The sequence below is a fragment of the Caretta caretta genome, chromosome 11 (assembly GCF_965140235.1).
Source record: "Caretta caretta isolate rCarCar2 chromosome 11, rCarCar1.hap1, whole genome shotgun sequence".
NCBI classification, from domain to species: domain Eukaryota; kingdom Metazoa; phylum Chordata; order Testudines; family Cheloniidae; genus Caretta; species Caretta caretta.
This window is the reverse complement of record NC_134216.1, coordinates 59,743,058-59,872,352: the sequence shown is the minus strand read 5'-3', so window position 1 is coordinate 59,872,352 and position 129,295 is coordinate 59,743,058. Positions and strand designations below refer to the sequence as shown.

Below are 129,295 nucleotides of genomic sequence, written 5' to 3'. Positions count from 1 at the left end.
TGGCTTGGAATCTTGTTGGCTCCCATTAACTAGGACAATTGGTGGTAAATAGCTCTGTTTACCTGCAAGCCTTCCTGTATATGTGGGTGCCAGCCAGCGAGTAATGAAGTCTCACAGTGCATGTGAACATGTCACATGATTCTGGAATCCATCTTAAACCTGGTGTTTTTCCATTTAGAGGGAAGGGTCAGAACCCAGAGAGAGATAAAGGATTCCCGCCTTGTGCCAAAGTTATAAAAGGGGGTGGAACAGAACAAAGGTGGCTGCAGTCATGAGAAAACCCCTAGTTACCACCTGAGCTGGAACTAACAAGAAATGTATCGGGGAAAGGATTGGGTCCAGTCTAAGAAGGAGTCTAGTCTGTGAAAGAAGCTTATTGAAACATCTCTGAGGGTGAGATTTACCTGTATTCAGTTTCTTAAACATATTGGGCTTAGACTTGTGTGTTTTGTTTTATTTTGCTTGGTAACTTTTGTTCTTTCTGGATTGCCTTAAATCCTACTTTTTGTACTTAATAAAATCACTTTTGTTTATTAATTAACCTAGAGTAAGTGATTAATACCTGATGGAGCAAACAGCTGTGCCTATCTCTCGATCAGTGTTATAGAGGGCATACAGTTTTATGAGTTTACCCTGTATAAGCTTTATACAGAGTAAAACAGATTTATTTGGGGTTTGGATCCCATTGGGAGCTGGGTGCTGGAGATAGGGGATTTGCTGAGCAGTTTTTGGTTATTGTGCAGCTTTGGGGGTGCGGACCAGACCTGGGTGTCTGGCTCAACAAGGCAGGGTTCTGGAGTCCCAAGCTGGCAGTGAAAAACAGGCTTAGAGGTAATTTCAGCATGTCAGGTGAGAGCCTCAAGGGGGTCTCTGAGACCGAACCTATCACAGTGTTTATAGTTCATTCTCAGTAGTTTATTAGTGTTAGTTTAGTATTAGTAGTTAGGTCATAACTTTCTGAGACCACGTGATAGGGAGATGTGTATCAGTTGTGACAGATAACACCACGGCGATGTTCTATATCAACAAACGGGGGTGCACATTTTTCTCCCCTGTGCCATGTTGTGGGACTTTTGTGTAGAGCCCTCGGTACATCTGCAAGCATAGTACCTCCCTGAAGTACAGAACGAGTTGGTGGACTATGTCAGCAGGTCATTCCACGGCCACAAGTGAGTGGTCCCTTTGCCTGGACGTTGTGAACTCAATCTTCCATCAGTGGGGGTTTTTCTCAGATAGACCTGTTCACCACACGACGCAACAGTTTTGCTCCTTCCTAAATCGCAGTCCAGGCTCCATCTCAGATGCATTCCTCCTCCCATGGGGAAGCCTATATGTGTTTCCACCAGTCCCTCTCATCCACAAAGTGCTCCTCAAGGTACGGCGGGAGCAAGCCTCAGTCATACTGATAGCTCCAGTCTGGCCTGGCAGCACTGGTACACATTACTCCTGGAAATGTCTGTGGAAGCTCCAGTCACCTTGCTGCTCTTCCTGGACTTACTGACGCAGGATCATGGCCGTCTCCAACACCTGAACCTTGAGTCGCTACACCTCACAGTGTGGAAACTCCATGGCTGAACCCAATGGAGCTCTCCTGCTTGGACCCGGTTAGACAAGTCCTCCTTGGTAGTAGGAAATCTTCCATGAGGGCCACCTATCTTGCCAAGTGGAAGAGATTTTCAGTTTGGTCTGTGCAGCACCGTTCGTCACCGATGCTCGCCTCTGTACCACTTCTACTGGACTATCTTCTTCATCTCAAACAGCAGGGGCTGTTCACTTAATCAGTAGGGTCCACTTGGCCGCCATCTCTGCCTTTCATCCAGGTGCAAAGGCCCGCTCAGTCTTTGCCATCCCTCTGGTCAGCCGTTTCCTTAAAGGGCTCGACCAGCTATACCCACATGTCTGGCAGCCTGTCCCAGCTTGGGACCTCAATCTGATCTTTTCCAGACTCATGAGACCGCCCTGTGAACCTTTGATGACATGCTTCCTGCTCGCGCTCGCTCTCTGTCTCTCTCTCTCATACAAGGTGGCATTTCTGGTAGCGATAACTTCAGCCAGGAGGGTGTCTGAGCTCAAGGCCCTAACATGAGAACGTCATGACACTGTGTTCTATAAGGACAAGTTTCAGCTCAGGCCTCACCTGGCTTTCCTCCCGAAGATTGTGTCCCAGTTTCACATCAACCAGGACATCTTCCTCTCAGCATTCTATCCTAAGCCAGTCTCAAGCGGCAGGGAGCAAAGTCTTCGCTCATTGGATGTCCGCAGCGTGCTAGCTTTCTACAGGGCCGGCCTTAGGCATAGGCAAATGGGGCTAACGCCCAGGGTGGCGTTACAATTGGGGCACCTCCAGAGCATGGGTGCCCATCCCCTGCTGGTGTCTGCAGCCCCGTGGCTCCTGCCCCCTGCCTTGGAGCCGCCCCTGACCAGCTGCTCCTGGGAGCTTCCTGTCTGCTGTAAGGAGGGGGGGAGGAGGGGCTCTTCTGCCCCATCCCGCCCATGTACCTCATCTCTGCACAGCGTGTGTGTGTGTTTGTGTGGACAGGGCTCACCACGAGAGGGATGGAGCTGCTGGTGGCTGCTGCTGTGCCTGAAGGAGCTTTCCTTCAGATTGCTGAGTGCTGCTCTCTTAAAGGGACAGTGCGCAGTCTCTCACACACTGTCTCTTTCACACTCATCACCCCCCAACACATACTTATATTGTTGTTGTTACTTGTTGGTACTTCCTGCAATACACACATTCTCTGTAATTTTATTCTTTCAAAGTGCTGTTATTTTAGTTTTTTGACTAGTCTATGCATTTCATAATTTTATTTCTCTCTTATGCTTCCATTGAATTCTTTGAGTAGTGAGTTCTAAAATGCCTAACCTGTCCCGGATGAAGTAATTATCATTATTACTGTTGTTATCATATTGTGCTTTGTCATTCATTATTTAAAGTGGTACAATCAAATAATAGTCTCCTCCTAGAATGTAACTTTAGCTTGTACGCACTTTAGTAATGCCAGTTTAAAAAACATTAGCTAACCACATAACTATAGACACTGTGCAGATGAAGGTTGCTTATTTTCAGATTGTATTTTTAGTTATATCTGTAAAATAACTTAACATTTGCATGAAAATAAATGCAGTTCCAGCTATGATACAAATAGCAATGATGGAGTCAAATGTTAGTGAGTCACATACATGATTGTGATCATTAAACATAAATGCCAAAATACTTAGAAAAATTAATTCCCTTTCTTAATAAAAGAGAAAAAAAACCTTAATCATATATGTTAAAATTATATTTTAAGTGAAAAACAGTTGACTAAAATAGAGGCGATAATGGCAGTAACACAGAGTGTCTGTTAGAGAAAGTAAGCAGATTTTATTTATCTCTACTAAAGATAGTGTACAAAGTATCAAATGTGTGTTTCTGATATCTGCGTTAAAGCTCCAGAACTGATACCTCAAGGCTTGGGATTGGGAATGTCTTGCTGTATTATCTCCTGAATGTACTAAATTTACTTTAAACGTGGCTTTAATTGGCGTTTATGTATATTTTTTCTTTCTTTATATAACAATTAGATACAGTTCTCCTGTCAGCTAATTCCTAAGATATCTGCAAAATCGCTAGAGTTTTGAGGTGCTTAAGTAGTCCCTGAAATCATGGTTAAAGTTTCCTCCCCCCGCCCCCGATCTGAAATGGTGCCCCGGGTGAGCCAGGAGGGCCATGGGCTCTGGCAAGATGCAGCCCATGTGTGACAGTGCAAAGCCTGCCTTGAGCCACATGCCGAGCATCAGGCATCACAAGCCACAGCAGTAGCGCAGAAGGGTGGCAATACACCACATGCCTTACTTCTGTGCTGCTGCTGGCAGTGGTATTGCCTTTAGAGCTGCATTCCCAGCCAGCACCTGCCAGTATCAGGCCATCCTGCCAGTGCTTAATTTGAGCCACGGATGAGCTCTGGCATCCCTTTCAATGGGGCCCAGAGGTGATGGGGTGGGGGAAGCCCAGGGAGCCTGTGGGGGCCAGGAGTGATGTGAGGGCGCCAAAATACTAGTTCGCCGAGGGTGCCGTTTTCCCTAAAGGCCGGCCCTGGCCTTCGACATAGAGAGAACAAAGCTGTTCCGAAAGTCCGTCCAGTTATTCATGGCAGTGGCGGACAGAATGAAAGGTTTTCCTATTGCCTTTCAATGTATCTCATCATGGATCACATTGTGCATCTGTGAGTGATACGACCTGGCAGGTGTGCCTACTTCCCTGATCACTGCGCACTCCACCAGGGCTCAGGCCTCTTCAACAGTGTTCCTGGCACAGGTTCCCACCCAGGAAATCTGCAGAGCAGTGACGTGGTCCTCCATACACACTTTCACTGCGGACTACGGGATCACCCAGCAGGCCATAGATGATGCGGCCTTTGGAAGAGTGGTGCTCCAATCAGTGAACTATTCCGACCCCACCTCCTGAACTTGGGCTTGTGTGTCACCTGATTAGAATAGACATGAACAAGCACTTGAAGAAGAAAAAATGGTTACTCACCGTCTCGTAACTGTTGTTCTTCAAGATGTGTTCATGTCCATTCCAATACCTACCCTCCTACCCCCTGTTGCAGTAGCCGGCAAGAAGAAACTAAGGGGGTGGCAGGTTGGCAGGGCTCTATATTGAGCGCCATGAAGGCATGACTCCAGGGTGCACCCAGGCCAACCCGACAGATGCTGCTAGGGGAAAAAGTTTCCAGCTGCCATGCATGCGCGCGCACATCTGATTGGAATGGACATGAACAAAACATGTTGAAGAACAACAGTTACAAGAAGGTGAGTAACCATTTTTTCTGTGGGATGCATTTCTCTCCCAGGTAGCGAAAGCACTGAGAGTGTCCATCCGTCACTGGGATAGATTCCTTGCAACTGAGGCACTTCTTGAAGTCCAGGGAGCTGGGGATACCTGTCCAGGGGGGTTGATGAAAGAACAAAATTCTTTTCTTTTTCTCCTTTTTTGGGGGCAGGGAGCCAGACGCACCTACAGTGGAGCACCCATAGTGACACTACTCGAAGAAGAAGCATGCTGTGGATTTTGGGGCCATTTCATATCAGTTACATTTTGAGAGCTTGATTTACACCTTTTGTGTTGGTTTTATCTCAGTTTGGATTTTGAAGCTGAGCTTATTTATCTGTTTATCAGGGTGTTTTGCAGTGTTGCTCAGAAAAATAATTTTACATTTCTAGTGTGGTTCACTTTTATTTCTCATCATTATAAAGATCCAGTGTCACTTTTTTGTGAGAGATGGAGTGTCACTCATATTGTTCTGGCCAAATTCTAGTTTGTATAACTGCATCCCACACTCCTAGATTTCCCTGTAGTTTTAATGGATTATGATACACATCCTGTTTTAAACTACTGTGTCAGTGTTGCTGAGCTCTTTTAAACTATTTTTCTTTTTCACTCCGGAGGTGGCTACACTGAGGTGGTGGGTGAAGGGATTACTGAGGTAATTGGCACAGCAGTTTGAGATCCATGAATAAAAAAGTGCACTCTTGCTCTACCCTCCACCACCCCATCCATATATAAATATACACACACAGTAGCCATCATTATTCTAAGTTCTTCACAGGAAACTCATAAAATGCGCATTGTAACCCAAATCCTGATTGAGGCACTACTGCAATACAAATGATTATTACGAAGAATAATAATAATTGGATGAGCTTTGAGGACATAAAATACTCCAGAAAGGGGATAGACACAGAGGGACTTGGTTATGGATAAGTGATGATCAGGTTACTATGTTGATGGTTCAGAATGCTTTTATTTGTGTATAAACACCCTTATTTTTTATTGGCAATATGAAATAATTTTATTAAGTTAAATCCCTTTAATGTTGGCTGATGTCTATACTATTTAAGTTTTAAAGGCTGGAATCAATTTGTTAATGACATCTGTTTTTATCTTAATATTCAGAATTATGCAGATAAAAAAGAATTAGATATGGAAATGTTTAGGCATCTTGAAAAAGCAGTAGAAAGGGCTCTGTATGATTTAGGAGAGGTTCCAGAAGTCAGCATGCATCAGCCACTGCATTCTGCAAGACCACACACTGCTCCAAGTATTTGTAGTCAAACTAAAGAGACCTGCAGAGTACAGCCTGGAAGTTCTTACACAACTTTACTTGATCCTTCTGTTGATGATGATCCAGGAAATGCTACCAGTTCAAAATTTGATATTCTAGACAGTCAAGAGCAGCAGGTAGAAATGACTGCTGAAAAGTGGGCAGTTGTTTGTAAGATTATCCAAAGAATATTACATCAGAACTTGAGACCCCAAAAGGATGGCTAATGAACTCAACCGCAAACAATTGATATGGCTAAGACAAGTGTCGTGGGGCAGGTGATGTTTCATCGTCTTCTAACTTTTTTCCCATTGTAATGATAAATGCTAAATAAATGTTCTGGCTGCTTATTATTTGCTTGTGTATATTCTGTTATTAACCAGTATTGAAGATGCTTCTTCTTCAAATATCTGTCCCTATGCATGCTCCACCATGAGATGTGCATGTGCCTGTGCACTCTTGACTGAAGACTGTAAAGTAGTGTCCACAGACCTGCACCTAAGCATACTAGAGCATATAGGGTGGCATGGGCCTGCCACCACTCAGTTCCTTCTCAACTGCCTGTGGTTTGATATGGAGCACTTGGTGCCTGCTGTTCTACAGCTTCCTGCCTTTTCTCACTTGCTATGAATTTTTCTTTCCCATATTATTTATTTATTTATATTTAATATCAGCATAGTTGTGCTTTCAAAGGGGATCCCCCTTCAGGACTTTTTGTTTAATACTTCGCACACTGGATTATACTGAAGACGCTGGGGTTTAAACCCTGCCAGATCTGCCAAAGGTCTTCTCCCTGTAGTGATAGGCATTCTAACTGTCTCTGGTGTCTAGAAGACAAGGTCTGCTCAGGGTTTAAAGGCAGCTCTAGAAAAGACAAGTTGGAGTTCCTCATAATGGAAAGCTCCCTAGATCTAGCAGGGTCTCTTTCCTCTCCCCCATACACTGACCTCAATGTTTCAAGCTGCCCCAGTGACAGCTAGAGCCCTGGCTGCAGCTCTAGGGGCTAACACTTCTAAGAAAAAGAAACTTCTCTCCGCTACCAGGGAAACAAAGAGGGGTAGGTCACCCCATAAATCTCACTGCTGGTAGACCTTGCGCCCTTATGGGGTACCGTAGAGGGTCTGACTGAAATTGGTACCCAGGCACCAGTACTGTACCACATAAGTTGTGTGCAGAGAAGTTTTCCACTCACAAGGTGGCTCCTACCTCAGTACCATATGACATCTCTCAGCACATATGACATTCAGCTTCTCTCCACAGTCTGATACAGTCACCTTCCTACAGCTCCAAGGTCAGAGAGCTGCCCCCTGGCCTCTCCAGTACTACACATGTCAACTCTTTGGCACCAATCCACATTCCTCGTTCTGGCACAGCCTCAGGCTATGACCATAGACTATCCTAGACTACTTTCACTTTCACTTTCCAGAGTCTGTTTTGAACTGTCCCATCTGATGAAGTGGGTTCTCGCCCACAAAAGCTTATGCCCAAATAAATGTGTTAGTCTCTAAGGTGCCACAAGGACTCCTCATTATTTTTGCTGATACAGACTAACACGGCTACCACTCTGAACCCTGTCCTATTTACAATGACTAATTATGCACCTTCTTGTAAGAGTTTTGACAGCTTGGTCAAGGGCATTGAGCAACCTTTTCCCCAGGATCATCAGCTGTACAGTTCTACTATCCACCCCGCTTTTTGAGATGGTCTATCCCACTTCCTGCCTGCCTGGAAGCACATCATCTCAGACAAGTGGATGCTAGAGTGGTCAACATGCGCTATTCCATCCACTTAGATTCTATCCCTCCCTTCCTGTTCCTCTGCGGGAACCCCTCTCACAATGAGCTCTTAAAACAGGAGGTGCAATCTCTCCTGCTCTTGGAGGTGATCAAACTGGTTCCCACTGAGTTTTTTAGAAAGGGGTTCTTTTCCAACTGGCTCCTCAAGGTTCGATCAGTTCTGGGGTTCCAGTCAGCAACCTCCAAGGCACTAGCCATATTTCAGTCCCTGGGTCTTTGTATCAGTCTGAAGAAGCCTACACTGACTCCACTCAAGAGGACAGACTTTATTGGAGTCACTCTAGCCTTCCTAATGACCAGAGCCTACCAGCCCGAGAAGAGAATGTCCACTATGTCAGTCTAATCTCTACACTACAGCACAGCCTGCAAACAACTGCGAGGACCTGCCTACAACTCCTGTGCTCCATGTTGATGTCCATGTTTGTGACACCTCAAACAAGACCACACCTCAGATGCCTTCAGATATGACTATGGGCTGTGTATACCCCAAACAGAGACCGTCTCTCAAAACACATAATAGCACCTCTGAAAGTTCTGGACTCTCTAAGGGGTGGAGAGACCCACTGAAATTCTGCAAGGGAACTCCATTCTGACATCCTCTGCCCTCAAAAATCCTCATAACGGATGCCTCTCTTTTGGGTTGGGGTGAGGGGCAAGCGGTCCTCACAAGAGATTATGCTGCACAACGTCTTAGAGCTGAGAGCAATCCATTATGCTTTTCAACACTTCCTTCATGATATACAGGGCCATACTGTCACGGTAATGCTGGACAACAGGTAGCAATGAAACTGACAAAGCGAAGGAAGATCCCAGACCTTATGCATAGAATCACTAAACATGTGGAAATGGTGTATTTACCATCAGATAGAAATCTTGGTGGTTTATGTACCAGGCCTCCAAAATACAACTACAGACTCCCTGAGCAGGAATGTCGATCAGGACCAAGAATTGGAGCTCTGCAATTTTGTCTTCTGCAGCATCTGCCAATCATGGGGTTTCCCAGGAACAGATCTCTTTGCTACCCCAACCAATATGATAGGTCGTCTTTTCTGCTCTAAGGGAGGTGATTGCAGTTGCAATTCTTTGGAAGATGCCCTGATAATACCATGGCTGCATGTCCTGTTGTATGCTTACTCGTCTCTACCTCTGATTGTCAAGATGTTGATCAAACTGAGACAGGAAGGAGTGAGGCTTATTCTCAGAGCACCATCATGGCTGAGCTAGGTGTGGCTCGTGAACCTCTTTCACCTTTCAGTGGCAATGCCTTTCTGCCTTCCCTTCAAGGAGGATCTCCTGTAAGAGAACTCAGGCACCCTGAACCATCTCAGCCCTTTATTTTTGAGTCTGAAGGTGTGGTTCCTAGATGGTTCTTGGGCATAGAGTTGACCTGTTTGGATGTGTCAGCACACACACAGGTAGGGATATGCCCAGCTGTAGAATCACACAGAGTCTGCAGTTTATCTCTCTGTGGGAGGGCTCAGCTAGGGGAATGCCCAGCTCTCCTGTGCATACACCCTCTGGAGTATAAACCCCAAATTATATTGTCTTGCGCTGTATAGAGATCTACATAGCATACGTTCAAAAAATCGCCCCCTCCCTCTATGCGGAGGGAGATATGCACAGCTCTCCTCCCTCCCTCCCAGTTATGAATTGCACAAACTGGGGTTTGGAATAAACAAAAAAGTTTATTAACTACAAAAGGTAAAATTTAAGTGATTATAAAGGATAGCAAACAGAACAAAGCAGATTACTGAGCAAATAAAACAAAAACATGCAAACTAAGCCCAATACACTAAAGAAACAGGTTACAAATAGTAATTTCTCACCCTAAATGTTGTTCTGGCAAGTTGCAGAGTTTCTGCAGCTCAGAGTTCGTTATTTCTCTTCACAGGCTAGACCCCTGTCTCAGCCTGGACTCAGCCCTTGCCTTTCCCCAGCTTAGTTCCTTTGTTTCTTCAGGTTTTTTCAGCAGTCTTCCTTCTTGGGCAGGGAGGCAATGGAGAAGAGCCTTGATTGACTCACTTCCCCGCCTTAAATAGGATTTACATAAGGCAGGAATCCTTTGTTTCCAGTGGAAAAATACCAGCAGTATCCAAGGTGGTACTCCATACCAGGTGACATTATCACATAACCTTGCAGTGTTAAGGCAACCATGAGACAGGGTTTACTTGTAACGTCCACAGGAAGGAACTCCAGGAATCAGCATCTTCAAAGACCCATTCTATTATCTTTCCTAATGGCTCATCCAGGCTGATTGCATACTCTCTGGTGGGCGTTTCCCAGGTGTAACCACCGTTGTAATTGTAACATGGTCAATATTCCTAACTTCAGATACAGAAGTGATACATGTATACAAATAGGATAATGATATTCAGTAAAACATAACCTTTCCAATTGTATCTTACATGACACATCTTGCATAAAACAAATCTTAGTTATGCCATATTTATATCATAACAATATTTCTCTGAAGAATATGGGCTGTAGCATTACAGAATGATGTCCAGTCAGTCCTCTTATCTATCAGGAAACCTACTACTTTTAAAACTTACTTGTAGAAGAGGAAACACTGTCATTCCTGATGTTCTTGCCACTCTTTTCCAGACTCAGAATTTCTGATGTCCAAGATCCTTGATTTCCTGTTGGACTTAAAGACACAGTGTTTGCCAATGAGCTCAGCAGAGTACACTTAGCAGCTGTTAAAGCCTTCCTCTCACCTACTGAGAACTTCTGAGTTTTAGCCCCTCCTACCACTACCAGATTCCTTGTTCCCCCGTGGGATCTTAATTTAATTCTCAGTTCCTTAACTAAACCTCTCTTTGAACCATTGGCTACCTGTTCTCTCTGCCACCTTTCTCTCAACACCTCATTCCTTATAACTATCACTTCACTAGATGGGTGAGAGAACTCAGTGTGCTCATGACAGACCCACCATTCACTACATTCTACAGAGACAAGTTCACATTATGTCCCTATCCTTGTTTTCTCCTCAAGGTTTCTTCATAATACCATATTAATCAGGAAATCCATCTACCAGTGTTCTATCCAAAGCCTCAGGTCAGAAAGGGTCTCAACTTCTACTTAGAACCCAGGCCTTTATGACCTCTCCCATATTCTTTCTATTCTTTGATGAAAGGATAAAAGGGCAGCTCATTTCCATACAAAGACTATTGAAGTGGGTCTTAGGTTACATCTTAATATGGTATGAGCCTGTAAGAATATAGCCTCTTCACAGAGCGAGAGTACAGTCCACAAGGGCTTGGTCAACATCTCTAGACCTTCTGAAAGATGTTCCATAGCAGAAATCTGCAGTACTACAACTTGGTCCTCTATCCATACATTTGACATGCAGTACTCTATTGTACCTGCTTCCAGAGCTGATGCATTTGGTGACACAGCCCTCCAATCTGTCTTGGATTTGCCTTCTCAACACCCACCTCCATTTGAGTTATTGCTCGATAGTCTCCTACAGTGGAGCACCCAGAGGGACATATACTCATAAAAGGAGGAGAGGTTACTTACCTGTACAGTAACTTGAGTTCTTTGAGATGTTTTGTCCCTATGGGTGCTCCACTGTTCCCCTCTGCTGAAGAGTTTCTGGTTTCACGGTGGAGAAGGAACTGAGTGGTGATGGGTTCACGCTTCTCTATATGCCTTCATATGGGAGCACAAGGAGCTGCTCTGCGCAGGTGCGGACCCACAGCCACTGCTTTATTGTCTCCAGTCCAGCATGCACAGGCGCGCACACATCCTACAGTGGAGCAGCCATAGGGACAAAACATGTTGAAGAACTCAAGTTACTGTACAGGTAAGTAACCTCTCCTTTTTTTATTATAAGAACATAAGAAGGGCCATACTGGTAAGATCAACAGTCCATATAGACATATAGAACAGTATCCAGTTTTCTGACCGTGGCTAATGCCAGATGCTTCAGAATGAGTGAACAGAACAGAACAATTATTGAGTGATCCATCTGTCGTCTAGTCCCAACATCTGGCAGTCAGAGGCTCAGGGACACCAAGAGAATACCGTTGTGTCCCTGACCATCTTGGCTAATAGCCATTGACGAATCTATCCTCCATGAACATATCTAATTATTTTTTGAACCTAGTTATGCTTTTGGCTTTCACAAAATCCCCTGCAATGAGGTTGACTGTGCATTGTGTGAAGTACTTCCTTTTGTTTGTTTGTTTGTTTTGTTTGTTTTAAGATTATTACAAGAAAAGATTGTCTTGTTGGAAACTGCTTCCTACTATCAGTCAGGTGTATAGAATACCAAGTGTCTATATTACATTTCAGAAATATGTACATAGAGAAAAGAAAAACCTTGATATCTTTTAATTTTAAAGATTTTGTGTCTGTATTTTCAAATGAATGTTTTAGTGTGGCGATAACCAAGAGGGGAGTGGAGGCAGGGAGTATTTTTCACAGCTTTGTCAAAGTTATTTCCTAGAGATTTGCTGCACTTTGGTCTTTGACCACCTTTTCCTCCTGCCTCAGTTATTTTGCCTTCACCTATTTGTTTGTTATTAGCAAGTCTGCTTTTGACCAACCACCTAAAACTTTGGGTATGAAATCCTGGCTCTATTGAAGTCAGTGTGGCCAGGATTTTACCCAGATGCTTGAGTTGTACTCGTGATCTCCAGCATCGCATTACAAATAAAATGCAACTAAAATTTGGATGTACCAATATGGCATTTATTCAGGAACCTCCAGTGAAATGTGGATAGGTAATTTATGTTTTAACATCAGAACTATGAATGAATGAACAAACAAACATAGGTAATGATTTTGGTACCCAAATTTGTGCCTTTCAAATCGTTAAAAAGAACAGGTTGCACAGCGGAATTATGTTGTTGAATACCTGTTCATGTAACTACATTAGCTTGCTGAGCATTTAGCTCTTGAATGTGGTCAAGCCATCATTAATTCAGATGGTTTATTAGTAAACTGGATCAAAACTTGGAAAATTATTAGACATGCATGAAACCCTACCCCAAAGACATGTAGAACCCTACCCCAAAGACTTCAATACTTGAGCAATTCACTTGAAAACATTTTGGTTTTCAAGGTTATGTGACATCACATAGGAATCACATTTTTATTTTGTGGCAGGCAATATGTGTAGTAGGATCAATTTTTTGTAATTTGGGAATGGAGGTGGGAGTTTCCCTGTAAAGCTACTGATGAGCACCCTTTCCTCTCTCACCCTAATATTCTGAATAGATTGAATTATGGTGTCAGCGGAATTAAATATGTGAGTGGTGGTTATAGAAACAGGATGCTCTGTGTGTCAACAATATTTATACATTTATCCATCCTTTTCTAAATCCTAAGCTGAAATTTGTCACTTCAGATAACTTAGTTTCACAATACAGCTGTTATTCTGTGTCCATCTGAGATCAGTCTCACGAGTGTGTGTGTTTTGTTTGAATTTGCATTTGTTCTCATTCTTATTCACGAAGGACCAGAAGTAGTTGGGCATCTGTCAACCAGACTGTTTATAGAGCTAGACTTCAGCTGTTTTTTTGAAGGTTAGTAAGCCAATCTAATGTGTTATATTGTAGTAGTGCTGTTTAGTAGTAGTTCACAAACTGTGTATGAGGAGGTGTAAACCTTATTTGATTTCTTTTACTGTTGGATTTGTGATTTGTTCAAGGATTTTTGATATTCCAGAGAAATATGGAGTCACCTTAGTTGAGATCTTCAAAAAGGCCACTTGATAGCTCAAAAGCAGCTTTTGGAAGAGGAAGAGCAGCCTTACTATATAGATTGTGTTTGTTTGTTTCCACCCCTCTCCAGTAGCATCAAACGGAAGAGTATGCCATCTTTTAGGGGTGTTGTTATACTAACAATCTTTATAGTTTGTATAGCTGTGTATTTTGGAGTGGAGAGTGATAATACCCAAGAACAGTGGCAGAAGCCATTCAAAGGCTTCTGAATGCTTTCTCCCCACCATCAAGAACGTTGTGTTGTTTTTATTTAATTACTCATTAGAAGTAGACTTCCTTCTGGTTGGAAGTGCTTATCAATGGCAGTATCCTTAATTTACTTGGCTACAACCTAATAAATAGTACTTGTTACCTCAGATGAACTTTAATACTCCAAATTATTTTTTGTTGTAAATTGTTACTCATTCCTGCGATCTGTCCTCTGTAGCAATTGTTTAACAGCTTTGTGCATAAAAACCTCATTTTTCTATAGTATATTTGTCTGAGACGGTTCCTGCTGTGATACCTTGATATTTTAGTTCCTGATGTTTTCTGTTTGAGTGTTGATTGCTAGTACAAAAAGGGGTCGCAATAGCAGCTTTGCCTTGTTCCTCTGTGTAAATTAAGTGGGAGTACAAACTGTTTCTTCCTGCAGAGTGGAATAGTACCAAATCACCTTAATCTAGTTAATGTATTTATCCAGAAAGCCCTTGTGTCCAATATTACAAACACTTGTAAGGACTTTGTGAGCGTACAGAACTTTTATCTGCCCAAAAAGGTCCTTGTGTGGTGTCTCCAGTTGGACACTCAAAATCACTATTCAACCTTGAAATTTAGGCCCAAAAGTGTGGAATTAAAAGAACTCATCAAATGTCTGGAACTTTCACTTGATTGCCTCTAGCCCTTTCATTTACTGCCTAAATGATTGATGTAGGCAAACTAAACAAACAAATGGTCTGCAGGCAAGTATTGAGTGGGCTTTATTCTGCTTTTAAGCATTCATGACAGTTTGGAATAGGGAAAGTATACAATTCAGCAGCCAGTAATTTCAAATATATAGTCAAGATGTATCTAGGATTGCTTTAAACACCAGTTGTATAGGAAGGCTTGTTCAATAGAACAACAGGAGTGGCCTCAGGCTGCCAGAATGTACCAAAGTCTTACTTCCTTGATCTCTGTTGCCAAAGTCTGGTAGCTGGAACATGGAAGCTGATATGATTATACACTTTTGCTATTATAGTACTTTACCAAAATAGTCTGTCAATGTATTTAAGTGATATTTCCCACTTAACATTATCCTTTAGATACCAAAATTGAGATAACCAAAATGCGTTTAGTTCTGCCTCCCCCCCAGGTCAGGGTGTTGTGATGAAATAGTACTTCTCATACTTTATAAGAATAATTAGGGGGACAGACTCATGTTTTTTCATTGCTTTGGTTTTAGAAATACAAAGCAAGTAAGTTATTGGTACTCAATTTTAACATTTTTTGAATAAAGATTTTTCATTTTAAAGGTTATAGAAGTTATTTTATTCAGTAACTTTCCTAGGTATTTTAATTACTCATTTTCCACATACAGAAACTGAAATAGCAAGTAACACCTCTGTAGCAATTGGGATGCATAACTCAGTTTAGGCTTATAATTATGGACAGTATTTGATTCCAGTTATTTTTATACATCCAATTAATGATGCATGGAAGACTTACACAGATTAGCATAGTATAGTTTGTCAAATATTTAAATAGCTGCAGTAATTTCAGTTGTTCCTTGTTTTCTAAAAGAACACTATCAATCAGTTACTTCATTAAGAGGTATGTAATAGAAGTACAGATGTTTTTAATAAATAAACTTGTGCACTTATTTTGAAATGTTACAATTTAGTTAGGTTTGACCTATATTTTACAAGTACTAGTATTTACAAACGATCTGTGTAAATTATATTCCACAATTAAAAATATAGCCCTCAAAACCAGAGAAGAGAGAGATTTTTGACTAATAGCAGGGTAAGCCCATTCTCTTATTACACTTCTACATGTTCACTTGATGGCTAAGATCATAAGTTAAAATTGTATACTTTTTTTATTTTAGTCAGGAAGCAGGTTTAATAGTCTTGTATTTTTGGGATTAAAAACTTGGCTAAACCATGACTTAAAGGTAGTTTTGTGGGTTTTTTTAAAATGGTCTTGCTTATTCATTGTCTCCTCCTTCCTTCAACTCTATGATTTCTGTTCTGCATACAGTGGTCTATTTTGAATGTTCATATTAATGGGTGATGTACACTTTAAAAATTCTCTCCCCCACCCTACCAGGTCTTAAAATAATTCAAAATGCTGAGGTCTTCTTCAGACTCTGACAAATGGATGTTGCATCTTCTCTTCTGCCAGGACTGAATCTGACCTGTGTGTTAAACTGGAAGACCCAACTTCGAAAGAGGCTCAGGGTTAGTAGGCCATAGCCAGCAATAATAGTGGTACACAACACTGGCCCCTGGCACGCATGACCTTGTGTTCCTGCAATGTGGTAGAATAGCAAGTTGTTTAAAGAAAATTTGCATAGTTTGGGTGAAAGGATTTATAAGCCCTTAGTACTTCTGTATTATAAGTAACTTACTTTTCCCTAGTTATATAGTCTTTAGTTATTAACATACACTAAAGGGACATTTCAGAAGCACCAACCAAGTTGAGTTAGCAGTTCTTTGAGTTTTACCCTGCATTATGATAACTCTTTTGGTAATTGGAAGTGTGATGCGATAAAGCAGAGTGAGGTATCCAAAGCACAATTCGGTATTAAGGCAGATACAACTATGGCTACTCTGGAAGAGTGACTGTTAGTTGCAAAATGTATAGACTTCTCTAGACAACAGTATTAAGCTGCCCAAATGACTCTGGCTGGTTACATAAAACCTCGAGGATAGAGTCTTAAAATGTAAGATATCCATTGTGTGTCAGCCGAACAGTGCACAAAAGCAGTTCAGGTGAGGAGAAGCATGAGCTCTGGCATTTGCACATATAGAAAAAGATTTAATAAAGTCATTTATCGAAGGCCAAAAATGCTGAGATCATTCGAGGGCAATGCAGTAAAAGAGCTGGTACCACGATACTGGGGTTAACAATCCAAAAAGTTGAAGGCCACAGAGAGGCTTGATATGAACCTGAACATAGTGATGCGGTACTTGGAAATTCAGGATGGCATTTGATTGCAGTATTCTTCAAATAGAAGTTGTATGAATAAGTACAAAACCAGATAAGGCTATAGAAGGAGCCTTCTGCCAAAGGATGTCAGTCCAAAGGGGTGGGGAGAAGAGAAGGATAAAAAGCATCAATATTCTTAAGATGAAATTTTCCCCTGGGGTTAGGAAAGTGAGGCCTACTGCATTTTTACAGTGCCCGCTTTAAATCATGTACACACCACAGATGTTCAAGTATAGCTCTTATATTTGTATTTAAACCAATACAGAGAAAAGCAGCAAGTAGAAATCACATTTTCCTTCTTTGAAACATGGGGGAGGTATGATGGTTTGTCATTGTTTTAAAAGTCCCACTCTCTGTCTCTTTCATTTGGGCAAAAACACCCAAGTTCAGGCCTGACTGCTGTTGAGGGCAGTGGCAAGAATTGTGGTCCATTGTGTTGGGCAGGAGGTGGCAACAGTGAAAGTAAGGAACTCCTTGTTTGTTCTTTTACCTGAGGAAAAAAATGAACAGGATAAAATAGTGCTGTACATACAAGTCCACTGAAACTTTGTGTACATCTTTACTAAAAGTGCATGAAGGGGTATAGCAGCAGCCTTGTGTGCTATGATGCTGGAGAAACCAGAGTTTGAGACTAGCTTCGTCACTCCAGAGTAAATTGACCATGAATGTTAGTAAATTTGTAATCAAGTTAAATGATTAGCTTGACTTAAAATGTTTTTTTTCAACCAAAATATCTCAATGGTTAAGCTTACTTCAATAAATTTTCATCCTTTAAACAAGCTTTCAAATTCCATTTAACACAGGACATGATTGCTGTGTTATGCATTGCACAAGATTCTAGATGATATGACATTTTGTAAAAGAACTGTCTGCAGCATCCTGGCTGTTAGAGGGTGATTTTACTTTACCCAACTTTTTAATATTTTGCTATTTACTTAGGCTGCAGTTAGCTCATCTCAACAGTTAGTACACTCACCTGTTTGAAGAAAGTGTGTGACAGCAAACTGCTTGCTGATGGCCTGGATCATAAAATGGAAAACACAAGATTATGTTTTGAAAGTAAGTGTTGGTGTTTGTGGAAGATGCCAGATTGACCATGCACTCTAGGCCCTAGGGTTATTTATCCACTGAACAAGTGCAGCCTGAAGAGAGGCAGCACAAGGTTCCTTCGTTCTGTGCCTCAACTTTACTGTGAGGGCATTACTAGAGGCAGTGAGTTCATTGATCCAGTACATTCAATTCTCAGCCTCCACAGAAGCCATAAAGTGTTAGAGAGATATATCATCCTGTAGAAATCTTGCAGAATTTAACAGTTTAAACTAGTTTCTGGAACTAGCCCTTCCTGAGTCTCCTTGCCAAACTGTGGTTTTTCAAACTTGTTTTGAGAAACAAGCAATCCATTATCCAAGAAAGCTTCAGAATTAGTGATGAAATAAGATTTTAAAAGCATGTTGAAGATCATTCTTCAGACCAAGACAGTGTTGGCCTGGCACTTTGACAATTTAGCACTGTGAAAAGAAACCCAGATGCACTTCATCTTAACACGGAATTTATCGTCAGTTGTATATGACTTAGTAGATTCCAAGTTCACCTTAGGTTATGCTATATCTTATGTTGAAGTGACAGTGAATGTTAGGGTTCACAGGTAAGTTACCTTTTCTCGGGGTCCTGTTGCAAACAGAGTTCTATCAAGTTGTGAAAAGCAGGGGAAAATGTTTTTGAGGACGGAGTTTGCAGTCTCTCGCTAGTCATTGTGTGTGTCATGCTTTCACCAATTCCCGAATCCACACCTGATTGGGAATTCTTCATTCTGGATTCCACGCATGGGAAGGTATTTATATCCCAGAGACAATAAGTGGGACCTTTCAGCTTATGCAGCAGCATCTAGTAGAAGGGAAAGACAGTATAAGAGTTCAGTGGCTATATTAGCCTCTAGAGGCTGTGATGAATTGGCAGTATGTTTGTACAACTTATGAAATCCGGTTGATATTATGAAAAACAGAGTTCCTCTATGTGGATCTACCACTTCTGACAGGTTCTATAGCAACTTCACAGCAAACAGGACAGTGGGAAATACCTGAGGTTAACCACAGTGCTTAAACCCAACAAAGATTATAATGCAAAGCAGCTGCATCTTTAAGAAAACCAGTTTGAGCCTAACTCCCTGAAGCATCTTTAAGAAAACCAGTTTGAGCCTAACTCCCTGAAGAAAGGGGGTAGATAGGACTAGTGGAAACTTACCCAAAAGACAGAATCAAGGAAGCCAGGGCCAGGGCGTGGTGTTTAAAACCAAACCAGACAGGAAAACGAAGCCTTGGACAGGAGAGAGCAAGGTCACAGAAGCTGAAGGAGAGATCATATAACCACCCTATAACAGGCCTATAACCCCCTGCACAAGGCAAGGAATACAGGTTGAACCTCTCTAGTCTGGCACTCTCTGGTCTGGGAACATCCGGGGTCTGGCATGATTTTAGTTAACCAGATGTCCGCTTATTGTGGGTGGGGCCAAGTTTCCTGCGGTCCAGCAAAGTCTCCCCAATCATGGTTCTCAGTGTTCTGTGCTGTTATTTAGCTCTAATTTACCCATAATTTACCCATAAAGAAGTCTTCTAAGAGACCAGCAAGCAGTGGAAGTGTTGGTAATGCTGCTAAGCATAAGCATGTATCAATATCAATACAGCAAAAGGTGGAATTTCTGCAGAAATTGGAAAAGGGCACAGTGGTACGTACCTTGTGTGAGTTTTACAATGTAGGGTCATCTACAGTGTATGATTTGAAGAAACAAAAGAATAAAATCCTTAAGTTTTTTGCCGAAAGTGACAGTGTTTTAACCAAAAAAAAAAAAAAAAAGTGTTCATAAGACATTGAAGGAGGGGGAATGCAGCAATTTAGATAGTGCGCTTATACATTGGTTCAAGATTCGTAGAAACAAAGGTGTTAGCATTTCAGGCAAGATGATGATGGCACAAGGAAAAATATTCCACAAAAAACTTAACCTGCCACATGAGTGTGACTATTCACAAGGGTGGCTTCAGAAATTTAAAAACTGGCATGGTATAAGTCTATGTCAGGTGTGCGGTGAAAAAAGAAGTGTAGATATGGAAGCTACCGCTAAGTACGTTGACAAATTTGCACAAATGAGAAGTTATCTGCTGATGAAACTGCTCTCTATTGGTATTGTATGCCCAAAAAAACCTTTGGCTACTGATGCAGAGGAGCCACCATCTGGTATGAAGGAGTGAAAGGACAGGGTAACTGTCCTTGATTGTAGCAATGCAGCAGGTATACACAAATGGAAGCTCATGGTTATTGGGAAAAGTGTGAACCCAAGAGCATTCAAAGGGGTGAAAATATTTCCAGTGATATATCATGGCAATAAAAAGGGATGGATAATGACTAATCTATGTCTAGAGTGGTTTGAGAAATATTTTGTACTGGAGGTAAGAGCCCATATTTTGTACTGGAGGTAAGAGCCCATATTTTGTACTGGAGGTAAGAGCCCATTGCACCTCGGTAGGTCTGTATCCAAAGTGCGCTGATTCTCGACAGTCGCTCTGCCCACCCTAACACACAGCTGCTTGTCAAAGATAATGTGGTGGGCTTGTATTTACCCCCAAACTGTTCCTCACTGATTCAGCCTTGTGATCAGGGTATCTTACGATCCCTGAAGTGTATGTACAGGTCTGAGTTTCTGCACCAATTACTAGTATTGCTTAATGATGGGAAGAGTTTAACCTCAAGGATATGAATTGAACACTAGCTAGAGCCTGGGAAAGACTAACTCCATCTACTCTGAAGAATGGATGGCACAAATTGTGGCCAGCCCTAATGTTTGAGGACAGTCCTGACATCAATGACGTGTCCAAGTTCACTGGATTTCAAGTGTCTGAAAACCAAAAAAAATAGTTAGTGAGTTAATGGAGTATGCCAGTGGTACATCCCACCCAGTAGTGCTTGAGCTGGCCAAGGATTTGGGAGAGGAAGATTTACTAGACTGGATGGAAATCGACAAAGATGCACCAATTGCTAGTCAAATGACGGACGAAGAAATTGTGCAAATGGTACAGCAAGGGAAAAACAAAGATAATGAAGAAGTCAGTGATGGTGATGAAGATGTTGCAGAAAAAATTTCTATAGATAAATGGATTCAGTTGGCAACAAATTTAACAGAAGGACTGGAGCAAACACATTTCATTTCTGAGCAAGAGATCGTCTCTCTTGACCTGACATGAGAAAAACTCATTAAAGAAAAACCAAAATACATGGGACAAGCCAAGCTGGAAGATTGGTTAAAGGTAGCGAAGAGCGGCGGTGAGCAGCACTCTACAGTCGAAAATCCTGTTACCTCCACTTCATCTACCCCGGATATACCTATAGCAGAGACCCCAGATGTAACTCAAATGTAATTTGAGTTAGCAGTTCTTGTCATATCACTTTGGAAGTGCAATTCAGGTATCATTTTAGGTGAGTAATCATTTCTTTTTCATATTATTTTGTTTTTTATGCTTTATCTATGTTTTTCCTTGTGTCAATACAGTAAAATTGTAGAACAACACTAACACTTTGTTATGAAGAGAGCCGGTAAGCCTTGGCTAGGCGGTGTTGCAAACATGGTTCCATTCTCCTCGGCGAGATAAAAATAAAAAGAGACCCGCTTGCTGCAATATTGACCTCCCATGGTTCAGCAAATTCTCTGGTTTGGCACTGGTCAGGTCTTCAGGGTGCCAAACTAGAGAGGTTCAACCTGCACCGTGCCTTTCTGGATACCAATGGTCCCTAAGGACTCCCAGGGGAAGGGTGAGCTAGAAAGTGTTATTGTGGTTAAGATATTTTGTATGATCTACTCTTCTTAGCTTTCTATGGTTTTGTATTGAAAAAGACCAAACGTATGAGTGTGTGTGAACTGCTTTTGGAAGAGGGTGTGTAAGTATGGGGAGTCCAAAGAGTCGTCATTGTGCTCAGAGGGGCTAGGCAGTTGGACAAGATGGTTCCTTCTTTCAAAAGTGTGTCACACAGGTGTGTGCCTAAGGCAGCAGTTCTCAGGACAAATTTTTTTGGTGGCCTTAGAGTGCGGCCACCAACTCTTGCTGGTGGCCGCTCTCACCCTTTTTCCTAAAATACTTAATTAGCTTTAGGAAAAACAAATAAATATGCACATATATATGTCCAAATCATTGTAATTTTTTTTGCTAGCTAGTAAGTCTTGTTAAAAGTGATATTAACAAACATACAAGTATTGCTTTTCACAACAGATTTACTCAGCCCTGTCAAGCCTTGGGACAAATTAAGCCCTGGATGGGTGGGGGATTGGGGAAGGCAGCAGGGGCCAGGAACAATGTGGGTGGGTGGGAACCAGTGTGGGGGCTGGAGCCCAAAGCCCTGTGGCCAGAGCCTGCTACCCCACTGCCCCGCCACTTCAGGACTGAAGCCTGAAGGCTGAGCCCCACTGTCCCGGGAAGGTGGGGAACTCACCAGCTGGCTGGTTCTCCAGAACTGTGCCCCAGGTGTCTCCAAAGGGGGAACAGGGCCCAACCCCTGCTGGCACCCCAGCAATCAACCCCAAGACAGTGCATCCAGGAGCAACAGGGAGGGGCCACTCACGACTTTGCCCCCTCTCCCCCCCCATAACAGCCCAGGAAGCTGTAGCCACAAGAAAAGCTCCTGGTGTCCGCATGCAGCCACGGTGGCTGCATTTGAGAAATGCTGGCCTAGGGCCTGTAAAATTGTGGTAGTGACTGCACCCTGGTCAGGCTCCAGGGACAGAACTTTTGTCACAGGACCTTTCAGAAAAACAAGGAGTTGGAAGCTCCTCTGACCTAGGAAGCAGCATGTATGTTTGAAATTAAAAAAAAAAAAGCCACCCTTTAACTTTATTATTAGACACTATCTGTAAGAGAAAAAGTCCTGTGAATGAGGTTTTGAGAAGGATTTAAGAGTATTTAATGTTTTACCTTTGCACAAGGCATATCCTGAAATGGTACATATCCATTGGCTAATTCACATGCTGTTATCCCCACACTGTAAATGTCAGACTTCACATTATACCCATACAAATCCTGTGGGAGACAAAAAGCATATCAACTCACTGGGAACTACTGAATATGTACTGCAAAAATATGTATGTGCAGATATACTGTAGATATAATACAGGTTCAGGACCCAATCCTAATATCCCATAGCCAACAAGTTGTGGGTGAGCTGGTTATATAAGATTGGGCCCTGTGACTGTAAGAATGATTTAATGCACATAGCTTTTGTTAATAGATTTCACAATTGATATTTGTACAGAAGAGTGTTAAGTCAATGCAATTATTTTCAGGTTTCCATGAGGGGAAAGAAGTGTCCATTAGGATCATGTCCTTTAGAACCTTTGTAACAAACAGGCAAAAGGTAAAGACATTAAGCTGGGTGGGTGCACCATAAAGCCACAATTCATTTTAAGGTTCCTAAACAAGTTGTACACAATCTGGTTTTGAAGTTGCAAATGAATAGCCTTTATGGCTCTTTCACAAGCCTATTAAGTACAAACTTTAAAAAAAGGAAGCAGTCATATCCAGAGACTCAAGGCAAAATGAACTGGTTTATACTGACCTGTCTGAGTAGCTCAGGACTCAGCCAAGGAAGTACTGAAGTACTAAAATGGGGAAAATCATACACAACCTTTGACTTCTGTCCATTGTTAACTAAACTGTAGAGATGTTTTAAGCCAGACAGAGAAACCAGACCATCCCCTGAAATCAGAATGTGGCTAGCTTTCATATTCCTGAAACAAAGTGATAAAATGTGGTTATAAAAAATAAACCAAACACTCGAATGTTACTTATTACTACAGTAGAAAGTCTGCCATATAGTCATAAAATATTCTGAGATAGTCAGCTATAGCATGATCACGTGGTCAGACTGAAAGGCATGTTAAAGACGGGTGAAGAGAAACTGTATAAACACTGAATCCCTTATCCAGAATGCATGTTTACAAAACACTGACTTTGCAATCTGAAGCCTTTATATGGTGTTCATTCTAAAAAGTGGAGTTTTACCTATATATAAAATCCCCCCCAAACAAACTTTTTGGGGTACATACACACCCACGGTGCCTCACTGAAAGAGTTTTGAAACACTATTTGAAAAGGTAGATATCAAAGCTAAGGTTCTGCATGCCACCATAACTATGTCTCCATTAGCATTCACATGGACTGGCTTACAGGTATTATAATACAACAAATTAAACTCTCCCCAACAGTCAGTTTTATTTGTAGTCAGATACTCCCTAATGGAGGAGATAGTCAAGCCAGCATGTATGTAAAGTATATATAGGTCCTCTCTCTGTGTCAGTGAACATGGTACTCTGGCACCTGCAGTCAACAAGTACAGTGAATGGGGGTAACGGTGCATTCACAGAGCTATACAAAGAAAAATTAAGTACATATATTGGGGCATCTGCATAGAGAGGAGATCAATGTGGAATAATTGGTTTATAATGCATTTGGGGGTATGGGAAAGGAGACAGTCTCTGAACTCTATTCTGGAGTTAAGATACAAGATGCTGTTATCTCTAGAGCAAGGTTGGGTCTTTAGCTAGTGTTCGGTGATTTGCACGTCAGATACAGTGAACACCGTATGAGAGAATAGATACAGAAGAATGGATGTTGGATATGTAGAGGGTGGGCAGAAATATAAAGTTTCTGGTCTACATGCTGAGGTGAACAAGGAGATGAAGTCCAAATTAAGGTTTGTTTTCAAATTATTCCTATGCATTTCAAGACTTGCCTTATTTTAAAATCTGTAACTTCCTAATAAGGCCCTCATTTTAGTTTATGGTAAACATATTTCCAGTTTTGAAGCAGCATCATTGTGCCACTTCAGATTTCTGGTAAATTAAAGTTAAAGAACCAACAAGAAGTTTGCTTAAGACCAGACTGTTCTTGGAGGTAAGAATTTGTGTAGGAAACTTGACTTCCACTAAAAACCATGACGTCTGACATTAAATAGTCAGAACTAGTATAAGACAAATGTGGAGCTTCTGGACAAAGTTCTTATTTTTAAAAATAAGACATTAAGAGAAGTTCAGGCTTTTTAGAAGTTTTTGGGAAAACTTAATCTTTTTGGAGTTCGATAGCTCAAAAATGCTTTCACCATGAATCCTCCTCTCATTAGAAGCTATATAAAAAATTTTAACAAGTGAAGCTTTTTAGGAAAGTGGAGTGAAGTTTCAAGTGTCAGCTTTCTAATCTTAAAACAAAAATTTATAACCATAACTAGGAAGTCAATGCTGCAACTTGTTGACTAATATACACTGGCTAGCATACATATATATTATGTTGATAATACTACCCATAATATATGTTCCAAGCATTTCAGTACACATAATATTAAGCATTAATATAGCAGTTATATAGCCCAAATTGGCCTGCACTTTTATTATAAATCTGTTCACTTATGCTAAGTATTCCATAATAGCTTGCATTAGCCGAAGTAAACTTTGGCTTACGAAGCTAGAAAAACTGTCAGTATCAGGACATTTAATTGTTTTGTCATAGCAACAGAAAGGGAGTTACCCTCACAAACCTATTTATCCTGGTACAAGCCTAGGAGGTGTCTTTACACTCTTTAGTACCTGGAATGCATGGGTTCAGAACAAGAGATAATGGGGTACACCATGATACCAGAAACAAACAAGATAAAAAGCTGATTAATTCAATCCAGTTGCAGGTGATGTATACAGTTCCTTTTTCTGGTAAGCAAGTAAGTTATAAAAAGATGACTGCAGGGATGTAACTTTGGGGAGCACACCTTCTGTGTAAGGTGAATGTAATATTGCTGCACAGGACTGTCCTTTGGAGACTGGCATTGTATAGAACATATTTTCCTGTACCATATTAATAAACCTGACTCGTTATTTGGTCTCTTGATTATATTGCATAACAACCAAAAGTGTGGTCAAGCAACTGACTATAGAATTTATCAACACACTCCATAACACTACTGAAAACTTGGAGTGCTTTACATCTCCAAAGCACTGTATAAACAGTAAAAGATGATCAAGCAAGTGCTCCCATTCATCCAGCCCCCGTAAAAGAACAATTAAATTGAATAACAACACATTTAGAATGGATAAAGGGAAGTTATTTACAAAGCATTATAGTTCCTCTGCAATGTACTGCTGCAGAAAGTCATTGTAGCAAGAAGGCTCAAAAGTGATTAGACATTTTATAGGAACAAAAGTAGTATCTTCAGTTAAACTAGCTATGCCAGAGAGCCTGGAGGGTATCAAACCAAGAAAATGATCAGAGAAGGGCCTGTGTCTACTCAGCACTCAACAATCTGTGAGTAACAAGAGAATGGGTGTTGAAAGGGAGCTCCCCTTCCTCTAAAGCCATCAGGCATAGGCTTCTGGTAACCTAAATAGACTAATGAGTAGCTTCAGTTTGGAAGCTTGTGTGTTGCTATAACTTCTTACCTATGGTATTAATTGTCTCATACCTGTGAATGTAGCCATTTTGGTGCATGTAATTTAACCCTCTAACTGCACCAAACAGAATGTTTCCTATCAAAGCTTCACTCATTCCTTCAGGGAAGTAGGTCCTCAGTAGGTGACTAGCTGAATCTGAAAAGAAAAGAAAAAAAATCACGCTAAGCATTCGGGTCTTGTTAGTGACAAATCTTTATTCCTACTATAAGAAAGCATTCTCTCCACTGTGCATGTACCCCCTAGAATAGGGGAGGGTAAACTTTTTGGCCTGAGGGCCACATCGGGTTTCCGAAATTGTATGGAGTGCCAGTTAGGGGAGGCTCTGTGCCTCCCAAAACAGTCAGGCATGGCCCGACCCCTGCTCCATATCCCACCCCCGCTGCTTCTCACCCCCTGACCCCTCTCCCAGGACTCCTGCCCCATCCACCCCTGACTGCTCCCTGCTGCCCCATCCAACCCCTCCCTCCTTCCTAACTGTCCCCCTGGAACCCCTGCCCCCATTCAACCCCCCTGTTCCCCACCTTCTGACCGCCCCGACCCGTATCCACACCCCCGCCCCCTGACCACCATCCCGAAATCCCCTGCCCTCTATCCAAGCTCCCCTGCTCCCTGCCCCCTTACCACGCTGACTGGAGCACTGGTGGTGCTACAGCCACGCCGCCCAGAGCACCAGGACAGGCAGCCACGCTGCCCGGCTGGAGCCAGCCACACCACCGCGCAGCACAAAGCACCGGGTCAGGCCGCAGCTCTCCAGCTGCGCTGCCCGGCAAGAGCTCGCCTCCCCGCCGCCCAGAACATTGCGCTGGTGGTGCAGTAAGCTGAGGCTAGGGGGGAGGGGTTGGGGGCTCAGAGGCCGGGCAGGAGGGTCCCGTGGGCCAGATGTGGCCCACGGGCTGTAGTTTGCCCACCTCTGCCCCAGAAGAAGCATTGTTCCCTCTTTACAATGACTTTCTTCCTCAGCAGTTGCCTCCCTGTGTAAGTCACCTCAGAGTATATTACTGAAAGAAAGTGATTCTTCCAGTAGTGAAAGATCACAATGAAGCCTACCACATCCTAAGTCATGTTTCCATGACCTGGAAACCGGCTGTTTCACCCCTATAGCCAATCCACGCTGCCTTCTAGGAGAAGCAAAATTCATAAGTCTGGCACAGTGGAACTAGGATACATCCAAGGTCTACAAGAGAAGAGATGCTGAAAGGAATATAGAATATCTCATGCTCTTCCATAGCCACAAGCCTGGTGTTAGAGACTGAGCTATCTAATCCAGTAAGCTTTTTTCCCAAATTGTAGTTACAATTCTTACTATAGGCCATGAACGGAGAGATGACCCAAAGCCAGCTGCCAGTAGTAAATACTGTCCAAAGTGTCATTATGTTGGGGTGCTGGAAAAAGTGGGATAGCACCACCTCACTCTAAAGAATTAAACAAAAGTGAGTAAGTTATTTGGAAGATAATTATCTTGACAAAAACCTTAACTACACAGGTCCTCAGTAACTTTAAGAAAGTCAATTTCGTAAATGCAGTTCTACTAGCTAACAAGTTTGGAGTCCCACTATGTAGGTTTCAGATGCTTTGCACATCCTGCAATAGAAATTCAAACAAATTGTTGAAGCTTTCGATATCTAACTGAACTGCTGTTTTATTGTTAATTCTGAGTCCCTTATTCTAGTGAAGAGTATAGAGTTTGTGTGTCAAACTGGGGTACGTGCATGACTAGAGAAATTGTTGTATTGCAGAAGACTTCAGTTTATTCTCTAGTGCCTTATCAAGGAGCCACTTAATTTAGTGTGCACCAGTTCATATAACAAGGCTAACTCTGGTACTGATTAACTGCATATACCCACATACATTATAGTTCCTGTGTCAGACATCTATACAAGTCCTACTGTTTTACCTGTAAAGCTTTCAAATGTTCTTCAGAGCAGCTTTCTAAGTCTGTGATCCTTACAGCCACAAGCGTTCCTGTAGGTGTATGCCGGGCAAGGTAGATCGAAGTTAAATTGTTGAATCCTCTTCCTGTAAGCAGAAGCAAACCAACTGCCTTCTGTTAACATTATAAAAGGTAGTTTTAAAAAAAACCCACAAATTGCTTCATCACTTAGTAGTCAAACAGTCCTAGAATTCTAACACACTGCTGCTGACTGCAGTGAATCTATGGCTTTAAGGGTGCAGTTAACAGTGCATGCTTGCATGTAACATCAGCCAGAAAACTAGTCAAGCCATGTTTGTTGCTTTTGTTTAGTCTAATAAAAATTGTTTAAACAAGTCTCACTTCTCAGGACCAATGAAGTGTCTTACAAATGCTGACTTCTTTGCTGATGTCCAACTTAAAGAACTACCACCACCAGCACTCACTCTATACATAGTGATGCAGTACAGCCATCTTTAGGACCATCTTACCACGCCTGCTGACTGATCGGAAATTGTGAAGTGCCACAGCCACCAGAACCACAATGCTGATTTGCTCTCTACTATATTTACAACCAATGTAACAGATTTAGAGTGGTCACTTATTAAAAAAAAAAATAGCAAGATGAGCGGAAAATCTCTTCTCCAAATTGGAATAGAGATATCAAATTCAGACAGGTTTTTGTGTATCTTTATGAATTTCTATTGTATGTTTTTAAACATTAAGTGAAATTCACAACACTAGAATTTCAGTTAAGATCAATAATCAGCTAAGATCAGAGGTCAAGAAGTGTGTAAACATTTAGAGAGATCTTAAAATAGTTCTGGGTGGCTCTATAACAAGGAGAACACATGTTTCCACAGCTTCTAGTTTTCCCCTCATGGGATTTTTTTTTTTAAATATATATAAAGAATGGCCATTTGCAGGAAAAATCTTGGATAGACTAAGCACATTTCAGCATAGAACTAGATTACCTATTTCCACCTGGAGTTCATAATGGGAGACGTCAGAAGAACAACGTGCCTTCTCATTTCTTCCATATGGATGAATCCAGGAGAACTCAGGTTCATCTGCCTAGTAGTGAAAGGATTAGTTTTTAACATTGGTACACACATTTGTGTATGTGTGTGTGAGTATATGTAAAAATAAATAAATACACACATGCAAATGTGGGGGAAGGGGAAAAAAATCAAGCACTCAATTCTTGAGATTCAAGAAATTAAGGTGGTTCTTTAAGTGCTTGTTCATGTCCATTCCAATCAGGGGTGTGCAAGCATGGTAGCTGCAAAATTTTCCCACAGCAGCATCCGTCGAGTCAGTCTGGGCACCCCCTGGAGTTGTGCCTTTATGGTGCTCAATATAGAACCCTGCTGACCCGCCACCTCCTCAGTTACTTATTACCTCCAGTGACGGTTAGCTGGAACTTCCCTGTGCTCTTGTCTTGGCAAGCGCATTTAGCAGTCTATTTACATAGTTTTCATTAGCTCTGTAGTGTAAATTAAATAGTTAATAGCCCTCAGTGTTAGATTAAGTTTCCTTTGGGGCGGGGGTTTCCCCTCCTATGCTCTCTCCATGCCGGGATCTCCAGGCTTTGAAGCCTGCGGCAAGTGTATGCCCAGAAGCGATCCTCACTTCGTGTTTGAAGTGTTTAGGAGAGAGCCATCAGAAGGATCATTGTGCCATCTGCAAGACCTTTCGTCCTAGGACATTAAAGGGCACAGATCAGTGCCTGAAGGTCCTGTTAATGGGGGCTGCACTTAGGGCCAATCATGGGAGGGCCAGGAGGGCTATTTGGCCTGGGCTTCAAGCTCAAAGGGGGCCTCAAATGTAGACACTTGTTAATTTTTTGGCATTTGATAAGTTTCGCAGCTTGTTTTTATGCTCATCCCTATCAGACCAAAATGTGACACACACACTCATCTTAAAGAAAAGGAGTACTTGTGGCACCTTAGAGACTAACCAATTTATTTGAGCATGAGCTTTCGTGAGCTACAGCTCACTTCATCGGATGCATCTTAGAGCTGCAAATTTAAGCTAATAAAGATGTGATTTGGTAAAAGATTTTTTTTGTTAACTTATTTTTTTCATATTAGAGTTTAAAATGTTCATAAATATTAATAAAAATATCCGTTCTGATGGCACAAGATTAGACTGTGATGAACGTGTCCACTCAGATCTGCTGATTATATAAACAAACGACTACTAGTGGCTGGTGCTGGATCAAGTTCGTGTTGAAAGGTAGAGAATTGTTACATTTTAGTGTCTTTATAGTTTTACGTTTAGTTGACTAAGGAATTATTTGTGTGTGAGAATTCCTCATTATTATCTTCATATAGTAGCTAAAAGAGGTGACTGGTTGGTTGAGCCCCAGCTTGGTAGCTTGGCCATCATCATAGGCTTTCGTCGTCTATAGGCCCAGATTCAAGGTGAAAATTTCTGAGGACAATCTTATACAGTGAATTTCATGAGTACACACATTTGAAATTTTTGGACATTATCCCTCTGTCTGTATCCGTGTCTGTGTTTACTATATATATATATATATATATATGTCATCCCTTTGTCTTCAGCTCAGCCTATTATATTATACCTTGCGTGCTTGAGTTTTGATTCAGTGATAAGGATAATAACCTGACTATTTCATTTTGTGTTCTTAATTAGTATTCCTTCGTTTTAAGTCTTTTCAGCATTTGCATACCATTCAGCATTTGCATACATGTTTACAGTAGAAGATTTCAAGTGTAAATAAGCTACTGATTTACAGCAGAATATTTCAAGTGTGGATAGGCTACATATTTACTTTAGAACATTTCAGGTATAAATAGATCAGATCACTATGAAGAGGAGATTTGAAAGTGGTGCAAGCAAGAGAGGCGAAAACAACTGAGTGAATCAGCAGCTAAGAGCTCAAAGCCAATAACTTCATTTCTCCAACCACTGGAAAACGCACCTTACCCAATGAACAATGCCATAGATAATGAAAATTCTGCAACTGCAACAGGTGGTATTTCAATGCCAATACCTGAACATGAGGACAGTAGTCAAGAAGGAGATATGCCAACAGTAACAGATGCAGCAGAAGATCCTGTGTACGATCAAGAAACTGAACAGCAACAGGAAGATGTAGATCTTACACAGTAAGAGCAATTCATGAGTACTACAGGTTTGACGGTAACTGACACTGGAATTAGTGACAAGAGCAATGCTGCCCAAATGCAATCTTTTCTTCAAATTAGTTGTTTTGAAATTCTAAGTAACCTTCCATGAGATGCTGATAATCATGCTTTCCCTACTCATCTGCTGACAAAAACTCTTCCACATGGCGAGACCTGCACAAGAGACTGATTATGCTGGAGTATGGAAAAACAATCTCTGTACTGTGCACCCTGCTTCATTTTGAACAAAAGTTCTGCAAATGTATTAGTTCTCTCTGATCAATCAGGATGGAGCATCAACAGAGGTTGGAGGAAGTTGAAAGACCGAATACCATCACAAGAGAGTTCAACGTCACACAAAGAAAACTATGTTGCATGGAAATCAGCCAGTAGGGCAGCATCAGCTGAAAGTTCAGTTGAGAATATACTCTTGACTGAACTCTCTACAGAAACTAATAACTGGAAAAAACTTCTTGAGTACATCCTGAATGTCATCCTTTTTCTTTCTGAGCAGGGATTGGCTTTCTTTTGTTCCAGTCAACGTATTGGTGATCATGCAAATGGAAACTTTCTAGGCATAGCTGAGCTCCTCAGCAAATATGACCCACTTTTATCAGAGCATGTTAAACATGTTCGAGACTCTCAAGAGAGTCAAAAGCGCATGCAAGTCCATTATCTCTCCACACGCATACAAAACAAGTTTATTGAGCTACGTGGGTTATTCGTACAAATAACAATTCTTGATGAGATTCGAAATGCTAAGTATTTTTCAATCATTGTTGATGCCACTCCAGATTGTTCTCACATGGAACAGACTATTATGGTTATTTGATATGTTAAGATTGTAGACAGCTCAAAATTTTCAATTGAAGAAAGGTTTATTTTGTTTGAAAATTTTGTGGGAAAAACTGGAAAAGAAATTGCTGCTCAAGTACTAGCAATTCTAGAAGGTTTTAAGTTAGCTTTTCAAGTCTGCATTGGTCAAGCCTATGACAATGGATCTAATATGCCTGGGAAGTACAAAGGTGTAGAAGCCTTCAAGGGGAAAGCCCGTCATGATGCCCTGCTGATCTCCAACCCCGGTGCGCCACTCCCCGGCATCGGAACAGACCCAGCAGCTGTGCTGGTCCCTGAGCCCTTGGCACAAACAGTCGGCACCTAGAAATAACACTCCTTTGTGGTCCTGTTTTTCAGACACCTCGGAGTCTGACTCCTATCGGTTCCGTAGGAGTAGGAGCAGACGGTCCACGTCAACACGGGACCTGCACCCTTACCCGGCACTGTGGCCCGCACAATGGCAACCCCCTGGTGCAATGGCCCTTTTTGGACTCCTGGGCTTTTCATCAAAGCCAAAGTCGGAGCCAAGGGTCAAATTCCAGGGCGACGCAGGTGGCCTTGGCCACGTTTGTACCCCCTCCAGCACCATCGGCATCAGCAGGATCAGGGGTAGCCCCGTTGCTACCCAGCACCAATATCCCAACACCTCCGGCGTGGCCTGCACTGGACCCATTTGTTCCGGCTCTGAAGTCTCCAACACTGACGATAGCCCCGGCACTGACTGCGATTCCGGTGTCAATGATAGCCTTGGCACCACTGACACTTTCAGCATTGGCATCAGCATAGGCAGTCCCGACACCCAGGGGCACAATACCATCCAGGTCAGCAACGGCCCAAGAAATCCAGGTGCCCCAGGACCCCTTGGGTGTGGAAGGAGGGGAGCAGCCATCCCTTACGGGGGTCTCTTCCTTGAACTCACTGGACGAGACACTGGTGGGCACAGTACAGCCCCAGCCCTGGAAAACAGTAGGATTCTACAGCAATTGGTGTGATGGGTTGCTCAGGGCCTGGGCATTCAAGTGGAGGAGATAGTGGAGGTCGCAGATCCAATGGTAGACATCCTTGCCCCCTTCGGACCTGCACATATTGTCCTGCCTCTTACAAAAACCATCTCTGACACCACAAAAAGTTTGTGGCAGACCCCAGCCTCATGTGGGAACAAATGATACGGCTAGATTCTCGCTGGAAAGTATTAAGGGAGACTATGCTAGGCTGGGGAGGACGCTTAAGGAAATTGAGGCTCAGGTGATCTTTAGTGGGATTCTGCCTGTTCCTAGAGAAGGGCAACAAAGGTGTGACAAGATTATGACTATCAATAGATGGCTTAGGCAGTGGTGCTATAAGGAGGGCTTTGGGATGTATGGTCATTGGGAGGCATTCATGGATAGAGGACAGTTCTCTCGGGATGGACTTCATCTGAGTAGGGAAGGAAATAGACTTCTAGGCTGGCACAACTGATTAAGAGAGCTTTAAACTAGGAATTTGGGGGAGATGGTTGGGAGATGTCCAGGTAATCTCCACGCCAGAATTTAGCATAGAGTGGAAAGAAAATGAAGTAAGAGTGGATACAGCTGTAGGTAGGAGGAAGGGCAGTGTAGATACAAGTCTAATAGGTTATACTGGTAGTAAAATAACCGTGCCTAATAGGGTACAGAATGTGAGCGAGGCCAAACAGCAAAAATTAAGATGTTTGTACACTAATGCAAGGAGCCTAGGTAATAAAATGGAGGAACTAGAGTTACTGGTGCAGGAAGTGAAACCAGATATTATAGGTATAACAGAGACCTGGTGGAATAGTAGTCATGACTGGGCTACAGGTATTGAAGGGTATGTGCTGTTTAGGAAAGACCGAAATAAAGGTAAAGGTGGTGGAGTAGCACTGTATATCAATGATGAGATAGAATGTAAAGAAATAAGAAGCGATGAAATGGATATGACTGAGTCTGTCTGGGCAACAATTAAATTGGGGAAGAAAACTATTAGAGCCTCCCCTGGGATAGTGCTTGGGGTGTGCTATAGACCACCGGGATCTAATTTGGATATGGATAGAGCCCTTTTTAATGTTTTTAATAAAGTAAATACTAATGGAAACTGTGTGATTATGGGAGACTTTAACTTCCCAGATATAGACTGGAGGACGAGTGCTAGTAATAATAATAGGGCTCAGATTTTCCTAGATGCGATAGCTGATGGATTCCTTCAGCAAGTAGTTGCTGAACCGACTAGAGGGGATGCCATTTTAGATTTGGTCTTGGTGAGTAATGAGGACCTCATAGAGGAAATGGTTGTAGGGGATAATCTTGGCTCAAGTGATCATGAGCTAATTCAGTTCAAACTGAATGGAAGGATTAACAAAAATAAATCTGCAACCAGGGTTTTTGATTTCAAAAGGGCTGACTTTCAAAAATTAAGGAAATTAGTTAGGGAAGTGGATTGGACTGAAGAATTTATGGGTTTAAAGGTAGAGGAGGCCTGGGATTATTTTAAATTAAAGCTGCAGAAGCTATCGGAAGCCTGCATCCCAAGAAAGGGGAAAAAATTCATAGGCAGGAGTTGTAGACCAAGCTGGATGAGCAAGCATCTTAGAGAGGTAATTAAGAAAAAGCAGAAAGCATATAGGGAGTGGAAGAAGGGAGGGATCAGTAAGGAAAGCTACCTTATTGAGGTCAGAATATGTAGGGATAAAGTGAGACAGGCTAAAAGTCAAGTAGAGTTGGACCTTGCAAAGGGAATTAAAACCAATAGTAAAAGGTTCTATAGTCATATAAATAGGAAGAAAACAAAGAAAGAAGAAGTGGGACCGCTAAAAACTGAGGATGGAGTGGAGGTCAAGGATAATCTAGGCATGGCCCAATATCTAAACAAATACTTTGCCTCAGTCTTTAATAAGACTAAAGAGGATCTTAGGGATAATGGTAGCATGATAAATGGGAATGAGGATATGGAGGTAGACATCACCATATCTGAGGTAGAAGCGAAACTCAAACAGCTTAATGGGACTAAATCGGGGGGCCCAGATAATCTTCATCCAAGAATATTAAAAGAATTGGCACAAGAAATTGCAAGCCCATTAGCAAGAATTTTTAATGAATCTGTAAACTCAGGGGTTGTACCGTATGATTGGAGAATTGCTAACATAGTTCCTATTTTTAAGAAAGGGAAAAAAAGTGATCCAAGTAATTATAGGCCTGTTAGTTTGACATCTGTAGTATGCAAGGTCTTGGAAAAAATTTTGAAGGAGAAGGTAGTTAAGGACATTGAAGTCAATGGTAAATGGGACAAAATACAACATGGTTTTACAAAAGGTAGATCGTGCCAAACCAACCTGATCTCCTTCTTTGAGAGAGTAACAGATTTTTTAGATAAAGGAAACGCAGTGGATCTAATTTACTTAGATTTTAGTAAGGCGTTTGATACTGTGCCACATGGGGAATTATTAGTTAAATTGGATAAGATGAGCATCAATAGGAAAATTGAAAGGTGGATAGGGAATTGGTTAAAGGGGAGACTACAACGGGTCCTACTGAAAGGTGAACTGTCAAGTTGGAGGGAGGTTACCAGTGGAGTTCCTCAAGGATCAGTTTTGGGACCAATCTTATTTAATCTTTTTATTACTGACCTGGGCACAAAAAGTGGGAGTGTGCTAATAAAGTTTGCAGATGATACAAAGCTGGGAGGTATTGCTAATTTAGAGAAGGACAGGGATACCCTACAGGAGGATCTGGATGACCTTGTAAACTGGAGTAATAGGAATAGGATGAAATTTAATAGTGAGAAGTGTAAGGTCATGCATTTAGGGATTAATAACAAGAAATTTAGTCATAAGCTAGGGACACATCAACTAGAAGTAACGGAGGAGGAAAAGGACCTTGGAGTATTGGTTGATCATAGGATGACTATGAGCTGCCAATGTGATATGGCTGTGAAAAAAGCTAATGTCATCTTGGGATGCATCAGGAGAGGTATTTCCAGTAGGGATAAGGAGGTTTTAGTACCGTTATATAAGGCACTGGTGAGACCTCACCTGGAATACTGTGTGCAGTTCTGGTCTCCCATGTTTAAGAAGGATGAATTCAAACTGGAACAGGTACAGAGAAGGGCTACTGGGATGATCCGAGGAATGGAAAACTTGTCTTATGAAAGGAGACTCAGGGAGCTTGGCTTGTTTAGCCTAACTAAAAGAAGGTTGAGGGGAGATATGATTGCTCTCTATAAATATATCAGAGGGGTAAATATCAGAGAGGGAGAGGAATTATTTAAACTCAGTACCAATGTGGACACAAGAACAAATGGATATAAACTGGCCACTAGGAAATTTAGATTAGAAATTAGACGAAGGTTTCTAACCATCAGAGGAGTGAAGTTTTGGAATAGCCTTCCGAGGGAAGTAGTGGGGGCAAAAGATCTATCTTGCTTTAAGATTAAACTCGATAAGTTTATGGAGGAGATGGTATGATGGGATAACATGGTTTTGGTAATTAAATGTTCATGGTAAATAGGCCCAATGGCCTGTGATGGGTTTTTAGATGGGGTAAGATCCAAGTTACCCGGGAAAGAATTTTCTGTAGTATCTGGCTGATGAATCTTGCCCATATGCTCAGGGTTTAGCTGATCGCCATATTTGGGGTCGGGAAGGAATTTTCCTCCAGGGTAGATTGGAAGGCCCTGGAGGTTTTTCGCCTTCCTCTGTAGCATGGGGCACGGGTCACTTGCTGGAGGATTCTCTGCTCCTTGAGGTCTTCAAACTACAATTTGAGGACTTCAATAGCACAGATATAGGTGTGAGGTCTTTTTTAGGAGTGGTGGGTGAAATTCTGTGGCCTGCATTGTGCAGGAGGTCAGACTAGATGATCATAATGGTCCCTTCTGGCCTAAATATCTATGAATCTATGAATCATCTCCCACGGCTAAGTGCAACGAAAGACACTACTCTGTGCCGCATTTGTATACCCATCCCCCACCGATTCTCTCATTGTTGATGCTGTCAACCAATGTGAACGCTAGGGCTTCCAGGGACCCTCCCCAAAGAATTGGGAGGCAAAAAGGACTCAACCTTTATGGGAGAAAGGTCTATTCCACGGGCAGATTGTAGCTACCTGCGTGATGGCTAGGGGCATAGCGCTGAGAAGGGGCTCTTGGTTCCAGGTCTTGGGCCTGCCGTATGAGGTCTAACAGACTATTTAGGACTTCCCATTTGAGGGTTCGGCTCTCTTTTCCGAGAAAACAGACAAAAGGCTGCATAGCCTAAAGCAGTGGTTCTCAAAGCCAGTCCGCTGCTTGTTCAGGGAAAGCGGCTCCCCTTCCTGCAGCCCCGATTGGCCTGGAGCCGCAATTGGCTGAACCTGCAGACACGGCAGGAAAACAAACCGGCCCGGCCTGCCAGGGGCTTTCCCTGAACAAGCAGTGGACCTGCTTTGAGAACCACTGGCCTAAAGGACTCGAGAGTCGCTCTCAAATCATTAGGCCTCCATACTTCAGCTATGCAGCGGAAGCATTTTAGACAGCAACCTCCACCATGCTTCTACCAGCAGAACCGTCAGGACAATTCCCGGAGGAGGAACAGGAGTGGGAGGAAAAGGTCACACCCGTCATCAGGCCAGAACTCTAGCCATTCCAAGCCATCTTCCAGCCCGAAACAGGCCTTTTGAAGGTGCAGTCGAGGACGGCACACCAAAACAAAAACTGGATTTACCCCGCCTTACCTTTTCATTACGACTGTCCCCTTTCTACTGTGCTTCATCCCGTATCACTTCAGACTGCTGGGTGCTCCACACACTAGCGAGGGGATACTCCATCCAATTCTGAGCCCTCCTGCTCTTCCACCCTCCTTCCCCGTCCCCCTTCAGGGACCCCTCTCACAAGCAACTCCTTATACAGGAGGTGCACTCTCTCCTTCCACTAGGGGCAGTGGAAGAGGTCCCTCAAGAGCAGAAGGGCAATGATTTCTATTCTCGGTATTTCCTAGTACCAAAAGCCAAAGGCAGGCTCAGGCCCATGCTAGACCTGCGAGAACTCAACACGTTCATGAAGAAGCTCAAGTTCCGCATGGTCTCTTTGGCTTCCATCATCTCTTCACCGGATCCAGCAGACTGGTATGCTGCCCTCGACTTGAAGGAGGTGTACTTTCACATAACAATAACTCAGTCCCACAGAAAATACCTCAGGTTTATGGTGAACAACACCTGCTACCAGTTCACAGTCCTCCCACTCGGCCTGTCAACAGCACCTCAAGTATTCACCAAGTGCATGGCAGTCGTGGCTGCGTTCCTGCACAGGCGACAGGTACAGGTGTTCCCATACCTTGACGACTGGCTGATCAAGGGTCGATCCAGAACTCAAGTAGAGATGCAGGTCGCCTTCATAAGAGCTTCTTTAGATGAACTGAGTCTGCTACTGAACGAGGGTAAATCAATGCTGTCCCCGGTTTAAAGGATAGAATTTGTAGGGGTGGTACTGGACTCGACATACGCCAGGGCATTCCTTCTAGAAGTGAGATTTCGAACCATGGGCGACATGATTCGAGGTCTCAGACAGTTCCTCACCACCACAGCACGGTACTGCCTGAAACTTCTAGGACACATGGCAGTCTGTGTCTATGTAGTATAACGTGCAGACTCAGACTTCAACCTCTTCAGTCATGGCTGGCATCAATGTATCAGCCAGCCCAGGACAGTTTGGACAGGATTGTAACCCTGCCTCGCCTGGTACTCAGCTCCCTCCTGTGGTGGCCCAACCCGCAGGTAGTATGTACGGGGTCCCTTTCACCGGCCCTCAGCCATCCCTCTCGCTAGTAACTGACATGTCAGACTTGGGCTGGGGTGCACATTTGAGAGACCTCAGAACACAAGGCTTCTGGTTTCAGACTAATCTCACTTTCCATATCTATGTCAGAGAGCTGAGAGCGGTAAGCCTGCCATGTCAGACTTTCCAACCACACCTAGCAGGGAGATGTGTATCAGTGATGACAGACAACACCACAGCAATGTTTTACATTAACAAACAGGTGCACTCTCCTCTCCCCTGTACCAGGAAGCCATCATGCTGTGGGAATTTTGTATAGAACACTCAATACACCTGCAAGCATCATACCTCCCTGGAATACAGAACAAGTTGGCGGACCATCACAGCAGGTTGTTCCACGGCCCGGACATTGTTAACTCATTCTTTCATCAGTGGGGTTTTCCCCAGATAGGTCTGTTCGCCATGTGACACAACAGGAAGTGTCAGCCGTTTTGCTCCTTCCTGAACGGCAGCCCGAGCTCCATCATGGATGCATTCCTCCTCCCATGGGGAAGCAGTTTCCTGTATGCGTTCCCACCCATCCCTCTCATTCATAAGGTGCTCCTCAAGATACAAAGGGAAGAAGTTTCGGTGATTCTGATAGCTCCAGCCTGGCCCCGCAACACCGGTACACATCACTCCTGGAAATGTCCATGGAAGCTCCAGTCACCTTGTTGCTCTTCCCAGACTTACTAACTCAGGATCATGGCCGTCTCCAACATATGAACCTGGAGTTGCTGCACCTCATGGCATGGAAGCTCCATGGCTGAACCCAATGGAGCTCTCCTGCTCAGACTCGGTTAGGCAAGTCCTCCTGGGCAGTAGAAAGCCCTCCACCAGGGCTACCTACCTTGCAAAGTGGAAGAGATTTTCAATCTGGTCAGTGCAGCATCATTCATCTCCGTCACTTGCCTCTGTGACACTTATATTAGACTATCTCCTCCATCTCAAGCAGCAGGGACTGTCTGTGTTGTCAATAAGGGTTCACTTGGCCGCCATCTCTGCCTTTCATCCAGGTGCAGAGGGCCACTTGGTCTTTGCCAAACCTATGGTCAGCAGTTTCCTTAAAGGGCTCGACAGGCTATACCTGCATGTCTGGTAGCCTGTCCCAGCTTGGGACCTCAATCTGGTCCTTTTCAGACTCATGGGACCACCCTGTGAACCTTTGACGACATGGTCCCTGCTCCATCTCTCATACAAGATAGTGTTTCTGGTCACGATAACCTCAGCCAAGAGGCTGTCTGAGCTCAAGGCCCTGACTTCAGAGCCCCCTTACCCTGTGTTCCATAAGGACAAGGTCCAGCTCAGACCTCACCCGACTTTCCTCCCAAAGGTTGTCTCCCAGTTTCACATCGACCAGGACATCTTCCTCCTGATGTTCTATCCTAAGCTGCACTTGAGCAGCAGGGAGCAAAGACTTCACTCATTGGATGTCCACAGAGCGCTAGCCTTCTACATCGAGACAATGAAACCATTCCAAAACTCAGTGCAGTTATTCGTGGCAGTCGTGAACAGAATGAAAGGTATTCCTGTCTCTTCTCAACGGATTTCATCGTGGATCACATTCGGCATCCAGATGTGCTACAACCTGGCAAGGATGCCTGCTCCTTTGATCACTGCACACACTACCAGGGCTCAGGCCTCTTCAGTGGTGTTCTTGGCACAGGATCCCACCCAGAAAATCTGCAGAGCAGCAACGCGGTCCTCCATACACACTTTCATCACGCACTATTCGATCACCCAGCTGGCCATAGATGATGTGGCATTTGGAAGAGTGGTTCTCCAATCAGTGAATGACTCCGACCCCACCTCCTGAACTTGGGCTTGTGAATCACCTGATTGGAACAGACATGAACAAGCACTCTAAGAAGAAAAAACGGTTACTCACCTTCTTGTAACTGTTGTTCTTTAAGATGTGTTGTTCATGTCCATTCCAATACCCACGCTCCTACCCTCTGTTGGAGTAGCTGGCAAGCAGGAACTGAGGGGGGTGGCGGGTCGGCAGAGCTCTATATTGAGTGCCATAAAGGCGCTACTACAGGTGGTGCCCAGACCAGCCCAACAGATGCTGCTATGGGAAAATCTTCTGGCTACCGTGCACATACACACCGGATTGGAATGGACATGAACAACACATCTCGAAGAACAACAGTTACGAGAAGGTGAGTAACCGTTTCTCTCTACCACAGTATGAGACTTGGCAACACTGTCCATTCAGAATTTTTCTAGTACAGATTGAAGAGTAATGCATTAGGGTTTAAATGTAAGAAAAATTGGAATAGAAAATACTATATATACTATAAAATTCTACCCACAACCTTGCCAAGTTAACACTGCAATAGTACGCTTAATCTTTGGAAATTCCTGACGTACAGTGCTTGATATTTCTCAACCTTACATTTTTCCATTTAATTTTGCAGGTTAACTCTTAAATCAATTTGGATTCCTTCTTACCAAGTATTGATGGATGCTATTTTCTGATTGCTTTTCTTGTCTGATTGATTCAACTGTTGTCCGCAGAATACAGGAACAATCCTTGAAATACATAGTACTGTATCAGTAAGTGAACTGCAATGGACGTACTATAATCAATAGAGTATTATGAGGGGGACACATTACCCAAAGCCATGTTCCAGTTATCGAGGATGTCATCAAAAAGAATCTCTGTGCACATCATTTTAGTGCAGTGCTCCCCAAACTTTTTTGCTTATGCTCCCCCTCTTACCTAGTTTCCCCTTCCTCCTTCTCCCCCCCACCCACCCCAGGAGCTGCGGCTGGGAGAGGGCCCAGAGCCACCATGGAGAGCTGGAGTAGGGCCCCACTTGGAGCCAGAGCTGCAGCTGGGGCTGCCGTCGGGGCCAGGAGCGGAGCTGGGGGCAGAACGAGGCTGGGTGGCACTCCCTCCCCACTCCCCAGGAGGGCTGGCCTGGGCCCCACCACAACCCACCAACGTTCCTCCATACCCCACAGTTTGGGACCACTGTGTCAGATAGTCTATTGATATAAGTAAACCAGGAACAGAGAGGGTGGAAGAGTCCCCCTGAGAACAGTAGCACTTAAGGGCCCAGTGCAATTGCCCTCATCCATCCCATTTTTCTCTTCTACTAGGACCTACCTTTCATAGTGGAGGAATACACTGTATAAAATTCCAAAGCTGTTTAAGGTTTTTCTTATTTTAATTTTAACATTAATGAGCCCCACTCTAATAAGAGTGAACACCAACAGGCTAATCAGCTCTCTGAACTATTCTGTGGAACTATTCTAGAAGAGAAACTCTCACTCTCGTGAACCCTTTGCTAGCATCTACATTAGGAGTTTGTTATTGTTTACTGCTCGAATCCCTTGAATGGAGTTTCCCCTCAGAAATTTCACCAGAAGTTTTATTTCATGATACATGATTGAACTGCAAGGTGCAACTGTCAAAAACTATGGCATAAAATAAGCCATATTAAATGCAGACTTACCAAACAAGACATGGAACTGCTTTAGTTCAGGGAAAGGTCATGCACACCCATTTATCCTAAAAATAAAATATTACAGTAATATCAATGCACAAAGGAAGTATTTCTTCACACAACATACAGTCAACTTGTGGAACTCTTTGCCAGAGGATGTTATGAAGGCCAAGACTATAACAGGGTTCAAAAAAGAACTAGATAAGTTAATGGAGGATAGGTCCATCAATGGCTATTAGAAGTGTTCCCGTCCTCATTTTGCCAGATGCTGGGAATGGGCAACAGGGAATGGATCACTTGAGGATTACCTGTTCTATTTATTCCCTCTGAAGCACCTGGCATTGGGCATGATCAGAAGACAGGATACTGGGCTAGATGGACCATTGGTCTGACCTAGTGTAGCCGTTCTTATGTCAACCCATGACCCAATATTGCAACAAAATCCAAATCTAAATGTCAGTCTCTCCTCTTAGTCATAAACTATGGGAAGTCCAACATTTTACATAAGAGGTGTCATCCAAGCATGCTCCTTTGCTACTAATTCTGTCAGTAAATACATAATGGTAAAAGCTTATAGTATGGCTGCGAGGGACTTGCCTACTCTCATCGAAGTTTCTGGACACTAGTTTTAAACAGTTTATAGTGGCACTGGTCAGACATACTCATTTGTATCATATAGGCAACCTCATCCTATAAGCAGTTCCCCCCTTCTAACTCATGTACTTGGAGTCACTCTTTGAACAGGTAGATTGGTTACCTACAAATAATCTACAAGAACAGAGGCACTGAAATAGAAGGACTAGATTCATTGATCATTGACAGTGTGTAGGGAAGAAAACCACATTGTTATTCCAATAGAAAGGAGCACAGCTGTGCTAATCAAGTTCCAGCTACAGACAGCGGAGCTTGCACTCAAGAAAAGCAAGCCAAAAGCAATTTCATATTGCATTTCTGAAGTTAACGGAGAGGATAAAACTGTTGTTAGACCTAGTTAGAAAAAAGGGGGTCCCAGGCAGGTATACAATCACTTCACTGTGCCCCCACTATTTGAGTCTAAAAGACATCATAATTTAAAAGGAAATTCGGCATTCACCACCCACTCTCATGCCCAGAAAAAAAATTAGGCTATTGGAGTTCTTTGAAAAATCTGAAAACATGAAAACACAGAAATACAATTATACCATCTCCAGCTGAAACCTGTTCAAGTTGATGAATTTGCATAGTGGGAGTACTAGAATCACTTTAGCAAATGTTATTTTTCTACCCTTCTGTTATTCTTAGCCAAGTTGCTGACCATTGGCCTACTAGAATATGTAGTTCCATTTTGATGTGTAATAATTGGGTGGAGAGAAACAGCATGTCATGGGTAGTGTAAAGATGCTCATTCTGTAGTGTGTTAGCACCCCATTAAGTAGCGAGAGCTGTTGATTATCTAGTACACTATGTTCCTCTAAACAAAAGCTCACGGTTATCATTATTGTGTTGTCCCTGATACATACTTGGCAAGAATTTGTAAACCTGTTAAAATGTTCTAAACAAATATTTTAAAAAAAAATCAGGTGGAGATTGTTGGAAAGATCATCATCTAATTTCTAGTTACCAGCTCATTTTTCCCCCAAAATTATCACTAACCACCAAACTTTGGCTCTTGGATCTGATCTAATGATGATAATTCAAGGAGAGATTTTCAAAAAGGCACCAAAAAAATAATCAAGAGTATCCTTGAAATGGATGAGGATCTTTTGGTAAACCCTCTAATTTTTCCAGAAACACTTACAGTGAGATGCCACTATTTTATTATCTACATGCTAATTATTTCTACAAATCCCTCCTGGCCAAGTTGAAATTGATCTAATAAAGAACATTTGGAATCATGCATGATGGAGCACATCACAGCTAGTTTAGACCCCATCATTTGTATGTCTAGTTGAGATTATGTTTTCCAATATGCATTACTTTGCACTTATCAACACTGAATTTCTTCTGCCATTTTGTTGCCTACTCATCCAGTTTTGTGAGATCCCTTTAACTCTTCACAGTTTTTGTTCTCCTTGGTTGTCAGGCTTGAAATAAAATTATATTACCAACATGATTGTTTTAATCATATACAGGAATAACCCTTAGCAAAGCAACCCACCATTAGTAAAAGTTTTGGAGGAACACAATGTATTATCAGCTAACTACTCAGTTTACCACGCTCTTTGTTTTTAAAGTACTTATATGACCCCATTACCATAATATCTGAGCACCTCACTATCTTTAATATCTTCATCCTCAACATCCTTGTGGATGTAGCTAAGTGCTATTATCCCATTTTATAAATGAGGAATGGAGGTAGAGAGAGACTAAGTGACTTACCCAAGGTCACACAATAAATTTGTGGCAGAGCAGGAAGTTGAATCCACATCTCCCAAGTACCAGACCAGCATACTAAGCACTGGACCATCCTTCCTCTCCTTGTTGGGAAAAATATATGCTATTCTATTCTATCAGAAATAAACTCTGTGGTTTGCAACATGAAACCACAAAAGGAGAATGAATTTGTGGAATACAGTCATTAGGACTTAATTGTTAAAGTAAGTTTATGGCAGAGGTACAATAAAGGTACAAAGTTAATATGTCTGCCTATAATCCAAGTTTGCCAAGCAGGTAAAGCTATGTAAGGAATATCTTCCTATTAATTCTTTTTGCACTTTTATAATTCTCAACATTTTCCTCTGTTTAGGAATACTTTGTGGATCATTTCACTATAGTCTATATTTCCAAATAGGAGTGGCAGAAGCTTCCTAAAAGTGTGTGTGGGGGGGCGCAGTGGCACCCAAACCGTGGCCATATGCCCAACCCCTTCTCTCCGCTCTCACACTGCCCGGTCTTCTCTGCCCCCTTCCCCTCCCTTGCTCGCCCTTACAGCTGGTAAAAAGTGGGAGAGCATAGCCCTCCCACTTTTAAAAGTGATGGGGCCCTGGCTCCCCCCATTCCAGCACCCTGTTTCCAAATCTCTCGTTTTATTTTTGTTTGCTATCTAGCCTTTGTTGTTCTAAGCTTCCTCTAAACCTGTGGATTGTACAGGAGTGGTAAGCAAATGGATTAACACACTTCTCCCAGGTTTCACACGCAGGACGGGAGTGATGAAGTGATAGGAAAGTGACATCTCCATCTAAGAGGATGCCTTTGGGAAACCCAATACCTGTAAATGCTCTGAATGTGCACAGCCTATTGTAAACAATTATTACCACCAACCGTGGGCTATAGCTCATTGATTATTTTGACATTTAGGATGATATCAACAGTCCTCGGTTATATTATTTTGAGGGGTTTTGTTTTGTTTTTTAAATAAGAACCAAACCTGTAATGTGAAGTAACAGAGCACATGTAAGAGGTCTGCTCCCATGAAGCATCTTAAAGGAGGATCATCTTCCAGTTGCCATTGTTAAACCCCATTTATCAGTTTCCTTAGCAACAGTACCATTGACAGAGGACTGTACTTAGTCATCCTTGTGATTCGCATTAATATTTCTTTTCAAAGTACACTGGGCCAAGTTTATACCCAATGAAACTCCATTGACTTGAATAAAATTACACCCCTACTGAGTTAGAGATGCACTTTCTTGCAGGGCAACCTAAACTGAAATTCAGTGGGAGGATATAATTAGAGATTATAGCATACTCCCAAATTTTAAAAGACAAGCCACTTTTATTTTTGCTACTGCATCTTAATTCCAAATTTTAAAACAGCAGTGATACTGAGCATAGGATGATTTTCTAGGCAACAGTGAGGGGGAAAACCCAAAACTTTCCTTTGGCCAAGCAAGCCAGGGGATTTCAAACTGATTGCTGCTTTGTTTCTGTTATCTTTGTCTATTTAAATTCACTGGGCAAGATATTTTGACATAAGATGATTTATGGGAAATGTAAAATTTTTTTGCTGTCTACCCCCACCCTTCCACCTGGGAATGTTTGTCTGCTGCTAGAAAGGAAAGCATCGATCTTTCTGTTTATGTCACAAACTTCAGGCTTTCCTCCAGGCAAACTCCTGAAGTTACCATGTACAGATTGAGTGTACACAAGTGCCTGCAATGCATAGTTAAGTATAATAAAAAAGACATAGGATTTAACTCAGCACTGTTTAGGGACTCCAGATGTGAACAACAAACAAATAAACATACATTTAGAATTCCATGAATTATTTACTTCGAGACTTTATTAAATTTAGCCTGGCCAAATGGTGGGACAATTTGTGAAAGACAGCAAGCACTGCCAACATGCTTACAGAAACCCCTCCAAACCCAATAAGCAGGAAGTTTTTTATAAGCATATATGATACTCTCATTTTCTCTTGAACTCAGCTAATCAAACTGTGAATGATGTATCTGAAGTCTGGAAGAAAGACTGCCTTACCCATAAAACCCTGCATGGCAAATCTGGGTTTTAGTGTTAGTTCTATCACAGATTTCCTTTGGGATGTTAGGCAAGTCACTTGCAGCCTAATTCTCAAAGATGCTGACCTACCACCCACAACTTCTGCAACTTCAGCTAACATTGTGGGTGCTTGGCACCTCTGAAAAGTAGGCCCCTAATCTCTCTGACTATACGCTAGGAGAGGTGGCAGCACTTGTGTAACCCACACACCTTCTGGGTGTGGTGCTCTGTCCCATCTAGTGGCACCGAGACCACTTAGAGAGAGATTAATCATAGAAGATTAGGGTTGGAAGAGACCTCAGGAGGTCATCTAGTCCAACCTTCTCAAAGTAGGACTAACCCCAACTAAATCATCCCAGCCAGGGCTTTGTCAAGCCGGGCCTTAAAAACCTATAAGGATGGAAATTCCACCACCTCCCTAGGTAACCCATTCCAGTGCTTCACCACCCTCCTAGTGAAATAGTTTTTCCTAATATCCAACCTAGACCTCCCCCACTGCAACTTGAGACCATTGCTCCTTCTTCTGTCATCTGCCACCACTCCATCCTCTCTGGGACTCCCCCCTCCCCCCCAGGTAGTTGAAGATTGCTATCAAATCCCCTCTCACTCCTCTCTTCTGCAAACTAAATAAGCCCAGTTCCCTCAGCCTTTCCTCATAAGTCATGTGCCCCAGTCCCCTAATCATTTTTGTTGTCCTTCGCTGGACTCTCTCCAATTTGTCCACCTCCTTTCTGTAGTGGGGGCCCAAAACTGGACGCAGTACTCCAGATGTGGCCTCACCAGTGGCAAATAAAGGGGAATAATCATTTCCCTCAATCTGCTGGCAATGCTCCTACTAATGCAGCCCAATATGCCATTAGCCTTCTTAGCAACAAGGGCACACTTCTGATTCATATCCAGCTTCTTGTCCACTGTAATCCCCAAGTCCATTTCTGCAGAACTGCCGCTTAGCGAGTTGGTCCCCAGCCTGTAGCAGTGCATGGGATTCTTCCGTCCTAAGTACAGGACTCTGCACTTGTCCTTGCTGAATCTCATCAGATTTCTTTTGGCTCAATCCTCCAATTTGTCTAGGTCACTCTGGACCCTATCCCTAGCCTACAGCATATCTACCTCTCCTCCCAGCTTAGTGTTGTCCACAAACTTGCTGAGGGTGCAATCCATCCCATCATCCAGATCATTAATGAAGATGTTGAACAAAGCTGGCCCCAGGACAGACCCCTGGGGCACTCCGCTTGATACCGGCTGCCAACTAGACATCGAGCCATTGATCAGTACCTGTTGAGCCAAACAATCTAGACAGCATTCTGTCCACCTGATAGTCCATTCATCTAATTCATACCCTTTTTAACTTGCTGTCAAGAATACTGTGGGAGATCATATCAAAAGCTTTGCTAAAGTCAAGATATATCATGTCCACTGCTTTCCCCATATCCACAAAGCCAGTTATCTCATCATAGAAGGCAATCAGGTTGGTCAGGCATGACTTGCTCTTGGTGAATCTGTGTTGACTGTTCCTGATCACCTTCCTCTCCTCTAACTGCTTCAAAATGGATTCCTTGAGAACCTGCTCCATGATTTTGCAGGGACTGAGGTGAGGCTGACCACTCTGTAGCTCCCCGGATTCTCCTTCTTCCCTTTTTTTAAAAATGAGCACTATATTTGCCTTTTTCCAGTCGTACGGGACCTCTCCCGATAGCTACGAGTTTTCAAAGATAATGGCCAATGGCTCTGCAATCACATCAGCCAACCCCCTCAGGATCCTCGGATGCATTAGATCCAGACTGATGGACTCGTGCATGTCCTTCTTTTCTAAATAGTCCTTAACCTGTTCACCACTGAGGGCTGCTCACCTCCTCCCCATACTGTGCTGCCCAGTGCAGCAGTCTGGGAGCTGACCATGTCTGTAAAGACCAAGGCAAAAAAAAGCATTGAGTACTTCAGCTTTGTCTACATCGTCTGTAACTAGGTTGCCTCCCACATTCAGTAAGGGTCCCACACTTTCCCTGACCTTCTTGTTGCTAACATACCTGTAGAAATCCTTCTTGTGACCCTTCACATCCCTTGCTAGCTGCAACTCCAATTGTACTTTGGCGTTCCTTATTACACCCCTGCATGCGCGAGCAATATTTTTATACTCCTCCCTAGTCATCTGTCCAAGTTTACACTTCTTGTAAGCTTCCTTTTTGTTTAAGCTCACTGAAGATTTCTCTGTTAAGCCAAGCTGGTTGCCTGCCATATTTGTTATTTTTTCTCCACATTGGGATGGTTTATTCCTGTGCCCTCAATAAGGCTTCTTTAAAATACAGCCAGCTCTCTGGGACTCCTTTCCCCCTCATATTAGCCTCCCAGGGGATCCTGTCCATCAATTCCCTAATGGAGTCAAACTCTGCTTTTCTGAAGTCCAGGGTCCGTATTCTGCTGCTCTCCTTTCTTCCTTTTGTCAGGATCCTGATGTTGACCATCTCATGGTCACTGCTGCCCAGGTTGCCACCCACTTCTACTTCCCCTACCAATTCTTCCCTGTTTGTGAGTAGCAGGTCAAGAGGAGAACGGCACCTAGTTGGTTCCTCCAGCACTTGTACCAGGAAGTTGTCCCCAACACTCTCCAAAAACTTCCAGGAATCGCTGTGCACTGCTGTATGGTTCTCCCACCAGATGTCAGGGTGAGTGAAGTCCCCCATGAGAATCAGGGCCTGTGACCTGGAAACTTCTGTTAGTTGTCCAAAGGAAGCCTCGTCTACCTCATCCTCCTGGTCTGGTGGTCTATAGCAGATGCCCAGCATGACATCACCCTTGTTGCTCTCACCTCTAAACTTAACCTAAAGACTCTCAACAGGCTTTTCTCCAGTTTCATACTGGAATTCTGAGCAGTTATACTGCTCCCTTACATACAGTGCAACTCCTCCACCTTTTCTCCCCCGCCCGTCCTTCCTGAACCGTTTATATCCATCCATGACAGTGCTGCAGTCATGTGAGTTACCCCACGAAGTCTCTGTTATTCCAAGCATATCATAGTTCCTTGACTGTGCCAGGACTTCCAATTCTTCCTGCTTGTTTCCCAGGCTTCTTGCGTTCGTATTCAGGCACCTAAGATAACTAGCCGATTGCCCTACTTTCCCAGTATGAATCAGGAGGCCTCCCCTGTTGCATCCTCCTCCTTGTGTTTCTTTCCGGTATCCCACTTCCCCACTTACCTCTGGGCTTAAGTCACCATCACCTGGTGAACCTAGTTTAAAGTCCTCCTCACTAGATTAGCAAGCCTGTCTGTGAAGATGCTCTTCTCTCTCTTTATTAGGCGGATTTCATCTTTTCCTAGCAATCCTTCTTCCTGGAAGGACAGCCTATTGTCGAAGAATCCAAAGCCTGCATAACCACACATTTACCTCCACAGTTCGATGGTCCCTACCAGGGCCTTTTCCTTCAACAGGGAGGATGGAGGAGAACACAACTTGCACCTCAACTCCTTTATCCTTCTTCCGAGAGCCGCGTGAGTCTTAGCTAAGAGTCATATGGCTTTTGGCTCACGTAGTAGAGGCTCATGCATTTAGCCCGGAGGGCCCAGGTTTAATCCCGCCCACCAACGACCAGCCACCCCTAGCGACGAGGTCTCAGTCTCCCTAAGGCTTCGAGGAGGGGACGTCTGGGTAGAGGATGCGGGGAGGCAAACGCGGGAGACCGAGCCCTGGCGACCCGGTACCGCCCGCTAACCAACCCCCACCAATGGCCCTGGCACAACCCCACCCCATCCCGCTACTCCCCCCGCCACCCAGCGGACCCGGGACCGCCCGCCATAGCCTACTCGGCACTAGCCTCAGGACCGCACAGGCAGCCCCGGCCCGGCATACAGCTCCCTCCTGCCCCCTCTCACCGCGTCCCCATAACTCCCTCCTTCTCCTCTCACCTCAGCGCGGCCGGGGCCGGGCGGGGCTGCGCTCAGCCCCTGGCGAGGATCGGGGAGCGAAAACCAGCTTGGGGCCCACCAACCCCTCCCCCGCTGCCAGTGTAACAGCGTCCCGACTCCGGCCAACCCGCGGCCACAGCCCCTCTGCTCGGCAAGAGCCGCAGACTTTGAGCTCCGCCCCCCGTCCCAGCCTCATCCAGCACCGAGGGGGCTGCCGGGCGAGACTACGAGCCCCAGGCTTCCAGGCGGCCTCAAGTGCGCGCGGGGAGTCGTAGTCTCCATCGCGAGCCTCGCCCGTTGCGTGCCGGGATCTGTAGGCCCAGGGTTGCCGTCGGGGTGCGTTCGGTCGCTATGTTATGACGCAGAGCAGCGGTCACCACCTTCTCCCTTCTCTCCGCTTGCCCGCGAGTCGCGATTCCCGCGCCCGGGGCGCGAGGAGCTGCCGAAGCGTTTGTTTAGCTCGCGGAGGCGGCCGGAAGCGCCGGCAAGGAGGGAACCCCGCCTCGGAGCGGGTAAGAGGGGCCCGGGATGGTCAGCGCTCCCCATGGTTCCCCCGTTCACCGCGATCCCCGCCCACGCCACCCCCCCAGTCCTCCCAAGCCCCTTCCTGACCCCCGTCCTCGGTCCCCTCCATCTCCGCCGCCCGTCCTCCAACCAAGGGTCTCCTGACCCCCACCCCTTCATCCTCCCGGTCTTTCCGCCCCTTCCTCACTCCTGCCCTCCTCCCTCAGCCCTTTGGTCCGTCAGTCCCCTTCCGCCTCCCCCCAGTCCTTCAGTTCCCCCCGTCTTCTCCCCCTCGCCCTTCAGTCCTCCGCGCCCTCCACCCCGCCGGTCCTCTCAGGCCTCCTACTGCCCCTGCCCCCAGTCAGCTCCACCCCGCCTCCGGTGACCTCCATCCCCTGGGTATTTCAGCCCCTCTCCTGAGCCCCGACCCCTTTCACTCCACCCGAAACCCTAGTCCAGTCACCTCCACCCTCAGCATCCTTCATCCCACCAATAGTCAGCTCCATTGCCCTGGTTCTTCAGCCCTTCTCCTGCCCCGTCAGCTCCACCCTCATCCCGCCCTTTCCTCCACCCCACCCTCAGTCACTTCCATCCTGCTGGTCCTTTATTCCCCCCCCCCCAACCCAGTCACCTCCCTCTCCCTGGTCTTTCAGCCCTACCGCCCTTTCACCCCAACCCCTAGTCATCTCCATCCCCACCTCCCACCCAGACACTTTCATCCTCCTGGTTCCCCTTTATTCACCACCAAGTCCTTGTTAACTTGAAACAATGGGCCTGTTTCCTTTCTGAGTGACACCCATGGAATCCCCAGTTGTGTGACTGGGATAAATCACTGCAGGCTCAAGGATGAGTTTTCTCCAGCCATGCTATGGGAGCGAAGATTGCTGGGACAGACATAGAACAGGGAGCAATAGCACTTCCTTCCTATTTGTGGAGGGGGGCAGGAGAGTTATACTAAATTGGAAGGAGCATTTCGTAAACCTGTTCTTTTATAATGGTCTCAAGTAGGGCTTCCAAGAGGTGTATGTGTGGGAAGAAGTAGTTACTCTTTGGGTTTTTAACACCCTTTCCTTTCCTCTGTTGATGGTTCAAAATGCAGATTGCTAACATATTAATGGATAAGTATGGCTAAGGTGCATTAATTATTTAGAAAATCTAACTAATGGAAATTAGTTATTATTTAGAAACTTTAACTAATGCAGCAGTGTGGCCTCTTACTGTAGCTATACTGTCAAAGCCGATTCTGTTTACAGATCCTTGGTAGATTTTTCTCAATAGAATGTTTTATTCTTGGTACTTGCTGAAAAAATTTAATCAGGGGAGGTTTACTTTATTTTACACTTGTTTCAGAGGGAATACAACTGAGTAGCCTAGTGAGACTTAATCAGAAGGTCTGCATTTTGATTCTCCTTCTGCTGTTGACTTGCTACATGATTTGGGGAAAATTATTGCTTACCCTCTGATGCAGTGTCTACTCTATTACCATCCTTTTGTGGGGGGAAATTTTCCACTACCATTGGTGTAATTACAATGGTGTGTTTTGTAGGTAGGCAAAGTACCTACATTTTTATCGCCATATAATATAATCCTGCTCAGGATAGTACTAGATGATGCAGTGTAAAAATGCAAGTGTCTTATCTACACTAGGGCTCCCACTGTTGCTACCACTTCTCAGGAGATTCCTTAGAAAAGTGTAATGTGGGTCAAGGCTTTAAATTCTGTTAGGTCAGTGGGAAGCCATGAAAACAGCTTCGAGTATGGTTGAGAGCTCCTTTTGTTTAGATTATCACTAGGTTATCACTGGGATAATTATCCAGTTTTTATTCAGAATATCACCAGGTTGAATCATCTCTGGGTTTTGTGGTCTACCACCATCAATTTTTTAAGTTCTCAGAGCCATTTTTGGCTTTTTTACACACAGCTTTACAAATTGCACCGATGCAGCAGCTTGAACATTTAGCTATTAGTTGTTACAAGCATTTGAGCCTCTGAAGTGTGGGTTTTGTTTTAATAAAAGAAAATTATATAAAAACCTATGGAAGTATTCTCTGTCATCATATATAATATGTATATTAAGAATGCTCAAATTACTGTAATAGTTTCAGTCAAATGTTATACTTCATTGTAAATTTTAATGGTAGCTGCAGACATGACAGATGGCATGACTTTAAGCTCCTAATCAATGAGTTCATTCATGCATTCAGAGTGCCTTTTAATCATATTATGATGAGATGTTACATATTTACTGTTAGAATTTAAAACAGCTTTATTTTCTGTTGTGGCTCTGCTCGTGTGCAGATCTGGTGCAAAAGAGATTCGGACATCATTAAGTTTTGCAAGTCTTGTTCACTGCAAAGTTGTATTATGGCATTAACAGTGATACTGTAAGAATTTCTATTAGAAACCCTGACTTTCATGAATTACCTGGTCTGTTTCAAATTATACTTTGTTAAAATTACACTTTGAATGCAACTTTTAATCTTTTCTCAATTATATGGAGTCAAGTACACATTATTCTTTGTCTTGGTTTCAGAAGTAATTTTGACCAATTCTGACGAGAGGATTTTTCATAGAAAACCTGAGTGTTACTGAATAACTTGTGGTACTTTGGATGAAAAAAAACACTCTTTGAAAATACCCTGAATTTGATTACGTTCAGAAATGCTGCAAAACCATTTGTGGGGTAAAGTTAAGGGTATGTTACTGGCTGTAAATTAGGGGTGAATGTTTTTTATTTATTTATTTATTTATTTCCACTTTTATCCTAGGCATCCCAGTAATACAAATAATAATTTATCTCAGCCAGTAGATTGTTATTGATCTTTATTTATCTAAGGCTGAAGGCTGGCAGAGTTAACTTACTTGTATATTTAGTGTTGTAAATCTAATTATTGTCATGGTGTTTTTATATGGGCATTATTTTTTTTTAAAGTTGAATCTAAAAAAAAATGTTTATTTGAAGTAGCTTCTCTCGTTGCAATATTCTATAAAGCGGTATTTTAAATATACCCATCTCATAGGCATGTTGTGAATATTGGTCAATGTTCATAACCCATTTTGAAATCCTCAGATGAAAGGTGCTATATAAAGAACAATTTGCATTTTATTTATGGATTCACATCTACAGATCCTGTTCTAGAAACAAAATTCTTAAACTTTTGTTTCTACATAAAGCCTTCAGCTTTCTGTACTTTGGGTTAAATTGAACCATTCAAGTGTCAGTAGCTCTTTATTAAGGATCATTACCACTGACTCTACACAGAATGAACCAGATAATACAATTCAAGGCTACTTGATTTTTTTTCTTTTCCTACAGTCCCGTTGCTACCAGTAGCTGACGTCACTCGGTTACAAATGAAATATTGTTAATACTATTCAGGCCTCTGAATAACATTACAAAACAAACAGAAACTTGTTTGTTGGAAAATATACTCTGTTTTAGGGGAGTTTTGGGGAGTAAGCAGTAAAGCTAGTGACTGGTCGTGTTACTGTTTTTTCTGAAACACATCATTAAACATAATTTATAATTAGCTCGTCTCCTTCCCCTCTTCCCCCATTCTTTTTATACACACTTCAACACTGTCTTGTCTCTTGGATTTCTTTGTTCTTTGAATAGAGATATAGTGACATGTGAGTAGTTCACTTATATTGGTCACAGATCGATGTAATTTGTTCTTGTAATTTATGGCAGGGATGCTAGAGCATTGAATAAATGCCTGTTCATATAAATATATTTCATATTTACTTCAATTTATTATTAATCTAGTTCCCATTGCTTGACATATTGATTCCACTGCATGTGGTGATGCTGTCATAATATTTTTATATCTGTGTAGCCTAGTTTATCTAATCTCTATTAGGTATTTCTAAGGCCTTGGCTTTATATGACTAAAGTTCTTATGCAGCACAGCTTTTTGTGACAGTGATTTGCTTCCATAAGAGAGGATCTTTGGGGGAGGAATAGCCTTTCTGCTGTGTCCTGTCTCTGTAGGAAGCATAGGGATATGTGATTCACTGACAGGTATTGTTCTAAGAAATTACAAAACCGCATTTCCACAGAGATGATTACGGAACTGACAGCAAAACCTTTACAGAACTGACAGAAAACCTTTCTATAACTTAAAATGGTGGCTATGCTCATTTTGGGGCTGGTGACTCAATAATAGACCAAGAGCAAAGTTAATATTTATTGGAGCATTTTAATAGTGCAAAATTTGTTTTAAAATAGTGCAGAATTTGTTTATTTTTGAGTGTTGAACTAAAATTCTCAAACAATTTAAAACGTATCACATTGTGGAATTTCTGAAGACCTCTACAAATATAGCAATGTATATAGAGATGTATTAAACAAATATATAAAACAATAATGGCATCAGATGAAAATAACTTAGCTACTGCTTCTGATTTGAAGAAAGAAATGTTACTTGCTTTGTTTACAATCTTGATGTAGTGCACTGTTTCAGGTATATTAAGAAACCAATCTCTTGACTGATAAGTATTTCCAGATTGTCTGTTTTACTAGCCATGTGTCAGTGATCCTAAATGCTCAACAAAACTGAATACAACATGCTCATTTTAAATGTTGCACAGTGAATCAAACTTATACAGTAAGACTCTTAATATTGTAAGAATATTTTATCCTAAAGATCTTTATGTAAAGACAGTGATATAACATATTGATGAAAACTGTTGATAATAATACACAGCATTTAGGTTACCATTTTGGGAAAAACAATCTCTTGCTTGTGTCTTCCAAGAATAAAACGAAACAGCTGCTTATATTATTCCATGATTCCCCACTAGTCATTACTAAAATATTCATTTTCTGCCACAAATTCACTCAGAGTACTCAGTCCATTTCTAAGAAATGACATACCCTGTTTGTAGCAAAGGGACATCAAGACACCATTTGCTGACTTTCCCTGGAGCCACCCAGTCCTAACTCAGACATATACCTAAGGACTTTTAGTCTCCCAAAGAGTCAGGAATTTAGAACTGAGACATCAGAATTTCATTGCAGTCTTTCCCTGCTACGTTCCCTAACCAAAGTCTTGGTTTCATGAAATTTTCTTGTACTCTGAAATAAAGGTCCAGACCTCACTGGATGCTTTTGGTGAAAGAAGAAGGAAAAGAAAACCCACACTGCCAGAATGGTGCTATATCTGTTATTAATGTTGTATATGTGCAGAAAATATTTGGGAACTAATAATCATGACATGGTTACTTTGCAGAAATTATTGTAGGTTGGCTTAAAATAAGAACTGTTTGTTTTGCTCTGGTTTTGTGCAGAAACTCTGCTTTCTCCTGTTTTAAATACTGTTGTTCAGTTACCTGAGCACGTTGCTTTTTTCAGTGTGTTTGCCCTGTATTTTTGCTGTATTGTCATTGTAGAGTGTGAAGAGAGTCAAATTATTTGATCTTAATATCTGAAATGTCTTTGCTTTAAGTAAAAATTCTTAGATAAAAGTTAGCTAAATTAATTTTCTAGAACCTACAAATTTAATTTACTAAATCTGTTTTCATTACAAAACTTTCAAGCTGTCATGGGTGTCATGCTGTCTGGAGTGGCTCATGACTGTGAGAGCCTACCTGAGGGCAGACTGTCAAAAACAGGGTAGACACCCCAAATCAGTGATCTGTTCTATAATTAGTTTTCACCAAGTCAGTAACAAATGAGAACTCCTAGATCACTATAACAGTCTTAACATGGAGGTCCAGAGAGTCCCCTTAGACTCTCCAGCCTATCTTGCCACCCAGACAAATTGGACTTCATGAGAAATGCTCACATAAACCAAAAATCACCCCACATTCAGGTTGCTTCTAATCTCAAGACACCAGTCACTTACCCCAGATCAACTGATGCCCTAGATTTTACACCAAAGTCCACACCTGCAGCTAATCCTGTAACAAACCATCTAAAGGTTTATTAACTAGGAAAAAGGAATGAGTTATTTACAGGTTAAAGCAAGCAAACATCTACACACAAATTGTTGCCATCTAAATCCTAAGAGTGATAGAGTTGTAGTGAGAAGGAGTACTTGTGGCACCTTAGAGACTAACCAATTTATTTGAGCATGAGCTTTCGTGAGCTACAGCTCACTCACGAAAGCTCATGCTCAAATAAATTGGTTAGTCTCTAAGGTGCCACAAGTACTCCTTTTCTTTTTGCGAATACAGACTAACACTCTGTAACCTGAGAGTTGTAGTGATCTGTCAATTCAAAGTGTGTTTCAGGGCAAACTCAGGAGGCAATCTGTAGGGATCTCTGGCTCCAATTTAGAATCTCTGGCCCTTCAGAGTTCAAACGGCCAAAAAGATGGAAAATTTTCACATCCTTCTGCACATACTCCTCCATGGGTGTGATAGAGCCATTAATCAATCCTTTGTATTGCAAGGGTCCTTTGTGGCCCATTTAATTTTGATAGTCCTTCTGGATGGGCAGTGGGAATGAGTCCCGTGCCTGAGTTCACAAGTTTAGAGCAAACATTTTCAAAGGTGTAAAGCATAACTTACATATTTTCTTAATACATTCTTATAAGACCAATATTTAGTTCTGCTCAAAATAACATACAAGTGACCTGTTCTGGTCTCCAGCTCTGAGTTCTTAACTAATGTCTGCAGCCTGGTCAAGAGCTAGCATCTGGCCTGCCAGCATCACAATGACAGGTTTCAGAGTAACAGCCGTGTTAGTCTGTATTCGCAAAAAGAAAAGGAGTACTTGTAGCACCTTAGAGACTAACCAATTTATTTGAGCATGAGCTTTCATGAGCTACAGCTCACTTCATCAGATGTGGTATTAATGACTGTCATTAGACTAATTATTCTTGAAATGGTGGCACTTGGGAGACGTATACATATGGTTATGTTTCATTCCCAGTTGCTTTACACTTTAAATCCAGAAAACTGGTCGTCTTGCATTCAGTGTGTAAGGCAGGGGCAGGCAAACTTTTTGGCCTGAGGGCCACATCGGGTTTCCAAAATTGTATGGAGGGCCAGTTAGGGGGGGCTGTGTCTCCCCAAACAGCCAGGCATGGCCCGGCCCCTGACTCCTATCCAACCCCCCGCACCCCGCTTCTCGCCCCCCTGATGGCCCCCCCAGGACCCCTACCCCATCCACCATTCCCTGTCCCCTGACCACCCCTGGACCCTCCACCCCTCACTGCCTCCTGCCACCCCATCCAACCCCCCCCCATCCTTCCTGATGCCCCCCCCCGGGACCCCTGCCCTCTGACCGCCCTGACCCCTATCCACACCCCCGACCACCACCCCAAACTCCCCTGCCCTCTGTCCAGCCCCATGCAGCTCCCTGCCCCCTTACTGTGATGCCTGGAGCACCAGTGGCTGGCGGCGCGACAGCCATGCCGCCCAGAGCATGAGCCAGCAGCACGGCACGCTGAGGCTGCGGGGGAGGGGCTGGGGGCTAGCCTCCCAGACCAGGAGCTCAGGGGCCAGGCAGGAGGAGCCTGCAGGCCGGATATGGCCTGCGGGCCGTAGTTTGCCCACCTCTGGTGTAAGGGCTTGTTTGCACTGGGAAAATGATCAGATTAACCATTGCAGAATAAGCTATTCTGCACTAGTTCCCATATGAAGACTCTATTTTGGAATAAATGTGACTTTTATTGTGGGTTCATCTGAGGTAGAGGAATTATTTTGGAATAAGAAAAGGAGTACTTGTGGCACCTTAGAGACTAACCAATTTATTTGAGCATAAGTTTTTGTGAGCTACAGCTCACGAAAGCTTATGCTCAGATAAATTGGTTAGTCTCTAAGGTGCCACAAGTACTCCTTTTCTTTTTGAGAATACAGACTAACACGGTGCTATTCTGAAACCTGCTATTTTGGAATAAAATCACTTTTATTCCAGAGTAAAGTATTCACACAGGCATCTGTTGTGGAATAGTTTAGTCTGAAATAGCTATTCTGGTCAGCTTTCCTGTGTAGCCAAGCCCCTAATCATGTCTAATGGTTTTAAGTCTTTGAAATGTTCTGCAATTAGGTGTAGTCTTGCAGAGTTATTCAGCGGGGACAAGTGAACAGCCTGAGTTGTTTGTCACTGTCTGTATTTCCTTTCATGAGTCAGAACATGTGATTATTGTAACGTACTGATTTCATATATTTTCATTTGGATAAATCACTTTTCAAACAGAATTTAAAAAAATACAATCCTTTCAGGTATGTAAATTAATTTACAGCTTAATCTGGGTGGCTAAAAGTAACCTATTTGTGGGGTTCTCACCATGTGGTGGGAGTCTCATTCCTAGTATATACTTTTTGAGTATGTATGGAAGAGATATGCAAGTAATGTATTTGTTTGAAGAATGTAAAATGTGTAGCTTCAGGGCTAATGTTTTCCATTCCACTGATCAAATTAGTCAGTCTATCAGAGCAGGTCTACACTTAAAACACTGCAGTGGTGCCACTGTATCACTTCAGAGAAGACCCTACTATGCTCACGTGAGAGCTTCTCCCATTAGCACAGTTAATCCACCTCCACGAGAGGCAGTAGCTAGGTCGATGGGAGAAGCTCTCTCCTCGACATAGTGCTGTCTACAGCAGGGTTAGCGTGGTATAACTGCATTGCTTAGGGGTGTGGATTTTTCACGTACCTGAGTGGTATAGTTATGCCGATGTAAGTTTATAGGGTAGACTTGGCCTCAGTCTATCCTGAACTGTAGCTGATGTAGCCATCACCTTCAGCCCCCAACTAAAACCTCTCCAACGCATCATCAAGGATCTACAACCTATCCTGAAGGACGATCCATCACTCTCACAGATCTTGGGAGACAGGCCAGTCCTTGCTTACAGACAGCCCCCCAACCTGAAGCAAATACTCACCAGCAACCACACAACAGAACCACTAACCCAGGAACCTATCCTTGCAACAAAGCCTGTTGCCAACTGTGCCCACATATCTATTCAGGGGACACCATCGTAGGGCCTAATCACATAAGCCACACTATCAGAGGCTTCGCAAAAAGAAAAGGAGTACTTGTGGCACCGTAGAGACTAACATGTTCTTGTCAACTGCTGGAAATGGCCCACCTTGATTATCACTACAAAAGGTTTTTTTCCCCACTGCTCTCCTGCTGGTAATAGCTCACCTTACCTGGTCACTATCGTTACAGTGTGTATGGTAACACCCATTGTTTCATGTTCTCTGTGTATATAAATCTCCCCACTGTATTTTCCGCTGAATGCATCTGATGAAGTGAGCTGTAGCTCACGAAAGCTTATGCTCAAATAAATTTGTTAGCCTCTAGGATGCCACAAGTCCTCCTTTTCTTTTAGCTGATGTAGTGTAATCTTAAATAGCTTTTGTTAGAACAGGTTCCTGTAAAGCATTCTACCTTTTTCCATTTAAGCGCTGTAAAAACACTTCCCCATAGAACACCCAAGGGAGGAAGGTAAGTGCTATTTCCGTTTTCAAGATGGGAAAATGGAGTTATGGAGGTTACATGACTTGCCTAAAGTCACACAGTGAATAGGTAGATAACTGGCATGTACTTGGGAATCCTGGCCCCTAACCTGAGCTGAGTCCACTAGTTCCTATCGCTTCTCAAAAAAGAAAATGTAGCCTTGTTTCACACCAATAAGATTGTTTATGTTTATTAGTATTGTGGATATTCTAATACTATAGAAAATTTAGCAACACACCGGACTTGAGACGCCTTATCCGCCTAATTGTGAAGCAGAATGTGGAACTTGTAGGTTCTCAGCACCTCAGATCTGGCACTCAGTGAAGATTTTCACCTATCATTCTCTTAGCTCTTGCTGAAGATAATATATGTAACAGAAAATTAAATTAAGTAAAATTGTGGCAATGTGTACGTATAAAAGCACGTATTAAGAATGGCTATGTAGCAAAAAGTAGTTTTGCCACTCAGGGAGTGGGGAGAGACAGATACACCTGTCTCAACTCTAAAAAGAACCCAAGTTAAGAGAATGGGACATGGCAATCTTCACTACTAGCCTAGCCCACTGAGCAGGATCCTAGAACCCTTCTCTGTCTCCCTCTCCCCTATTTTAAGAGTGCTTTTTTGCAACCCCATTGTAGGAGTCTCCTTCCTGGAAATACTTTCCCTCTTTCTCCCTGTCCCTTTCTTATGCCATCCGCTGGAGCTTACGTTTACAGGCTACCAGCACTGCTGCTGACGAAAAAAATCTGTTTTTCCCCATAACTATCTCAGTTGTGGGGTGGCACTTCTGAATGATTAGCCATTAATTTCTTCACATAATAAGCAACTTCCTCACCTTCAGATTTTAGGGTTTAATGTTAGGCTGCTTTTTGGAGACATGGTAATGTCATTACAGCCTCTCTTCTGTTTCCTCTTTAAAAAATCATCTTGGTGCTAGTGTTGATTACTTGTTGTGAAATATGAGACCATGTACCAGGGCACTCTGCCAAGTTAGGCTTCCTAAATACTTGAGAAGTTTGATTCCTATCTTTTACTTGAGAATAGAGTGAATGGAAGTGAGGTTTTTACCCACAAAAGCTTATGCTGAAATAAATCTGTTAGTCTTTAAGGTGTCACCGGACTCCTTGTTGGTTAATGAATTACTAGTGCATTCATGGAAACGGTTTTGTCTTGGTATGCAGGAAATTAGATGCAACTCCCTTCATTTACCTAATGCGTCAAACTGAAGCTTTGCCCTTATGTGTTCCATGTGTAGAAGCTGCTCACCTTATCTTCCTGATATGTCATGTCTGAATTTCAGGATGGACAGAAAGAGTGCTCTTTGGGGGTATGTTTGAGCATGTGAGATTAGGATTACAAAAATTAGGTGATGTAACTACCTTTTTTGTGTTCAGTCACAATTATTCTATAAATATGGTCAGGGAAAGGAAACACTTTTTAATCTCCTATATCTAAGGTTGTATCTACTTTAGAGACCTTACAGCTGCCACAGCTGCATCACTGTAAGGTCTCCCATGTAGCCGCTCTATGCCAATGGGAGAGAGCTCTCCCGTCAGCATAATTTACTCCTGAGGGCATTCTATGCCAACCAAATAAAAATTTTGCACACAGTAACTTAAAATTCTTCAAATTTTATTTGTCAAATAAATGTGGAGGCTCCAGCATGGCATTGAGGTGCACAGGACACTGGCTGCCCAGAGATGGGAGATCACTCTGCAGTTCCCCCCAGGACATGGCTCAGCAGTGAGGCTGCACCCAACCCTGACACAGTGCAAGGACCAAGCCTGCCCCAGAAACACGGCAGCTGTAACGTCTCTAAAGTAGATATAACCTTAGATATAGAAGATTAAAACCTCTGTGCCAGGTGTGGGCAGGCAGGCTCAGCCTGGCAGTATCCAAGTGTGGAGGGATCCAGGTGTGGGTTGCGAGGGTTCTGTGTGGGGCAAACTGGGCATGGGTGGCTCAGTGGGGGATCTGAGTGTGGGTGGGATCTGGATGCACTTGTTGGGGGGTTCTGGATGCAAAGATAATGGGACTCTGGGGGGGAGGTGTGTCCAGGTGAAGGTGTTTGGGACTCAGCAGGGCAGGGTCTGGTTGTGGGGGGGAAATAGAGCTCAGCAGGGAGGTCTGAGTGTGGGAGGCTCAGTGGTGGGGTCCAGATGCTGGGGGACTTGTGTTCAGTGGGGTGAGGATCTAGGTGCAGCTGTCAGGGGCTCGGTGGAGTGGGGACCCAGGTGCAGGTGGTTTGTTGGGGTGGTCCAGGTGCAGGAGGAGTGGGGCTTGGTGGGGGGGAGGGGGGGTTGTGTGTGTGGGGGGGGGGGGGGAGGATGAGGCTTGGCGGGAGGGTCCGAGTATGAGGGGATCTGGATGCACGGGGGTTGGATGGATGGGGGAGCAGCTCCCCCGTACAGTGTTCCCTGCAGCTTAGGAGCGATGGGTGGGGAGTTTGCAGAGCTTCCTGCAGCTTGAGGAGAAATCTGGGGGTAGGTCTGACCTGGCCACAGATGCTGTGCAGGGAAAAGGAAGTCCTATCCTCCTCAGCCCAGCCAGGACTAGCAGCTGAGCCCAGCACAGGGTAGGAGCCACCAGCCAGGTCTTCCCCAGCCCCACCAACAGCCCCACAGTGATTTAACTCTCTGCCAGCTGTCCTGGGCACCCAAAACATACTGCTGGGGAGGGTCGCATGACTGCTCTTGTGGCTTCCCTTTGCTTCCCCATCAGAGAGTCATTTTTCTGTGGGGAAGCAAAGAAATCTGTGGGGGGATGTGAATTCTGCGCATGTGCAGTGGTGCAATATTCCCCCAGAAGTAATAATTAAACCACCCCAACGAGCGGTGGTAGCTATGTCAGCGGGAGAGTGTCTCCCATGGACCTAGCGTTGTCCATACCGGCGCTTCTGTTGCTGTAACTTATGTCAGTCGGGGTGTGTGGTTTTTTCACACCTCTGACCGACAAAAGTTTTGCCAACTGAAGTGCTAGGGTAGACCTAGCCTCTCTGAAAGAGTTTCCATCAACACTGATTTTGCTAGCGATACTGAGTCAAGTTGTCCTAACTCATTGAAGAGGAAATTGAATCAAGCCTTTGCCATGTGGTCCTGAGAAATGTATGTTTGTCATACTATGACCAACTCACTTACTGATAATTCCAGACAATTATTGGACTATTTTGGTTTATCATTTCCTTCTGCTTTATCTGTAGTATTACATTATAGAATTTAACTATTTGTAACTAGTGACTTGTTGCATTTCTCTTAGGGGTGTTTGAAGGAATCCAGTGGTACTTTCTTCTCTCTACCCATTTCTCCTCCATTTGATCATCGTGTACTTTGATTGTATCAGCATTATTTATTGTATTATAAGAAACAACCCTTGGCCATCATACTGTTTAAGGCCCTGATCCTCCAGATATTTACATGCCTGCTTAACTTCATGTACTTGCATAGTCCCATTGATCTCATAGTCTCTGGGACTTCATTTGAAATACTCATATGAGTAAAGTTATTACATGTATATGAGTGTTCACAGGATTGTCCCCTAAAATTCTTTCTTTTTCATTTTTGTGGTTGAATAGGTGATAACACTTGAGAAAATGTCTTTGTTTATAGAGTCAGAATCTCTAGTCCTTCAATTACAGGCATATGTCAATATTAAAAAACAAAAACAAGTCAAAAATAGTTTCACACACAAAACCTTCTCCAGACACCCCCTGCTAATTTTGATTGTTTTATAATCACATTTTACTTTTTAAAACATTTTCTTACTAAAAACTTTTAAGAAGGATTTAAGGTTACTGCTGCCTAATTGTGCCTTCTGTTCCTTCTACTCCTCTGAGACATGAAACTTCAAAACCCCAAACTCAAATATTAGGAAATACTTCGTCTAAGGTCTTCTCATATATTCCCAGAAAGAAATGTTATTAATAAATCAAAAACAAACCTATTTATGTGAAAGACCTACATAAATGAGAGAAAATGGCTATACAGGGGAAACAATGCAATTGACTAGACACAAAGTTATGTTAAATGGACAAAATAAATTGGACATATAGAAACTTTTTCTTCAATATCTTTTAGTTATGGTCACTTTATGTGGTAACAATAATAGTTAAAAAAATTTCCAACAATTTTGGTTGTGCGTGGACTTGTTAAACTGATGGTACCCTTTTAAGCACAGAGAGAGCAAGCGAGCAAGAGCTTACAATCCGTATCTGAGACATCAGAATCTTCCATTGAAACCGGATTTGACATTTGATTTTTCTACAGTGAAAAAATCAGCAATAAGGAGAAAAGCCCTTAAGGCCACCTGTATACATCAAAAAAACAAGGAAGAACATAGACACCTCACATTTTAATAGCTTATCTCTCCTTCAGCACATATGTTGTTTCATTAGCAGCAGAGAGACTGAAGATTTTGTTCCTTATGTATAAAGAAAAATAGTGTGGGTTTTACAGTTGACTCTAAAACCCAGGTTTCAGAGTAACAGCCGTGTTAGTCTGTATTCGCAAAAAGAAAAGGAGGACTTGTGGCACCTTAGAGACTAACCAATTTATTTGAGCATAAGCTTTCGTGAGCTACAGGTCACTTCATCGGATGCATACTGTGGAAAGTACAGAAGATCTTTTTATATACACACAAAGCATGAAAAAATACCTCCTCCCACCCCACTCTCCTGCTGGTAATAGCTTATGTAAAGTGACCACTCTCCTTACAATGTGTATGATAATCAAGCTGGGCCATTTCCAGCACAAATCCAGGGTTTAACAAGAACATCTGGGGGGGGGTGTAGGAAAAAACAAGGGGAAATAGGTTACCTTGCATAATGACTTAGCCACTCCCAGTCTCTATTCAAGCCTAAGTTAATTGTATCCAATTTGCAAATGAATTCCAATTCAACAGTCTCTCACTGGAGTCTGGATTTGAAGTTTTTTTTGTTGTAATATCGCAACTTTCATGTCTGTAATCGCGTGACCAGAGAGATTGAAGTGTTCTCCAACTGGTTTATGAATGTTATAATTCTTGACATCTGATTTGTGTCCATTTATTCTTTTACGTAGAGACTGTCCAGTTTGACCAGTGTACATGGCAGAGGGGCATTGCTGGCACATGATGGCATATATCACATTGGTGGATGTGCAGGTGAACGAGCCTCTGATAGTGTGGCTGATGTTATTAGGCCCTGTGATGGTGTCCCCTGAATAGATATTTAGGCACAGTTGGCAACGGGCTTTGTTGCAAAGATAGGTTCCTGGGTTAGTGGTTCTGTTGTGTGGTTTGTTAGGCCTGTCCTGTAGTAGGAGACTTCTGGGAACTCTTCTAACAAAGAAAATAACAGAACGCCACTAGCCGTCACCTTCAGCCCCATGTCCATACATGCTCGCATTATTCCCATTGTGGCAAAGTCAGGCTGGATGCTACAAGAGGATAGAATCATAGAATATCAGGGTTGGAAGGGACCTCGAGGTCATCTAGTCCAACCCCCTGCTCAAAGCAGGACCAACCCCAACTAAATCATCCCAGCCAGGGCTTTGTCAAGCCGGGCCTTAAAAACCTATAAGAAAGGAGATTCCACCACCTCCCTAGGTAACCCATTCCAGTGCTTCACCACCCTCCTAGTGAAATAGTTTTTCATAATATCCAACCTAGACCTCCCCCACTGCAACTTGAGACCATTGCTCCTTCTTCTGTCATCTGCCACCACCGAGAACAGCCTCACTCTATCCTCTCTGGGACCCATTCAGGTAGTTGAAGATTGCTATCAAATCCCCCCTCACTCCTCTCTTCTGCAGACTAAATAAACCCAGTTCCCTCAGCCTTTCCTCATAAGTCATGTGCCCCAGGCCGTAATCATTTTCGTTGCCCTCTGCTGGTCTCTCTCCAATTTGTCCACGTCTTTTCTGTAGTGGGAGGCCCAAAACTGGATGCAGTGCTCCAGATTTGGCCTCACCAGTGCTGAACAGAGGGGAATAATCACTTCCCTCGATCTGCTGGCAATGCTTCTACTAATGCAGCCCAATATGCCGATAGCATCCTTGGCAACAGGAGCATACTGCTGACTCATATCCAATTTCTCTTCCACTGTAATACTCAGGTCCGTTTCTGCAGAACTGCTGCTTAGCCAGTCAGTCCCCAACATGTAGCAGTGCATGGGATTCTTCTGACCTTAGTGCGGGACTCTGCACTTGTGCTTGTTGAACCTAATCAGGTTTCTTTTGGCCTAATCCTCCAATTTGTCTAGGTCACTCTGGACCCTATCCCTACCTTATAGCGTATCTACCTCTCCCTCCAGCTTAGTGTTGTCCACAAACTTGCTGAGGGTACAATCCATCCCATCATCCAGATCATTAATGAAGATGTTGAACAAAACTGGCCCCAGGACCAACCCCAGGGGCACATCACTTGATACCGGCTGCCAACTAGACATCGAGCCATTGATCAGTACCTGTTGAACCCGACAATTTAGCCAGCTTTCTGTCCACCTAATACTCCATTCATCGAATCCATACTTTTCTTAACTTGCTGTCAAGAATACTGTGGGAGACCATATCCAAAGCTTTGCTAAAGTCAAGGTATATTATGTCCATCGCTTTCCCCATATCCACAGAGCCAGTTATCTCATCATAGAAGGCAATCAGGTTGGTCAGGCATGACTTGCTCTTGGTGAATCCGTGTTGACTGTTCCTGATCACCTTCCTCTCTTCTAACTGCTTCAAAATGGATTCCTTGAAGACCTGCTCCATGATTTTGCAGGGACTGAGGTGAGGCTGACCACTCTGTAGTTCCCCGGATTCTCCTTCTTCCCTTTTTTTAAAAATGAGCACTATATTTGCCTTTTTCCAATCGTACGGGACCTCCCCCGATCACTACAAGTTTTCAAAGATAATGGCTAATGGCTCTGCAATCACATCAGCCAACGCCCTCAGGACCCTCGGATGCATTGCATCCAGCCCTATGGACTTGTGCATGTACTGCTTTTCTAAATAGTCCTTAACCAGTTTTTTCACCATTGAGGGCTGCTCCGCTCCTCCCTATACTGTGCTGCCCAGTGCAGTAGTCTGGAAGCTGACCTTGTCTGTGAAGACCGAGCCAAAAAGGGTCCTGGAAGGCCAATATTTTAGCCCTAAAATGTTAAAGGCCCTTTTTCCTACAAGCTGAGAAGGGGTTACCTCAGGTCAGTTAAGGATACCTGAATATAGTTAAGGGCTGCCTGAGACCTTTAAAACCCTATCCTTTGGAGTTAGAGAGAAACTGCTGTCAGACTAGTGGCAGCGGGGAAATAAACTTCTCCAGGATGAGAGGCTGTGCTCCTTCCCATAGGGGAAACATCCAAACCTGAGTGTCTGCTAGAGGAAGGACTGACACCATGGGGCAAACAGGACAATACCCTAGCCCAGCGAGGAGGCAGGGAAAGGCATACCCCTTTGGTTTTGAGTTTGTGAGACTGTTTCCTTTTTGTTTGGAGGATCAACCCTTAGGCCAACCCCAAGCCGTACCCTGAAAATATGGCCAAAGGAACACAGAAGGGGGAAGGCTAATACTGCCCAGAGTGGGGCTGATTTACCCTAGGCCCATCGCCGCCAGCGGGGAGTGCTAAGTCTGGTAAGACGAAGGAGGTGCCTTGCCACACCATGTATACTTCCTTGGTGACATGCCCTCCTTCCATTTCCTGTATGTATCCCTTTTGGTTTTTAGATAGCTAAAAAGCTCCTTGTGCAGCCACAGTGGTCTCCTTTGGCTGTTCTTATCTTTTCTCTGGTTTGGAATAGCTTGAGTCTCTAGTGTTACATCTTTTAGGAAAAACCAGCCTCCTTTGACCCCTTTTCCTTCTAAGGGGTGTTTCCATGGGACCTTGCCTACTATTTCTCTGAGTCGGTTGAAATCCACGTTTCTTAAGTCCAGTGTTCTTGTTTTACTGTTCTCATGTCCTCCTTTCTGTAGGATCTTGAATTTTGTAAGATCATGATTACTTCTTCACATGTTCCCAGCCACCTTCATGTTCACAACTAATTCATCCCTGTTGGTCAAAACGAGATCCAAAATGGGATGACCCTCTAGTTGTTTTCTCAACTTTCTGAATCAGAAAGCTGTCCCCTACACATGCTGAGAATTTGCAGGACATACTATGTTTTTCTGCGATAGTCTTCCAACAAATAACAGGGAAGTTAATATCCTCCATTATTACTAGCTCGTGTGTTAGCTAATCTTGTTACTTACTTGTAGAATGACTTATCCACTTCCTCTTCCTGATTTGGTCGTCTATAATAGACCCTCCCTCCCCACATTATAAGACTGCTACTGTTCTTTTCCCTATTTATCCTCCTCCAGAGACTCTCGTAAGTCCTTTCCTGAAGACCTTATTAGGCTTTTCAGTTGTAATTTCAGCCTACCACTTAAGTCATGACATTGCTTAGGTGCTACAAATGATAACTGCAGCTTTTTTTCCCTCTGGGAATAGTTTATTTTAATAAAGTTTCACATTTGTGTCTCAAATGTATGTATTCCACTGAAGTATAACACACTGAGTACACACAGTGCTTTACAATGGACAGGATGCTTACCCAAGGATCTCAGTCTAACTCGGAAAAATAAGATGCCTAGGATATTGGTAAGGCTGCGAGTCTGTCACGGATTCTATGACTTTTCTGGGATCTCCATGACTTCTGCAGCAGCAGGTGAGGCTGACCCCAGGTCTGCCTGAGCCCAGGGCCAGCCACACCAGCTGCTGCTCAGGAAGCCCTGGGCAGCTAGCCCCAGGGGCCGCCCTGGAGCAGCAGTGGAGTCCCGGGCTGCCCTCTCCCGGAGCAGTGGAGGCCACACACACACACCCCAGCAGCACCTTGTGGTCCCACCCCCCAGAGCAGCAGCTGTGCCCTGGCACCACCATCCCCTCCCAGAGCAGCTAAGATTTAGTCACGGGTATTTATAGTACAAGTCATGTACAAGTCACAGGCTGTGAATTTTTGTTTATTGCCCGTGACCTGTCCATAACTTTTACTAAAAATACCCATGACTAAATCTTCACCTTAGATATTGGTTACACCAGAGTCAAGAAGACCTAGTCAGTAAAAAGATTCTCCCTCATAGACTTCACAGAAGAAATGGATTTGAGAGGACAATTAATTGTCACATTGTAAGGAGAGGTTGGCGGGGAAGCAGGAACAAACCACAACACAAACTCAAAAGGTAATAGTTAGAGGAGTGAGGCCAGTATTAAAAGGAAGTGAAAGTAGAAATGTAGGGTGGGGCGGAGCTGTGTGGAGGTTTGAAGGTGAGGACAAGAGTTAGAACTTTGATTCAGAAAAAGAGGAAGCTCGTGAAGGGACTTGAAATAATTGGAGGGATGATATGGCTAGAGCAGTGAATGGTGATTAATTTAGCAGCAGTGTTTATAAGCTGGAGGAAGTAGGGGCAAGCTGTAGGAAAGCACCTCAGAAAGTGGGGTCCTGGTCCATGACTAGTTCTCATAGGTGTTACCCTAATACTACTAACAATAATAATAATAATAAGGCTGGAGAAGAAAGTTACAATAGTAGATGCAAGTCATGACCCGGTTTTAGCCGGTGAGCAGGAGAGTACAGGATGGATTTTTAACAGATAGTGGAAGAAATACTATAAAAATAAGTGAGAGTGTGGGGGGGTGTAAAATCGTGCGACCTCAGTTAAATGACATGCTTATTTTAAACAGTGTTTACTAGTGACGTATTTCTAGACTGGAAACGAACAGAGGGAAGAACATCTTCGCAAGCAGGCTGGCTAACCTAGTGAGGAGGGCTTTAAACTAGGTTCACCGGGGGAAGGAGACCAAAGCCCTGAGGTAAGTGGGGAAGTGGGATACCGGGAGGAGTCACGAGCAGGAGTGCATGAGAGGGGAGGGCTCCTGCCTCATACTGAGAAAGAGGGGCAATCAGCAGGTTACCTCAAGTGCCTATATGCAAATGCACAAAGCCTGGGAAACAAGCAGGGAGAACTGGAAGTCCTGGCACAGTCAAGGAATTATGATGTGATTGGAATAACAGAGACTTGGTGGGATAACTCACATGACTGGAGTACTGTCATGGATGGATATAAGCTGTTCAGGAAGGACAGGCAGGGCAGAAAAGGTGGGGGAGTTGCACTGTATGTAAGAGAGCAGTATGACTGCTCAGAGCTCAAGTATGAAACTGCAGAAAAACCTGAGAGTCTCTGGATTAAGTTTAGAAGTGTGAGCAACAAGGGTGATGTCGTGGTGGGAGTCTACTATAGACCACCAGACCAGGGGGATGAGGTGGACGAGGCTTTCTTCCGGCAACTCGCAGAAGTTACTAGATCGCAGGCCCTGGTTCTCATGGGAGACTTCAATCACCCTGATATCTGCTGGGAGAGCAATACAGCAGTGCACAGGCAATCCAGGAAGTTTTTGGAAAATGTAGGGGACAATTTCCTGGTGCAAGTGCTGGAGGAACCAAGTAGGGGCAGAGCTCTTCTTGACCTGCTGCTCACAAACTGGGAAGAATTAGTAGGGGAAGCAAAAGTGGATGGGAACCTGGGAGGCAGTGACCATGAAATGGTCAAGTTCAGGATCCTAACACAAGGAAGAAAGGAGAGCAGCAGAATACAGACCTGGACTTCAGAAAAGCAGACTTTGACTCCCTCAGGGAACTGATGGGCAAGATCCCCTGGGAGAATAACATGTGGGGGAAGAGAGTCCAGGAGAGCTGGCTGTATTTTAAAGAATCCTTATTGAGGTTAGAGGGACAAACCATCTCGATGTGTAGAAAGAATAGTAAATATGGCAGGCGACCAGCTTGGCTTAACAGTGAAATCCTTGCTGCTCTTAAATACAAAAAAGAAGCTTACAAGAAGTGGAAGATTGGACAAATGACCAGGGATGAGTATAAAAATATTGCTCGGGCTTGCAGGAGTGAAATCAGGAAGGCCAAATCACACCTGGAGTTGCAGCTAGCAAGAGATATTAAGAGTAACAAGAAGGGTTTCTTCAGGTATGTTAGCAACAAAAAGAAAGTCAAGGAAAGTGTGGGCCCCTTACTGAATGAGGGAGGCAACCTAGTGACAGAGGATGTGGAAAAAGCCGATGTACTCCAAGCTTTTTTTGCCTCTATCTTCACGAACAAGGTCAGCTCCCAGACTACTGCACTCGGCAGCACAGCTTGGGGAAAAGGTGACCAGCCCTCTGTGGAGAAAGAAGTGATTCGGGACTATTTAGAAAAGCTGGACGAGCACAAGTCCATGGGGCCGGATGCATTGCATCCGAGAGTGCTAAAGGAGTTGTCAGATGTGATTGCAGAGCCATTGGCCATTATCTTTGAAAACTCATGGCGATCGGGGAGATCCCAGATGAGTGGAAAAAGGCTAATGTAGTGCCCATCTTTAAAAAAGGGAAGGAGGAGGATCCTGGGAACTACAGGCCAGTCAGCCTCACCTCAGTCCCTGGAAAAATAATGGAGCAGGTCCTCAAGGAATCAATTCTGAAGCACTTAGAGGAGAGGAAAGTGATCAGGAACAGTCAGCATGGATTCACCAAGGGCAAGTCATGCCTGACTAATCTAATTGCCTTCTATGACGAGATAACTGGCTCTGTGGATGAAGGGCAAGCAGTGGACGTGTTGTTCCTTGACTTTAGCAAAGCTTTTGACACGGTCTCCCACAGTATTCTTGCCAGCAAGTTAAAGAAGTATGGGCTGGATGAATGGACTATAAGGTGGATAGAAAGCTGGCTAGATTGTCGGGCTCAACGGGTAGTGATCAATAGCTCCATGTCTAGTTGGCAGCCGGTATCAAGTGGAGTGCCCCAGGGGTCGGTTCTGGGGCTGGTTTTGTTCAATATCTTCATAAATGATCTGGAGGATGGTGTGGATTGCACCCTCAGCAAGTTTGCAGATGACACTAAACTGGGAGGAATGGTAGATACGGTGGCAGGTAGGGATAGGATACAGAGGGACCTAGACAAATTGGAGGATTGGGCCAAAAGAAATCTGATGAGGTTCAACAAGGACAAGTGCAGAGTCCTTTACTTAGGATGGAAGAATCCAATGCACCGCTACAGACTAGGGACCAAATGGCTCGGCAGCAGTTCTGCAGAAAAGGACCTAGGGGTTACAGTGGACGAGAAGTTGGATATGAGTCAACAGTGTGTCCTTGTTGCCAAGAAGACCAATGGCATTTTGGGATGTATAAGTAGGGGCATTGCCAGCAGATCGAGGGACGTGATCGTTCCCCTCTATTCAACATTGGTGAGGCCTCATCTGGAGTACTGTGTCCAGTTTTGGGCCCTACACTACAAGAAGGATGTGGAAAAATTGGGAAGAGTCCAGCGGAGGGCAACAAAAATGATTAGGGGACTAGAACACATGACTTATGAGGAGAGGCTGAAGGAACTGGAGATGTTTAGTCTTCAGAAGAGAAGAATGAGGGGGGATTTGATAGCTGCTTTCAACTACCGGAAAGGGGGTTCCAAAGAGGATGGCTCTAGACTGTTCTCAGTGGTAGCAGATGACAGAACAAGGAGTAATGGTCTCAAGTTGCAATGGGGGAGATTTAGGTTGGATATTAGGAAAAGCTTTTTCATGATGGGGGTGGTGAAACACTGGAATGCGTTACCTAGGGAGGTGATGGAGTCTCCTTCCCTAGAAGTTTTTAAGGTCAGGCTTGACAAAGCCCTGGCTGGGATGATTTAGTCGGGGATCGGTCCTGCTTTGAGCAGGGGGTTGGACTAGATGACCTCCTGAGGTCCCTTCCAACCCTGTGATTCTATGATTTCAGCAGTAAAAAGTGACTGCAATTTTTTTTTTATAATTTTGACAGATATCAGTATTAAACTGATCAAGGGCTTTTCAATGCAACATTCTGTACCTTCCTAGGTTAAAATGCTTTTGAAATATGTTGTAATTTCCAAGTAAACTTTTTTCAAAAAGTGAATTGTTTCTTTTTCTTTTCTTTTTTTTTTCAAGTCCATAGCTGAAACAACTTCCCAGATTCCCCTCAAATTTTGACCAAAAAAATCTCCTCACACCACAGTTCACATGTGGAATTTGATCTATGAACAAGATTTTCTTGAGGACATGCGGGATGTGGAAACAATTATTGAAGTTTGTTTCAAATGTTATAACTAGCATCTCTCCATAATACTTTTCAGAGCCTATTTTGTACTCAGTGCGACTTTTGTAAGAAATAGATTCTCACAAACAATATGAAGGTCCTTAAAAAGCTCACATATTGTAGATATTCGTAAAGGGACATCATAAATGCTTGGTTTCAGAGACTGTTTCCAAAGGTTGGAGCTCATTCATTTAGGAAAAATGAGACACAGTGACAACCTCTAGATGGCACTGTCACATACATTTACCTAATGCTAGCTCTAAATGACAGCTGCATATGTAATCAAGACTAAAAACAAAAGCATAACAATCTTTTTTTTATAAGCTGTTCTCACAAAAATGAGTATTAAAAACAGTGGCTCATTTGCTTCCATATACAAATCAGTTTTCTGTGCTTTTTCCTTCCTGGGGGATACTTTGTGGGGAACAATCTAACAGTCACTTGTTTATGCTCGTATTAACTTGTCGCATTATTGCAGTGTTATAGACAGCATACAGTATGCAGGATTACTGTGGAGAGGCGCTAGGAGTACAGACTTTGGTTTATGCAGTCACATGTCAGGGTTACTTTATGAATGAGCTTGTAATTCTAAATGGATTTGTTACTAGCTTCAGGGTTTATCAGAATTCAGAACTAGCAGTTGTATTGGTCTGTTCTTAGAACTAACCATGGCTGGTATAAGACTAAATTTGTTCCTTTAGCAGCATTTCTGAAGCGATTGGGGCATGACTGGGAAGGGGTCATGGGTCAGAACTCTGACAGCCAATGAAAGCGGTGTTGTTTGCTTGGCTTTTAAAAGTTTCTGCAGTTTGAAGTCTTCCCTCTTTTACTAACTCTTTGGTGGAAGGAAACTCTGCTTAGAGATTTCAAAGCATTTAGATGTATATTTACACATAATATGGCAGTAAAGGAGCTGCGTTCAGCCCAGCTGGCTAGACGGTGCTTGTGCAGTACAGACCTGTTTACACGCGGATGTTGGGAGTCAAACCATCACAACCTCGTGTTAACAGACCGCGGGTTAAGAGGGCCATGCTGAAAAAATGTCTATGATTCACTTAGAAAAAAACACCATTATTTTCTGCTTTTTCTGGCTCTCGCCCCTTTTTCTTTATGAAGTCTGTCATTCACCGCAGATGAATGATTTCGATATTTTCCGCATTTTTCTCCTCCATAAATCTTATAACAGTTTCTACAGCATGAAGGGCTTCTGTGGGCGAAATTTTGACCTTTTCAACGACATCATCGCCATCACTTTTGTGGTCCGACGTAGCCTCACAGCCCATTAATATTTCTTCCTCGGACAGAAATTCTGAAGTCGGGCAATCTTCATCCATCTCTAGCCGCTAGGTAATGATTTCTGGTGACGTATCCAAACTAAAATCTTTTATCATTTGAAAAAGAAGTTTACCCTTATCCTCTTTTGTCCGTGTGCGTGTTTGTAGGACGTCGTCTTCCAAAAATCCTTCAAAGTCTGGCTCTGAATCAGTGCCACTGCTGGAGTTTTCCGAGTCTGAGCTGTCTTTGGCAGAAAAGGCGTCACCGAGAGCCTTCATCCAGCAGTTTTCAATGGACTTTTGTTTTACTCTGTCCCAAGCTTTTTTAACTAAATAAATAATTTCCTTCATGTTTAACTGTTTCAGGAATTCGGAAATGCCTGAAGACGTGCATGACACAATCACCAAAATCCGCTCCAGTCGATAATTGTTTTTAAAATTCTGAATAATGCCCTGGTCTAAAGATTGAATTTTTGATGTGGTGTTGAATGGTAGGTATAGCACTTGAATTTTTCCATTGCTCGATACCAGTTGTTCGGCTGGAGGATGGGCTGGACAATTGTCAAGTAGCAAAAGTGCTTTGGCTTCGAGTTTCTTCGACCGCAGATGCTTACGAACAGCTGGAACACAGCTGTTATGGAACTAGTCGTCGAAAATGTGTCTCGTCATCCAGCATTTTTGCTGTTAGCGTATATATTATATTAGGCCTACGGTTAAAATTTTCTAATGTAGTGTATATATATTACTATATAACTACTATATACTGTATTATATATCTCTCTAGCGTGACAATGACTAAGCGTGCACGATACGTCTTTACCAATATCGGTAAAGACATACAACACATTTCTGCTCCATACTTCCTGTCAATTTCTATGTCAGTGAGTTATTGAGCAAATCTGTAGCACTACGTAGCAAGTTCCTGTACCGCGTGTTAACGAGTCTTGCATGTTAAATAGGTAGCACTGGGGGGCATGGCGCTACCGTGCGTTAAGCGGATTCACGCGTAAACGGGTCTGTACTGTAGTGATCTATATTACCTGGAGGAGGGCAGAGTAGTGTATATGAAAGGGATATGTACGCATTGTGAAAGCATAAGTGCAGCCTGGGTGCTCTTGCTGCCTATATTTCTTGATGTGTCTGTATTCTCCATAACTAGAAAGGCCGTAGGGTGGAGTTGTTTTACAGGAGGGAGTGGCAGATGGTGGCTATGTAGGATTGGGGAAAACAAACACTAAAAAGTGGTGGCAAAAAAATGGAGAAATCAAGTATTTAGATTTAAATACAAACTGTCACAGTGTACTGAGACTAAAACTAATTCAAACCCTGTGGATTTTCTGTAAGTGACTTGTAAATGGGGAAAACAGATTTATGTCCTCATTACTATTTCTACATTTGGTTTATATAAAGAAGGCTTGAAAGGTTTTCTCCTTTTTATTATTTTTTAAGTTGGAACAATTAGATCTTGTGTAGCCTGATGGGGGAATAAAAATTAGTATTACTGATACCAAGCATGTGAGATTTGATTAATTGAAAACTGAAATGGCTTTATATTTTGATTGTTATATTCATTGTTTCTTTTCTTACCTCCTATTTATCTATTTGATGAGGGGAGGGGAGGGGAATCTTTAAGGATTCAAAACACCCTTTTATTTAAGATTTGATACTACACATCTGAGTCATTCAAAAGAACTCCTACACAGGGAAGACGACTTGATAATCCTAAAATGGAAAATCTTGTGAGGGGAAAATCTTTCAGGCTGGCTTAAATAATAAAGAAGCCATAAATGGGCACAAATCCCTTCTCCCTTCCCTTTCTTTGCAATTTAACTTCAACAAATGCTTTATTTTTTTATTAAACATACAAGTACATTCCAAGAAGCTGGAGAGCAGAAGCCACACTCATAACAACTTGGACAGTTCTCTCCAGCAACTCCCTCTTCTCGTTAAAGCAGTTCTGATTAGCATCAGGTGCAAGCTTAAATAAATAAGTTTGCTCCCTGTTTCACCCCAGGCACCTCTACCCAATAGGAGCAAAGCAGGCCCCTAATGTTCCAATAAACTTGCATGTGACAAGCCAAGGTAGTTAATGCTTTGTTATCCAAAGCTGAAGTCACTGCTTTAACCGTGGCAGCAGTTTTGAAAGAGCTATCAATAATTTTCTGCTAAAAATCAGTGCTTTTTGAAAAGTGTCACAAATTGTTGTAGTAACCAATATGTGTTCAGCCTACTATAATTTTGTTTCAAAGTCAAAATACAGACTTTTAATTGGACACAAAGTAATTCATGGCAAGAACAAATTAACTCTAACGGTGTTTAGGTCTCTATTAATTATCTTGAACCTATGAGCACTGCTTGGGAGTTGATAGTTGGGGCCAAAGGGAGATGTGTTGGCAGTTTCTCTTAGAGCAGGATCACTCTGCTGACAATTACACATAAAAGGCCCAGTCTTGCAGACCTTGGTGATGTGAGTAGTGCCAATGAGTTGAATGAGACTACTCATAAGTGAATGTTACAAGATCTGGTCAAAGTTTGGGGAATTTTTTAGGGGCAGGTAAACTACTTGCTGCAAAATCTGTATATTTGGGTATTTCAGGCTAATAGCTGAGTTAGGATCCATGACGAGTTTGAAGTTGGTGTGTTTGTTTTAAATCAAAAAGGCCAAACTTCATGCAGCAGAGAAAATGTAGTGGACCGTTTTGAAGCATTTGCTGAATAATGTTGCTCAGTTAGTGAAAAAAACATTTTATCTTAGTCTCTTCAAGTAGGTTATACGTATTGTAGGAGTTCAGCTTGGCTTTTTGTGGTACTGAACATGCAGGTGACACTTCTAGCAGTGTTGAGCCTATTCTCAGTTCACAACATCCTCTGGAAAAGAGTTCCACAGGTTGACTGTGGGTTGTGTGAAGAAGTACTTCCTTTTATTTGTGTTAAACCTGCTGTCGATAATTTCATTTGGTGACTCCTAATTTTTGTGTTATGAGAAGTAAAACACACTTTCTTATTTCCTTTCTCCACACCAGTCATGATTTTATAGACCTCAATCATGTTCTCCCCCCCCGCTTAGTCATCTCTTTACCAAACTGAAAAGTTCCAATCTTATTAATCTCTCCTCATACAGAAGCTGTTCCATACCCTGAATCATTTTTTTCCCCTTTTTGAACCTTTTCCAGTTCCAATATACCTTTTTTGAGATGGGACGGGCCAACAGAATTCATGATGATGATTTATGGAAACAAGTAAAGTAAGGAGGATCAAACTGCAGGAATCGAGCAAGCCTTGGGATATCACTTTGCAAATGAGCTAAGAGTCGAGGTCTCTTAAAAAAGCTGTACTCTAGAGACCATAACAGCTATCAATTGCTATTATACAATAGAGCAAAAAGATGCCTCAAGCAAAACTGATTGTAATATAAAATACATCTATTTATAATGCAAATAGGTCAAAAGTTTAGTCTCAAATGTAATTTAAAAAATTAGCAATCAGGCAAGAAATGTTTCAGAGTAGCAGCCGTGTTAGTCTGTATTCGCAAAAAGAAAAGGAGTACTAGTGGCACCTTAGAGACTAACCAATTTATTTGAGCATAAGCTTTCGTGAGCTACAGCTCACTTCATCGGATGCATTCAATGGAAAATACAGTGAGGAGATTTATATACACACAGAACATGAAAAAATGGGTGTTATCATACACACTGTAAGGAGAGTGATCACTTAAGATGAGCTATTACCAGCAGGAGAGCGGGGGGGAGAAAACCTTTTGTAGTGATAATCAAGGTGGGCCATTTCCAGCAGTTAATAGGAACTTCCGAGGAGCAGTGGGGGGGGGGGGGGGGGGATTAACATGGGGAAATAGTTTTACTTTGTGTAATGACACATCCACTCCCAGTCTCTATTCAAGCCTAAGTTAATTGTATCCAGTTTGCAAATTAATTCCAATTCAGCAGTCTCTCGTTGGAGTCTGTTTTTGAAGTTTTTTGTTGTAATATTGCGACCTTTAGGTCTGAAATCGAGTGACCAGAGAGATTGAAGTGTTCTCCGACTGGTTTATGAATGTTATAATTCTTGACATCTGATTTGTGTCCATTTATTCTTTTAAGTAGAGACTGTCCAGTTTGACCAATGTACATGGCAGAGGGGCATTGCTGGCACATGATGGCATATATCACATTGGTAGATGTGCAGGTGAATGAGCCTCTGATAGTGTGGCTGATGTGATTAGGCCCTATGATGATGTCCCCTGAATAGATATGTGGGCACAGTTGGCAACAGGCTTTGTTGCAAGGATAGGTTCCTGGGTTAGTGGTTCTGGTGTGTGGTTGCTGGTGTGTATTTGCTTCAGGTTGGGGGGCTGTCTGTAGGCAAGGACTGGCCTGTCTCCCAAGATTTGTGAGAGTGGTGGGTCGTCCTTCAGAAATGGCCATCTTGATGGTCTAATGTGAAATAAATGAAGGAATTGCCTCATGAGTTGAGTACACAGGAAATCTGAGACTTTCAGTGGTTTTTAAGTGGCATTTCTGTTGAGTTAATGTAACAGCCATGTTTTTAAAAATATACCTTTTCAAAACATTTTAAAGTCTCGCACCCTTAATGCAGTCAGCTCGCTAAGCAATCAAATCAGTGCTGCAAAAGACCTATTATGGATATCGTCTAGTCCAGGGGTTCTCAAACTTAATTGCACTGCGACCCACTTCTGACAACAAAAATTATGACACGACCCCAGGAGGGGGGACTGAAGCCTGAGTCCACCCTAAGCTCTGCCGCCCCAGGTGTGGGCGGGGATCAAAGCCAAAGCCTGAGCTCCAGTGGCCTGGATGGGGGGCCAAAGACTAAGCCCAAGGACTTCAGCCCCAGGCAGGGGGCCTGTAACTCGAGCCCCACCACCTAGGGCAGAAGCTCTTGGGCTTGGGCTTTGGCCTTGGGTAGTGGAGCTCAGGCTTTGGCCCTGGGCCCCAGCAAGTCTAAGTCAGCCCTGGAGACCCATTAAAATGGGGTCACAACCCACTTTGGGGTCTGGACCCACAGTTTGAGAACCACTGGTCTAGTCCATCTCCTGGTATTGCAGAATGTTCTATAAATCGTATTTTATATATGATACTAGGCTTCCTTCTGCAACCTATTTAAATGACAGCCTCCATGAAATAAGACACCAGCACTAATCCCAGCTATGGAAATACTGAAAAGTGATAGGCACTTCTGAAATCTACCTAGAAAATTAACTGATGATGATTTTATTAAGTAAATATCTGCAGTAATAGATAATAACTGAGATTATATTATTATTATTATTATTTATTATATTTTAAAGCAGCTAATACCTGTGTCTCTTTTCCTAAAAACAGGAGAGATCACAAGGCATGTATCAGCAAAAAAACAGGAGTACTTGTGGCATCTTAGAGACTAACAAATTTATTAGAGCATAAGCTGACAAGTCTGAATCAACCTCAATGGATGAAGGTCCTTTCTTGGTCCGCAGCCAAATTCTACAGATGGAGGAAATGGCATACTCCCTTTAGGAAGTTTCTGCATTGTCTGTTCTGATCCTGCCAAAGGAGATGATACTGTGACAACAAGTCAAATCTGTGGTAGAAAATGGGAGACTTTGCTTTTTAGGTTTCAGAGTAGCAGCTGTGTTAGTCTGTATTTGCAAAAAGAAAAGGAGTACTTGTGGCACCTTAGAGACTAACACATTTATTTATTTGTTATAAGGTGCCACAAGTACTCCTTTTCTTTTTGCTTTTTAGATTTCCTCATTCTTGAAACTTATCTACAACTTCAATAAAATTTCAGATTGCTGAAGTTAGCAAAAGATCTTGGATGCAGAGACCTTTTTATCCCCCCGCTTTTTGAGTTAGACTCTATCATCTATCACTATTTTTGTAATTTTGCATGTTAAACTAGCAGTCCTGGCTAGAGGACAGCAAAAGCTTGGCTTCCTTAAACTGTTCTAGCATTTCACCTCAATCTTAAACTAATATCACTTCTATTTTAGTCCTGGGTTGCTGAGCAGGCACAACCAGTTGTGTGAGATTTTTATGGTAAACCATTATGTGATTTTCCTGTTAGGCACACACTTGATTTTTTTCCGTTTAAAATAATTTTACTAGAGAGCAGAGTCATACAGCTTTGTGTTTGTTAGTGTTGTTTTGATTTCTCTAACGAGATGACTAAGTCCTGCCCGTTAGCAACCATTACTGTACTTGAAAAATAATTTAAACCCCTTTGTCTATGAGGCTGCAGGAAATCTACTTAGCTGAAGCAGCCATGGTTTAGGGCAAAGGAGACTGTCCTACAGCAGTGAACAACCCTGTCATGCATTAAATATTGTATTGGTGGAAGGGGAATGAGTAGACAGCAATAGATGAGAATTGTGAGTTACTAAAACTGAGATTTACTATTTTTGTAGAGAATTTTGGTTTGGTTTTGTTTCATTTCATGCTGCTCTTTGCATGTAATATATAAATTACAATCCAACATATTCCATGTCTTTGATTTCTAGATGATGGCTGATCTAAGAGAAACCATCACATGAAGCTTGCACAGTATATCATATAAAAATTTTAGTGATCTGTACCTCAGATGAAATATCAAGTGTCAGACGAGGCAATAGGAGACCAAGAATATAACCCAGCCTGTAGAAGTGAGTTAAGAAAATCAGAGTAATTAATGCCCAGGTAGCTTGATGGCTCTCACTTCAAACCAAAGTCATCCTTCAACCAAAGCAAGAAAGGGACCATGCACAACCTGAACACAGAATGCCATTCCTAAATAACTGAAGAGTGAAGAAACCCTCATGAATATCGACCACGGCGATCCGGAGAGCATCACTGGTAAGTTGGAAGGGCAGCTCTAGTCTGAACCACAAATTCATGGAGTATTTTCAGTGCAGCTAGCCTGAAGACCCTGATCTCAGCTTCAAATTGTGTGCAGCGCTTATCCAGTGGTGCACATGAACAAGAATAGTAGATCCTTCATAAACTAAATTAATTCATTCCCCACCCCTCCAAACCATCCATTATTATATTTTTCTCACCACATAAAACTTTTCTCCAGTAGATAAATGTTTGTTCTTATCAGGGATGGAATGAATGAGTGTTGGATTTTTAAAGGAGTGGTGGGAATTGACAGAAAAAGAAAGATGTGGCTTCAAATGTGATAGTTGAAGCTGTAAAAATACTTTATATTTTCAGGTAAAAAGCCTGACCATAATCCAGGCCACTGCTGCCTCTCCCTTCCCATTCATGGTGAGTGGAGAATTGAAGCCAAGTTCCTTCCTTCCTCTTGGATCTCTTTGCTGTAACTTATTCAGACTCCCCCGAATTCTGTGCCTTTTTTTCATGTGTGTAACCCAAAGGAGCTTGTGCCTCAAAAATGCCAGAGTTCATTGATATAACTTTGAGGTTTATAAAAAATGCACGGTGGGGTATAAATACAGCCCTTCAGTGGACAGCCTGTGGAGGGGTGTCCAATATGTGGCCCTTAAGGCAGACTGTCCCTGAGAAGAAAACTTGTATTTGATTATGAATTGAAAATGTGTACCCTCAGTTATGTATGCCCTGTGACTTATAAACTGACACGTTTGAATCAGGCCTGCCACCATGGAGGAGGGAGTTCAGGGGCACTGCCTCCCAGTGCCTCCACTGTAACTCCAGGAGAAGTCCTGTTAAGACCTGGGAGTACTCTGAGCTGCTGTTGTCTCTTGCCTGCTGCTGCTGGCCACCTGCTGCTTGGAGGGAGGGGAGGAGAGTGTAGCAAAAGCTGCTCCATTGCCTGCTTCCCTGCTGGGCTGTGAGAACCCTAGGAGGAGCAGGACAGGAACTTGATTGGCTGTGCCTCAGTTCAAGCTAGTGCCTGGCAAAAGATGGCTGCCCTCCCCCACACAGGACAACCTGGGAGAGTTGAAAAAGAAAAACTAAAAAACAGCAACCAGTTACAGCTCCTTGATTCTCTGCATTAGCTGGGTATGGTCCCCAAAGGACCTTACACCAGTTAGATATAGACAGAGAGGGGAAATGCTAAAAGTCTGATGAGGATTCTCCCTGCCCAGAGGTCAGACCCAATTAAGCTGACACCTGCTCTCCTGGGCAGGGAGAATCCTCAGCAGGCTTCTGGCATTTCCCCTCTCTTGAACAGTGCAAAGGGACCAGACAATCTGTCCCTATGTGTTGATTGTGTCCCTTTTGAAATACATTTGGCACTCAGGCTGAAATACATCTGGCACTCTGAACTAGGTGTACTAGTGCTTTAAATGATCGTATCTAAATGTAATATACTACTAGGTGTTTTCCTTTCATTTTGCTATTGGTAGAATACAACGGTAGAATTAGAAACTGCCCTCCATTTTGGGGGGTGAGGAGGAGTCACTCCACGTGTTCACTCCAATCCATAACATTTTTCATGGTTCAAAAACTTAGCCTTTTTTTTTTTTTTAATAGATGAAATGTATTCTACCATTAGGGTGTCACAGAAGGGATGTGCGTCACTAAACTGAGAGAGAAACCAAAAGGCAAGAAAAAAGTGTGGTTGAATTGAAAGGTGCAAGAGGATATTCAAGACAAACAGATTTCCTTCAGAAAAGTGAAATGCAAGCAGAGTAAAGCCTACAGAAGGTAGTACAGCCTAAAGCAAGTAAAATGTAACATGGACGTTAGGAGAGCTGTGATGGCCTTTGAGAGCCAGTAGCGAGACTTAAAAACAAATAATAACACTTAAGTGTGTCAGAGCCAGGAAGCCTGTGAGAATGAGAGAGTCTGCTAGATTCACTAGAAGTAAAGGGATCAATTAAGGAGAATAAGGATTTTGCAAATACTAATATTAAAAAAATCATACGACTAGTGCAAATTCATTTGCTGGTCAAAGTGAAATATCCTTGTGTAATCCCTCCTATGTAGAACAATTCTTTTCAAACCCGTGGGTTTTTAAAATAGCAGATTTAATAGTAATGTGCGTGCTTTGGTTTCATGGCACATGTTCATCTTCAGATGGCTGCTCCAGTGAGGACTTTCCTGAAGTAGAATTGGTGAACATGCTGGAAGAACAGCTACCACAGTATAAGCTACGAGTGGACACTCTGTATCCGTATGACAACCAAGACTGGCTCCAGGCCCCATCCTGCTATAGCCATGTCCCCCAAACCATCTCTCCTGTCCTTGCTGAGGAGACCTTCCGTTATATGAGTGAGTATTTCTGGTCATCATGGAGATCTTTGCATCATGTGAAATGAAGTCATTAAAGTGACTAAAAAGTACTCTATTACTGAAAGATTCAAAGCATTGTGAACACAGGCAAAGCAAAAAGCTCTGTTCACCGGGAAATGTTTCTAATTTACTGTTCCAAGCAGCTAGAGTCTGTGCGCAAGCAGCAAAGGGTCTTGCTGTAATGCTCTGTGGGTCATAGGTATAGTCCTGTTTTATTGCAGTTGAAGTCCTTTGGGCTTCATGGAGAAATTGGGAGCAGAAACAGTGTTAGTGCATGTGGTTCCCTACGTATGATGACTGGAAACCTGGAATATACCAGATATTGCTCAGTGTCATGCATAATTTGTCCCAGTGATAACTTGTTTTCTAATCATTTTTGTTTTAAAATATATGGCTATTGTGACAAAGTTCCTCCTCTACCTTGGTGGGTCTTGCGCTTATTGGTGGACTTGCTCATCTCGGAGATTCACGGCAGCCCTCAGTTTGGCCATTTTCATGAACCCACAGTCCAGGTCAACTCCTCCTGTGTCGGACCAGGAGTTGGGAGGTTTGGGGGGAGCCCAGGCCCACCCTCTACTCCGGGTCCCAGCCCTGGGCCCTGTGGAATGCAGCTGTCTAGAGTGACTCCTGGAACAGCTGTGCGACAGCTACAACTCCCTGGGCTGCTTCCCCATGGCCTCCTCCCAACACCTTCTTTATCCTCACCATAGGACCGTCCTCCTGGTGTCTGATAATGCTTGTATTCCTCAGTCCTCCATGTTCTCACTCTCAGCTCCTAGTGCCTCTTGCTCCCAGCTCCTCACACGCGCACCAAAAACTGAAGAGAGCTCCTTTTTAAACCCAGGTGCCCTGATTAGCCTGCCTTAATTGATTCTAGCAGCTTCTTGATTGGCTGCAGGTGTTCTAATCAACCTGTCTGTCTTAATTGTTTCCAGAAGGTTCCTGATTGTTCTGGAACCTTCCCTGTTACCTTACCCAGGGAAAAGGGACCTACTTAACCTGGGGCTAATATATCTGCCTTCTGTTACTCTCCTATAGCCATCTGGCCCGACCCTGTCACACTATGTAAACACAAATGTGAAGAGACGAGATAAGAACAACCTAAAACCCACCTTTTCTTAATAAAGAAGTTTTACTTTTTTAAAAAAAAAGTGAACTGTTATTGTTATAAAGCAATTGGATCAGCCAATATAACTAAAGAGATGCTGTCAAATTAAAACTCATATATTTAAAAAAATCTTTACCTGTGATCATTAACATTTTAAGATTAGGGAAACCTAATTTTATTAAAAAGCCCAAAAACACTAATGCTTGGTATTGCTCTGAGCATTTCTGTCAGATTGGCTAATGAAAACAGATTAGTCAGTTTTACTTTTGTATGTAGGCAGTTTGACTTTGATTCTTGTGTAATAGCTCTGACCTGAGATATTTTGGATTGCAATCACTATAAGGCGACATTTAAATCCACATCACTGTTTCCATTGAAATTCGAAACAAAAGTATAGTTATAATATTTCTGCTTTAGTCTGGTAAAACCTTGTTCTTACCAAAGCTAATTTTTAGCCTAAATCATCTTGGTGTGGTGTCCTTTTTAAATTAATGTATACTTTAATGTTCACCGTATAAATATATTGTTATGTTCACTGTCAGGAAAAACGTTTTTAGAGAACTTTTATTACATAAAACATTTGTATCCTATAGGATGTGTTAGGTTGAGAAATAAGTAGAAATTAGGTTTTGGTTAAGTTAGGCTATGTACTATATAGAGGAGTATGGGAAACTGCGTTTGTTAGTTTAAGTAAAAGTTAGCGATAAGTTGGAGACGGTAAGATAGGAAAATTTAATTTAGCAAGGAAATGACCCAGGCTTACGTTGTGACTGTGTTTCTGATTATAACTGGTTCTAGCAGAGTTTTTAATGAGCGTTTAGAGAATTTTGAATATTTTATTAAAATGCTATCTGTACTGATAGCATGGAAGGATATTGGTGCAGATGTTAATTTAAATTATGTGTAATGTAAAGAGCCAATGAAAAGGTGGTGGAAATTAGAATATTGTTAGGGCCTTCCCAAATTCACGACCATGAAAAACACATCAAGGACCATGAAATCTGGTCTCCCCCCATGAAATCTGGTCTTTTATGTGCTTTTACCCTATACTATACAGATTTCACGGGGGAAGACCAGCGTATCTCAAACGGGGGTCCCGACCCAAAAGGGAGTTGCAGGGGGGGGTCACAAGGTTATTTTAGGGGGGGGTCACGATATTGCTACCCTTACTTCTGCACTGCCTTCAGAGTTGGGAGGCCTGAGAGTGGCGGCTGTTGGTTGGGCACCCAGCACTGAGGGCGGTGCTGCCGCCAGCAGCAGCACAGAAGTAAAGGTAGCAGTACCACAACCCCCCTACAATAACCTGGCAACACCTCACCACCCACACAAATCCTTTGTGGGCCAAGACCCTTACAATTACAACACCATAAAATTTCAGATTTTAATAGCTGAAATCATGAAATTTATTATTTTAAAAATCCTCAGACTGTGAAATTGACCAAAATGGACTGTGAATTTGGTAGTGCACTAAATATAGGTATTATAATAGTTAGGTTTAGTGTTAATTAGTATTAAAATGGAATATAACGGGAGTAGCCTTGCTAAATTGTGGAGAGTGCAAATTAACACCAAAAGGTACCGTTAGGTTACAGGATTATAAGGCTATACTTCATTCTGCTGTCAATGGTCTGATCACCCAATGATGTACCATTCCATCTTTGAATGTGAGTATAATTGTTGCATCGGTGTAAATGGTTAATTGTATGCCTGTTTTGCTTAATTAATCATTTTTCCCTTAAATAAAGTTTGGTTCTATCATTCAAAGTGTCCTCTACTAAGTTAAATTGTCTCTAATCTACCTAGAGGCTTGCACCTGAAAACTAACTTCAGTTGAGTGCATTCTTAGCTTTAACAATATAACCTTAATTGAGAACATTTAAAAGTCAAGGTTTGAGATCATAATACCATCTTTTACAAATAAATTACTAGATGAACTGAAATGGAAGCACTTTATACATTTAGACTTGATAGGCTTTCAAGTAAGCAGCAAAGTAGTTGGAACATGTGTATGGGGGTGGGGGAGATGTGAGAAAACCTGGATCTATGCAGGAAATAGCCCGACTTGATTATGTAAAGAGTTGTCACTTTGGATGGGCTAGCACCAGCAGGAGAGTGAATTTGTGTGGGGGGGTGGAGGGTGAGAAAACCTGGATTTGTGCTGGAAATGGCCCACCTGTTGATCACTTTAGATAAGCTATTACCAGCAGGACAGTGGGGTGGGAGGAGGTATTGTTTCATATTCTCTGTGTGTATATAAAGTCTGCTGCAGTTTCCACGGTATGCATCTGATGAAGTGAGCTGTAGCTCACGAAAGCTCATGCTCAAATAAATTGGTTAGTCTCTAAGGTGCCACAAGTACTCCTTTTCTTTTTGCGAATACAGACTAACACGGCTGTTCCTCTGAAACCTATCTACTCTATGTGAACCTTAATGATCCTGTGGCCATTTTTGTAAGAGTAAGGGTGTGCCCCAATGCCTTCTGCAAAAATGTCCATTCTTGGCATGCTGTGTAGTAGTTTATTGAATGTCAGTTCATTGCCACCCTCCACCTCAGAGGTGGCTGCATTTCACTGCTGCTTTGTTTGTGTAGGGCCTGATGATATGAGATACTGAACAACCTCTTTTCCTATTTGTTGTTCAGAAGTAAGGGTGCTTTGTATCTTGCAGGACTGGACTCACATGTGAAGTGCTTTGGGATTCTTTGTTGTAAAAGATTCCCTGCAAATGGCAAATATTTTTTAACTGCAGTAAGAATCCGATCAGCATTGATCATTTTACATGCTGGAAAGGCAGACAAATTCAGTGACTATCAATTGGTTATGTTCTCATTAGGGCTGTAAAATTAATCGTGATTAATCGCACGAGTAAACAATAATAGAATACCATTTATTAAATATTTTGGATATTTTCTACATTTTCAAATACATTGATTTCAATTACAACACAGAATACAAAGTGTACAGTGCTCAATTTATATTTATTTTGATTACAAATATTTTCACTGTAAAAAAAAAGAAATAGTATTTTTCAATTCACCTAATACAAGTACTGTAGTGCAATCTCTTTATCATGAAAGTTGAACTTACAAATGTAGAATTATGTACAAAAAATAACTGCATTCAAAAACAAAACAATCTAAAACATTAGAGCAAGGGTGGGCAAACTATGGCCCGCGGGCCACATCCGGTCCACCAGCCGATTTAATCTGGCCTCGAGCTCCCTCTGGGGAGTGGGGTCTGGGGCTTGCCCTGCTCCCGTGCTCCAGCCAGGGAGTGGGGTCAGGGGCTGCTCCATGCGCACATGCCGCAGCTCCGCACAGCTCCCGGATGCAGCGTCACATCCCCCTACTGCTCCTACCCATAGGAGCAGCCAGGGGGTTCTGCACGCTGCCCCCGCCCCAAGTGTCGCCCCTGCAGCTCCCATTGGCCAGGAACTGCAGCCAATGGGAGCTGCATGGGCGGCACCTGTGGACGGGTCCACGTGCAGAGCTGCCTGGCTGCGGCTCCACCTAGGAGCCGGAGGGGAGACAAGTGTCTGCTTCTGGGAGCTGCTTGAGTTAAGTGCCGCCTGGAGCCTGCACCTCTGAGCTCCTCCCGTGCCCCGATCTCCTTCCCCAGCCCCCTCCCACACTCCGAACCCCTCGGTCCCAGTCTGGAGCACCCTCTTACAACCCAAACCTCTCATCCCCAGCCAGAGCCCTCACCCCCACGTGTACGCTAACCCCGATTTTGTGAGCATTCATGGCCCGCCATACAATTTCCATACCCAGATGTGGCCCTCGGGCCAAAAAGTTTGCCCACCCCTGCTTTAGAGCCTTCACAGCCACTCAGTCCTACTTTAGCCAATCATTCAGACAAGTTTGGTTACAATTTGCAGGAGATAATGCTGCCCTCTTCTTGTTTACCATGTCACCTGAAAGTGAAAAAAGACATTCGCATGGCAGTGTTGTAGCTGGCGTCGCAAGATATTTACGTGCCAGATGTGCTAAAGATTCATATGTCCCTTCAAGCTTCAACCACCATTCCAGAGGACATGCATCTGTGCTGATGACGGGTTCTCGATAACAATCCAAAGCTGAGTGGACTGACGCATATTCATTTTCATCATCTGAGTCAGATGCCACCAGCAGAAGGTTGATTTTCTTTTTTGGTGGTTCAGGTACTGTAGTTCCCGCATTGGAGTGTTGCTCTTTTAAGATTTCTGAAAGCATGCTCCACACCTCGTCCCTCTCAGATTTTGGGCAACACTTTAGATTCTTAAACCTTGAGTCAAGTGCTGTAGCTATTTTTAGAAATCTCACATTGGTGCCTTCTTTGCGTTTTGTCAAATCTGCTGTGAAAGTGTTCTTAAAACGAACATCCGCTGGGTCATCATCCAAGAATGCTATAAAATGAAATATATGGCAGAATGCAGGTAAAACAGAGCAGGAGACATACAAGGTCCCCCCAAGGAGTTCAGTCACAAATTTAATGAATGCTTTTTCTTTTTTTTTAAAATGAGCATCATCAGCACGGAAGCGCATCCTCTGGAATGGTGGTTGAAGCATGAAGGGACACATGAACATTTAGCATATGTGGCAAGTAAATACTTTGCAACGCCTGCTATAAAAGTGTCATGCGAATGCCTGTTCTCGCTTTTAGGTGACATTGTAAATAAGAAGCAGGCAGCATTATCTTCCATAAATGTAAGCAAACTTGTTTGTCTTAGTGATTGGCTGAACAAGAATTAGGACTGAGTGGACTTGTTGGCTCCAAAGTTTTGCATTGTTTTGTTTTTGAGTGCAGTTATGTGTAAAAAAAAAAAAATCTACATTTGTAAGTTACACTTTCACAATAAAGAGATTGTGCTACAGTACTTGCATGAGGTGAATTGAAAAATAGTATTTTATTTTACAGTGCAAATATTTGTAATAAAAAATAATATAAAGTGAGCACTGTACACTTTGTATTCTGTGTTGTAATAGAAATCAATATATTTGAAAATGTAGAAAAACATCCAAAAATATTTAATAAATTTCAATTGGTATTCTATTGTTTAACAGTGCGATTAATATTTTTATCGCGATTAACTTTTTGCGTTAATCACGTGAGTTAAGTGCAATTAATCGACAGCCCTACTTCCCATCAATCCTGATAGTAAAGCTGGCAATTTTTCAGGGAGAAAATGGCCCAGTCATAGAGCATTCTTGAAGAGTTTGAATTTGAATTTTTTAAAATGAAATGGCATAGTAGGCTGCCAAAAGGATTGAATGTGGGGGTGGGAGAATCTTTGAGTATTTTGATGAATTGGTAGGGGCACAAGGTACATATTTTCCCCAGGAAAATAGGGAAATCAAATGACTTCTCATACAGCAACTGGAAGAAAGTAGCTTTTAGTAGGGGTTAATATTGTGTTTGGACATAATATAATATTCACTGTGAAACAAATTTTCCTTGTACATGCCTGCACTAAGAAGATTTTGTCATTAGTCTGTGGGTTTCCTCCTAGGGAGTATAGTAATAAAAGGGAATTATCATCTGAATTTGGCTTGAGATGATGTCCCACAATCTAAACAGAATTTTGTTCTCTGACTCAACGGTTCAGTTCAGAATTCTGTCTAAATGTGTCAGATGTTTAAATATTGACTAGACTGTTTTATTGCCCTAGTTTTCTGATAAGCAAAGTTAAAAAACAAGTAAAGTGAAAGCTTTACTATCACCTTAAAGCACACTGCTGTATATCAATAGGGTGTGTTCTTGCCTCTGAGCCCAGAAAAAATTGAGGCCACACAGTTCACTTAGATTTGAAAACAACTTTACAATCTTTACTGAGGTACTTTTGTTTTCAGTGTCTGAAAGTGCAGTTTTTCAGTATCAAAGTGTTCTCACACACGAGGCCCTTTGAGCAGTCCATCAGAGACTGAATTCGTAGCCTTCAGAGTAAGATGCAAAGCTTTTAAAACAAAATAAAAACCCCTCAGAAAGTTAATTGTTCTATTAACTGATTGTAATCGAGGCAATAGAGTGGGTACTATTTTTACTGAAATCTTAAAAAAAGGAAATTCAAAGAAAAATATCCCTTCTAGAAGGAAAAATGTAATCTGATCAGGAGAGAGATTTTTGGAGTTACTGTAGAAATACTCTTGTAGTTTTCAAAATAATGCATTCCTTAATAAATACAGTGAAACTCCATCCAAGGAAGATGAATTATTGTTATTAAGAAGAGATACTCCATTTTAGGATTTAGAGTTCCATGTAGCCTGGATGTTTTTGTATATTTTTATTGTTAGGATTTGTCCCTACAGTGGTCACTAGGCACCCTACAGGAATTAAAAAGAAAACCATTACACACAATAAGTAATCCTGTCATTAATGACTGGCACACCTGTTGAACTCTGGACACTTTCAAGGAGAGTTGCAAATTGTATTTATTTACTTTATCATTTTCTTGATGCAGAGACTGGCTCAGAGTAACAGGCAGTGGATTCTGAGAGACATACCAACCCCTACAGATGGGGGGGGGGGGTGGAATGAGCAGGGCGGGGCTGCCCTTAAATTCAAAAAATGATCTTGGGTGTAAAAAGGTTGGAGACCACTGCATTACAGCCTCATCTCAGAACTATCACACTCATGAAGAGTTGAGTCCATCCTTTATATAGTTCAGGGATCTTTGATCTGGAGTTTCCAGAAGCTGGTAATTAATAGAGAATGGGTTTTTCTCAAGGCCAGCTTTAAAACGATAGACTCTGAGGTGGATCATTTGTGTTCTCCTTATCCCAAGTATTTCCTAGTAAATCCACTTCATATGTATTGTATTTTTGGTGCTTTGAAGTTCCTAATCCTTCCCAGAGATTGCATTAGTCAGTCTCCCAGAGGAGTTGCATACAATTCCACAATAACACAAACACAAGAAGGAACTACTAATGAGTGTTAGTTACATCAAAGAGTCAAATGCACATTTTAGATAGGGTTCTGAAAAGAATAAAGCAGGAAAGGTGCAGCCATTAATAAAGCCAAAAGTTATATTCTAATCTCAGGTTTCAGAGTAACAGCCGTGTTAGTCTGTATTCGCAAAAAGAAAAGGAGTACTTGTGGCACCTTAGAGACTAACCAATTTATCTGAGCATAAGCTTTCGTGAGCTACAGCTCACTTCATCGGATGCATACTGTGGAAAGTACAGAAGATCTTTTTATACACACAAACCATGAAAAAATGGGTGTTTACTACTACAAAAGGTTTTCTCTCCCCCCACTCCACTCTCCTGCTGGTAATAGCTTATCTAAAGTGATCACTCTCCTTACAATGTGTATGATAATCAAGGTGGGCCATTTCCAGCACAAATCCCGGGTTTAACAAGAACGTCTGGGGGGCGGGGTACGAAAAAACAAGGGGAAATAGCTTACCTTGCATAATGACTTAGCCACTCCCAGTCTCTATTCAAGCCTAAGTTAATTGTATCCAATTTGCAAACGAATTTCAATTCAACAGTCTCGCTGGAGTCTGGATTTGAAGTTTTTCTGTTGTAATAGCGCAACTTTCATGTCTATAATCGCGTGACCAGAGAGATTGAAGGGTTCTCCGACTGGTTTATGAATGTTATAATTCTTGACATCTGATTTGTGTCCATTTATTCTTTTAAGTAGAGACTGTCCAGTTTGACCAATGTACATGACAGAGAGGCATTGCTGGCACATGATGGCATATATCACATTGGTGGATGTGCTGGTGAATGAGCCTCTGATAGTGTGGCTGATGTTATTAGGCCTGTGATGGTATCCCCTGAATAGATATGTGGGCACAGTTGGAAACGGGCTTTGTTGCAAGGATAGGTTCCTGGGTTAGTGGTTCTGTTGTGTGGTATGTGGTTGCTGGTGAGTATTTGCTTCAGGTTGGGGGGCTGTCTGTAGGCAAGGACTAGCCTGTCTCCCAAGATTTGTGAGAGTGTTGGGTCATCCTTCAGGATAGGTTGTAGATCCTTAATAATGCGTTGGAGGGGTTTTAGTTGGGGGCTGAAGGTGACGGCTAGTGGCGTTCTGTTATTTTCTTTGTTAGGCCTGTCCTGTAGTAGGTGACTTCTGGGAACTCTTTTGGCTCTATCAATCTGTTTCTTCACTTCCGCAGGTGGGTACTGTAGTTGTAAGAATGTTTGACAGAGATCTTGTAGGTGTTTGTCTCTGTCTGAGGGGTTGGAGCAAATGCGGTTGTATCGCAGAGCTTGGCTGTAGACAATGGATTGTGTGGTGTGGTCAGGGTGAAAGCTGGAGGCATGTAGGTAGGAATAGCGGTCAGTAGGTTTCTGGTATAGGGTGGTGTTTATGTGACCATCGTTTATTAGCACTGTAGTGTCCAGGAAGTGGATCTCTTGTGTGGACTGGACCAGGCTGAGGTTGATGGTGGGATGGAAATTGTTGAAATCACGGTGGAGTTCCTCAAGGGCTTCTTTTCCATGGGTTCAGATGATGAAGATGTCATCAATATAGCGCAAGTAGAGTAGGGGCGTTAGGGGACGAGAGCTGAGAAAGCGTTGTTCTAAGTCAGCCATAAAAATGTTGGCATACTGTGGGGCCATGCGGGTACCCATAGCAGTGCCGCTGATTTGAAGGTATACATTGTCCCCAAATGTAAAGTAGTTATGGGTAAGGACAAAGTCACAAAGTTCAGCCACCAGGTTAGCCATGACATTATCGGGGATAGTGGTCCATCTTGGTGTGGAATGTTGGTGTAGAGGGCTTCCACATCCATAGTGGCCAGGATGGTGTTATCAGGAAGATCACTGATGGACTGTAGTTTCCTCAGGAAGTCAGTGGTGTCTTGAAGGTAGCTGGGAGTGCTGGTAGCGTAGGGCCTGAGGAGGCAGTCTACATAGCCAGACAATCCTGCTATCAGGGTGCCAATGTCTGAGATGATGGGGCGCCCAGGATTTCCAGGTTTATGGATCTTGGGTAGTAGATAGAATATCCCAGGTCGAGGTTCCAGGGGTGTGTCTGTGCCACCCTATACTGGAAACCTACTGACCGCTATTTCTACCTACATGCCTCCAGCTTTCACCCTGACCACACCACACGATCCATTGTCTACTGCCAAGCTCTGCAATACAACCGCATTTGCTCCAGTCCCTCAGACAGAGACAAACACCTACAAGATCTCTATCAAACATTCTTACAACTACAGTACCCACCTGCGGAAGTGAAGAAACAGATTGATAGAGCCAAAAGAGTTCCCAGAAGTCACCTACTACAGGACAGGCCTAACAAAGAAAATAACAGAACGCCACTAGCCGTCACCTTCAGCCCCCAACTAGAACCCCTCCAACGCATTATTAAGGATCTACAACCTATCCTGAAGGATGACCCAACACTCTCACAAATCTTGGGAGACAGGCTAGTCCTTGCCTACAGACAGCCCCCCAACCTGAAGCAAATACTCACCAGCAACCACATACCACACAACAGAACCACTAACCCAGGAACCTATCCTTGCAACAAAGCCTGTTGCCAACTGTGCCCACATATCTATTCAGGGGACACCATCACAGGGCCTAATAACATCAGCCACACTATCAGAGGCTCGTTCACCTGTACATCCACCAATGTGATATATGCCATCATGTGCCAGCAATGCCCCTCTGTCATGTACATTGGTCAAACTGGACAGTCTCTACGTAAAAGAATAAATGGACACAAATCAGATGTCAAGAATTATAACATTCATAAACCAGTCGGAGAACACTTCAATCTTTCTGGTCACGCGATTACAGACATGAAAGTTGCGATATTACAACAGAAAAACTTCAAATCCAGACTCCAGCGAGAGATTGTTGAATTGGAATTCATTTGCAAATTGGATACAATTAACTTAGCCACTCATAGTCTCTAGTCAAGCCTAAGTCATTATGCAAGGTAAGCTATTTCCCCTTGTTTTTTCCTATCCCCCCCCCCTCACCCCGGACGTTCTTGTTAAACCCGGGATTTGTGCTGGAAATGGCCCACCTTGGTTATCATACACATTGTAAGGAGAGTGATCACTTTAGATAAGCTATTACCAGCAGGAGAGTGGGGTGGGGGGAGAGAAAACCTTTTGTAGTGGTAAACACCCATTTTTTCATGGTTTGTGTGTATAAAAAGATCTTCTGTACTTTCCACAGTATGCATCCGATGAAGTGAGCTGTAGCTCACGAAAGCTTATGCTCAGATAAATTGGTTAGTCTCTAAGGTGCCACAAGTACTCCTTTTCTTATATTCTAATCTGTTATACTTGTGTAAATCCTGAGTAACTGAATTGACCTTAATGAAATTATTCCAGATTTATATCAGTGTATGGGGAGCAGAATCTGACCTACTCAGTGTAGTAAAAAGTACAAGCCAATCTTTGCAATATGCTTTCAGCTTTTTCTAGACCTCCTCAAAAGAGCTTCCGTATGCTAGCTGAGATGGTTCTTCTGAGACCATCTTCAAGTCAGTATTACTTTTGTTCCTGTAAAAATAACAGTTCTAAAGTATATTGGGCCCAATACACTAACAGTAGTTTAGATCCTAGTATCATTGTATAAATACTGATTTTAACACTGGACATTTAACGCTATGGGCGTGTCTACATATTGGGGTAATGAGTTTCACAAGGATGTGTTGTCTAAAGCACACTAATGTGTTGCACTTGAATTAGTCTGTGTAGACACAGCTGATGCATACTAACTACATGTTAATGCTATAAACTATCTTAGAGCACGCTAAGGAATCTTTAGTGTTCACCAGCTGGGTCTACAGGACAAATTAATGTGCAACACGTTCTTCTTCAGCTATCCCTCGATGCAAGGATGATGTCTGCCATGGAGGTTCATTGGCAGGTTTTTAAGTGGCTGAGGAGCCCAATATGTGCCCTGCAGATTTTCCCACAGAAGTGACAGGTGGGACAGCTCCTTTGTAGCTTCTCTGTCCCATGAGTACATCTGTTCTCTTCAAAGTGAGCTGTGGCTTGGTGTATGGTGTGGCACCACTGTACATAGTGGCCAGTCCAGCAGAGTTGGTGTTTCATGACCTGTGCCTCTATACTGCTCATGTTGGCTGCAGAGAGAACGCTGATGTTAGTGCGTCGGTCTTCCCTGCTGATCCTGAGAATCCTCCTGAGGCAGCGCGGCTGGAACCACTCCAGCCACTTGAGATGTCATCTGTAGGTTACCCAGGTCTCTCACCCATAGAGAAGGGTGAGGATAACCACAGCCTTGTAAGCCAGGATCTTCGTGCCTGTTTGCAGATCTCTGTCGTTGAAGACTCAGCTAAGTAGTCTTCCAAAGGATGTGCTGGCACAGTGGATCCTGTATTCAATTTCTGTGTCAATGCTGGCTGTTTGGGAGAAGTGGCTGCCAAGGTATGGAAAATGGTCCTGCTGATGGTAATTAGTGGAGTACAAAGAATAGTTTGTGCAGGTGAGGGCTGGTAGAGTACCTTGGTTTTCCCAATGTTGAGAGAGAGACCCAGGCTGCGATAGGCATCTGCAAAAAGATTTAGGTCACCCTGTGTGTGTGTGTGAAAGAGAGAATGACGCAGTCATCTGCATACTGAAGGTCAGTGATTCCAATTCTTGTGATCTTAGATTTTTGTTTGGAAATGTCGGAGATTGTGGAGTTGACGGTCTATATGATGCTCAATCCCAGTTCCATCAGAAAGGCACTCATGGATGAGAATCTGGATCACAGTAAGGTAAATGGAGAAGAGTGTGTTAGGATATAGATATTCAGGCCTGTCTGTAAAGGCCTATACTCTAAGAATTTAGGTATATTCTTATCACTTGACTAGTTAGAGGTATAAAAGAAAGAATCAAAATCACTGTCTGCCAGCAGAAGGTCCTTCTCTTACTGTGACGGTCTGAGGCCCTGTGCTTAGGCTAAGATCTTTAGCTAAGCAACAGAGGCAGCCATAAGCTGGGAAGCGACCGGTCACCTCCTCACATTCCAAACTAGTCACATTGAAATAAGGTGCTATTGGGCTGTTAGGAATACAATCCTGTCCTGATAGTGCCTATCGCCTCCAGAGAAAGGGAAGTGCCTAGAAAATGTAAAAGGAAACTTAGTTTGATAGCATCTTGTCTGGCAAGAACTCACTTATCAATAGCTGGGATGTGAAATCCTCACTTCTGTATTGTTTTGTCATTATAGTTCCCACTTTGCTATTGTTTGTCTGTATAATCTCTGTCTGGTTCTGTGATTGTTTCGGTCTGCTGTATAATTAATTTTGCTGGGTGTAAACTAATTAAGGTGGTGGGATATAATTGGTTAGCTAATCATGTTACAATATGTTAGGATTGGTTAGTTAAATTTCAGGAAAATGATTGGTTAAGGTATAGCTAAGCAGAACTCAAGTTTTACTATATAGTCTGCAGTCAATCAGGAAGTGGGTGGAGGTGTGGGGGAAATGGGAACGGGGAATGGGGGTGAGGGTGGGGAAATTGGAATCATGTTTTGCTAAAGGGGGAAATGGGAACAGGGAATGGGGGTGGGGAAATGGGAACAGGGACACAGGTAAGCCTCTGTGGTGTCAGAGCTGGGGAGGGGGACACTAAGGAAGGAAACTGGAATCATGCTTGCTGGAAGTTCACCCCAATAAACATCGAATTGTTTGCACCTTTGGACTTTGGGTATTGTTGCTTTCTGCTCATGCAAGAAGGACCAGGGAAGTAAGTGGGTGAAGGAATAAGCCCCCTAACAGAGTGTTGGAGCAATGACAGCCCTGCTTGACACCAGTGCGAATGATGAATGGTTCGGTCTCTGAGCCGTTGCACAGAATAATGGCAGTCAACTCATCATTGAGTAGTCTGATGATGGAAATGTATTTCTGTGTGCAGGCAAACGTACACAACACCTTTCATAGGGCATCACTATTGATAGAGTCAGAGGCCTTGGTTAGCTTGATGAATGCCATGAACAGTTCCTGGTGTTGCTCTCTGTACTTCTCCTGAATCTGTTGTGCCCACGAAGATCATATCAGTTGTGCATCAGGATGGCCTGAAGCCACACTGGCTTAAGACCCTCAGAGCGGCATAGTCCGGAGCTTTCGTACTCCTAGTGGGATCCCCCTTGGCAAGAAGGTCTCAGGCCAGGCTCCTGGCTAATTGTCCAAACTTCACAAGACCCCCAACGGTGGATCAGGCACATATAGAAGACCTTTTAATACTCTGCAGCTAAAAGGCAGATGAGGGCTGCAGCAGGAGGGAGGCCCTTGGTTGTCTTGGATCTCTTTGCCACTGGGCCAGGGTTTTCCTCCTGCCAAGTCTCGTGTGGTCACACACCATCTGTGCACCGGTTTCCCCACGTTAAAAGATTTCATGTGCAGGCCTCTGCCAAAGGCCTCTCACCCGCACAAAGCCCTGACGACAGGAGCAGTGATCTCTGGGAGTCTTTAATCACAAATCTGTACGCAGGCGGCAGCCGTGTGACGGTCATCTTGTGCTTGGATGAGACAGAAGTGCCTTTCAGTAGCAGTAGCTATGAATGAGCGGACCTTTTTTAAGATCCCTTCTGCTCACCCCAAATGGGGAGGGGGATAGAAAAGGTACCCCAAACATAGGCTAACATTCTTCCAACTGGATGGCCGCATCCAGTGGGATCACTCAACTCCGTAGCCAAAACAAAAGATATAAGACAATGAATTTCGCCACCTGGAATGTCTGCACCCTTATGGACTCTCAGCACATTGAATGCCCAGAAAGAAGAACTGCCATAATTGCCAGAGAATTGGCAAGACTCAACATTGACATTACAGCTCTTAGTGAGACAGTGCCTGAGGGCCAACTAAAAGAGAATGGAGGTGGCTACACGTTCTTTTGGAAAGGAAAGCCACCTGAAGAGAGATGCATTCACGGGATTGGCTTTGCCATCAAAAATGAGATTCCCATGGGGATCAACGAGCATCTCATGACTCTTTGGCTCAAGCTCAGCAATAACCAATATGCCACGATCATCAGTGCATACACCCCAACATTTGATGAGGAAGACGACAAGGAGCAGGTTTATAGCACTCTTGATATGGTCCTCACAGCCACATGTAAGGCAGACAAACTCATCCTCCTGGGAGATTTCAATGCCAGAGTCGGACAGGACTCCCAACTCTGGAGCAGCACAATACGCAAAGGAGTAGGAAATGTAAACCCCAATGGTATTCTCTTCCTCACCAAATCTGTGGAGCATGATCTGTTCATCACAAATACCATCTTTAGGCAGAGTAACAAATTTAAGACCACCTGGAAATATCCTTGGTCCAAACACTGGCATCTCCTTGACTAGGTTATAGTCAGAGCTCAAGATTACGCTGATGTCTATGTAACACAAGCCACGAGAGGTACAGATCACTGTTACACAAACCATCGATTAGTAAGGTTAGTCATGTACCTGCAGCTCGCTCCACCACACCACAAACACCCAAAGACTAAGTGAAAGCAGTACAATGTGAAAGCACTTCAGGACCAAGCCAGCTGCGAAATGTTCCAGCAACACCTGTCTGAGAAACTCTCTAACTTGCCTGATGATGTCACTGACGTTCAAAAGCACTGGGATCAACTTAAAAACACCATTCACAGTGCATGTGCTGAAACTATAAGATATTCCACCCATTTGCACCAAGACTGGTTTGGCAAAAACAACAAGGAAATCCTAGCATTAATTCAATAGAAAAGAACTGCATTCTGTGACTGGCAAAATGATTCCTCTAACCAATGAAAACATGAGGCTTATCACCTGCTCAAAGTCAAAGGAGGCTAAGTGACATCCAAACTGAGTGGTGGCAAAAGAAGGCCGCTGAGATTCAGGGTTTCGTAGACTAGGATGACATGAGAAGCTGTATATGGGCCAAACACTCAACCCCTTTACGTTCCCAGAACGGCTCCATCCTTCTCAAGGATAATGCGGCCATTAAACAATGCTTTGAGAGCCTACTAAACAGCGAATCCACGATCTCTGAAGACACCATAGAGTATATTCCACAACACTCGACAATGGAACACCTTGCTGATCCCCCATCTTCTGAGGAAGTCAGCATGCCATCACCCAGACAAAAAAATCACAAGGCACCAGGCCCAGATGGCATCCCATCTGAGGTTTTTAAAGTTGGTGGAACAAGGCTCCAGCATAAACTTTGCCAACTCCTTGACAAAATCTGGACCTGTGAAGAAATTCCACCTGACTTTAAGAACGCCAACATTGTTTCAATATTCAAGAAAGGGTACAAATCTTTGTGCAGGAACTACAATGGTATTGCCCTCCTCTCCATCACTGGGAAGATCCTTGCCCAGATCCTACTAAATCGTCTTCTTCCCCGGCCGAGGAACTCCTCCCTGAATCACAACACGTTATTGTGCATTAGAAATCACACCCTTGTAGAACTCATTACAGTGCAGACAAGCCATATGTAAATGTAATACCTTGTCCACTGTGAACATCACAGATAAGTCTGAGACAAGGTATTGTATACTGGGCAGAATTCTAAAACTTAATGCATCGGGGAATACTGGAGCTCAGACTGATTACCATTAGGACATAAATATCTGTGTCTGGACATAAATCAGAAGAGATGAGTCTGAAGGAGGAGATTAAAGGAGGAATGATGGTCTTTATATTGAACATATCCCTTTGGATTATTCCATCTAGTTTAATCAACTCATCCAGTGCAAAGTGATTCCTAGTAGAACCCAACTATACCTTGTCTAGTCACATATCAGTGGGAAAGAATCAAGCACACTGAAATGCAAACATATATTGCTTTCTGTATGTTGGTCCAATAAAAGATATTACCTCACCCACCTTGTCTCTTCTGTATGTTAGAGCAGACTGAGGACGAGAGAGAGATTACAATCATCCTATCCTTGAGGGGTGTTTTGTTGCATGTATATTATGAAAGCAAAGTATGAGTACATCTTTGAAGTGTAATCTAGTTGTAGAGCGCCCTGCTACATAATAGCTAAGCATTTGCTATGTTTGATTTCCATAATTCTATACCAGCTCATTTCTGATAAGTTTGCGGTTAAAGCTTTTGTCTTGTGCTTGTAGGAAAGAAAATGTGATTGATAAAGCTTCTGAAGCACATAATGCAGGCCAATTCCCAATGTCTGTATCGCGTTACACCCTAATCTAGGGAAAACCCTAGATTATTGCTGTTAAGCTCCTCCTTTTTATGGCCCCTGCTGCCTGAAAGCATGTTTCTCTAATAAACCACTGAGTACATACTGAGGAGTGCTTTTCAGTGAGCTGCAAGAAGACTCTGTGCTGCAACAGGAGATGCCAGTTTAGTAATCCTCTGCTACAAAGCATCTTTTTTCACATCTACTTTGTATATGTGAATGGAGACAGCAATATGGCACTCGATTACAAGGACACTAATCAAAATGAAGAGTTGCTTACAGCATTCGCTATGCAAGGTGAGTGTGTGAGAGAGAGAGAGAGTGGAAAGTGCAGCAAACTATGTGATCGTGGTCCTAAACTGTCTGGAAATATTGAGAATGTGGAGCAAAGCACCAAAGCCATTCTCTCTCCATAAATTATCAGTTACCAGGGTAATCTATATTTGTGGGCAGGATGGAAATCCCAAAATGGCCTGGATATAGCAACCATGTACTGAATGTAAACCTTCACTAAGAAGGGTGAGTACTGATTAGGACACTGACCAGATTTGATTAAAATGAAGTATAGTAGGAACATCTACCAAAACAGAGCTGCTTATGCTCTTTCATCTGCAATGGCTGAAGCTTGTGTGTGGGTGAATCATGAATCACATGAATCATCGAGACTAGTGAGCAAAATGAGGCTTTGGAGCAGGGGTCGTCAGTTATTTTTTGGCAAGGTCCAAATTTCTTGGTCAAGATATAGTCAAGGTCCAGACTCCAGAGAAAATAATAATAATGAGTAAATAAAAAGATTTTTGTGGTCCGTTCAAAAGCATCTGGCGGTCTGGATTTGGCCCGCAGTCTGCCTATTTACTTACCCCTGCTTTGGAGTCTCTTCTCCTTTCAGTAAATACGAGCAACTCTTGTTAAAGTGGTAGAGCAAATCCCACCTGTTGAATGCATATCTTGCTAAGAAGATGGTGAATATTTGTCATTTGATAAGGAAGCTTTTCTGATTCTGTCTTGCTCAGAAACACAATTTGTAATTTACATAGCAATAAGTTCAGAGTTCCCAAAAAACCAATACAAAACAGAATAAAAGTACTGACTGCAGCAAATTATTAATAATTTCTGTCAGGAAGTGAATAATTAGCTAATATTTTTGTCAAAGGTACTTTAAAGGCTTTTAAACAAGAGAGGTTAAATGAGAGCTCTGCTTTTCTCTGAACTTGCCTTTGAAAATATGCCTGGCATGATGTGTCCTAAGCAGGTATAGTGTGTCAGGGAAAAGAAAAATGTCTTTGGGCTGCAAATTGTCTTTTCCCTGTTTTCCTGTTGGGGGTTGTTTTTTGTGGGGGGGTCCGTTGTACAGGGATGTGCTACAGACATTATTATATCTTAATGATTCCTAGTGATTTGTCGTGTGTAATGTACATGGTGGGTTGCAGACTAGATGTTTTTTTTGTGTGTGTACATACATCGGAGGCATAGGAGCACTTGTGTATTTCATATGATCATAGGATCATTGGAAACGATATATGCATTGTTCAATCCATAAGTATGTATTGTGACAAAGTTCCTGCTCTACCTTGGTGGGTCTTGCACTTACTGGCGGATTTGCTCGCCTTGGAGCTTCACGGCAGCCCTTAGCTTGGCTGTTTTTCTGAAGACACAGTCCTGGTTGACTCCTCCTGTGTCTGACTAGGAGTTGGGAGGATTTGGGGGGAACCCGGGCCCGCCCTCTACTCAGGGGTCCAGCCCAGGGCCCTGTGGAATGCAGCTGTCTAGAGTGCCTCCTGGAACAGCTGTGCAACAGCTACAGCTCCCTGGGCTACTTCCCTATGGCCTCCTCCCAACACCTTCTTTATGCTCCCCATAGGAGCTTCCTTCTGGTGTCTGATAATGCTTGTACACCTCAGTCCTCCAACAGTCCGCGTTCTCACTCTCAGCTCCTACTGCCTCTTGCTCCCAACTCCTCACACGCGCACCAAAAACTGAAGTGAGCTCCTTTTTAACCCAGGTGCCCTGATTAGCCTGCCTTAATTGATTCTAGCAGCTTCTTGATTGGCTGCAGGTGTTCTAATCAACCTGTCTGTCTTAATTGTTTCCAGAAGGTTCCTGATTGTTCTGGAACCTTCCCTGTTACCTTACCCAGGGAAAAGGGACCTACTTCACCTGGGGCTAATATATCTGCCTTCTATTACTCTCCTGTAGCCATCTGGCCCAACCCTGTCACAGTATGTAAATAACTCTGTACATAAATAAAGAAATGTATAACTTCGAAAACATAACTCATGCTAGCTGACATGCTTGTGGAAGCCTAGTTATATTTGAACTAGAAGTCGTGGAGGTATAAGGAGACAAGCAAGGAGGAATAAAGCACATAATAAGATCACAGGAAGATACATACGCTATATATCCAGTATTGAGAGAACTAAGACTAGAATGAACACACACACACAAGCATATACATGTAATAGAAACTGAAAGAGCAGTAGGGGCCGGGGGTAAATGCCTGCTGAGCTACTTGGGTGAAAAATGTTTGATTTACGGGGTTGGTTTGTTTCACTTTTTAGGAAAGCGTTTTAGAAAACAATTCAGTGCAACTTTGTTCTTCTCTTTGCTATTCTTTCCTTTTCTCCTCTCTTTTGCAACTCACTGCATAATTACTCCTTTCGGACTGAATACCAGATCTGCTTTACTCCAACCCTGTGTCACAATTAAGTATGAGGCCCAGAATGGACATAGTCTATATTCTATATGTGTATATTTTGATTTATTAAAAAAATATTAGTTTAAAGCCCCTTACATAATCAAATCAAGCAATGGCCAACTTCCTTGAGGAAAGGGGATATGACTGCTAATAGAAAAAAAAATACCATTTGCAAGGAGTAGTTTCAGCACAGGTTCACAGAAATATATGTCTGATGGAAAAGTTTCATGGCTCTATTAAACTTTTATTGCTACTTTAATTGTTTTGTGACTTCATGACTTCGGATCATGAAAGCTATAAATGGAAAAGCTCTGGTGAGTTGAAGCCACCACCTATACCCAACCCCTCCAAGTGCAGGGCATAGTTCCCCTGTTGGTGGTTGTATCACATAAGCTGATACTTTAAAAACGTAATTCATTACTGTTTGTAAAGAGCTGTAGGATCCTTTGGAAGGTTTTTAGAAGTGTGAAGTTATGATTTTATATATAAAATGCATGCATTAACAATAGTAACTGAAAAACAAATTCACACTCATCTGTTTTCTTAAATTCTAATTCTTTTGCTCTCTTCCTCTCTCTTGCCCTTTTTTCTGTCTTTCATTTTCTGCTATCCTAGCTCTTGGTGAACTTCCCCCCTCCTCTTTGGCTGGATCTCAGAAATTTGCACAAGGTAATTTAGGTTTCTTTCCCATTTTCATATTTTTCTTGTAAGGACAGGAGATAGCAGATGCTGGTACTTCACGTTTTTGATGTTCTGTTTTGATCCTCGTTATCATTGATTCCTCCTTAGTCTTTAGAAGTTCTTCCTGACTCAACCCTGTGCTTAAAGTATTTTGAAAGTGCAGTTTCACTTCTCAGTAATACTTACTATTTGTAATAGTTTTCAACAACATCTAAAAGCTCATTAAGACATTAGCTTTCCGAAGAAGAAATGGTTACCATTCCAATGAGTTTGCACTAGTAGACAATCTGGAGGTGCAAATGATGCGTGTTTTCCTCTTATCCCATGTAACCTTAGGGCTTGATCCTGTAAACACATGCATTATGGGACTTGCATGAATTAGTCCCAGCAATCTTCGTGCCCTAAGGCTTGTCTGTCTTCCTGCTTGTAACTACCACACAGTCACCTTGATTTCTTTGTGTTTCAAGGGTAAAGCCCACAGACATTCTCAGCCATATGGGGTGTGCAAGACTGCCCCCTCCCACAATCAACTGCAGTGCAAACCAGATAATTCAATAATTTGGCTTCATCCAGAAAATTGACTTTCCCCCACTTACCTCAGTAAGGACCAAATTCTGAGAGGTTCTGGCAGAACTCCCTCAACTTCAGCTGACTTAACTGGGAATTGCACCTCCCTGGATCAAGCTTCATATGTGTTGCCTCAAATGGGTTTCCTCAAACTTTCCAGTGCTTCCTAAGCTAAATATTCTTAGCCTGCTTGTTAATCCTCTCAAAGATCCCTGTGTTGCATACTGGTTAGGTAATCTATGCAAGTTTTAGATCTACCCCCACTTGTATTCTTCTTGTATATAAACTACTGCAGTGAATGTTTCTGGGTTTGGTTTTCAGTTCTCGGCACAGACAGAGTGGAGCAGATGACGAAAACCTACAATGACATTGACATGGTCACACATCTGTTAGCTGAGGTACAGTTATCTCCACTTACTGTTGTATTAATTTGTAGTGAACTAACCGTACATTTGGATACAAGCTTTCGTTCACCCACCTGTCTGCATTGTTTCTCCAATGAGTATCCGTTGTCACTTAGAGGGAGAAAAGGAAATGCCTCTTGCCTTTCAGCTGTTAGACACAATAGCACAGGACACATCAAACAGCGGGGCATGGGGCATGAGAGCGCCCAGTGAACTGCACCAGCTGAGAAACAAAATAACTTAGCAAAATCGTGCAAACCTAGTGGGAGCCCATGACGAGGAGGAGGAAGGTAGCAACTTGCTCCTTCCCTTCTCTTCTTTCTGCTACCTCTACTCTGTCCCCTTCATACCTCTCCCATTCCCAGAAGTATGCTCTACTCTAAGGGAAGCTGTGCTTCAAAGACTGTGGAGCTGGTGCTTACAGCTCTTTAAAATGATGCCTCAATAGTGACTGTAAAGTCCCCACATCAAACTACCCAGGACCACAATAAAAAATTCCAGCACCCAAAATTAATTCTTTTTTTTACTGTGCCCCAGTTCTCTGATGTTGCAAAGGATTGTGGGAATAGATGAGTCATGTCAAGAAACCAGTGTGTATTCTAGATCCCAAATGGTTAAAGTTTGAGAAACACTGCACTGGCATGTATTGCTGCAGTAGTTCACTGTCAGTGCAGTTTGAAATGAGTTGGGGGCACACCCTGTATTATTTGGCCTTTGTGAATGAGGCAGAAGCATATTAAATTAATTAGGCTGAATTTAAATTTAGGTTGAATTTAAATATAGCCTGATCAAAAATAAAGATTTTTTTCCTGGTATTTGTGAGCAGCGGGATCGGGACCTGGAGCTAGCAGCTCGGATTGGACAAGCCCTTCTGAAGCGGAACCATGCCCTCACAGAACAAAATGAAGTGCTAGAAGAACAACTGGGACAAGCCTTTGACCAAGTGAGTGATTTTTAAAGCAGAGAGATGAGGGATATGTAGGGTAAAGGGTTTTTGTTTTTGTTTTTTTACTGTGTAGAGGCAGGTATTTGCATTTACTCTACAGCCATAGGGGGATCCTTAAAAAAACAAACAAAAAACGTATTTACCTAAACTGAAGTATTCCAGTCAAGTGCATCATTCCAATATCCAACTATGAAAATTCAGTACAGTGGTCATTAAGGGGAATGTGATATGTTGGTTTTGTAAATATAATACATCACACTTAGAATAGTTTTCAAGGAAGTTGAGCTGATCATAATGGTCCCCTCTGATCTTATTATTTCTGAATCGAAGAAACTCAGTGTATGTTTATAAACAATGAGTTCAGTTTCCTACACCCTTGTGAAGTAGGAGGTATTATTCCCATTTTACAGATGACGAAACAGCCAAAGAGATGAAGTGACTTGCTCAGGATCGCAGAAGAAGTCTGTAGCATGAGACCTGGAATCTCTTCCAGATTCTGCCTCCATCTTATGCTTTAAACACAAGCACATCTTTCTTTCCTTGTTTATTCAGTCTCGTGTTACCTTTTTTTTCCACTGTTGCTCAAATCCGTCTCACGTGCTGCCATCTCAACAGAGGAACTAATGAAGGATGAAATTGTTACCAAAGTATGACACTTACCAGGGATACCCAGGGCTGTGAGGCACCTTGCTGCCACCAGCCCTTAGTGTGAAGAGGCCTTGTTTGTGCCTCCCTGCGGCCAGCTCCCCAACTCCTCTGGCCATTGGCAGCACCGGCACTTGCGTCTAGGCCTGGCAGGCCCCCATGTTGCTCTACAGTTCATCGTTTGATAGTATATGTCAAAATATACAAGGCAAATAGCCTTAAATCAAACCCTAACAAGTTCTGAAGCAGCATTTTCTTTCTTTGCATTTGTCTGTACCTTTTGATCATCATCAATGGGAAATATTTTTCTTGGTTCATCTGGGTGCGCTGAAATCATCAGTCAACGCTTAAGTTACAAATAAAAATTGATCCCGCCAAGCCCACTTATAAAACAAATAGTTACTCACATTCTAGAGGCTTGACTTAATTAACAAGATACTCCCATATCTTGTGGAATATTGCTCACCCAGAATCCTTGCAGCATTTACAGACAGGCTGACTGTGACCATCCTTTCATAAGACAAAGACGCTGTTAGCTTGCATCCTTGGTGATTGATTCTGTGTGTTTCTTCATACCCGCAGATTCAACCCTAACAATTTCCTGTCTTTAGTCATAAACAGGACACCCCCTGCTGTTTTGTTTTCTCCTGTGAATTTCCTCTCAAAGATTTTGCAATCTTTTCTCCTGCCTGTGGCTCAGTATAAAAATAGACCTGCATTGTGAGGCATATGCGACCAGACAGGTAGATAAGTGTCTGTAAGCTCCAACCTGAAAGGAACATGTCCAAACTGTGTCACCTCCTGGTAACCTGCCTTAACTCTGAAACCTTAAGAACATAATTTTCAGTATAGATACATAACTCCTTAAATATTATCTATTCATATATGTATTTTAATGATTATGATGACCAATGGACTACTGGGTCTCCGTAGAGATCTCACTTGCCATCTTTTGGTGAGCTATTATGCATATACCTCACCCATGGGATCTCTGTAAAATCCTGTGCACCCCCTGTGTCCACTGATAGTTGGCACTAAGAGGTTGTTGGGTCATGCAAAGGATTATAAACTGTATCAAAAACATTTTCCCCTTGTTGATGTGACCAGTGCATCCCAGGGCCAGATTTTTCAGTGAAATGGGCACAACTGCAAGCACAGATCAGCATACAGATACCAAATATGTGTTCACAACTGACCATATGTATGTTCAAAGACTTAGTTTGTGTATTCACATCAGGTATTTGTACCCAAACTTGGAAGTGCGAGGTTGCACACACCTAACTTCAAAGATATGACCAAGGGGCGGTGGAACAGGGGAGGCCGGGGGGCCAAAGGGCCATGGCCCTCCCACTTTTTTTGAAAGTGGACGGGCCTGGTCTCCTATCTCTCCTCTTCACCCTGAGGCCCCACAGGCCAGGCCAGAAGCTGGAACCCATCCCGGGCTCCCCAGCAAGGCTCCAGCTTCTGGCTTTCATCATATTAGAGTTCATTATAGTTATGTTCCCCTGGCTTTTCGTACATAAATTCTTAGTTCCAGTCTCTTATGACATCATAATTTCACTACCTCTATAGCAGCATAGTCTTCAAAGCTAGACAAAACCTGAATTTCAAGCATAAAAATAAATAAAAATCTTGTCATAATATTTGGGGTTGTTTTTACCTCAGTTTAAACTGGACCAAGTTTTGTACCAAGAATTCAGAAGCTACATAATATAATACTTTACAATGTTAGGTATATTTTTTGTAAACAAATTATCTTTTTAAACATAGGTTAACCAGCTGCAGCATGAACTATCGAAGAAAGATGAGTTGCTTCGTATTGTTTCAATTGCTTCTGAGGAAAGTGAGACAGACTCCAGCTGCTCTACACCACTTCGGTTCAATGACTCCTTCAACCTGTCGCATGGTCTTTTGCAGCTGGATGTCTTGCAAGACAAACTCAGGGAACTGGAGGAGGAAAACCTGGCTCTCCGATCAAAGGTACGCTTCATTTTTAGTATGTGCCATGTAAAGTTGCAGGACAGTGTTATAAAAATCCAGCTTCCATGCTCACTGGAGTGATTTCTGTACCTGAGGACTGTAAATACACCATCCCACCCCAGGTCTGCATTCTTCACACTTGGCACTTTACTCTTAGTTGTCTTTAAAGTTCTGTAATATACAGTGTGCAGAGACAATGCTCAGTAACACGGCAGAAGCCAGATGCCCTCACTCCCCCTCTTCCTCCCCCCCCTCCCCCCACTATTGGCAGGCACAGGTCATCTCTGCCAGTGTGCAAGGTTGCTACATCCAACTGTTCCCAAATTCCCTGTGGTATGTGATATAATACAGGTTCACCTTTAACTACCCACCCAAATGACATGGGCCTGCAGGACTTGCTGATTTGTATGATCCAATATTGTGTGATGGTTTGTTCTTCTGGTAATACCGTTGAGCTGACATCTGACTATGTAGTTACTGTTTGTCAGTCTGTATTCTAGATCAGGAAATTACAGTTTGAAGCCCCAGTAATGCACAGATTTGTGCACGTGTTTCACTTTATGCACATGAGTGATCCCATTCACTTAAATGGGAATATTCTTATCCTTAATTTTTTGCACATGTATACAATTTTTTCAGGATCAAAGCCCAATTTTTAAGAAAAAATATAATGAACTTGGGGTTAGTAGAACTAGAGGATGGGGGTTCAGGAAAAGGATCATGGAATTGCTTAGGTTTGTGATGCTCAGTTAAGGGTTATATACTTTTGTTTTGGTGTGCTCCATTATCACTGGCGTGAGCAAAGGATCTTGTTTTACCCCTAGGGCTGTAGTTCCCAACAGCTTTTGCACCCGAAAACCTAGTCAGGTCACAGAATTTAAGGCCTGGGGCGTGTGGGAACTGGGTCTTCTTGCAGGCCTTATTTTTCTCCTTTATATGACTTCCCCTTCATGTACTTAAGCCCTTGTCAATCACCAATATTATCTACAAACCTCTCAACTCATTATGAAAGTTGTCATTAATTTCAGATTTAAAATTAGCTCTGTGCCATAGAAACCTATTGCTCTCCCGTAAATTAGTCGCATTAGAAATGTTGAATCATGAAACCAAAATTAACTCAATCCCACCTCCTTTAAAGCAGTCTCTTCTGCTGTCTGGGATTCCCTTCCTGTGGAATGTCTCAAATTTTAAAAGTCCCTGTCAAACTACTGGACTTTGGCAGATGGAGTCCCTGTGATTCTTTGAATAGCTTAGGGAGACAAAGAACATTTACAGGATTTAAACCAACATCATATCTTTGGCAGTACATAGCATGATTTTTAAAATTCCAAGTTGACCCAACCCCTCCATTTAAAATATTAAATCCTTTTAAGAAGTCCTGTGTCAGTACGGGGCTGAAGTTGCATGTATTTTGGAACTGAAATCTTGGTCCCGTGCTGTAAGCACCATGGTGGAGGAAAGAGGGGAGAAAAGTCTTCTCCTTTCCTCTAGCCACCTTGTCCCCTGCCTCTTGCCACCTCCTTTTCCCAGACTACTTTGCTTGACTAACAATTGGAGGAAACAGAAGAAGAGCCTTTTGTTGTTTGTGAGAGAGCGATTTGTATTCCACCCGCACTGCTAGGGCATTCTCTTTCTGATTGTCGCTCTGCTCCCTGCAGTATAAGTGTTATGGGTAGCTTGTCATTTCCAAGGTGTGCACCTCAGTGTGTTGCAGCAGCCGAGACAGTGGTGCCCACATCACCAATAAAAATCCGAGGGCATAGGGTTTTCCAGCTTGACTTTTGGGGAGCTTTCTTCTCATGGGTCAGCAGGTTTGGCCTTCCAGGTGTCGTCCTCTGGAAGCCGTATTCAGTTTGCAGACTTGTTGGTCATGCTGTCCTCTCCTCTCACCCTGCCCCTCAGGCCTGCTGGGGGTGCCAGAGCTGTGAGCCAACTGTGTGTTGGAATCTGCCACACTTCTCTTTTTTTAAGAGTAGGGTTTTGGTACATTTCCAAGCCCTGTTCCATTCTAGCAGACATGGGTAGATTGATGAGAGAGTCACAGCCCTAGGCTGGGGGAAGCTGCAGTTGCAAGGAAAAGTCCTGCTCTTGTCTATGTGGAAGCATGCCTAGTGAAGACAGAAACATCTGGGATTTTAGCTATGATTAGGGTTACAATACCTCCAGGTTTTCCTGGACATGACCTCTTTTTTTATCCTCCGACCCGGTCTGCACTTAACAGTAGATCGGTGCAGCTGTAATCAATGCAGTGGGTGTCGACCCGCTAAATCAATTTTAAAGCACTCTCCAGTCAATTCTGGTAATCCACCGCTCCAAGAAGAGTAAGGGAGGTTGACGGCAGAGCATCTCCCATCGATGCAGCGTGGTGTAGACACCAGGGCAAGTCGACCTAAGCTACGTCAACTCCAGTTACGTTATTCACGTAACTGGAGTAGCGTAACTTAGGTCGACTTACCACTGAAATATAGACAAGCCCTCTGACTGGGCAGATTTTTCAAATCAGAGGAAATGTCTGGGAAAACAGTCTCTGCGCCCTGCATCCACAGCTGCTGGATTCTGCCCAGCCCGGCCCACCAGGTAAGTAGAGCCACTAAGTGCCTCTCTGCCTGCCCCTCCATGAGGTCTCAGAGCCCTGCTGGGAGGGGTGACAAGGCCAGACCCTGGCTCCCTGCCCTGGGGAGGGGAAGAGGCCTTCAGGGAGGCGCTGGCTGACACTGCATCCCTGGCCTGCACCTGCCACCATGACAGGTAGTGCAACACTGCCCATGACCTCGAGTGCGAGGCCACAGGTACTCCTTCCAACACCCCCCCCAAATACCCCATCCCGGTACACACACCCTTCCAGCACCCCCCAAATACTCCCTCTCAGTACATGCCTCCCCCTCCAGTTCCCCCACTCCCATCCCTGGCAGTGTCCTCTGTTTGGGAACTTGAAATGTGGTAACCCTAGCTGCGATGCTCTAGCACAGGGGTGGTTAACCTGCACCTGAGAAGGAGCCAGAATTTACCAATGTACATTGCCAAGAGCCACAGTAATACGCTAGCAGCCCCCCAGCAGCTCCCCTGCACCTGCCAGCAGCCCTGCTGATCAGCACCTCCCCCCTCTTTCCCCATGTCTCTTGGGGGAGGGGAAGGAGCCAGGGCATGGCAGGCTCAGGGAAGGGTGCAGGAAGGAGCGGGGGGTCTTGCGGGAAGGGGTGAAGTAGGGGCAGGGCCTGTGATAGAGTTAGGGGTTGAGCAATGAGCACCCCCCCACCCCCGGCAAGTTGGAAAGTTGGAGCCTGTAGCTCCAGCCCCGGAGTTGGTGTCTATACGAGGAGCCGCACATTAACTTCTGAAGAGCCGCGTGCAGCTCTGGATCCACAGGTTGGCCACCGCTGCTCTAGCAAGTCACAGCTAAGAGTGTGTGAACTGTGATTTTTTTCAAAGGTTTGTGTCTTGGTCAAATATGATCTGACTTTCACAGGGATGGCAAAAGGCCACCACCACCCACTGCTACATTTCAAGCCCCTAGTCCTAAGCATGGGGGCACTAAAGCTTCCCTAACCTCCTTCTCGGAAATGGCTGGACTATTTTTGCTAAATTTTTCTATTAAATAAATAAACAGCTTGAGGCAGACACCTGGCACTGAAATTTTCAGCCCAAACAGTTAAAATTTGGCCAAGTTATAAGCAAATGGAAATGTTCTTATAATGGGGGAAGTGTCAGGCAACTATAGTAATAAATGGTGCAATGAACCCAGCCTATAATAAAAATATGGCACTTAAAAGATAGGTTAAATTTTTGCCCTGCCATTTTGCCTGGGCCCTTTTAACTGAGGCTTTTCTGTAGTTTTATTCTTATGTAATTTCACCTTTGTCTATTGTAAATATCCTCAGGCATATTGAGCTCCTTGTTAGTTGGCCTGATTTCATGAGAAACGCCAAGATCTATTTATAGTTCATGTGATTATGTTATGTGGAAGTGCTTTTATCTGCAGTTCCCTTTCTCTGAAATAGAAATTACTTGTAATTTCTGTGGGTAAAATGTTTTCTGATGGAAGTATAATTTTTAAGTTGATGTTGTGTCTCTAATTTTCTTGAAGGCTTGTCATCTAAAGACAGAAACCATTACATATGAAGTGAAAGAGCAGGAGCTGGTCAGTGACTGTGTCAAAGAGCTCCGTGAGTATCAAGTTTGTATCTCATAGTAGAAGCAGGGAAAAGGTATTTGATTACCTCGTGCTTAGAATATTTTGGCTATCTCCAGGTTCAGATATGAGTTTCAGAAATCTCCATGAACAGTTTTTCGAGTCTAGCTACTTGACCAGTTCAGAATGATGATTCTGTGTACAAGCACTTATTTCTTTCAACTTCACTATGGCACTGAGCTTTGGTTTGGAGACCAAAGTATAGCTGTGCAAAAGATAAAAATAGATATTTGCTAAAAATTGAATGCCTCTTGCAGACCTGAGCTCTTAAAAAAGAAAACTAAGCTTAGTGCTCATGAGAGCTGCCAGACAGATTTTCAGTCTCCCTAGATATCAATGTACAGGACACATCTGTGATTCTGAATAGTAAATGACACCTGTTCTTGGGAGTATTAAACTGATCAATATACAGGCTTTTGGATATACCCATTCTAAATGTTCATAGCTCCATGAACACACATGAACTCCCTCTGATATAAATGCATAATAGAGTACTAAAATCAGCTGCATTTGCAGTAAAATCTCTACAAAAATGCTTACATTCCTTTGCACTTACTTGCAGATATGCAAGTACCCTTGTACAATGCAGATAAACACTCTGATGCAGTTGGGAGTGATATTAACTTTCTTTGGTAATTGGGTAATATGGCAGTTTAAACTGTTATCTGTATTTATTTGATCTATGCTTCTTCCTATATTCTCTAGAAAGATGGGCTTATCTTGTGAGACTCTTATTTTGCATAATCCCTATAAAGAACTCTGCCTTGTTGCCAGCTTTTATTTTGGATAGCAGTCAAGTGTTCTGGATTAATGCCCATCTGATTGTCTTAATTGCTTTATTGTATCCTCCTAGAAACTGTGTAACCTCAGCCAGTAGAGGTTGTTGATTCTGTCTTACATACCACTTCACTGTACCACCAATAAGAGGGATGTAACTCTTGTTTAACTTTATAGAATCCAAAGGTGTGTTAGGCACTTCAGAAACCTATAAAATGGATCTTGCGCCCAAAGAGTTTGTAGTCTACGTAGATGACACACAGAAAAAAAAAGGGGGGAAACACACTACAAAGTTTTTCCTATTTTGCATCTTTTCAACTCTTTCTAGTATATTATTTTTACCCCTAATTTTAAACATAAACTTATCTCCAAACAGCATAGATTTACTGTTATCCCCTTATCTGTTGTAATTTGCCATAAAAATGAATCATGTAACCAAGGTTATAGAAATCCTTATATACAATTAGATAAAAGGAGTACTTGTGGCACCTTAGAGACTAACAAATTTATTAGAGCATACGCTTTCGTGAGCTACAGCTCACTTCATCAGATACATAGAATGGAACCATACAATTAAATGTATCTTGCCTCATGTCCCTGTTACAAGGCTAACTGCATCTCTGTCCCCTTTCTGGTTTCTGGTTATTAAAGATCACCCCCATGTTTTATTTCAAGCTCGCATGGGCTGAGCAGGGTTGGGTTTCTCATTCACTGGTTATTGCACCTTTTTAAAGACCCATTTGAGAGTTTAAAGGGTGTGAGCTATGCCCTTTAATGAAGGAGTTGGTAGAAGTTATGAACTATGAACTTCATCTTTATGAACTTTATCTACAGTGATAAAAAAGGTGTGTTTTACCTTTGGCATAACTAATATGCGTTAGCTGTTCCGCTGTAAAAATATAATGGAGACAAGGCACTTTGGTTTTACTGCAAGGTAAACTGGGTGAAGTCAACTACAGATGGCATGAGATTAACCACAGACATTCAGGGCTCTTGTGTGCTTTTCACCATATTGACAATTCAGAGCTCCTACTGTTGTACATCCTGAATTGATTCTTTAGGAATTTCACTGTCCTTTGACGACTACAGTGTTCACCTTTGCCAAGGGTGTGTCAGGGAATGCTGTGTGCTGAATGTATATTTTACTCTGTTTTTAGGGGAAACACATGCTCAAATTGCCAGAATGACAGAAGAGTTATCAGGAAAGAGTGAAGAGTTGACTCATTATCAGGAAGAGATCTCAACCCTCTTGTCTCAGATTGTTGATCTTCAGCATAAACTCAAAGAGGTATGTGCATGCAGTAGGGCAAGGGGAGGCTGAGGGACAGGCTGCTGTTTTCAGAGTGTGGTTGGTTCAGAGGATGCTCTGGAGAGGAACAACTTTCTGTTTGGTAAAAAAGGAAGAAATAATCTGAACACGCTATTTGCTTTGCTTTTTGTACCTACAGCATGTGATTGAAAAAGAGGAGCTGAAACTTCACCTACAAGCTTCCAAAGATGCCCAGAGACAGCTGACAGGAGAGGTATTGGGGGCTTCTATTTATCCATTTGAAATAGGGTGAGGAAAAAAGGAGCCAGGTGGAGGGAAAGGGGAACAAGGATTTTTTTTTTTTTTTTTTTTGTTAACTTCCTGGTGGGTAGAGGGTGAAGGAAAAGAACAGAGTATTTCTAATAATTCATCCTGACTGTGTTTACAATCCACGTGAGTCTCAAGGCAAGTAAGGTATATATGGAGAGAAATCTTACTGCTCCAGAAAGTTCTGAGCAGTGGTGAGCTGGAGCCGGTTCGCGCAAACCAGTTTTTAAATTTTGAATCCGGTTTAGAACCGGTTGTTAAAGAATACAAAGGAACCAGATAGTGTGCTGTGAAGCAACTAGAAAGCTTTTGAATGCTGTAACAAGAAAACACTTAAGCACATGGTTAACTTTAGGCAATTTTTACTGATCTGGCGGCGCTCCGGGTCTTCGGCGGCACTTCAGCAGCAGGTCCTTCAGTGCCGCCGAAGACCCGGAGCGAATGAAGGAACCGGTTCTTCAGCTTTTGGCAGCTCATCACTGGTTATGAGGAATGTGAATGTGCACAGTTCTAGGCTGGGTTGCAGCTTGCTAATTTTTAGGGAAATGCTCTTTGATCTGTTCTTTGTACAGATAATTACTGCATTGCAACAATATTCATCTGTATGGATTTATCCTGGTGTAAATTCCATTGGTTATTGTAGTACTGTCTTTGCTTCTGTTGCGGACTGCTGGCTGCATTAATGACCACTGTTTTTTATTGCAGCTGCATGAGTTACAGGATCGGAATGCAGAATGTCTAGGGTTGTTGCATGAATTACAAGAAGAAGTGAAGGAGCTGCGCAGCAGAGCCAGCCCTGCTGCACATCTCTGCCGCCCCCAGTCATGTGGGGCATTTCCTTTGGTAATGAATCTTGAGCTTTCTCTTAGCATGGTGTATCCATACTGTTACACTGTAGGGCTGTAATACTATCAACAGTCTTTAGTAACATGGAATTACAAGGGCAAAACCAGAGTTGCTTGTTCTTATGAGTAGAATGCCAAAGAAAACAATCCTAGAGCTGTCAGAGGGATGGATTAGATGAGCTAATCTTTTCTATTTCTGATTTCTAAGATCAGAAGTGATCTTTTAACCTCTCCACATTTGGGCCGTTTATTCACTATAAAGAGATTTTTAAAATGTACTCTGCATGTTTGTTCTACACTTCCCTTTCCTTACCACCTATCACAAACATGTCACCTTTCTTTCTTTCTTCTCAGAAGTTGATCCCAGTTTTATGTCATGCTGATCACTATAAAATCCAAATGCCTTTCAAGGTTTTTAATTTTTCAACCAGTATCTTATGAACTCAGTCTCTCCACACCTAAATAGTTTAGAGATTAGACTGCTAGCATGTTCTGTCAGTGGAAGTCCCAAAGAAACGTGCTATGGATTGAACTTTTAAATGGCTGTTCTGCTACAAACAGCATGGCAGATTTCAGTAGTTTTTGTGTGGGAAATTCAAGAAATAAGTTCAGCTGGTAAATTTCCCCAAGGCCTTAGTAGCTTGACAGCTTCTCTTTTTTTTAAAAAAAAAAAACCCGTTCCTGAAAGTAATCACCCTTTTATAATGCACTGCGTTGCTGTGATTTTATCTTCATTATATACTTCCCTGCAATCTCCTTGTTATGAAATTGGTGCTGAACACCAATAGAAATGCATTGCCTTGACATGGTTGTAAATGACCAGTGGAAAACTTAGATTGCAAATGTTGGTTTCTTTTAGATTAATCTTTTTGGGGACCTGTGTCTTTGGCCAGGTCTACATTAGAAACTTGTGTCAGTATAGTAATATCAGTTAGGTAGGTGATTTAATATTTCTCTGGTGACACTTTTATACTGGCGAAAGCCCTGGTATAGATGCAGTTATACTGCGTAAAATTGTTTTTTTCCATTACAGCTTATTTTGCTTGGGGAACCAATGTGAAGTATGCGTGCAAAAGCACTTTTATGCTAGTATAAACCACATATCCCCTAGGAGAGTATGCTAGTATAGCTATGCCAGCAAACGTTTTCTAGTGTGCGCCTGACCTTTATCTGTGTCCTTTAGGTCGCTATGTAGTGACACTAAATAATAATAATAATGGAGCAGAACATGAGTTTTTTACTGGGTGTCAATTGCCAAACTTGCGGAGGAAAGCATTTGAATGTCAGTTTTATTTTATTTGATTGATTTGTTCCCTACAGAATTCCCTTGCAGCAGAGATTGAGGGGACAATGCGAATGGAGCTGATTCAGGATGAAGAATCTGCTCCCGGTAAACAAAAGTAAGTTCAGCTTTCACCTTCCCACACGCATCCTCTCTTAACTTTTGCTAGACGTGCCAATGCCAGGGCTAAGACTAATGTCAATGAGGATTGAGTAATTGCTGGGAGCGGGTGAATCTAGATATTCTGTGCCTTATGGAAAGGTTCAGTGTAGTTCAATAAAAAAAATCACCCTTCTAGTGTTGAGTTTGTCAATAATCTTAGGGAATTTAGTACAGTATGTATACTCCTCCTATTGAGTTCTCTGGGATGGTTAAAAAAAAAATCTACTCAAAGGATATTATTCCTGAATTCTGTAGGTTTTTAAACTAATTTCTGTATTACTACATTGGTTTCATCCCTATTAAATTCTGTGGCAATTTTCTATAAGGGAAACTAGAACTGAAGAGAAATTATATCAGTTCCCAGTATCTTGAAGGCCTTTTCCTGGAGCTTTTATTCAGGAGTAAGGGCTGCAGGGTCTGATCCTAAAACATTTTATTGACCTTGAAAGTTCCTGTGTGGTATTAATGCCACCTCCTCTTGTTCTTTTAAGCCCATACAGGGTGGTTGTTCCAGCAGGAGAGAGCATGCCCCTCAGCAACTTCATCACTCAGACAATTTCCATTCTTTCCAGGCTCGGATTCCTTACTGTTTACTAGACTTGTATAGCCTAGTAGAAGTCGTGTGATCGCCTGAAACTTTTTTTCTGTATCCTACCCAAAATACGTTCAAGAATGTTATTGGTCATTGGTCAGTTCCTTGCTATAAGGGTGAAAAAGGGATTGTGTATATTTATTCTCTCTCTTTCTCAGGGTTCAGCAGAAAAGGGTGTTTGATTCATAGGTATTAAGGTCAGAAGGGACCATTATGATCATCTAGTCTGACCTCCTGCACAATGCAGGCCACAGAATCTCTCTCACCCACCCACTCCTACAAAAAACCTCTCACCTATATCTGAGCTATTGAAGTCCTCAAATCGTGGTTTAAAGACTTCAAGGAACAGAGAATCCTCCAGCAAGTGACCCATGCCCCATGCTACAGAGGAAGGTGAAAAACCTCCAGGGCCTCTTCCAATCTGCCCTGGAGGAAAATTCCTTCCCGACCCCAAATATGGCGATCAGCTAAACCCTGAGCATGTGGGCAAGATTCACCAACCGGATACCCAGGAAAGAATTATCTGTAGTAACTCAGATCCCACCCCATCTAACATCCCAACACAGGCCATTGGGCCTATTTACCATGAATATTTAATTACCAAAACCATGTTATCCCATCATACCATCTCCTCCATAAACTTATCGAGTTTAATCTTAAAGCCAGAAAGGTCTTTTGCCCACACTGCTTCCCTCGGAAGGCTATTCCAAAACTTCACTCCTCTGATGGTTAGAAATCTTCATCTAATTTCAAGTCTAAACTTCCCGATGGCCAGTTTATATCCATTTGTTCTTGTGTCCACGTTGGTACTGAGCTTAAATAATTCCTCTCCCTCTCCGGTATTTATCCCTCTGATATATTTATAGAGAGCAATCATATCTCCCCTTAGCCGTCTTTTAGTTAGGCTAAACAAGCTAAGCTCCTTGAGTCTCCTTTCATAAGACAAGTTTTCCATTCCTTGGATCATCCTAGTAGCCCTTCTCTGTACCTGTTCCAGTTTGAATTCATCCTTCTTAAACATGGGAGACCAGAACTGCACACAGTATTCCAGATGAGGTCTCACCAGTGCCTTGTATAACGGTACTAAAACCTCCTTATCTCTACTGGAAATACCTCACCTGATGCATCCCAAGACCGCATTAGCTTTTTTCACGGCCATATCACATTGGCGGCTCATAGTCATCCTATGATCAACCAATACTCCAAGGTCCTTCTCCTCCGTTACTTCTAATTGATGCATCCCCAGCTTATAACTAAAATTCTTGTTATTAATTCCTAAATGCATAACCTTACACTTCTCACTATTCAATTTCATCCTATTACTATTACTCCAGTTTACAAGGTCATCCATATCCTCCTGTATGATATCCCAGTCTCTCTCTAAATAGGCAATACCTCCCATCTTTGTATCATGTACAAACCTTATTAGCACACTCCCACTTTTTTTGCTGAGGTCAGTAATAAAAAGATTAAATAAGATTGGTCCCAAAACTGATCCCTGAGGAACTCCACTGATAACCTCCCTCCAACCTGACAGTTCACCTTTCAATAGGACCCGCTGTAGTCTCCCTGTTAACCATTTCCTTATCCACCTTTCAATTTTCATATTGATCCCCATCTTTTCCAATTTAACTAATAATTCCTCATGTGGCACGGTATCAAACGCCTTCCTGAAATCAAGGTAAATTCGATCCACTGCGTTTCCTTTGTCTAAAAAATCTGTTACTTTCTCAAAGAAGGAGATCAGGTTGGTTTGGCACAATCTACCTTTTGTAAAACCATGTTGTATTTTGTCCCATTTACCATTGACTTCAATGTCCTTAACTACTTTCTCCTTCAAAATTTTTTCCAAGACCTTGCATACTACAGATGTCAAACTAACAGGCCTGTAGTTACCCAGATCACTTTTTTTTTTTTTCCATTTCTTAAAAATAGGAGCTATGTTAGCAATTCTCCAAACAACCCCTGAGTTTACAGATTCATTAAAAATTCTTGCTAATGGGCTTGCAATTTCATTTGCCAATTCCTTTAATATTCTTGGATGAAGATTATCTGAGCCCCCCGATTTAGTCCCATTAATCTGTTCGAGTTTCGCTTCTACCTCAGATATGGTAATATCTACCTCCATATCCTTATTCCCATTTGTCATGCTACCAATTATCCCTAAAATCCTCATTAGCCTTATTAAAGACTGAGGCAAAGTATTTGTTTAGATATTGGGCCATGCCTAGATTATCCTTGACCTCCACTCCATCCTCAGGGTTTAGCGGTCCAACTTCTTCTTTCTTTGTTTTCTTCTTATTTATATGGCTGTAGAACCTTTTACTGTTGGTTTTAATTCCCTTTGCAAGGTCCAACTGTACTTGACTTTTAGCCTGTCCCACTTTATCCCCACATGTTCTGACCTCAATAAGGTAGCTTTCCTTGCTGATCCCTCCCATCTTCCACTCCCTGTATGCTTTCTGCTTTTTCTTAATCACCTCTCTGAGATGCTTGCTCATCCAGCTTGGTCTACAACTCCTGCCTATGAATTTTTTTCCCCTTTCTTGGGATGCAGGCTTCCGATAGCTTCTGTAGCTTTGATTTAAAGTAATCCCAAGCCTCTTCTGCCTTTAGATCCATAAATTCTTCAGTCCAATTCACTTCCCTAACTAATTTCCTTGATTTTTGAAAGTTAGCCCTTTTGAAATCAAAAACCCTAGTTGCAGATTAATTGTAGAAGTCTTGTGATCGCCTGAAACTTTTTTTCTGTATCCTACCCAAAACACTTTCGAGAACATTATTGGTCATTGGTCAGTTCCTTGCTATAAGGATGAAAAAGGGATTGTGTATATTTATTCTCTCTCCCTTTCTCAGGGTTCTGCAGAAACGGGTGTTTGATACTGTCAAGGTTGCTAATGTTACACGTGGTCGCTCTTCTTCATTTCCTGCCCAACTACTAATCCCTGGATCTAATCGTTCAAGTGTTATCATGACTGCAAAGCCCTTTCAGTCTGGCCTACAACAAGTGGAGAGCAAGGCACATCTGAACCAGAGGAGCAGCTCCAAGGAAATCTCAAAGTAGGAGACTCAGCATATTAGTGTGGTTTTAGGTTACTTGTATTAATGGTAGGTGGTCTGTATGCATGCATAGGAATTATCATTCTCGGTGTCGAACTATAATCTTGTTGCTCTCATCAAAACTCGAGGAGATAGCTCTCTCTCACCAGCTGCCATGGCAAGTTAGGGCTCAGCTTTTTCACCTTTGCAATGTGATTGAGACTATTTCCCTTATTCTCTTAAGTGCTAAATGTTCTAACTTCCCAATGTCACCCCATGGGATATTGTGAACCCAGGCTTCCCCCACTGATGACATGATTTAATACTAAACCTGCTCATGCTATCCACACCTATTGTGCTGACAAGTCATATATGTCTGTGACATTGTGCATCAAGGTTGAAGGGGGAGAGATTACATGGCGCATATAAGGCAGAAGAGGATGAATGTTAGCAAGCAAATAATACAAAGAATTATAAACATCCTTATGTAGTAAATTCAGTGACTGCAGAGAAAAAGCAAGCAAACAGGATATCTTATACACTGGTTGTCTTTGTTCCTAAATAATGAAGCTGTGAGATGCTGCCTCCAGACAAATTTGTCTGCAGATTTTTAGTCTGAAACCTTGCCAGATATTGTGATACTGACTACACCAATTAAATAGAAGTCTTTAAAACAACTTCATCTTTTTTTCCTCATCCCAAAACTAAATCCAATCTGGGCCCCTGTTTACTAAAGTAATGTTTAGTCTTTAAACTTTTAGTTTTAATTCCCCATTCTGATTTCATGTTCCCCCAAGGGACAACCAAAAGCTGGGCCAGCCTGGAACCCCTGGAGACAATGATTTAGCTACAGCTCTGCACACACTTCATCTCCGTCAGCAAAACTACCTGAGTGAAAAGCGGTTCTTTGAGGAGGAATGGGAGCGTAAAATGCATTTGCTGGCTGACCAGAAAGAAGAGGCTGGTGGCTGTTGCACACCAGTAGGGAGTTGTCTGTCCGTGGGTGGAAACTCAGAATTCACTGACTTCTCTGGGGGCTCTCCCTGCCTCCGTTTGCTCCTGCCAGAAAAATTACAAATTGTTAAACCTCTCGAAGGTAAGGGTAAGAGAATAATCTGCCTTCTCTCTCTAGCAGAAGGAAATGTCATGCTTTGCTTATGATGGAATCAGTGTATTTGATAATTAAATCAGTGTTTCCCTGGGAATGGGTTGGTATTCAAGAATCAGAAGCCCTTGGAGAAAGAGACATTTTTTTTTAAAGCCAATTATCTGCTAGCTTGGTGGTAACACAGTGTACTTCAGAGTAAGAGACCCAAATGTAGGAGCAAACTTGTTTCAGTACTAGGCTTTCCTGTTTAACTCTCTGAATCTCTTGCTCTAAATTCTTCTCATGTACCATGATGACAGTCCCAGGTGGTCAGGTTGTTTTGGTATTGTGTTCTGGCCACTCTTTATGATTCAGTAGAATGGAACAGAAACATCCCCTTCCACCTTTTTTTGCCTCATCAGGATCTCAGACTCTGTTCCACTGGCAGCAGCTTGCTCAACCCAACTTAGGTACCATCCTCGATCCACGGCCAGGTGTTGTCACAAAAGGCTTTACCCCATTACCTGAGGATGCCATCTACCACATCTCTGACTTGGAGGAAGAGGAGGAAGAAGGGGAAGGAGGTATAACATTTCAAGTGCAACAAGCCTTTCTGGAGGAAGGGACATGTGCAGTGCCAAAGCCAGAGGCAGGGATCTTCCTGCCACCTCTTACTTCAGCAACAGTGCCACTCGCTGGTAAGAATCATGGACGTTTATGGTTTCACTTTTCATATATTTATTACTGTGTGGTTTATATGTCACTCTTGGTGCTTCCTTATGATGCTGCTTTTTTCATTGCCGTATAAGGTTGTGCATTACCCCTGTCAGATTTTAAAGCAAAGGAGAGGTATGTCAGGTCAGTTCTTGGATGGGGGATCTCCAGGAACATCAAGGTTTTGCAGGATTCAGAAGGTGGCATTCTCCCTCTAAGCGCGTGCTGTTCTGGAGCATACTGCTGCTGGAAAAGCTGGTTTTGGATGTGACCAAAAACTGAATTCTTAACCAAGTACGTTCGTCAAAGGAAAACTCCTATGTTCTTGTATCAAAAACAATTGACATTTTCTTATTTAAAGTAACAAAAATACTGATAAAAAAATTAAAACATTCCATGGCAACTCCCATTTCCTGCTAGAAGACATGAAAGAGAAATTCAGACAGGAAGAAATTTAAACTTCACTAAACTTGGTTGAGGAAAGTACTGTATTTTTGAAGACTGAATTTAGTTATGTTTCAAAATAATGATTCATTGAGAAATAAGGTTGTGGTAAAGGAATAAAACTTCTGATTTCTCCCTCAATGTTGGTATGAGGAGATACATTTGCCTGCAGCAGGTGTGTCCTCGGTCAGTGATTTCTGTACAATAGCTTGCTGGTAGACTAAGAAATATGAGATTTCTGAATTAAGAAGTCTGGATTTGTCTCTGGGAAATTTAAAGGCAAACTTCTTTGCAGAGCTCCATTCTATACTTAATTGGGGAGGTAACCTGTTGGGAGTCTTTTCATCCAAGTACCAGAAGACAGCAGTCACACAATGTTAACTAAGCACACTTCAGTAAAAAGGAGATAATCATTTCTTGTGCTCTCCATCTTCAGAGCACTTGACAAACAACTACTTGTTCTTGCCACACCAGTGAGGTATAGAAGTATTTCTCTCCCCTGTTTTACTCAGGAGAAAACTAAGACACAGAGAGACTTGATGTGTCCTGTGTCATGGGAGGAGTCTGCATCATTGTGTGGAATGAATCTAGAGTCCAGGATCAGTCCTGCGCTGAAAACACTAGATATAACACTCTTGCTAATGTCCAAGATATACACTCTAAAGAAGCAGAAACTCTAATACTGAGAAGTCTCAATTTCACTTCATCTTACACTGAAAAAAATTAAAGTGAGGAATGGAAAGTCTCTTAAAATAAAACTCTCTTTTTCAATTGAACATATTTATCTTTGTGGGATTCCCCTTCTTTAGTCTTTATTTAAACCCCACCAAAAAATCCTGGAATAATGATACCTTACCTTAATTAGTCCTTTTCTCTCGCTCTCTGTCCTCATTGGCTGTGTTTTTGTCTGCATTGCAGCCTCAAACCCAGGAAAGTGTCTCTCCTCCACAAACTCCACATTCACCTTCACTACCTGTAGGATCCTGCACCCCTCTGATGTCACTCAGGTTACCCCCAGGTAAGATGGTTGTTAACATTCAGAGTTATTGCACAGAATCAGTTGCTCCTGAGATATGGACCAGGTCTAGAAAAGAATGAAAGATGTATCTGGCCCTAGAGGAGCATTCAGGATTGATGTTCTTACTAGTCGTTTTAATTATAAAAGGCATTGCAAGAATGGATCGATTTCTCTCTCTCTCTTTCTCTCTCTCTCTCGCATACATATATCCCTAACCCCTTTAATTTCACCACACATTGGTTTCTATTGTGGAAATAACTTTAGGCCAGTAAATGGAAATATAACTTTATGCAGCATATAATCTACTGATGGGATTCTCTCTTGCAGGACATATTTGAGATCTATTCTGTGACTGGGTTTTTAAAAAGAACTAACTCATTTCATGTAGTTATCCAGCTACATAGCACCTATGTAGTTATCCAAACTAATATAGTGAAGGTGATCACATTTTATACTTCAGGATAGATGATGTAAGATGACCCTCTGTGCCATTTGGGTTCATGTATGACCTTACATAATTTGCCAGGAGCATTATTAGTTGGTTTTGTGTTGGATCTTGTGTTGGTTGGTGGTTTTCTCCTGAGGGGTAGGGTAGGAGTTTAGATGGATCAGTGGTCTGATCTGGTGTCAAATCCTACGGGAGCTCAGTATTCTGAGATTTTAGAATGTCATTGACCTCTTACCCGGAAGGCACTCTAAGTCTGGTCTGAAGCTTTCTCCCTATTCTTTCCAATAAACGGGTGCACCAGAAACCAGCACCCACCTTCCCAATTAAAACTAGATGCTGCTTCCTGAAGCACCGAGTTATTATAGTAGCAGAGAGAGGTGAGAGGTAATGATGACAATGTTTGTGCATTGGGGAAGGAAGATAAGGATTAAAAGGAGAGAATATGTGGGAGAGAGAAAAAAACTTGTACCGGACAGTGTTAATCCTCGGCTTTGTGAAATGAATCCTGTCAGTTGAAGCAGGAGCTCTACAAGATCCTGCAGTCTGCAGCTGTAGAGAATCAGGTTTGCAAATGCTTAGACCTTTAGCCTCCCTCCACCAATGTGTGTGTTTTGCAGCAGAGCAAATGTTTTGTGTGCTTTTGTAATTACGTTTCTATCAAATGTATCCAGATACTCCTAAATAGTAATTGGCTTTGGAAAGCTCTAGTTTATGGTGTTAATCTCTAGTTTCAGCGCCAAAGGCATTTAAAAGGTAAACTCTTCCAAGTTAAGACTTGACAAAGAAATGAGTTTAACATATACCATGACCTTTGCAATCAACCCCATACTTAAATATACTCTTAAAATTTTAAAGTAGTTCTTCTTCCATGATTATTCTAATGCACATAAAAGTGCTGGACTGTAATTATTCCTGTAATTTGGTTGTGTAGGATCCTGTAAAATTTGCTGCGTTTTCTATAAAAACGTTTCCCATCAACATATGTCAATATGGCACCGGCTTAACTTTTTTTTTCTAATGTTTTGTGTCCTGCAGTGTGGGATTTGCAAAGCAATGTTTTGTATTTCTAAATATTATAAAGGCTGAAGTTGTGAAAGTTGTAATGAATCTTGTTATATGCAGATACGGAATTTTTAATCTACTTTTTTTAATTTGAGCACAAGCCTTATTTTTAAAATGATTGTTGTTACCTTGCCCTGTGTTATATGAAAGTTTCCAGACTGAGAGCAAAGTACAGTAATAATAATATCCAGTGTGTGTGTTTTTGTTTGTTTTTTTCAGCTCCATGTACAGTCCATTGTCATTTGGAAGTAGTGGCAACAGTTCTGGCAATACAACGGTGAGCTCTCCAGCCATGTCCTGTAGGCTTAGTATTGGAGAATTCCTCGTCAACGGAAGAGACTCTTCCACCACCTTGAGCACCACCACCAGTCTGGCTAAACTCTTGCATGAACAAGGCATCTCTGCCAAAGTTTGTGATAACCGTATGCCAGGAAAGCTGCCTATTCTACAGCCCCTACGAACCCTTCCCGTTCCCTCCACTCCCCAAAATTCTCCCTCACACTCACCTTGTTCTTCCCCTCTGCCTTTTGATACTCGATCGCATCTCTCTGAAAACTTTCTGGCATCACGACCAGCTGAAACATTCTTGCAGGAGCGGTGTGGCCTGAAACCATCCCATAACCCTCCTAACCTAGACCAGCTGAAGATGAACCTGGTGGACAGGCTGAAGAGGTTGGGTATTGCCAGAGCAGTCAAACCCCCGGAGGCAGGGGACCATGTTAAAAATCAAAGGCCAGAAATTGGGCTGCGGAGACCGGACTCAGCTGTGTTTTTAAGTGCAGGTAGTAACCTGATGGGTGGACTGAGAAGAAACCAGAGTCTTCCAGTCATGATTGGGGCACTTGGAGCTCCATTTTGCACATCCTCATCAAAAATGGGTATCTTAAAGGAAGACTGAGTGGTTTCTAAGTAACAGACTTCTAGCAGAACAAATAATAGGTTAAGGCTGAACATGTGATACTGGTGTGGAATGGAGAGTTGCAGAAGGAATGTGCACGTTAAAGTGGAAAAAGAAAGGGAGATGGGGTGAGAGAGAGAGAGAGAAATTGCATGGAGTTGAGGAAGGAAGAAGAAAGAATTGGGAAGAGATCACAGGAGAGAAGAAACCAAAGCTAAATCTTGAGACCCTTTACACATCTGACTTCCTGGCTTAAATAAAAAGACAATAATAAATGCTTGTTAGTATCTTCTGCTTTCAAATGTATGTGTCTGGGGCAGTAAATGTCTTGTAGAATGCTCTGTCTCCCCCTCTCCACCATGATCATATTATTTTGCCAAATGTTAGCGGCCATATTGTACCACTGAAGGTATTAGTAAAAGGAACAAGGAATCTGTTCTTTACTGCACCAGAATAATTGGTCCAAATCCATCTCTGGAGTGAAGAACAAGCACAGGAACAACTCGGATTCCTTTGTTTTTTGCATTTCCAATTTAGAAATTAAACTGAACCTCTTCTTTTAAAAAAATATTTTGTATGTTAAGTTTTATACTTCTCATGGCATGTACAAATAAGAGTTGGGGTAGGATTTTTATTTTGGATGAGTGCAGCGGTGCTAGTGGAGTATCAACAGAATGACATTCCTCTCTGAACTCTCTGAAAGCTGTTGAAAGCACGTTGAGGAAAGTGCAATCAGTAGGAGTTAAGCAGAAGAAGATTTTATATTCTAGGGGAAAATTGTTTATTTCGAGCCACAAAACGTTTCCAAAGCATGCTATGCATATATTTTTAATAAAAGGAGGTTTGCTTGCACACACACACAATCTCAGGCACATTTTAAGGTTATAAAAGGGAGTAAAACATAAATGCTTGATTCTAGGTTTGTTTTTATTTATCTAAATGGGGAGCATATTTTTAACAGAAGATGACAGAATGTTAGAAGTTTTGTGACTGACTCTACTTTTGGCTACTAGATAGTCCCTACATTTGAGAGAGCTTTTTAATGGAATATAAACCTAATGGATTTGATATTTAAGATACTTTCTGATTCTAGGCAGGATTCTGTTACACAGATTTCACTGAGGAAACAGTCCATGAAAGTTGTTCTGGAACTTTGGTTAGTACATAACCGAACGTTCCAGACTCTGGCACTGAAGCAACAAATAAGGCAGCGATGAGTGGTTTTTGTGGCCACTGTATCAAATAGAAATGAGTTTTGTCATTGTCAGAAGATAATCTGCTTCTTCTTTGTTAATGGAGAGCAGTTCAAAGACTTACTGTTCTGAGTGAAAGTAATAAAGATCTTAAGAGGCAGAACTCAGTGCATTGGAAAATTGAATGGACAGAAATCAAGTCCCTTGAAAAGAATCTATTGGTGTCTTTGGGTGCTAAATAGCAGGACGCTTTGAGCCCATCACCAGTGGATTCAGAAGCATTTTAGCTATAACTAAGCATAAAAAGTTGTTCCTTTGAATAATCTATATCATGGTTTATAAAGGGGCTACAAGGAAAAAAAACCTGTCCAAACTGATCAGTGCTAGATCTCTGCAAGTGATTCTGTTGTGAACAAGTCCTTAATCTCTGTGAAATAGAATAGTTTATTTGTAACCTAATTTTAGCTACAAGGAACTTTCATTATTATGATTTTAAGTCTCCATTTCTTTACAAGTGAATTAACAATTATACTTTATCCTAGTTGTTAAATATAGTTGTGGTAGACCTAATGGGACCAGGCTAGCGTGAGTAATGTAAGTGATCAAATCGTGATGGAAAATCAAACCAGAGTTCAAAGCTATATATGTTTCGGCTGAATGGTCTTTACCC

At 42.6% G+C, this 129,295-nt stretch overlaps 2 protein-coding genes across 14 annotated transcripts; one reads left to right on the top strand and one right to left on the bottom strand.

Moving 5' to 3' along the window:
* Nucleotides 1-17,010: 17,010 nt before the first annotated feature.
* STRADB (STE20 related adaptor beta) lies at nt 17,011-51,750 on the bottom strand. Of its 7 annotated transcripts, XM_075118076.1 has the most exons (13): nt 50,711-50,897; nt 47,920-48,710; nt 42,400-42,455; nt 41,390-41,470; nt 29,138-29,237; nt 28,149-28,291; nt 27,558-27,666; nt 26,266-26,389; nt 23,377-23,548; nt 22,737-22,841; nt 18,440-18,669; nt 17,762-17,804; nt 17,011-17,275 (listed from the first exon to the last, which is right to left on the bottom strand). In XM_075118076.1, the coding sequence occupies exons 3-13, from the start codon at nt 42,409-42,411 to the stop codon at nt 17,123-17,125; spliced, it is 1,272 nt and encodes a 423-aa protein (XP_074974177.1). In that variant the 5' UTR covers nt 42,412-42,455; nt 47,920-48,710; nt 50,711-50,897; the 3' UTR covers nt 17,011-17,122. The 7 variants fall into 7 exon arrangements, with proteins under 7 accessions (XP_074974177.1, XP_048725618.2, XP_048725617.2 ...); XM_048869661.2 differs by lacking the exons at nt 47,920-48,710; nt 50,711-50,897 and adding an exon at nt 51,678-51,750; XM_048869660.2 differs by lacking the exon at nt 47,920-48,710 and having other exon boundaries at nt 50,711-50,896.
* On the top strand, nt 51,089-128,000 carry TRAK2 (trafficking kinesin protein 2). Of its 7 annotated transcripts, XM_048869638.2 has the most exons (20): nt 51,204-51,222; nt 74,909-75,069; nt 75,363-75,487; nt 81,493-81,823; nt 82,184-82,237; nt 83,975-84,169; nt 104,692-104,745; nt 105,646-105,722; nt 106,555-106,671; nt 109,090-109,299; nt 113,384-113,462; nt 115,423-115,553; nt 115,714-115,788; nt 116,547-116,684; nt 118,007-118,086; nt 121,579-121,782; nt 122,559-122,857; nt 123,271-123,546; nt 124,925-125,024; nt 126,754-128,000. In XM_048869638.2, exons 4-20 carry the CDS (start codon nt 81,787-81,789, stop codon nt 127,430-127,432), a joined length of 2,805 nt encoding a protein of 934 aa, XP_048725595.1. In that variant the 5' UTR covers nt 51,204-51,222; nt 74,909-75,069; nt 75,363-75,487; nt 81,493-81,786; the 3' UTR covers nt 127,433-128,000. The 7 variants fall into 7 exon arrangements, with proteins under 7 accessions (XP_074974174.1, XP_048725594.1, XP_074974171.1 ...); XM_075118073.1 differs by lacking the exons at nt 74,909-75,069; nt 75,363-75,487; nt 82,184-82,237 and adding an exon at nt 83,429-83,602 and having other exon boundaries at nt 51,089-51,222; XM_048869637.2 differs by lacking the exons at nt 74,909-75,069; nt 75,363-75,487 and having other exon boundaries at nt 51,089-51,222.
* The last annotated feature ends 1,295 nt before the right edge of the window (nt 128,001-129,295 follow it).

Bases quoted from the DNA above. Each gene is read 5' to 3' on its own strand.
- TRAK2 (XM_048869637.2), top strand. From the start codon at position 81,787: ATGAATATCGACCACGGCGATCCGGAGAGCATCACTG. The intron at 115,789-116,546 runs GTATTGGGGGCT...TTTTTATTGCAG, and splicing joins AGAGACAGCTGACAGGAGAG to CTGCATGAGTTACAGGATCG. The intron at 118,087-121,578 runs GTAAGTTCAGCT...TCCCTTTCTCAG, and splicing joins TCTGCTCCCGGTAAACAAAA to GGTTCTGCAGAAACGGGTGT.
- STRADB (XM_048869661.2), bottom strand. The intron at 27,667-28,148 runs GTAAAACAGTAG...TTAATTCTTTAG, and splicing joins AACATTTGAAAGCTTTACAG to AGTGAGGTGGTGCTATCCCA. The intron at 18,670-22,736 runs GTAAAACATTAA...CCCTTCTACTAG, and splicing joins AGGATATGCCTTGTGCAAAG to ATGCTGCTGCATAAGCTGAA.